This window comes from Macrotis lagotis, chromosome 1 (genome assembly GCF_037893015.1).
Source record: "Macrotis lagotis isolate mMagLag1 chromosome 1, bilby.v1.9.chrom.fasta, whole genome shotgun sequence".
Taxonomy (NCBI): domain Eukaryota; kingdom Metazoa; phylum Chordata; class Mammalia; order Peramelemorphia; family Peramelidae; genus Macrotis; species Macrotis lagotis.
Genome location: NC_133658.1, coordinates 129646118 through 129750929, shown reverse-complemented (window position 1 = coordinate 129750929; position 104812 = coordinate 129646118). Strand labels below are relative to the sequence as shown.

Below are 104812 nucleotides of genomic sequence, written 5' to 3'. Positions count from 1 at the left end.
AAAATAGGAACTACTATAATGATAATGATGGTGTAAGTTGCATTGTATGTATTGTAAACATTTGTAGATCTATCAAATAACTACAATCTTGTTGTTTCATTCACAAGCATTTCATTAATTATTCTCTCCAAACCTTTGAAAGCTCAGTAGTGGGTCAGGCTAGGGAGGATAGGAGAGTCTCTTTGCCAGAATCTCCAAGGATATCAATAGTAAAGTCTCTTTTGTCTTTAGGATAAAATACAAACTCCTTAGCCCAATAATCAAGAATGCTCGAAAATGGGCTCCTTTCCAGGAGCTATCTCCTCCTTGAAGCCTTTGCTCATTCCCTTCCCTCCTCCTCCCCTTCCCACCCTAGTTGAATATGATCTCTTTCCTCAAATAAATCTTTGCATATTCTTTTTGTATCTCTGCATCTCATTACATACTACTCTGTTTCATCACACACTTCTTTGTTTCATCCCATACTACTTTGCATCTAATTTGTATAATACATGGCTTTGTAAAAAGGAATATAACATGGGGTGGCTAGGTGGTGCGGTGGATAAAGCACCAGCCCTGCAGTCAGGAGTACCTGGGTTCAAATCCAGTCTCAGACACTTAATAATTACCTAGCTGTGTGGCCTTGGGCAAGCCACTTAACCCCATTTGCCTTGCAAAAAAAAAAACCCTAAAAAAAAAGCAATATAACATGCTACTTGAGATATTTTTAAAATTTTCTGTATTTGTTAATATGTGTCTGTGAAACATTCATCTTGTGCAGTTCATGTAGTGAGGAAAGTAATTAGCTACCTACACTTGACACTTCAATTGTACCATATTGTATACTCCTTGATCGTACACTCATCTTACTTTCTTCTAACACAGTGCTTAGCACATAATAAGCTAGCGAACAGATGTTCCTTGAGTTGAGGTTCTGCTCTTTTTTAAAATCACAGTTATTAACTGGTACAGTTAGCAGCTAATATGACAGAAAATGGATAAAAAGCAAGCTCTATAACTCTTGAGGGGGTTATTGAATTGAATCAGTTATGTCTGACTCCTTTGGAGTTTCTTTGTTTCTTAATAGTATTTTACTTTTTTTCCAATTACATGTAAAGACATATTTTGACATTTATTTTTTTTATAAATACTGAGTCCCAAATATTCTCCCTCCCTCTCCTGTCCCTCCCTGTCTGTGATCAATTTGATATAGATTCTATATGTTCAGTCATGTAAAACCTATTCCATCTTAGTCATGTTGTGAAAAAAGAAACCAATCAAAAGAAAAATCTCATAAAAAAACTTGATGTCCTTTATACATTATAGAAATAGCAAGTAAATATTATTAAGCAATATAGCCATTGAGGGTCTCAAATTTCTGTGACTCTCCATTCCACAGTAAAATTCCAGGAAAATCTCTTGAGCAAAACTTAGGTATGGTTCATATTTAGGGTCTCCCAAAAATATGAGCATCAGGGACTCCTCTGCAAATTACCTTGATATAAAATATAGTAATCAGTGATAGATTAGTCACAGAATTTGTATAAAATACAAAAAGTCCAGGGCAAGCAGTAACAAATATAGGAAACATAAAACATCTCATTTACACCAGTCCAAAGGAGAGAAAGTTCCATATGAAGAGTGGAGGGTCCAAAAGAAAGGAATGAAGACACTTCCATGGCTCTTATAGAATACTAGGGAAAGGGATGAATGACTCCCCTAAGAAGAGCCCATCTTGGGGCAGCTAGGTGGCACAGTAAATAGAACATGTGCCCTGCAGTCAGGAGGAGCTGAGTTCAAATCTAACCTCAGACACTACCTATATGATTCCTTGGTAAGTCATTTCTTCCTATTGCTAATGAAGAATCCATTTTCCTGAATCTTAATCCCTAACCTGGGGTCAAATAGGAGAGTAAATAGGAAAGGGAAAATGAAATCTTTCTTCCATGGCATCTTACCCTTTGCTCCCTCAGAGACTCAAAGTCCTTAAGTTTTCTCATCAAAATCTGCTCTCAAGAAAGTTTCTAAAATTGATTCAGAGATGTTTCGAGTCACCAATGACAGATTTAGGGACTTCAGAGAACATTTAATAGATGAGGAAACTGAGACCCAATGACATTAAGTGATCTTCCCATGGTCACACAGATATTAAATAGTAGAATTGAGATTTGAATTCCCATCTTCTACCTACTGATCAATACAAATTTCATTGCTCTGTAAATAGAACTGAGGAGTGCCTTCTATGCCTTTATATCCTTTATAAAATGTAGTTGTAAGGGCAGCTAGTTGGCGTAGTGGATAGAGTACTGGCCCTAGAGTCAGGAGTACCTGAGTTCAAATCCGACCTCAGACACTTAATAATTACCTAGCTGTGTGACCTTGGGCAAGTCAGAACTCTATTGCCTTGCAAAAGCCAAAAAATAAAATAAAAATAAAATGTAATGTTGACCTTAAATAATCTCTAATGTCTTCACTAGGTGGCACCATAGTTTGTAGAGTGCCAGACCTGACATCAGGAAGACTAATGTAGTTCAAATGTAGTGTCAGATTCTTAGTAGTTGTGTGATCCTGGGCAAGTCACTTAACCCCATTTGCCTCAGTTTTCTCATCTGCAAAATGAGATGGTGAGGGAAATGGCAAATCATTTCAGTATCTTTGCTAAGAAAACCAAATAGGATAAGGAAAAGTCAGACACAACCAACACTGAACAACAACCACAATGTCCCCTTACAGGTCTATCAGCCCAAATAATAGCTTTTCTTCCCAGAAGAGTAAGGACTTTGCAAATTATCTACATGCCTTCACCATCCAACCCAGGCTAAATGCTTTCTCTTTGAGAAGATACATTCTCAAGACTAGAACAGTTTGTTTCTTCCCCATGGAGGGGGGAAGGGGAAGAGCACAGTTTGGTGTGGCCTCTACTCCAAATCCCTTCCCCTGTCCCCTCTAGCCAAAGCTGGCCCCATGCCCTCCCTGGCCAAGTCTAAGCAAATTCATCTTACTCACTGAACTTGGGACAAGTTGGATAGCAGGCATCTTCCCTCCAGCACACACATCAACTCTCTCTCTCTCTCTGGATAAGGGATTACCAAGGGCTGTAAGGTGCTCAGAAAACAAGGTCATCTTCCCCACTAGAAAAAGAGGATTAGAATTTTTTTATAATCACTTTGCATACCTATAAGTCCCACAAAGCTGTATAATTCTGTAAGGAGCAGATACATTAATTAGAAGTCTCTAGCAACATGGGGGTGATGATCAACCTTAATGGACTTGCTCATTCCATCAATGCAATAATCAGGGACAATTTGAAAATACCATCTGTATCCAGAGAAAGAACTGTGGAGGTTAAACAATGAGCAAAGTCTATTACCTTTGACTAAAAAAAAAAAAAGTGTCTAATGTACTACATAATTTGGCTATCTCTAATATTTTATTTCCTCCTCAAAGATATGATTTCTCTCTCAACACATTCAATTTCAATCAATGTACAGCATGGAAAAAATGTAAAGATTATCAGACAGCCTTCGGGGGGGAAGGGGGGAAAATGTAAAATTAAAAACCTTACAAAAAATAATGGGTAGAAACTACTATTGTATATAATTGGAAAACAAATAAAATATTTTAAAAAATAAAGGAATAAATAAATATACTTCACCAAAAAAAGGAAATCTCAAATTTTACTATAATAATGCCACTAAAAATTTTCCAGTTAATTTTATTTTAAAAAATAAAATAAAATTTTATTTTAAAAAATAAAATAAAATAACATGAATTTCTTACTGAATGTATCAACATAGTCTACAAAAACAAAATGGCAGGATCAGCCTCTTAAGTGGCAAGTTTCTTAAATCTGTCTCCCTGCAAATAGTTTCTAAAAGGGGAAGATCATACCATCTACTTCTTATTGGTATCAGATGGTACCAATCTATGTTTGGTCTTCATATAGGTCGAAGGAAGCAGTTGAAATAATGATGATGAATCTGAAGTCACAAGACCTGAATGCAAATTCCAGCTTCGCTACTGACTAGCCTGTGTGGCCTTGAATAAGTAATATAAATAATAATAAAATAATAATTAATATCACGTACATAGCATCTATTGTGTAAAAGTCATTTACAAATATCTCACTTGATTCTCCCAACAGTTACCTCTCTAGACCTTAGTTTTCTCTCATCAATAAAATGAGGGGTGTTAGACCAGAGGCTCCTTAACAACTCTAAATCTTTGATCCGTTTTTATGCTGGTAGTTCTTCATAAACCTAATCTACAGTAACTACTTTTGGAATTGTCCCAAGTTTTATTGACATTCATTTCTTTCCTAGTCCTTTTTTTTTTTCTTTTTTGAGGTAACTGGGATTAAGAGATTTGCCCCGGGTCCCATAGCTGTTAAGTGTCAAATACCTGAGGCTAGATTTGAAATCAGGTCTTTCTGACTCCAGAAGTCTGCTTCTCTAAACACTGTACTACCTAACTGCCCTATTGCCTTTAATTTCATGTAAATTCAGTGAGAGCTGGAATAATGTTGCTTCTCCTTGGCCAGGAACTCTAGATGCCAAAAGTCTCCAACACGAACAATGGTGAAGAGAATTATGAACTCCCTCCCAAGTTAATAGAATCACTCACTGGAACCTATTTAGAATGTTTATGTGTTTGCTTGGTTGTCTTTTGGCTGGATCTGTGATTGCTTTGGCACAGGGAACTCCTGAGGAGCAAGCTGGCTCTACCTAAGCAGCTCAACCCTGACTCTGAAACTCATAGAGTGGCCTGGGGCAGCTAAAAATTAATTAATCACTTGCCCAGGCAGTCCAGTTTACTCTCTTTATTCACTATATCTCTCTCAGTGGTTGGTGCATAGAGCACCTGACCTGGAGTCAGGAAGACCTGGGTTTAGGTCAAGTCTCACCCTCTGGGTAACCCTAGGTAAGTCCCTTAATTTTTGTTTGCCTCAGTTTCCTCACCTGTAAAAAGAGGATAATAATATCACCTACCTTTCAGAGTTGTGAAGATCAAATGATACTCATTTGGAAAGAGTTTTGTTATATATGAAGTGATATATATATATATATATATATATATATATACACACACATATGTAGTGCTATATAAATTATTCTGTGACAGAGGCTTCTCAAGGATGAAGATTTTAAAAAACTTGAATGACTTTATTTACATTCAATTTTAGTTTGGTATACTATACTGGAAAGAGCATAGGAATTAGAAAGAATCTTAAGAGGGAGATTCAAATCTCGACAAACATTCACTTTCCTCCTTTGAAAAATAAAGGAGTTGGATAAAATGGTCTACTGATTTAAATCCTAAAAAATCTGTAAATTTGGTAATAGGTATTTTTTAAGCACCTTGTATATACTAAGCTCTATGTTTGGTGTGACAGATAAAAAGCCAAAACAAGACACAATCCCTGCCCATCAAGGAGCTCACAAATCTATTAGAGAGTTGCAACATATTCACCAAATAAAGTGTGATACAAGGTTGAATGTTCTGGTGACAAAAGAAAAGCCCAGACCAAGTGCTCTAAGACAGAAATCTGTCTCACTGGAGCTAGTAGCACTCTCATGGGGGTCCAACAAAATTTAAAAGTTATTGAGGTGCAGCCAGGTGGTGCACCAGTCCTGGCATCAGGAAGACCAGAGTTCAAATCCAGTCTCAGACACATAATAATGTACCTAGCTGTATGTTCTTGGGCAAGTCACTTAACCCCATTGCCTTGCAACCCCCCCAAAAAAAAGTTAATTGGGAAATATTTAACAACATACATAAAAATACAATAGAGAAAATATGTTAATATGTAGTTTTCTGAGTCAATATGTGACCCATAAGAACCAAAATGACATGAGGTGGGTCCTGAATAGAGATTAAAAAGGGGTGGTGCCAGTGAAGTGAGAGAGATTTCCAGATCTATGTATCCAAACTTGTCTCTATCCTGAATCACATCACTAACTGTCTATTAGACATTTGGATTGATTACTAATTCAGCAGTTTAAAAGAGAACTCATCATTTTTCTATCCTCTTGCAAAAGTTTTCATTACTATTGATATTGCCATTCCTTCAGTCAACCAAGATTTCTATTTTGGTATCATCCTTTATTCCTTCATTCTCACTGCCCCCCACATAATATAAATTACATTGTACAAATCTCATTGTTTCTATCTCAGTCTCTCTCATCTTTAACCATCATCATCATCTCTTTGTAGACTATAGCAATAGCCTCTTAATTTTTGTCCCTACTTCAAACCTCTCCCTCTCCCATATATCCTCCACAGAACTGCCAAAGGGGTATTCCTTTTATTTAGTTATTTAGTTAGTTGGTTAGTTAGTTAGTTATTTAGTTATTTCCATCCATATGCATATGTATATTTTTAGGTTACAAAATTTCCTTCCACCCTCCCTTCCCACTCCCTTTCCTCAGCAGCAAACAGTCAGGTTAGCATATTGTGATGAACATGTTTACAGATTAGTATTAGTTATTTTCAGTATGAGGAATTAGGATTAAGGGAAAGAAATACATGAGATAGTTTTAATAAAGTGTTCATCAGATTCTGAAGGGTTGGGGTTTTGTGTGTGTGTGTGTGTGTGTGTGTGTGTGTGTGTGTGTGTGTTGTTTTGTTTTGCTTTTCTTCCTCTGGATAGGGATAACATTGTCCATAGTCAGTCTAATGACAGACAAAAAAGAATTTTCCTAAGTATAAGTCTGATCATGTCACTCCTCTACTCAATAAACTCCACTGGCTGCCTATTAACTCATTACCTTTAAAATCAACTTTTAGCAACTTTTAAAAACTTTTTAAAACTCTTTGCAACCTGGACCCAAACTATCTTTCTAGCCACATCACACATTACTCCCCTTCACAATCCTTGCAATCCAGTCAAACTGACATTCTCATTGTTCTTCATACAAAGCATGTCTCCCTGCTCTTAATGTATCTCACTTCCACCTCTTGAACCACCTCTCCTTTTTTACATAAGGTCTTTTCTTCTTCGTTCCCTGTGAATCACCAATTCCGGATTCATCTACATATGTACATGTGGTTTCCTCTGACAAAACTGAAGCTCAATGAGAGTAGGAACTATTTAACTTTTGCATTTTCTCCAGTGCCTGGCACTTGATGAATTCCTGTTGATTGATTGCTTGAAAAAAGAATAGAGTAGTATGAGAATGAGAATAAAGAATAGCAAATAGCTCTGATTGTCAATGTACTATGTAAGCAGGGGCAGAATCTGGGGGAGGATGCTGGGACTTAGACTGAGTTGCTATTTTATCTGGATGGTGATGGATTTCTTAGGAAACGCCTCCTCCCATCCCCAGTTGAGTGTCAGGGAATAACTACTGAAGCATAGATGGGAGAGTGATCACAAAAGGGATCAGACAACCAGCACCTGGGGCTCCTCCAGCAAAAAATCAATTTGCCACTGACCTTCCATCAGCTCTAAAAAGTCTGAATTAATTTTTTTTCACTTTTCATAAGCTCTCTATGACCCAAACACAAAGATCTCCCTTAATAAGCACTCAGATTGGCAAAGTAACTAGAGGAGAAGAGATTTTATTTACACAGAGTACAGAAAAGATTTTCACTGAGACCCACAGAAGTCACAGAAAACCTCTTTTCTAGTGAGCTTTTGTCTCTTCTTGGGGACCAATATATTTCAAATAACTTATATTACTCTAAGTTTCTAGAAATGTAAGTTACTATCAATGCAGGCTTCAGCTGAGCCAAGTATGATGGCTATGAAGATGAATATGATTCTAAAAAAATAAAACTGTGTAGGGAAAGATAAGGAGTAATTATTTCACCCAAATGAGGTATAAAAGGAAAAATTGATGCAAAAGAAGCTAGTGGGGGGTGGGGGTGGGGGTGGGGGTGAGAGGATAATGATGGAACCTTATTCTCATTGGAAATGAGTTAAAGAGGAAACTATACATATCTCATAGATTATAAAAACCTTCTAAATTCAGAAAGAAATAAGAGGTCAAAGGGATAGGATTGGGGGAAAGGGTAAGGGTGGGATTCAGAGAGGGCAAGGTCATGGGTAGAAATAAGGAGTGAGAGGAGTGAAAAGAGATAAGATAAATAGAGAGAGAGAAAGATAATGAGGAAAAAATAGGAAGGAGGACAATACACAAGTAATTATCCCTTAGATCTGAATGGGTTGAATTTACCCATTAAATGGAAACAGCATATTTTAAAATTTTAATTCAATAATTTGTTGCTTTCTGAAAACATAAAAATGAGAGAAAAAAGATAAAATAAAGGGCAGGAGTACAATTTAGTTTGTAAAAATAATAGGGATAATAATCATGATTTCAAATAAATTTAAAATTAAAATAGATTTAATCAAAAGTGAAAAATAGAGAAACTATACTATGTGTTAGTAATATTATTCAACCTTTAAAATACCTGACAGTACAAAATACTGAGCATATACCTGCCAAACAGACACAAGAACTATATAGACCTAGAAGTTTTTTTTATATACAAATAAACTCAGATCTAAATAATTAAAATAAAAGTTATTGTTCATGGGTAGGTAAAGTCAATATAATTTTTAAATGACAATTTTATCTAATGAATCCATTTATTCAATATCATCCCAATTAAATTACTAAAAATTATTTTACTAAGAAAAATAATTTAAAAGCTCATTTGAAAGAAAAAAAGGTCCGGAACTTCAAAGAAAACAGGGGAAAAAGATGAAAAGGAAGTAAATTCGGTATTATCAAACCTTAAATTATAAGGTGAGAGCATTATTGAACTATATGAAGAATAATTTTGATCATTTTATTTTTTTGCAAAGCAATGGGATTAAGGTCACACAGCTAGGTAATTATAAAGTGCCCAAGGTCAAATTTGAACTCAGGTCCTCCTGATGCCAGGACTAGTGCTCTCGTACCACCTAACTGTCCCTAATTTTGATTATTTTAAATTAAAATTTTCCTTTATAAATAAAACCTATATCTCCAAGAACATAAGGAATGCAGAAAATTGGGAGGAACTTTCAAAGACAATCTCCCAGATAGGATGTTAATGGATTGGATTATTGCTGAGGGGTAGGAAATAATGAATTGATTGAATCAGAAAAACATGGAAAGACTTAATTTCATTGAAGAAAGATTCAATCCAACTTCATAGAAACAAAAGATATGAGGAAATAAGTATAGTAGGGTCTTACATATAGAAGTATGTTTGTATATATATGTATATGTTTATGTATTCAGATATCTGAAGTTAATTGTAGCCCTCCTTAGGGTGAAGGAGGGAGGTGAGTGGTGGAGGAGGGGAGAAATAAAGTTAAAAGTGGTAGTAGAAAACAAAAGAACACCAACTAGGAAGCAAAGATAAGCCAGGCATCTTTAAAAACAGTCTAGTATCTATTATATTGGTTTTCTAGAAATGGAAATTTATTGTTTTATGTCAAATCCTCTCTCATGGTCTGCTGTATACATAGCAATGTGGTTTTTTTATTTTGTATTTAAGTATAAAAAATTTACAAAAAATTAAGGAAAATAAAATAAGAATATTTAATCAGAGGCATCTGAATTTGTTTTGTCCAAGAAAAAAAAGGAACCGGAAAATAGAATGAGTAAAACTGTCAACAGAGGATTTACAAAAATATTAACTTGAAGAAAAGTAAATTCTGGCAGCATTTTCACAGATTGGAAAAGAATGAATTCTTGGATATGAAAGACAAGCTTAAAAAGCATCTTGTGCAAGCACATCATTTTACAGAAGAATAAACTGAGATCCAGAGACAGAAAGTGTCTTATTCAGAGACACACCTCTAATGACTTGCAGAGTCATGAACTCAGATCTGACTCTTCAGTGTGGTGTTCTTTCCATTATACTGTATTGTTGATGAGCACCTACATTACAGAAATACTCAACTTGCTGATTTTATTAGAGGTTTTCCTTAGGAATTTAAAGTTGTCAAAGAGTTCTTGGCACTCACTCTTTCCCATGAAGGAAAAAATGGGCATTTCTTTGTAAGGGCATCACTCACCAACAAATACTGGTGGCCTTAGGACAAAATGGTGCCTAGACTTATGATTGGCCATGTCACCACAGTGATTGGCAAGCAAAATGTAATCACAGAAAACTTTATAAGAAAAAAAACAAGTTAGAACAACTGGTTCACTGGAACTATTAATAATTCTCCACTATATAATATTCAGAGGCAGGTGTGCCAAAAGCCTGAAGATGAATCACAGAATGGAAACTCATTAAAGTTGTCAACTCCATTCATGAAAGAGGATTGAGCCATTCAACTGAGGTCATTTGACTGTCAAAGGGAACTCAACACCAGTACAGAGAGTTTGGGATGAATGCCAGGTGATAAGCTAAGGATTTGTCCTGAAGTCATGTTTGAACAGTAGAAGGAAATACAGAGTTTTAATTTATTTTATGGTTTGGGAAAGCAACCAAAACCATTAAAGAATTAAGTAACTGTCTATGGATAAGTGAAGGAACTTTTTGTTTCTTTATTCTGATGGTCATAACACAAGAAATGGACGTTTGGTAAAACAGAATAGTGAATGAATGGAGAGCTGGTTTCTCTTGGCTTCAAATCCAATGCCTACAAGTTGCGCAACCACAAGTAAGTCATTTCAGTACAATGGAAAGTGTGTTGAACTGGGTTTAGAGGATCTGGCTTCATATCCTAGCTCCATTTCTTCATATCTGGCAAAATGAAATTCTCTGGACCTCAGATCTTCATCTTTTCATTTTTTTTTTTTTAGGTTTTTGCAAGGCAAATGGGTTAAGTAGCTTGCCCAAGGCCACACAGCTAGGCAATCATCAAGTGTCTGAGGCCAGATTTGAACTCAGATACTCCTCACTCCAGGGCTGGTGCTCTATCCACTGTGCCACCTGGCTGCCCCTAGATCTTCATCTTTTAAGGGGATTGATCTGAACTCTGAGATTTCTTCCAGACTGAAACGTCCATCTATCAGATTCAGTTTCCTTTATAACCATAAGTTATGATTTTGATTTTGGAGACAAACACCTTCAATGACACACCCTTGATTTGAATGGATTTGTTAAGGCACAGTAGAGACATGAGGATGCTACAAGGTCATTGCTGCAGAAGTCACTACTCTCTTGAAGTAAAATGCAGAAGAATAGAATGGGATGTGTACAAAAATTACCTAGTAATGAGAAGAATTTATATTTTAACTAATTATTCTTACTACCTAGGCCAAGCTGAATTGTTTCTAAGTTGCTGGATCCTGATAGGTTGCCCTTCAAATTATAATATCTTAAGACAAAGCACCAATTTCTTCCCATCTTAATCATTGCCTTTATTTTCCTTCCCTATAAAATTTACTTATTTTTCACTTAGTAAGGAAAAAAGTCCTTTGCAAATCTTAATAACTAAAGAAATGTACCTAAAAAAATGACTATAGTTATTGTTTACAATTGAATTGTCTAAATTAAAAAGTTAGAGGTAAAAAAAGTCCTAGGAAAGCTACATCAACTTAAGATTTAATACTAAACTTAACACTAAAATTTAATGCTGAAATCTCATTAATTTGGTCTTTCTGGACTCAGGAGAAACAGCATGGATTAGTGGATAGAGAGCTGATCTTGGATCCAGGAAGACTAGATCCAAGTCATATCTATTATACTCTGATACTGTCTGTATGACCCTAGACAAATCCCTTAACTTTTCAAGACTCTAAGCATCTTTCTAAGATGAAGCCTTAGAGAAGGTGCTGAATGATATTGATAGATGACCTGGAAACTTCCACCAGTTAAAATCACAGCCTCAGTCCCTCCCTCAATACTTAAATTCCCAAGAATTTCATTATGTTTTTTCTTTTAGAGGCAATTATAGTTAAAGTGACTGGCTCAGGAACACACAGCTATTAAGTGTCTGAGGTCAAATTTGAACTCAGGTCCTCCAGACTCTAGGGTCAGTGCATTATCCACCATGCCACCTAACTGACTCATCCCCCTCTCCCCCAAAGTATTTCATTTTTAAGAGCTCAAAAATCTGTCAAGAAAGTATTCTAGTTGTGTGATTTAGTGAAAGATTTAAGAATTTTTCCAGAGGCAAGTCCTGAATTTTTTTTTCATTGCCTCTGAAAATTGTTGTGGAACAAGGGGCAGAACTGCACTGAAGATAGCAAGTCAGCTTCAGTTAGGGAAAAATGAGTTTTACCCATCTCTTATACACACTGACTATGGAAGCCTGAACTAAGTACTCAATTTCTGTGTACCCCAGGCAATGCTCTAAAGCTAAAATTTACAGATAAAGTACTGATTCTTCAAAGCATTTTAGATATCCTAAAATGATAAAATAATTGAATAATTATTTTGAATAGTTGAATTTAAAAAAAGAAATCCGATGTGAACTCATGGTCCAAAGTGTATAAAATGGACCTGATGTATATTCAAGAAAACATTAAAGGCCAGATTTTGAGTCCGACTTTGCTAAGGATCAATAATTTGGGTCCTTGGTATTTGAGAATGCTAGTGAGCTTCTTAGACAACCTAAAGAAGTCTTTCCCCAGGTGACCCCACCCATCTGAAAAGCAAAACAGACTGATGGTGAACACTTTGAAGGGGCAAATTTCTCTTCTCAGAAATTTCTCTTCAAGGATAACATAACTTTCAGAATCCAAATGGATGTGAAACCTATGTTGTTTATTTATGCTGTTAAATTAGCTTTCCTTTTATATTACTTTCCTTTTAAAATCTTCTTAGGGCACCAATCTTTTTAAAAATCTTTTAAAAATATTCTTTCATTTATCATTGTCATATTTAATTAAACCTATATTTTATTTTTTTAAAAAAATGAGTCTACATTCGTGTGGCCCAACGGAAATTGCCAAAGCCACCATAGAGAATAAAGGATTGGGGGGTGAGGAGCTGTTCCTGTCCTGGAGGCCCAACGGTGCCAGCACCCCACCCCCCAGAAGCAACATGTTACAACTACTTGAACCTAGCCTTGTTCAGTGTCATAAAGGATGTGTGTGAACTACAACAGCAGCTCACAATTTGATTGAAGTCTGTTGATGGTCAACCTGTTATGGTGGAACCTGGAACCACAGTGCTCCAGGCCTGTGAGAAAGTTGGTACACAGATTGGTACACAGTTGCTGGAAACTATAGATGTGTCTTGTGGAGACAGAAAAAGCCCCTAAACCTGTCACTGCTTGTGCTATGCCAGTAATGAAAGGTTGAAACATCCTTACAAACTCAGAGAAGTCCAAGAGAAGGTGTAATGGAGTTTTTATTAGCAAATCACCCACTAGACTGTCCTATCTGTGATCAGGGAGGTGAATGTGATCTGCAGGATCAGTCAATGATGTTTGGAAATGGATAGAAGCAGATTTTTAGAGGGAAAACATGCTGTGGAAGACAAGAATATTGGTCCACTTGTAAAGTTCATTATGACTAGATGTATACTGTGCATTCAGTGTATCAGATTTGCTAGTGAAATTGCAGGAGTGGATGATTTGGGTACAACAGGAAGAGAAAATGAAATGCAAGTTGGAACATCGAAAAAATGTTCATGTCTGAATTATCTGGAAATATCACTGATATCTGCCTGGTAGGGGGGCTCTCACATCTAAACCCTACACCTTTACTGCATGCCCTTGGGAAACAAGAAAGACAGAATCTATTGATGTTTTGGATGCAGTTGGAACATTGTGGTCAGCACAAGGACAGGAGAGGTGATGAGAATTTTGCCAAACATGCATGAAGATATCAATGAAGAATGAATCTCTGATAAAACCAGGTTTTCCTATGATGGATTAAAAATGGCAGCAGCCTGGGTGGCTAGGTGGCACAGTGGATAAAACACGGGCCCTGGAGTCAGGAGTACCTGGGTTCAAATCCGGTCTCAGACACTTAATAATTACCTAGCTGTGTGGCCTTGGGCAAGCCACTTTAACCCCATTTGCCTTGCAAAAACCTAAAAAAAAAAATGGCAGCAGCTTACTGAACCAATGATCAGAAATGAGAAAGGGCTTTTAAATTATACTTCATGGGAGGATGCATTCTCTCGTGTTGCTGGAATGTTACAGACAGTTCAGGGCAAGGATGTGGCAGCAATGCAGGTCTGGTGGATGCAGAAGCCCTTGTATCTATCAAAGACTTACTTAATAGAGTAGACTAACTCCTTACATACTGAAGAAGTCTTCCCCACTGAAGGAGCTGGCACAGATTTATGCTCTAACTGCCTACTTAATTCAACAATTGCTGATGTAGAGGAGGCAGATATCCTTTTGGTTGGTACAAATCCACGTTTTGAGGCACCCCTGTTTAATGCTAGATTTGGGAAAGGCTGGCTGATTTAAAGGTGGCCCTTGAAGGCACAAAAGTTGAACTGACTTACAGCTATATTCACCTGGGAGATTCTCCAAATGTCCTTCAAGAAATTGCTTCAGTCTATATTCTGAAGAGATGATGAAAAGGGGTAAAAACATTACTTGTACAAAAATATTTATAGCAGCCCTGTTTGTGGTGGCAAAGAATTGGAAATCAAGTAAATGTCCTTCAACTGGGGAATGGCTTAGTAAACTGTGGTATATGTATGTCATGGAACACTATTGTTCTATTAGAAACCAGGAGGGACTGGGATTTCAGGGAAGCCTGGAGGGATTTGCATGAATTGATGCTGAGTGAGATGAGCAGAACCAGAAAAACATTGTACACCCTAACAGCAACATGGGAGTGATGTTCAACCTTGAAGGACTTGCTCATTCCATCAGTGCAACAATCAGGAGCAATTTGGGGCTGTGTGCAAAGGAGAGTGCCATCTGTATCCAGATAAGGAGCTGTGGAGTTTGAACAAAGTGCAAGGACTACTCCCTTTAAGTTAGGAAAAAACAGATATCTTATTGTCTGATCTTGTTACCTCTTAGACTTCTTGTCTCTTCTCTAAGGATATGATTTCTCTCTCATCACACCCAATTTGGATCAAGGTACAACATGGAAACAAAGTAAAGACTGACAGATTGCTTTCCATGGAGGGGGGGAGTAAGATTGGGGGGGGGGGGGAATTATAAAACTCAAATAATATCTTTAATAAAAATTAATTAAAAAAAAGAAATTGCTTCAGGATGTCATCCATTCAACCAGGTCTTGAAAGAGGCCAAAAAAAAATCATAGTTTTAGGCAGTTCACCACTCCAACAAAGTGGAGCTACAATTTTGGAAACTCTTTCTACCCTTGCTCAGAAGATCAGAATTGCGAGAAAAGTTGGTGATGAATGGAAAATTTTGAATATCCTTCATAGGGTGGCAAGCCAGGTAGCTGCTTTGGACCTTGGGTTTAAACCTAGAGTAGAGGGAATTTGGAAGAACCCTCCAAGAATGTTGTTTCTTCTGGGAGCAGAGGAGGGTTGCATTTGCCAAAGGATTGCTTCATTGTCTATCAAGGACATCACGGTGATGTGGGAGCTCCTATAGCTCTCGCTATACTCTCAGAAGCAGCTTACACAGAAAAGTCTGCTACTTATGTCAATACAAAGGGCAGAGCTCAGCAGACTAGAGTAGCAGTGACACCTCCTGACATGGCAAGAGAAGAGTATTTCAAACATGGGAAACCATGTACAAAGACTTGGAAGAGGAAGATAAAATAACGTATGTAAGGAACATTATCAGGCCAGTTAGTGTTGTTCTTGTTCAGTTAGTTCAGTTCTGTATAACTCTTCTTGACCATTATTTTGAGTTTTCTTGGCAAAGTTACTGGTGTAGTTTGCCATTTCCTTCTCCAGCTCATTTTCCAGATGAGGAAACAAAATTAAGTGACTTGCCCAGGCTCATACAACTGGTAAGTGTCTGAGGCCAGATTTGAACTCAGGAAGATCTGTCTTCTTGACTCTAGGATTGGCACTCTAAAGAGGAATAATAGGGAGCCATCATGGATACTTATAGCAAGTTAGTCAGATACCAGGATAAAATTCTCTTGATTTATAAATGGAAAATACTTTACTAAGGTATGTCTATTTCTTCTTTTGCTAAACTGCCAGAAAATTTGTTTTATAAAAAAAAAAGAGGTCTTGATGTGGAAAAATGCAATAGAAGTTTCCATCCCAATGGTTTTTAAGGACATTTTATTTGTCCTTGGTTCACAAAGAGGACCATGACATCAGAAAAGTGATATTATGGCATGCAAGAGAATAGGATTTGAGTGAGGCATGAAATGAATGAAATGAATGAAAGAAATCATTAGCCTCACTCTCTCCTCTAGAGTCATTTGGATTCAATGGCAATATATGGATCAGGACAACGGGAGATGGTTTAAATACTATGTACTACACACAAGATGTAGCATGAGACTTTGGCCTTTTATGATAAAATCTATCCTAGGTCTCAGTTTGTATGAGATAATGCCCATTCAATGATTAAAGCTATGTAAGAAATAAAGTAAAAAAAAAATCAATCTGGGACCCTCAGGTTTTCTACCCCAAATGGGAAGAAAAGTGCTATTTATGTTCACAGAGCCCGAACAATGACCAAGGCAGGCTGGGCTGGGACCTAGTGATGGCCAATCGATGAAAGTCAGAGGGGTTGAGGGTTAAGGCATGCATGGTCCTTAAGAAAGAAATGTAGCCCTTAAACTCCAACATATCTTTTTTCTTTTCTTTTCTTTTCTTTTCTTTTCTTTTCTTTTCTAATATTACAATAATCTTGTTATAGGAGTAAACATAAACCCCCCTCCCCTGCAAGAAGATGAGAAACCTCAAGAGTAGTGAGAGAGGGGGGCAGCTAGGTGGTGCAGTGGATAGAGCACTGGCCCTGGAGTCAGGAGTCCCTGAGTTCAAATCCGGTCTCACACTTAATAATTACCTAGCTGTGTGGCCTTGGGCAAGCCACTTAACCCCATTTGCTTTGAAAAAAAGAGAAACCTTAAAAAAATAGTGAGAAAAAAAGGGACTTTAGTCTGTATTCAGATTCCAATGGCTCTGGGGTATAAACTCTAAGCTATCTTGCAAGATTTCTGTGATCAAAATGTATAGTAGTAAAGAATAAATGAAATAGATGAGAAAATTCTTAAATTGGGCTGGTTAGAGATGAAGCCAGAACCTCCTCCTGTAATAGATTATGAAGGACTTTGAAAGGACTTAAATGTTTATTCATTTATTCATTTGATCTTAAAAATCTATGAGATGAGTCATGTCAGTGGTGAATGTTTGAAGTCAATGGACCTGGTTCACATCTTGATTCTGATAATTACTAATTATGTGGCCATGAGTAAGTATTTTAGTCTCTTTGAGCTTCAGTTTTCTCATTCATAAAATGAGGGAGTTGACTAGATCAAAGGAATTAAACATTTTTGGTGTCATGAATCTTTTTCTAAAATAACATTTTATTGCATACATTCAACTGGTTGGTATATGAGGTATTTTTGTTAATAATCTCCTTCAGGTATAAGTTTTTTTTTTCCTGACTGAAAGGAAATGGAAATTTTAGTTCTTTATCTTGCATAATTCTAAATTGCTTTCCAGAATTCATAATCCCACAAACAAGACATTAGTGTACCTGTCTTTCTTTTCACAACCCTTCCAACATTCATTGTTCCTATCTTTTGATATCTTTGCCAACTTGCTAGGTATCAGGTGGAAACCTCAGGGTTCTTTTGAATTTTTTTTCATATTATTTGCGATTTGGAGTGTTCTAATACAATTGATAATTTTCATTCTTTTGAGAAATATTTATTCATCTGATTTGATTGGGATTCGAGTGTTGGGACAGCACTTCTCTATTGGGGAATGTATGACTTCTGCTCTTACATATTTGTTAGTTATCTATATATCTTGACCATCACACTTTTATCAGATATTTAATATGAAGATTTTCCCCCCTCAGTTGCCAACTTTCTTTCTTATTTGAGATGCATTTTTGTGCAAAAGTTTCTCAATGTCATATATTCAAAGTTATCTATTTTGCTTTTTGTAATTGCCACTATTTTTTGGTTAAGAATTCATTCTCAGGGGCAGCTAGGTGGTGCAGTGGATAGAGAACCAGCCCTGGAGTCAGGAAGACCTGAGTTCAAATCCCATCTCAGATACTTAATAATTGCCTAGACACTAATAATTGCCTTAAATAAAATTAAAAATTCATTTTCACTTATGGCTATGAAAGTTATGATTTATTTCTCTAATAATTTTTTGCAGTATGAGTTTTAATTGTTATTATTACATGTTTTGAATTTGTTGTGGAATATAATAGTCTAAGCTCTAATTGGTTGGGTGAGCTTTTCCTTTGTCTTGCCAAAGACAGGCATTTCCCACAATCTATATACTACACTCTTTTTTTTTCACCTGAAGAACTTGCTTTTATTGTTCCAAAATTATATTAGGAAGTCAACATTTAATTTTATAATCCATTGACCATAAATTGTTTATAAAATGTTAAAATCCTTAAGTTGTACATTAATGTCCTATGTACCACCCTCTTTCAAGTCTGAAGAAAATTATTATTGAGTTCCATAGTCAGCAGTCTCACTGACAACACTTTCTCTGAAGTCTGATACTTAGTTTAGAATTAATAATGGCCAGTATCAAACTGGTGTGAAACCTGATTGTATTCCTGGCTCAGGAAAACCTGTTGTAAGTAATCTAAATCCTTAGTGGAAAAACAAAAAATAAAATCATAAAGTAAATTCCTTTTTAGATAAAATGAATTAACTTCCCACCTAAAGATAAAATGAACTTTTATATATTTTGTTCAGATTATGGTGGGTTTTCTCAACTATTGTTTTACTTTCAAAATACCTGATTAAATTGTTACTTGTAAATAATTTACATATGGATTTTAAAAAAAGTTTTCCCAGCAATCAAAATGGTTAAGGAAATCACACAACATTAAAAATTGTGAAAGTACACTGTACATATTGCACCTTTCTGCAAAGCTGGGCAACTATTTCCCATGGCAAAAAACTACTGAATAAAGTATGTCTTGTATGTATAGGTACTTAATTTTTCCCCCTGAAAATGTCAATGAAGCTATCAAAATCAGGATTTAATGGATTTCATTAAGAATTGTTTCTTATAATTTAAGAAGAAAATTCTCAGATATTGAATAATTGATGCACAATCTTCTTTCAAAGATGAAAAAGGTTCTTAAATTATGCACCATTTTTCCTGCTTACTTTATGTTTTCCCTCCCTTAATCCCAAATTTATTAACTGTAATTTTAATCTAAATGCAAACAAGGAAACCCTCTTGAAATAGCTATTCAATTTGAAGTATCTATTTGTAGCTACCTGTTTGTACTTTAATTAACTTACAGAAAGGTCTGCAATCAAAAGGGTCTTAATTTTTTCTAGAGCCATAGTGAACAAAAAACTTTTAAAGAAAGCTATTTAAACTATTTTGCAAAAATAAAAACACTTCCCAAAATGCTTGACAGAAACAAGTTATTCATTCTCATTTGTGTTCCACTGAAGACATTATTGAAACCCATTCATTTCTTTAGCACAGCAAAAACACCAATGTTTTATTCCAAATAGTCCATTCTGAAGGTCCTCGGAATGTTTTAAGATTGGCTGTAGCTAGAATTTTGACTTCCATTTGGACCCTGTTCTCCTTCACTGTTTGGAGGTGGTTTTGGTTTAGGCATCTTACTAAGGCTAGTTACCATCTCTTTTCTTTCATCAAAATTCTTCCACTGCTCATACAATTTTAAAATAACCCTGATTATTTCCAAAAACTTCTCCATATCAACAGAAGGCTCAGCAAACCACTGTCGAGCATCCTTCTATTGTACAACACAGGCTACATGTAGACAAGCTAAAGCTATCATGAAAGGAGGATACAGCAGGCAAAGACATATACTACACTCTTTATGAACACTTTCCTTTACATCACCCTTTTGTCTTTTGTCTCCCTCCATTAGAATATAATCTCCCTGAAGGCAAGAACTGTTTAGTTTATTTATATTAGTATCCCTAGTAGCATCAGGTAAATATTAAGTGCTTGGTAGATATTTTATCTACCTGTCTGCTTGGAAATTCACCAATCATTTTATTAATGGTTCTTCAAAATCAAATTCACTAGTCTATAGCTTGCACTATTTTCTTCTCTTTTTTGAAAATTGGGATATTTTTCCTTCTCCAGTATGGAGGTACTTCTGTATTGATTGTAATAACCAATTGACACTGGAGAAGAGAGGAAGAAATATACCACATTCCTTTCATTGGAGAGGGGTACTATGCAGGAGTATATATCCTATGAGAGTTTGGCATGTCAGATCTTTTGTTGAACTTCCTTGGCACAAGGATTGGCTTACTGGAAAGGTGATGGGACATATATAGAAATGACTATGATGTAAAAATAAAAGGAATCACTAAAGACTCAAAAAGTATAATAAAATGTAAAATATTGTTCAGTCAAACTCTTCGTGACCTGGTTTTCTTGGTCAAGATAGTAGGAGTGTTTGTCATTTCCTTCTCCAGCTCCTTTTCCAGTTGAGCAAACTGAAGCAAACAGAGTAAATGGACTTGTCCAGGGACACCTAGCTAGGAAGTGTCTGAGGTTAAATTTGAACATAGATGATGAGTCTCTGACTTCAAGCCCAGTTCTCAACCCATTGTGCCACATCGTTGCCCCAAATGTAAAAAAATGGCCTAACAACCTAGCAACCATATTAACTTTATTTTGAAAGCTTATAGCTTGAAAAAAAAATAAAATAAAAAGTCTATAGTTTGTTGATAAACTGATCTACCCCAATAATGCCATCTCATCCCATGATAAATACTCTCTCATTAGGAGTCCAACTTCATCTCATAAAGATATCAGAACTCTTTATACGAAGGGCAGCTTCCCATTGGATCTGGAAGGCTAAGGGCTTGGGATGTCTTACCTGCCATCTTCTTTCAAACAAGAAATGCCAGTGGTAGCTGGTACTTGTGGCATATGGTGCAGAATGCCACTCTCTCTTCTGCCTTGCTTGGTAGATTTGTCTGTGGACTCCACCCATGCTCCCAAACCCATCATTGTAACTGGGGTGAATCACTGTTCATTCCTGCCCTCTCCTGATTATCCCCATACAAAGGCTGGGTGAGATGTCTCCAGAAGTTGATTTCAAATATAATTGCCAGCAATGACAAGATCACTTTATGGTCACTCTCTACTCTCTCACTGGATATTTCTATATCCATGGCCTCTTTTGAAATTCATATTAAGCCTCTAAAGAAGGTAAAGGAGGGTAGCAGAAAAGAAGTGAGGTACAGAGTGATCTTTCAGTATCTCCCAGCTAGGCAACAGCATGGTTTCCCCATTCTCAATCCAGAGCCCTCCCCATTATTTTTATTTCTTTTACTAGAGAGAGTTAGCTGGCACAGTGGGTGGAATATTGGATCTGAAATCGGTAAGACCTGAGTTCAAATTCAGTCTCAAGACACTTACTAGTTGTATGACCTTTGATAAGTCACTTAGCCTCCATATGCCTCAGTTGCCTAATCTATAAAACAGGAATAACAATAGTACCTATCTCTCAGGGTTATTATGAAGATCAACAAAATACCTGGGACATAGTCAACTCTATAAGTTGTAGTTCAGTTGTTTCAGTCATGTCCAACTTTTCATGATCCCATTTAGAGTTTTCGTGGCAAAGACAATAGAGTGGATTGCCATTTCCTTCTCTAGCTCATTTTACAGATGAAGAAAGCAGGATAAAGTGACTTGACCAGGATTATAGTTAGCTGTCTGATGTTGGATTTGAACTGAGGGAGATACCTGACTCCAGACCCAGCACAGTATCCAGCCACATAGGCACCTTGAAACTCTACATAAAGATTGGTTATTATTTTCATAGATCATAGAATGTTAAAGATCAAAGGAAACTGAGGGATCATACATCTAAAATCATTTTACAGAGGAGAAAACCCAGGAAAGTTAAGGTACCTATCCAAAATCATAAAGATGGTAAGTATCAAACATAGGAATTGAACCATAAACATCTTACCAAGTTCAACAACGCCATTTTGCAAGTGGAGAAGTTGTGCACAAGGGACAACGAATATGAGTGTAAGTTCCAAGTCCTAGGTTCAAGTTTAATCCCAGTCTCTCCCACTGGCCTCTGACCAAATTATTGCCCTCTCTGGGTCTCAGTTTACTCAGTTACATAATGAAATTATTGATAAGATGGTTTCTAAGTTTCTTCAGGCTCTGCCATTTTCTTATTTTAGGAGATCATCTGAGTTGAGCCTTTTTCGCAACTCAACTCCCACTTCACAAGGTATTATAAGGAAACTGCTATATAAAGCATCAGAGGAATATTTCAATCCTTTCAGGAATCTGTGTTTTTGGTAAGGCTGGGTAATCCCTCCACTGCTGCAGATCCCCACTTCTGTTTCCTAGTTGCCTATTATAGAGAGTTGCTTTGTGGCTGTTAAAAAAAAAAATCAGCAATATCTAGCAATGGACCTTTCTATACCTAACCAGACAAGCCCTTGAAGGTAAGAGATCTTATACAGTTTATCTTTGGACCCATTCTTGAAGGTTTTCCATTTTAGGCAAGCTCTGTTGAAGCTGAACTCCAAAAGCTTAAGATCCCAGGATGACTTCCACATCATGGCAATAGAGGACTTTAGTCCTAAACAATGGTGATGGGACAGCTAGATGGCTCAATGGATAGAGTATCAGTCCTGGAGTCAGGACAACCTGAGTTCAAATTTGATCTCAATTACTTACTACTTATGTGACTTGGGCAGGTCATTTAGCATTGTCTTAAAAAAAAAAAGGCAACATTGGCATAGCCACCAGAGAATTGGCCTTGAAGTCAGGAGAGCCCAAGTAATCCTTTCATAAATAGGCAGTGTAACACTGAGCAAGTCGATTAACTTGTCATAACAACTCTCTAGAACTACTAGGTGAAAAAACATGCTGACCTTTATTGATAGGAGCCATTTTCCACTGAGTTCCCTATACCAATAAAAGGGCAACTAGGGGCGGCTAGGTGTCATAGTGGATAAAGCACCAGCCCTGGAGTCAGGTCTCAGACACTTAATAATTACCTAGCTGTGTGGCCTTGGGCAAGACACTTAAGCCCGTTTGCCTTGCAAAAACCTAAAAAAAAAAAAAGAGGGCACTGGTTCTTAAGTCAAGAAGATTCCTATTCCTGAGTTCAGCTCTGACCTCAGATTTTTCCTAGCTGTGTGACCCTGGGTAAGTCACTTAACTCTGTTCCAGTTTCTTCATCTATCAAATGAGCTGGAGAAAGAAATGGAGAACCACTCTGGTATCCCACCAAGCAAATGCCAAATGATTTCATGAAGAATTGGATGCAACCTGCAGATCCAAAAAAAGTATCAAGAGATCTGAGTGAAAATTAAGAGTTACTTCTAAAATATGAATTACGATAGGCATAATAACTGGAATTTTTATAGTGTTTTAAGATTTGAAATGAAATTTATATGTTGAGGTGGCTAGGTGGTGTAGTGGATAAAGCACCGGCCTTGGAGTCAGGAGTTACCTGGGTTCAAATCCGGTCTCAGACACTTAATAATTACCTGGCTGTGTGGCCTTGGGCAAGCCACTTAACCCCGTTTGCCTTGCAAAAACCTAAAAAAAAAATTTTATTTGTTATCTCATTTGATCCTCCCCAAACCTTGGGAGGCAGGCACTATTAAAATTTATAGAGGAGAAAACTGAAGTAGAAAGATGCGAGTTAAGTGACTTATCCAAAGTGACAGTTTCTGAGGATTTGAACTTCCTGAGGCTTCCTGATTCCAAGTTCAGCACTGGAAGGATTGTACCACATAGCTGCCCCAAATTTAAGAAACACGATGGATAGAAGGCCAGACTCAGAACCAGGAAAACCTCTCTGACATCTTGCAAATCCTGCCTAAAATATATCTACTTGTGAGTTCCTCAAAGGCAGGGTCTGTCTTTTGTGTAGTCTTTCTCCTTTCTTTTCATCTTTAATACTTACTTAGTAGAGTACTTTCCTGGCAAATAGAAGGGGGTTAATAAGTACTTAATGATTGACTATAGGCAAATCACTTTAATCAGTCATTTAACCAGTCTACAAGTAGCAGCTGCATTACCTATATACATATCTGTATCAAAGGAAGGAGGGGTTTTCATAATGGAAGAATCTCCACAATAGTGAAGTCAAACAGAACAACAACAAATTATAGGTTCAAGTGACTTCCTCACCTTGATTCAAAAACCATTGTTTGAATTTTAAAACCAAGTTTCAACCAGTTTAAAACCTTAGGGCTTAAGAGAAAGCCATGGTTTGAAATAGAACAAAAATCTTCTTTTGTCATTTTTCTCCTGCTTAACCACCCCTCCCACCACCGGTCCAGCTCATCATCAACCCAGGATCCTGTTGGGCAACTGGGACAAGAATGAACCATTCTCCACAAAGTGCTTTATTTAAACAAGACTAAATCATGTGCTTCAGACAGTTTTCAATATATTACATTAACAATCACTGTTCATTTCCAATTGAGGCAGTGTCAAATCTTGTGCTTAAAATACAAAAAATAAAATACAAAAGAAGCAATGTCACTTTCTAAGTTCATGTACCATCTTTGAGGGGTAAATTGGAAGCAAATTAAGGATAATTTACAAAGCTAAAAGGGAGAAAGGAAGGAGGGAAACCCTGGAAATATAGTATCAATTTTATGTGAGAAACTACTTCTAAGTCAACTTTAGAAACAGAATGCCTATAGATTGGCTGACTGTCCTACTGGATATACTCCAAAATTGTGCTTACTCACCCCGCTTTCCCATTTCTTTCCTACTTTACTTTCAGAGAAAGGAAATAACTCTTACTGTTCCCTCCTCCATGATGTCTTCACTACATGTGACTGGCAATGCTGCAAGGGAAACCTTGTTGAAAATATTCATTTTCATGTAAGAATAATCCAAAGCTCTTTTCTTTTCTCAGAAATTTCAAAAAAGTGATAATCTCTCTCCCTTCTACTAATCACCTCCCACAGTCCAAAATCAGGTCATCTGGAAGCCCTACCATACTCCACCATCATTCACAGATGACGGGTGTCTCCAAGGCCCCAAGTTTTTTTCCAGAAGGGAGCTTGGCTTCATCAACACCTATAATTTTTCAGTCTTCACCTATCCCAATCAGAAGAGTTAAAAAATATTTAATCCTTAAACAAATTAATGGTAAGAACAGATTAACATGTTTATGCCAAGGTTATTGTTTGTCCTGATAAAACAGTTTGGGTTACTAAGGCAAGAGTTTTATTGTTGTTGTTGCCTTCTGGTTGAGGGAGTAAAAGTGTTTTCTCTTTGGCATCAACTGGACTTGGAAGAACAATTGTACTCTCAGGGTGATGGTCTTAAAATGATTCAGCAAAGTAGGGAGCAATCCCAAAACCCCAACCAAATAACCAAGCTCCAACCTTACCCTCTAGCACTTGTTAAAACTTATTTGTCCAATGTTGTTAATATGCACAAAATCTCCCTAAACAGAGTCTCCATAGACAATTAAATCTGTTTTGTGCTATCTGATCCCCTTAACACCACCCCCACCACCCCATTAAAAAACTTGGTCATTCAAGTCAAACCACAAGCCCTCCCCTGTGACGTGAGTACAGATTAGCACCATCATGTGCTTCTTCCATCAACACCTGTGGAACCAGCCCCAGCCCCTTCCCTGCCACCCAAGCTCAAGATTTTATTCTTTTCATTTGAACAGCCTATAAAACAAGCTGAATCCCTTTTTTAAGAGAGAAAGACAGACACTGAGAGACAGAGAAAAGAGAGGGAGAAAAGAAAGGAAGGGATTTTAAAAAACAGGAGAAAAAAAAGAAAAAGCTTACTTTTCATCTTAACCACATTTCAGGACTCAAAGAAAACAGCTGCAGAGCCCTACAAATCAGTTCAGCTTTTCAAAGCCTCAAAATTCACATGATACTGGTGGGAAAAGCTTGGCTCACTTTTCAGGATTCAAGACATCCCCCCTTGCCATCTGTTAACACTGATAGTCCAATTTCCTATGGCAAGAACAACAAAGCTGAGACAATTTCTAAATGGGCAGTTTCTAAATCAGGATGAGAACAAATGAAATAGAAGGTTACTATGCTGTGTTTATTCCTCTCCTTTTCATTTTCAAGAAAATATATTTTCCAACTTTGGGGAAATGGGAATGAGACAGTGGTAAGTTAAGGGGAGATTTGGAATAATTTGACCAACCAAAGGTTTATGATATTCAATACTAGAGGGATCCTAAGCCTGAATCAAAACTAGCTTTGGCATCCCAGATCTGGTGAGAAAGAAAGAGAGAGAGAGAGAGAGAGAGAGAGAGAGAGAGAGAGAGAGAGAGAGAGAGAGAGAGAGAAAGAAAGAAAGAAAATGGTTAGTGATAAATAAAACTAGATACTCTTCCAAATCCTGTAGGAATCAGAGTTTAGCTAGGGAAATATAAATATACCTATGAGTAAGAAATTTAGCAAACTCAATTTTTGAAAAAAGACAAAAGAAGAAAATTCAGGTCATTTACTGTCCAGAAACTTGTTGTTACTCTTATTAGAACAGGGATTATCTTTCATTTTGGCCTGCCTCTCAAGGCAGACAAAGTTTGCCAAGTTATGGAGTTGGACTGTAGAGTTCTTTCATGGACTCTAAACTAGAAGTTTACTTTCTATAGCTTCAGATGAGGGGTAGCTTTAGAGGGGCCCTTATTCTACCAATGAGAAACCAAAGTCTAGAAGGGTTGACCGATTGTCTCAAGATCATATGGTTATTAAATGGCAAGGTCAGGATGTGAAGTCTCAAGTCAGAGTTCTTTCCACTAGATTAGTTGTCCTCTCTAATGATGCTGGTTGCTCTCAAGTTAAAACAGAAAGATGCCAGATGGTCCTAAAGTCAGTTTTGAAACTCAGTATTAAATCATAAGACTGAATTTTTTTTTTAAAGATAAAAGGACTAAAGAACTGGAAGTTCCCATTCTGAACAATGATGGTATACTCTAGCAACTGGGTGGGAACTAAGTGATAAAGTGAATAGAGCAATGGACTGAGCAATTGAGTTCAAAATCTGACTCAGATCTTTATCAGTTGTTTGATCCTGGGAAATCACCTCTCTTCTTTCTGCCTCAGTTTCCTCACCTGTAAAACAAGACTAAAAACAACACCTATCTCCCAGGACTTTTGTTGTGAGAATCCAGTGAGCTAATACATATATATTTTTTGTAAACTTTAAAGCATTATACAAATGCTAGTTATTATAACAGCTGTTTCTAACAGTCAAGTTATAAATAAACTTTTGAAATACAACTCATTTCTAAGCCTTCCTGTACACTCCCTACTTTGCTTTAATTGGGATTATAGTTAAAAGTTTAAAATCTGGCAATTTTCTCTTTAAGAAACAAGCAACAATACTACACTAATTCTTGTATTCTAGGAATTTCTTAGCATTCTACCAATTCTGATGGAAGCTAATGCTTGGGGAGCAGGCACTAAATGACCTCCAAGTTCTATTCTGCCTTAGAAACCATAACATAGAGGAAAGAGTGGAAATAGTAGAAGGACCAATTCATATATGGGCTCTGTTACTTAATACTCTGTGACCTTAGGCAAGTCAGCTAACCCTCTCTGGGACTCAGGTTCGTCCTGTATAAAATGAGGGTCTTAGGCTCCATGTGCTCCACGACTTGATCCAATCCTAAATCCCCAGATAACAACAAAAAATTCTAAACACACCAGGAGATATCATTTAAAATGTTGCCTCAGACACACACAGATGATTATCCTTCTTCACAAAGGACAGGGAAGGGATTTCTTTTTTATCACAAGAAGGGGGCGGGGGAGTAAATGTGTTCAATACTATTTAATGATTTTATTTGTTTTTTTAGGTTTTTTTGTAAGGCAATGGGGTTAAGTGACCTGCCCAAGGCCACACAGCTAGGTAATTATTAAGTGTCTGAGGGACCAACCTGAACTCAGGGACTCCTGACTCCAGGGCCGGTGCTCACTGTGACACCTAGCCACCCCCCTATTTAATGATTTTAAAATGGATGAAGCTTAAAACCCTAAAATCTGTGTCCTAGGTTCAAAAGCTCAAGGAGATCCCTAAGTGACAGAAGACAAAGCCCTCTCCAACTTCCTTCCTTTCCTGCACAAAGCAAATATGTCATCCTCCACTTGTCAAGGTCCTGAAGGTCCCTCTTCACAGAAACACACTGTCCATTTAGCATAGAGCAAATTGAGGCTTATTAGATACTGTGACATGGATGGATTTTTCCTAAAAGGAAAAAAAGCCTCTGCTTTGTGAGGATATTCACTTTTGCCACAGAAGCAGTCTTTTTCTAGATTGATAATGGAATAGGAACTTCAGACACTTAATAATTACCTAGCTGTGTGGACCTTGGGCAGGTCACTTAACCCCATTGTCTTGCAAAAATCAAAAAAAACAAAACCAAAAACCAAATGGGGGTGAGGATAAAAATTCTTAGTTGGCTAAAAAAAATGCCTCTCTTCCTTTATTCTAAGTTCCTAGAAGATCCAAAGTACCACTTCATACCTCCCTAACAGTAGTAAGTAGAATTTGGAGTCCAAATTCTAGTTCTGTCACTTACTTTCCATGTTACTTCAAGCAAATTCTAATCTCTTTGGACTTCGATTTCCTCATCTATGAAATGAGGGAATTGGACTTGATAGTCCAACAGACTTCTCACTCTAAATCTTTGATTCTAAAGACAGAAGGGCAGTTTCTCCAGACTCAGTGACTTGGCGTCTCAAAAAAAGGATCCTGAGCTAGAAATTTTGGAGGAAACTTCCTTCACAGTACATATCCCTCTCCAACCTCTATATGTTCACATATGTTCACATGTACTCCTGAGCAGTCTTCTCTATCTGTCTTACCATGAGCTTCAAAGGGCCTTATAAAACATACTGATTGGCACCTAAGAGTTTTGAGTAAGCCCCTCTTACCCAGAAGGTGGGAATGTGCCTTGATTACATAAAGATTCAGTGAATACTTTGGATTAATTGCAGGGAAAGAAATTTGTGTCATATTTATGGATAGCCCATAATGTAATACATACATTTTTGTTTTCAGAAAGGTCAAAATTGCTATGCAACAAATCAAAAGTAAAGGGTCATACCAGTGGTCAAATGTCCAGTTGCTCTTAGTTTTGTCAAACACACTAGGAGCATGGACACTGACTCATTCCTTTCAAAAGGAATTCTGTAAAGGAAACTACTAGTAATAGGTTCGGGGGTACAAAATGAGCCAATTTTTGCATTTCTGTCAGTTTCAACTGGAGATCCTGACCTCAACTATTCCCAAATTAGAGAAGCAAGTATGATGTCATAGAGAGTTATGGGCTTTGAGCCAAAAGACCTGACTTTGAATCCTGATACCTATGTGGCCTTCAATGCTTCCTTCTATACTGTGTGTGTCACAGTTTGACTCTTATAAAATGAGACCAAAACACCTTTAAATGCTATAATGTAAATCTCCAATGGTGCCATCATTTAGAATTAGCATAGCAGGAACCAGGGCATCTGATCAACTAACCCCCTCCTTTAATCAAGAACCTTTATTACTTCTGGGGCCCCTTGTCTCAGCTTGAATCTATAGAAGTACAATCCCCATCAAAGCAATCATTTCTACCAGAGTCATGATCCAGTTGCTGGTTGTTTGGAATTTTTTTGCATGTGAAAATACTATGAATATTCAAAAAAGACCATTCTATATTGATAAGAGGCCCCCTCCACAAATGCATACATACATACATCTCTCCTCTCTTCCTCCACCTATCTCAAGCATACATGTAAATACACTCTCACGCAAGTGCACATACACACACAAACACACAAACATACAAGTAGGTCAAGTCCTCTAGACACCACAAATCAAGATTCTCTTCTAAGGAGGGAAAAGAAGCAGTGATTAAAGAGTATCCAAGAGTTGTCTGCTGGTGCATCTGCTTCTAGGTCCAAGAAGAGAAGGGTGATTTGACAGGAGTTTTGTATTCAAAAAGTCATAGGTTGAGAGAAGAGGTTTACAAGGTCCCTCAAGAGGCCTCCATCCTTCTCCATTTCAGTATTTTCTTCATGTAAACAAATGCATGAAGATGCATCTGTTTTCAGAAGGGCTATGACCTGGCTATTTAGATTGTTGCTGGGCTTTCCGAGATCTCCTCTAACCTCTGTTCGATCATTAATTTGAGCACTGTATATCTGTGAAAAGAAAAATAAAGTATCAGTTGTCGGCTATCTACAAAATGCTACCATCAACTAATTCTTAAGTTTCCAAGAGTAACATGATTTGTGAGAAATTATCCAGACTCCTTTGCTAGCATTGGAACTGGAAAGGGACCTTAGCAACAAAGCTTAAAACAATGCAGCCAAGATTAAAAGGAATGCAGAAAACTGGGAAAGAGTTTTTATAATTAGGGTCTCTGATAAAGGACTCATTTCTTTTTATTTATTTAATTTTTTTTTAAGGTTTTTGCAAGGCAATAGGGTTTTAAGTGGCTTGCCCAAGGCCACACAGCTAGGTAATTATTAAGTGTCTGAGGCCGAATTTGAACTCAGGTACTCCTGACTCCAGGGCTGGTGCTCTATCCACTGCGCCACCTAGCCACCCCCTCATTTCTAAAATGTATAGAGAATTAAGTCAAAGTTATAAGAACACAAGTCATTCTTCATTTGATAAATAGTCAAAGGATGTGAACAGGCAATTTTCAGATGAAGAAATTAGAGATATCTATAGTCATATGAAAAAATACTCCAAATCATTATTAGAGAAATGAAAATTAAAACATTTCTGAGATACTACCTCACACCTATCAGTATGGTTAGGATGACAAAAAAGGAAAATGATAAAATTGTAGAGGATGTGGGAAAACTGGGACACTGGTAGAGTTGCGAATTGATCCAATCATCCTGGAAAGTAATTTGGAATTAGGACCCAAAGGGGAATAAAACTGGATATACACTTTGTTCTAGCCAAAAGAGATCACAAAAAAGGGTAAAGAATCCAGATATACAAATATATTTATAGCAGTTCTTTACATGGTGAAAAAGAATTGGAAAGTGAAGGGATGCCTATCAATTGAGTAATGGCTGAACAAATTGTGAAATATGAATATAATGGAAAACTGTTGTTCTATAGGAAATCATGAGAGTCAGGACTTCAGAATAAACTATAAAGACTTGCATGAACTGATGCTGAGTGAAATGAACAGAACCAGAAAAACACTAAACAGACTAAACAGCATCATGGATGATGATCAATTATAATGAACCTGATCATTTCTGCAGTACAATAATAAAAAATAATGCTAAAAAATTTGTGATGGAGAATACCATCCATATCTAGAAAGGAATTTCAGAACTTAAATGCAAACCAAAGTTTACATTCATCAATTTTTTTTAAAAAAGTTGTCTTATAAATATATTATATTAGTTTTTTCTCTCTCTAATTTTTTTCTTCTTTTCCATCTAGATGTGATTCTTCTTTCATAACATGATTAATAGGAATCTATGTTTGGCCTGGTTATAGATGTTGAACCAATTAAATTATATTTCTTTTTTTATCAGGAGGAGGGGGGAGGGAAGGGAGGGAGAAAATGTAAAAAAGTGATTGTGTAGTTGGAAAAATAAAGAAAGAAAGAAATGGGGGGGGGGGGGAAGGGGGGGGAAAGAAATCATGAGTAGCCAGACTTTAGAAAAGGCTGGAAAGACTTGCATGAACTGATTCTGAGTGAAGTGAGAACAAGAACAACAATAGTACACATTAATGGCAACTTTGTGAGATGGATCGACTATGATGGACACAGTTCCTCTCAATAGTTCAGTGATCAAAGACAACCCTAAGAGACCTGTTAAGGAAAATGACATCCACATTCAAAAAAAAAAAAAAAGAAACAAACAAAACATTACAGAATATGAATTCAGAGCAAAACATGTTATGTTCACTTTTTAAAATTTTCTTTTATGTTTTTTCTTTCTTATTGTTTCCCCCCCCCTTAGTTCTAATTCCTCTTTCACAACAGGACAAAAATGGAAATATGTTAAACGTAATTGTACATGTACAACTTCTACCAGATTGTTTGCTGACATGGGGGGGGGGGAGGTAAAGTGGAAGAAAAATGTGCAGCTCATAAACTTGCACATGGATGAATGCTGAAAACTAACTTTGCATGTAATTGGGGGAAAGATAAAATTAACAATTTTTAAAAATCATTGTCTATGCTTAACATGATTGCATTTATATAACCTATATCAGATTACTCACTGTCAAGAGGAGGGGGTGGAAGGTGAAATAATGTGAAACTCTAAATCATATTAAAAAAATGAATGTTTAAAACTATCTTTACATAGTTTTAATAAAATAAAATGAAAAACTAATAATAATAAAAATCACTGCCTGTGACCAACAAGGGGGTGAGCCCCTCAATCCTTTGCTAATCTGTCTTTGAACAAACACTGTGTCATCAAGCATAAGATAAACCAGAAATAAACTAGGATGATCCAGACAATCCAGTCTCACTAAGGTGACTCAGTCCAGGGAGGAATCAGTTTTGTTTGCTGCTATGATCTTCATCCCAGCTCTACCTAACTGCTTATTAGGACAGCTTAACTCTAGGCTTATGGAATTCCTGACTCAGGTGATTTTCCTCCTTCTTCCAAGATCTTTGTTCGTTACATTTCTCCCCCCCCCCCCCAACTCCCACTCCTGCTTATTAATCATTCCAAGGAAAGAGACATTGCTGGGGGCTCACTTCTTAATTAATGCAATCTTGAGCAAGAATAGACAAGAATATTTTAGATGGGCATATGGGAGGCAGGCCTGGAAAGTGAACATTAAGAGAAGTCACTCTTTCTTGACACGGATATATGCTAAAACTTGCATCAGTGATCTGTGGCCCAGAAGATGAAGAAGATTCCTTCTGGAACATGGGGGTTTCAATGCTGGACAGTAGCAGGGGAAAGAGGAACAGAAGAAGCCTTGAGAAATTCAATGGGAGGAATAAACTGAGAAGAGGAAGGGGAATTTTTATATTTCAGTCTCTCCTCCCTGTATGGAGAGCCCATTCAGAGTTTGCAAAAGTCATCCAACAGTTAAGACATGATAGACCAGGGCCAAGTAGGTACAGGGAATAGACTATAAATTGAAACATAATAAAGCAAAAAGTTCTTATCTTAAGAGTCAGAAGACATAAGCTCAAATTTGGTCTCAGATCCTTAATGATACTGTATTGTCCTGGAATAATCAAATTGTTGAGGGGAATGGACTGGTTGATCTCCAAAGTCCCTCCCAACTTTAAATCTATTCTTTTTTTTTTTAAGTCTTTACAAGGCAAATGGGGTTAAGTGGCTTGCCCAAGGCCACACAGTTAGATAATTATTAAGTGTCTAAGGCAGGATTTGAACTCAGGTACTCCTGACTCCAGGGCCAGTGCTCTATCCACTGCGCCACTTGGCCGCCACTTCTAAACCTATTCTTTAGGATCTAGGACACTATTGAGGAAGGTCTTCAGCATGTTGGGAGGATCCTCTGAGAAAGAAGACAAAGATCCCAACATTACAGGCTGAGAAAGCTTGGTTAGGCTGTGGAAGGAATGTCTGTCTCAAAGCGGGCATGATCCATTCAAAGAGTGAGAAAAAAGCTTGTGTTTTGGTTTTTTTTTTTTTAGCTGTGTGGTCCTTGGTCCCCACTTAACCTCTCTCTCTGTTTTTCCATCCACAAAATGAGGATTATAATAAATAAGCTACTTCCCAAGATTCTTATGGGAAAAGTGCTAATAGAACTTCAACTAATATATTAATGTAATTTACTAATTATGGTAATTTTATAATATAATAACTCTCCATGGGTGTATTTTTTCCAATCAAAGACTGTTCTCAGACACCTCTAGGTCTAGGTGGTGCAGTGGATAGAGCACCAGTCCTAGAGTCAGGAGGACCTGAGTTCAAATTTGACCTCAGACATTTGCCACTTACTAAATGTGTGAATTGGGCACAGAGTTAACTCTCATTGCCTCTCCTCTAGAACCATCTCCAGTCCTGGCCCTGATTCCTATCTGGCCACTGAACCTAGATGGCTCTGGAGGAGAAAGTGAGGCTAGTGACTTAGCATAGCATCCCCTCACTCAAATTCCATGTGCATGTCATGGCATCATGTCATGGCCTTCTTTGAGAACAAAGGACAAGCATCATCACCTGCCCTGGAATGTGCACACAACCACAGAATCAAAGCAGCCCCCCCTCCCAGGGACTCAGGCACTTACTTGCGCATTAGTTTCTTTACTTCTCGGTCTTCTTCCTCTTTGAGTTTTTGAATGAAGCTCTTCAAGACAGGCATCTCAAATTTTATGTACTGGGCCACCTGTGTGGAAGGGTTAGAAACAAAGGAAGAATGTAAAGGTACAAAAGAAGCAGCTGTATGGGTCAATGAATTAAGTGATGGGCCTGAAGTCAGGAAGACTGATCTTCCTAAGTTTAAATCTGGCCTCAGACAATCACTAGTTGTGTGACCCTAGGTAAGTCACTTGACCTCCGCTTGCCACTGGAAAAGGAAATGGAAAAACACTCCAGTATCTTTGCCAAGAAAATCCCATGGACACAGTATGATCAATTAGACAAGACTGAATGGCCATATAACAAAGGCAGGAAAGGTGAGAGAGAAAGAAGGGGAGGAGGAGATAAGTCTGACAAAGAAAACTTCTCAGTTGACATATTAACTCTAGGCTCCCCTGGGCCAACTTCCTCCCATGCTTAAGCAACTTACTTTAGCTTCCTAATCCTCTTAACACCTCTTAAGACAGAAGGTTCAGGCTACTATCCCTTCATTATGCTGTCACAGACTTATCTTGTACCTTATTTCTCTTCTGACTCATTGACTCTGAAATGAAACCAAAGCATCTTCCCCCAACTGGCTGAGGGTTAGTCAAGAAAAAACACAAGGCATAGCCTCCCTCAATCAGAAATCCCTCTGTCATTTCCTTTAAGGGTAGAACAAATACTCAAAATGGGGGTGGGTGTGAGAAGTAAAGACAATAGAGGAATACATTTGTCCTGACATTTATCAGCTATATGACCTTGGTCAAATTTTACTTTTCTTGAGACTGTCTTCTTCCACTAAATTGGGATAAGACTAGGTCATATGGATCACCCCTGGAGAAAATCCTGCCCTAGGACTCTGTTCTTCTGATTGGTGACTCCCACTCCAGAAATAATATTTTAATAAGTACTTCTACACATGCTTCACTTTACCACAACTAGACTCATTCTCTACTTGAGAGAATTTCTTCTACTTGAATACCATATTACTATCCTTCCAAAGTTACCATTGCCAATCTTTCACATATTCCATCTCCTCTTTATGTGTAGTCATTCCCTATTAGAATGTAAGCTCCTTAAGGAAAGGGACAATTTTATTTTCTCTTAATATTGTGCCAAATAAATGTGACAAAGAGACAAAAATATATTATATATATATGATATATATATGTGTGTGTGTGTATCATAGAAGCATGATCCTCAGATCATATATGCATATATATAAAACTATATCTAGTATAGCTGCATGTATGTTTACACACATTCTATATTCAAAGGTATGTGGATAAATACATATTGCTAGGTTTATAGACACATTTATATAGATATATAGTCTCAAATATATATATATATAAAATATAATTGATGATTTATAAACTTTAGGTGCTTGATAAATGTAAAAGATAATGACAATGATGATGGTGGAAGAGGTGGTAGTGATAATGAGTGATTGATTTAGATTCAAAATTTAAAACTAGTATTCAACTTTGTAGTATATATAATTTTCCTCTACAACTGCAGGTGTATTCTCCTAGAATATTATATTGATTCCTCCCATTGGACAGAAAGTGTCCCTAATCTCTTGAAGTCTGGGCCTGGTAATTTTTTTTTTTTAGGTTTTTGCAAGGCAAATGGGGTTAAGTGGCTTGCCCAAGGCCATACAGCTAGGTAATTTATTAAGTGTCTGAGACCAGATTTGAACTCAGGTACTCCTGACTCCAGGGCTGGCGCTCTATCCACTGCATCACCTAGCCACCCCAATATTCTTGGTAATTTCTACTAAGTTGGGTACAGTGGAAAGAACACTGAATTTTAAGTCAGAAGACCTGGATTCAAAATCTGCCTTTGACACATCCTCTGGGCCAGTCAGAAACTCTTGATGTTGGATACAGCTCTTAGACTCTAAGATACCCACTTCTGATACATAGCCATGTCCATTATCCTCACATCACCCCCTCCCCAAAAGGATTATGTCTGTTGTCCAAGAACCAACCTAGCAAATGCTAAGAGAGAGAAGCATCCTTGGAAGTTTGGTCACCAGGAGATGAACTTTTTCAATCACAGCAACCCATGGCCTTGTCCACTAAGACAAGGGAGAAGAGGGTTGTAATCTGTGTCCAGGGAGGATCACAGATACAGAGCTGGAAGGACCTTTGGGATGACCAAGTCCCATTTCTCTTTTACAGATAGAGTAACTTAGGTTTGGAGTATTTAAAGGTTTGCCTGAGGTCATGCAAGGAGTAAGAACCAGAAGCAGGATTCAAACCCAGGCCATAAGATATCAGATCCTATGCTTTATTCCACTGTGTCACCACAGGGGAAAGTATGACCACACAGGTAAAATTATGGGTCCTGAACTCCACCTCTCACATGGAGTCATGCAGGGTCATGTCCACTTTCTTTCTCCTTGCCATTCCAGAATCATATTCAACAGACACTACAAGTTGCCCTTCCCTCACTTGGTTAAGAGTCTGGTTACTTATTTCTAATCCTATCTGTGATGTGTCTGAAGGATAGTTAGGTGGTACAGAAGAGGGCCAGCTCTGAAGTCAGGAAGACTCATCTTTCTGAGTTCAAGTCTGGTTTCATATACTTACTAGCTGTGTGACCCTGAGCAAGTCAACTAACCCTGTTTGCCTTAGTTTCCTCATCTGTAAAATGAGTTGGAGAAGGAAATGGAAAACTACTCCAATATCTTTGCAAGAAAACCACAAATGGGGTCATGAGGAGTTACACACAACTGAAATAACTGAATACCCTGATTTGTCATGGTCTTATAGGATAGTTATAGTACAATGTATATACACCCACAAACACACACACACGCACACACACACACACACACACACATGCATACACACACACACACACATATATGTTTATAGACACATTTATACAGATATATAGTCTTATTTCTCTTCTGACTCATTGACTCTGAAATGAAACCAAACCATCTTCCCCCCAACTGATTGAGGGTTAAGTCAAGAAAAAACACAAGGCATAGCCTCCCTCAATCAGAAAGCCCTCTGTCATTTCCTTTAAGGGTAGAACAAATGCTCAAAATGGGGGGGGGGGGATAAGAAATATAAACATATATATATATCAGAGAGAGAGAGAGAGAGAGGAGAAAAGAGCTCTTGGTCAAGAGCTTTAATATTCCCAGGCTTCAGTTTCAGTTTCTTCATCTGAGAAGTAAGGAAATTGAAGTAGAATAATGGTATCAAATTCAAATTGAAATAAGAGCCACTGAATCATTTGTAAGGATCCCTGGGGCCCATTGTTGACTAAAAAGTCACATTTCAATATTATCTATTGTTTATTGTATTATATTTTATTATTCATTTTATTATATTTTTTTATTTTGATCATCTTCCATTCTATGGCCACAAAGTATGATGGACAACTCACTCACATCCGAGTACCCAAGCAGAATTCTAAAACTTTGAAAAATCTGGGATTTCACAGGCTCATACAACTTAAAAGCTAGAGAGAACTTTAAAGACTATCCCCAATCTAGAAATGACTCCAGAGTCCATTCACTCCAACCCCCTCTTTTAACAAATGACCAAAATGAAACCTAGGGAGGGGAAGAAATATGCCCAATATTACATTGTAAGTTAGCAAAGCACAACCTGAAAGCTAGCTCCTCTAGATGAAATCTAAATCCAGTGTTCTTTCTACAACCACTGCTACTCATCTTCATTTATACTCGTTCCACTAAAACTTGTGGTCCTTCTCTCTCTCCAGCCCCACTCCCCACCTCAACCTTAGCAGCAAATATCATGTGCTGATGTAGTCTAAAGATTCATCATCCTGTGGACTGCCTGGTGATGAGCCTTTAAAAACTGAGCCAGGCTGGTCCTTCTCTAATGGATGCACATTCCATACTGAGTCCATAACTAAAGTCTGTCCAGTGTAAAAGGATCTGTTAGAGTTAGGCTTTCCAAGCATAGCATTCAAGATTCCAAGGCTACCTCCATGCTACTTTGACAATTCAGAAATGGATCTCAGTGGAATCCCCAATAGATGTAGGAAGGAAAAGTATGTCAGCATTAGGAAGCTTTCTGCTTCCATGTCTCAAGATGAACAGCAGGGGGCAAAAGAAAACTATTTTCCAAAAGCTTCTCCATGAAGCAAACCTGCAACACAAGCCAACATCATTTTGGATTCATTCACCAGCAAGATAATGAACACTATTCCCGAGGGTCCAATCCTGCCACCGACAGCACAATAGAGTAAGACATCTCAATAGGATATCCAACACAGTCTTCGACCCTGCTATTTATTCACTAAGAGCTTGGGGAGCTTCATATGAACTGCCTGTCCAATCCACTTCAAGCACTGGGCTCATCTACCCAATGGTTCTGGCCATGGCTTTGCCTTAAGGAGAATCAACAATGCCCTGGGATAGTATTTTGTTGGAATCCACCTCCCATAGTAAGCACAAGGGTTTTGCAACAAGGAAATCTGGAAAGCCTTAGAGGGCTTCCTGGTGCCAAAGGACCAGTCAAAGAAAAGTTACTTAGATTCAATTAATTACACGGAAAACAAGTAGAGTCATCCTGGTTGGGCGAATGGCAAGATGTGTGTGATCTCTGTCCTAGAGCCTCAGGGCTGTTCTCCTATGCAGGCACCAAGCCCAACCCCAGAGCACAACCTGTGTCCTATTAATTCTCTGCAACTGTGACAGCCAGCTGGACCTAGGTGATAACTGGCAGGACTAGCTTGCTAAGGAAGGATTATTTTCAAGATTAAATGAGGTAGATGTAAAGACTTTTAAAAATACAGTGCACTAATACTAATATATATATTATATATAATATATATATATATATGTATCTAGGTACACACATACACACACATACACTCATGATATTTTTTTTGAGTGAGGAAAAACTCCCTGACCTTTCTGTCATTGATTTCAAATCAATTCACTCACTTTTGAGCAGGAAATAGGCTTAAAATGTCCATACCTTCTGCTTTTCTCCCCATCTTCTTTCATCAACCAAAGTGGTAGATGGGGAAGGATTATTCTAGTTTCATTCATAAATTGGCATAATAGAAGACTGATTGTGAAGTAAAAAGATCCTGTTTCCAAATCCTGGCTATTTATTATCTAGATGACACTGGACAAATAATAGCCTCTTTAGACCCCAGCTACAAGTAATTAGACTTGTTAACCTCAAAGATCCCTTCCAGTTTTGAATTCTAAAATCCCAAGTTTCTCTTCCTTAGACAACTCTCTTAAGCCATCCTATATATTTACCCACCTGGTTTCCCTCTTCACTCTGGTCTTCAGCCCTATGAACTACCCAACTTGCAACTGCTTCAAGAATGGGAGGGAAAAGGACAGTTGGAAAAGCCTTTCCTCAAAACACATGAATACAAAAACTTGGAGATGAAATTCAAGTCAATAACCTGCCACAGGTCCAGTGACCTGTCCAAAGGTAACTCACATCATAGGTGACCTCTTCCACTTGGTCCTTCTCCATAAGGAAGACTTTAGAGACCTGTTCACATGGGCCTTGGAGGATTCTGGCAATCAGGGGATAATCTGTGACCTTTAGCTTCTGTTTCTCTGGAATAGATAATCATAGGGGCAGTCATCCCTCTGTGCACAAAGTTTCTCAGTTCAGTCCCATCTTCTGAAGCTTCCCCAAGGTAACAATGACTCATGCCTTCTTAGGACAATCTTGAATGGACCCTGGGCAAGTCACTTAACCCTATCTGCCTCAGTTTCCTCATCTGTAAAATGAGCTGGAGGAAGAAATGGTAAACCATTCTGATATCTTTGCAAGAAAACCCCAAATGGGGTCATAAAGAAAAACAACTGAACAACAATGAGAAAAATGGGGATAACAATAGTACCAACTTCGGGGGGGGGTGTTGTAATGAAAATCAAATGAGATCATATGTGTAAAATGCTTAATCTTAAAGGGATATGTAAATATTATCTATTATCTTATTATCACTATTAGCTAATGTAAGTAGTCAGCCTATAAGTAATGCAACTCTTATTTTCTCAGATTTCTTCCATCTCCTAAGTCTATGTATATCATGTTGTCTCCCCTATTGGCTTAGGAGCTCTTAAAGGTAAAGAACAGTTTTCACCTCTTTGTTTCCCTAGTACTGGCATACAATAAGCACTAAATAGAAGTTTGAAGGCCTAATTTTTTAAACAATCATGTATAATCAAAAGTTCCTCACTTTACAGATGAGAAAATAGAAGCCAAAGAAATAAGTATAGAGTTGGGATTCAAACTCATGTCCTCTGATACTAAATCCAGGGGTCCCTCTCTAGGACATCACTATACTATTTGGGGGGGGGGGGGTTAGAGTTTTTTTTTTTGTAAGGCAAATGGGGTTAAGTGGCTTGCCCAAGGCCACACAGCTAGGTAATTATTAAGTGTCTGAGGCCTGATTTGAACCCAGGTACTCCTGACTCCAGGGCCGGGTACTTTATCCACTGCGCCACCTAGCCACCCGATCACTATACTATTTTGAAGAGCCAAAGTTGTACTGTCTTCCAAAATAGAGGACCATACTCCACAGATGCTATCAGGACTCAACATGTTCCTGGAGTCATCTCCTCTTTGGTCACCAACCTCAAAAAATATCTACAAGGTATACAACAAAAATCAACCCTATACTTTATAATTATAATTTTACTTTAGTCTACAAATGCTCTTCTCCCCAGCTTGATCACTAGACTCCATTCATAGTAGATTTGACTGATTTCTAAAACCAACTCAATTCATTTCATTAAACATTTATTAAGTGCCTAGTGTATACAGGGCCACTCTGTTATTTGCTAGGGGAGACAGGAAGTCTTTGAGAAGCTTATACTCTAACAGGAGATAAAAATTCATACATAGATAGCTAGAATACACAATGTTGGAAGGTCATACTCCAATGAAGCTACCAGGCTCAAAACATTTCTGGAATCAGCATATTAAGTGCATTTGAATGATACAAAATAGAGGGGAGGTCTAAGGAGGGAAAGATCATTAGGTACTAGAGAAGGCTTCATGAAACTATTTAAAAAGACCAAAGTGAATATAACAAAAAACTCAACAATAACCTAGACATTTTTTCAATTTTGGGGGTGAGGAAGGAGAAGCAAGGCAGTCGAGGTTAAGTGACTTGTGCAAGGTCACACAGGTAGTAAGTATCAAATCTCTGAGGCCAGATTTGAACTTAGGTCGTCCTGACTGCAGAGTGTTTTATCCACTGTGCCACCTTAGCTGCCCCAATAACCTAGATTTTTTAAAGACACACAATGGAAGTCAAAAAGGACAGGTAGTAGGGGCGGTAAATACAAATCTGGGGGGGGGGGGCAAAGTCTAGGAGAATAGCATCAAGCACACCAAAGCTCAGAAAGAGGAGAAGTTGATGAAGAAAGCTAAGGACAAAAAAAAAGCATTTGTATATGAGCTGAAGGAATTTAACATGGAAAAAAAGAAAAAGATGGCATTTCATTCATTCATTTATTCATTCACAGCCAGAGCAAAGTCAGAGATTAGAAAGCTCCTGTTTGGGGGGAGGAGGGTAAAGAACTACCTAGTTGAACTGCACAGAGGAGGGGGAAAAAAACATAAGGAAAGGTTGGAAAGCTAAGGTAAGACCAAAATGTGGAGAGACAAATTCTAAAGGATGGAGTGGTAACTTTATCTACATAGAAGCTAGCAAGGAAGCTTAGTTTTCTGACAAGCTCACTGTTTTGTGTGTGTGTGTGTGTTTTTGTGTGTGTGTGTGTGTGTGTGTGTGTGTGTGTGTGTGTGTGTGTGTGTGTGTGTGTTTTGTTCCCTTTGCATTCTTCTTTTGGACAAGGATAGAGTCTTTGGGTAACAGACATGGAGGGGGTACAAGATGGAGCTCATGCACAGAGAGCTTGTGCTCTCATTGGTCTTCCACTCCAGAATCCTGAGCTGTTCTAAGTCCAGGAGCCCGGGGCTTGAGCTCTGGAAGGCATCCCTAGCTACTTCTCACTAAGGTTTCTTGTCTAATTTAAATTCTTTGAGCTACAGAGTGATGTGGACAGATTTAAATATATAAAACGAAGACTCATGACCATTAAGGAGCTCAAAAGGACAAGTCCTAACTACAGACTTGGATATAATTTTACATACATAGTCATCTAAAGAAATAACAAGCAAAGTAAGAAATGCTACTTCTAAAAAGTTGACTTACAAATATTTTCAAGCTTACCTCCACTGGTATGAACAATATATAAAGCAAATTCCTCAGCAGAATTCTCAATCTGGAAACAAAGCAAATATTATCAAGAAGGATTGTTAATAAAACAATATATATTTATTTAAGCACCTATCATGTACATTTAGTTGTTTTTTTATGTAACCATTTGATTTAAATTCCCTCTTCTCCTATTTATTATCTTTATTATCAAAAACCTTTATTATCTTCATTATCAAAAACCCTTAACATCATTCTCCATTCTCTCCTTTCACCCTCTATTTTTCTTCTTGATCTCATCCTCTCTCATTTTCTCCAACAGAATACATTTTATTATCAACTTTTCCCTATCAACTGATACTTTCCCCTAATACTTTCAAATGCACCCATCTTTTAAAATCTATACTAGATTCTACCACCCCTTCAAGAGATTTTACTATATCTCTTCACCCATTCTTAGATATTTTCCTTGAAAAAACTCTGTTCACTCTACCACACTTCCTCTCCTCTCACTCTTAAACTCTGCAATCTGACCTCCAATCTCCTCCCTCAACAGAAGCTTAATTCTCAAGGATTTTATAATCATCAGATCTAATGATCTTTCTCAGTTTTCATCCTTTTCAACCTATCTACTCAATTTGTCATTATTATCCACTTTCTTCTTCTGATAACTATTTCTTCTTTAGGTTTGCAAGTTCCTCTTTCTGAATGGACAATTGCTCCTCTGTCTCCTTTGCTGGCTCATTATACATATGACACTAGCTAAATGGGTGTCTTTTCCAAGATTCATTCAGGTATTTTTCTCCTCTCTTCTCTTAAATTTTCTTCTGTTCTCGTTTCTTCTTTTCTCTATTTTCTTCCTTCTCCCCTTACCCATATGTCTCCCCCTCTTTCTCCTCCTCCTCTCTCTGTCTCTGTCTCTCACCTCATTAGCTCCCATGGTCTTAACTGTCAGATCTATGCAGATGATTCACAGATAAATACACAAATAGAGATAAATGTGTGTATATGTGTGTATATATATATATGTAAATATATACATATGTATACATATATACATATATTTGGTATATCCACACATAGACACCCCAGCCTTTCCCATAAGATTCATATTTGCATCACTAAGTATATATTGAACATTTCAAAATGGATGTCCCATAGACATTTCATATTCAATTTAACTTAAAATGACTTCACTATCTTTTCAGGGAGTAACTAGCAACACAATGGATATGGATTGGGTTTGGAATCAGGAAGAACCGTGTTCAAATGTTCATTTATTCAAATTATTAACTGTTTAACCATGGGAAAGCCACTTAATTTCTGTTTCCCTCAGGTTTCTTAACTGAAAAAAAAGAAGATAATAAAACACCACCTACACCTCCCATGAGGAACAAATGAGACAATATTTGCAAAAATCCTTTAGCATAGTGCATAGTACACAACAGGTACTTAATAAGTGCTTATTCCCTTCCCCTTCCCTTTTCACCCTGAGTACCAACTTGCAGGCTAGTCCCTTTGAAAACACATATTCCCAAATATGTGCTTCACTACTATTATACTTTAAATTTGATTCCCCTTTTCTTAAAGATCTTTTTCATACACAATACATATGTATACATAATATTTATTTGTACATATGTGTATATATAAACATGTATAGATATAAACACAGATATACATGGTGGGGGGGGGGTCTGCCTATATGGAAAGTGCGCCCTGATCTAGTTGTATTGTTTTGTAGCAACTGTTCTTGCTATGCTTTCTCAGTAAATTTCTTTTCTAAAAGTTACTAAGAGTTCAATTAGTGGCTGATTGATAATGAGAAGTCCTCAGGGGATGGGGGGTGGGAGGGAGGGATTTCCTGAAGTTAGTCTCTTCTTCCATCTTGTTCCTGACTTCTTCCTTTCCTTCCCTCCTGCAACTCCTCAAGGTTATTCCTGAGGGTTACTCTTTAAGGGTAGTAATAAGATCCAAGTTTATGTAGGGATTGAGTCCAGAGAGGATGCAATACTTATATACATACTTGTCTTCCTCATTAGACTGTAAGTGGCTTGCCATTTTCTTCTCCAAATCATTTTACAGATAAGAGAACTAGGGCAAAAAGAGTTAAGTGACTTGCCAAGGGGTCTACACAGCTAAAAGGTGTCTAAGACCAGATTTGCACTCAGAAAGATGAGTCTTCTTGACTCTAGGTCTGACCATCTACCCACAGCACCACGTAGCTTCCAACTACACTGGTGTAATTGATAGAGGACTGGAGTATGGAATCAGGAAGAACTGAGTTCAAATATGACCTCAAATACTTATTAGCTTTGTGACCCTGGTAAGTCATTGAAACTCTGGATCAGTTTTCTCAATTGCAAAGTAAGATTCATAAAAGGACCTCCCTCATACAGTTGTGATCAAATAAGAGAATAATTGCAAATCAATTAGCAGAGTGGTCGACAAGTAATTTGGGGCTAAATTAATGTATGTCTCCTTTCTAGAATAGAGTGTAGAATCTCAATATTTTGACTCTACAATCTCTATCTGCCTTTGAAGGAGACCACTTGGCTATGGCCCTGACTCTACCCATGAGTATCTCTTGGCAATTCCAAACACTGCTGTGATACTTGTTAAAAAACCATTCCATGAGGGGCAGTTAGGTGCTGCAGTAGATAGAATACTGGCTCTGGAGTCAAGAGGACCGGAGTTCAAATCTAACCTCGACACTTAATAATTACCTAGCTGTGTGACCTTGGCCAAGTCACTTAATCCCATTGCCTTGCAAAAACAAACAAAAAATATCCATCCCATGAGCCTCCTTCTGCACACCTCTCCATCAACCATTGACCACTGTCCAGACGCTATTGGTAAGGACACCTCTTGAAGATCACTCACCCTAAATTTATTGAGCAGGAGCTTGAGGACCTGGGGTGTTGTCATGGTGCTGTTAATCCTGACATTGGTGACGGAGCCATAGGCCGGAGTGAACACAGATGTCTGCCAAGAGAAGAGCATACTACTGCAGTTCTCATTAGAGTCCAATGATGGGGGAAGGAGGACAAGGATGGGAAAGAAGGGAGGTCCACCAGAAGGTCTAGGATTCTGGGGGCAATGCTCTATTGATTAGGGCTTCCTGGGAAACTCCCACAGGACCAGGAGAACCAGACCAAGCCTAAGAGACATCCTAAGGGTTAAAGACAAACCAACCATTAAATTTAATTGTTTATGATAGAGACAAATGGTTGTGTAGACTTCTGCTTCTCCTTATTGTATCATCATAGGGAAGGAATCTACAGGCTACTTAGCAGAGTAACTATAGAAACTTCATTCATTCTAGAAATCTGGATTCCCTATGTGGCTTGCTTTTTAACAGAGGTCTAGAGAACCTAAGGGGCCCTAACTTTAATATTCCTTTCGAGTGATAACTAAGTATTTGGTAACCACCCCAAAGGAAGAAAGAACAGAGAGTGTCCTTCTCTTTTGACTATAAAACATACCATTCTTGTGACATTTTGTCATACAAATTGGCTTCTTGGGCAACATTAATTCCAATAGAGAGAACAGATGGGGTAGACTGTCAAGGGCTGATTCTCTTATTCTAACTCATTTGTCCTTCATTGCCTTTTTCACTTTATTTCAGGCAAACTTTTCCCAAATGTGCTCCTCCATTAACTACCTACCTTGTAGAGGGATTGACACAAGGGGATAATGTATATAAAGGATGTTTTTAACAAGGTATTGGTGGTTTCTCTGAGGACACCTTACTAAATATGCCCAACTATCAGTAAAGTGGTGACTTCTGCAATCACGGTGACCAAAATGGTATCCTTACATCAGTTTCATTCCTAAGCCCAAGTTGGAAATATCTGAGCAGTAGCTACATCTGCTCCTATCCAACCTGACAGTTCAAAATTCAGGAAGTCAAGTTATTCTATCCATGGACCCCATGCTCTTCTTCCTTTGAAGAGGACCATTCATCCATAGTCCTGACTAGCTACCCCTTGTCTTAAGATACAACTTCCTTCTACTTGCTCATTCTTCTACTCTACCTTGTGGTTGTAAAAGTGGCCATTGATGGAGAAACGGTGCCGCTTGATGCGCCGCTGGTCACTAGGGGTGCGCACATTGCCACGGCGCCGAACCCCAACGTCACTGTGGGTCCTCATCAGCTGAGGAGTGTCTTCTTGTAGGGGCTTCAGATCTCTGGTACCTGGGAGGGAAGAGACATATAATGAGTTCGACCTAAGGATCTGGTCTCACTAGAAGCCATCATCTTCATTCAGTCACAGCCCTTGGTTGGCCGCTGGTCATATTTTCTTTCTCTTTTTCTTTTCCTTTGATATTTTCTTTATTTATTTTTCCAACTACATGCAATAGTAGTTTTTAACCAATCCTTTTTTTTTTTGCATTCTTCTTCCTCCCTCCCTTCCCTCTCCCCCTCCCCCTGACAGAAAGCAATCTGATATAGGTTCTACATTTATACTGGTCATAGTTTCAAAACACAATGCCTACAAACCTACACCCTAATAAAAATAACACTGATGACTACTAGACATCTCTTTCTGTCAAAAAAGTCTCAAGATGTTATGAAAGGGATCATTCCTATCTTCCTCAAAGCCTCTCTTTAAGCAGCTAGTTGGTGGTAATTTGGAGCCAGAAAAACTTGAGTTCAAATATGATGACTTCTTAACTTTTATTTACCTCAGTTTCCTCATTTATCTACTAGAGATAATAACATCAACTACATCCCAGGATCATTGTGAGAAGTAAATGAGACAATAATTGCAAAGCACATTGCCTGGCTAAATATTATTTATATTATTTTATGAAACAATGATTATTTAATTTATTTATTTACAAGGCAATCAGGGTTAAGTAACTTGCCTAGGGTTACAAAGCTAGTAAGTTTAAGTATCTAAGGTTGGATTTGAACTCAGAGCCCCCTGACTCCAGGGCCAATGCTCTATCCACTGCATCACCTATGCATATGTCAGCTGTTAACATCACTTAAGGATGCAAGATGACAGCCTGAAAAAAAGCCTATGCTCCCACACACACACACACACAAAAGGCCACTGCTACATCTCTTGGCCTTACAAAAAAGAATAGGAGTGGGAAGAGGTGGAGAGAATAAATTAGTGCCTAGACCCTCTGGCTCCCCACATAATCCTGCCCCTTTATGAACAAGATTACATAGGAGGCCTCCAATTTTCCCCAAGCCTAAAACCACTTATTTCTCAAGCTACCATGAATCAAACTCTGTGAGAAAAAATAAATCAGGAAAACACAACCCCACTGAGAACTACCATAATATCTTTTTTTTCTTTATAAAAGAAAGATTTTATTTATTTTGAATTTTACAATTTTACCCATAATCTTGCTTCCCTCCCCCTACCCCCCACAGAAGGCAGTTTATTAGTCTTTACATTACTTCCATGGTATGCAATGATCTAAGTTGAATGTGATGAGAGAGAAATCATAACCTTAAGGAAGAAAAATAAAGTATAAGAAATAGCAAAATTACATAATAAAATAATGGGTTTTTTTTTTAAATTAAAGGTAATAGTCTTTGGTCTTTGTTCAAATTCCACAATTCTTTCTCTGGATTCAGATGGTATTCTCCATCACAGATTCCCCAAAATTGTGTCTGATTGAATGAGCAAGTCCATTAAGGTTGACCATCACCCCCATGTTGCTATTAGGGTACATTACATTTTTTTAGGTTTTTTTACAAGGCAAATGGGGTTAAGTGGCTTGCTCAAGGCCTCAGGCTAGGTAATTATTAAGTGTCTGAGGCTGGATTTGAACTCAGGGACTCCTGACTCCAGGGTCAGTACTCTATCCACTGCACCACCTAGCTGCCCCAATAATAAGTAGTATCTACTTCTTTTTCTTTTTTTTCTTTTTGCAAGGCAATGAGGTTAAGATTTGCCCAAGATCACACAGCTAAGCAATTATTAAGTGTCTGAGGTCACATCTGAACCCAGATCCTCCTGACTCCAAGGCTGGTGCTCTATCTACTGCACCACTTAGCCACCCCCTACATTATATTATATTACTTAAGGAATTCATACCCATGACCCTCTTCCTACTTTCCCCAAATTTTCACCTGTTGGGCTTAGTCTCCTGACACTTCCAGGGGCTGCATCTGTGTCTGTTATCTGAATATCTGGGATGGCAACAGGTTTCATGATGGACCTACAATAAAGAAAACAGAGAGACTATAAGCTCTTTGATGAAGTTATTTCATTTTTATTCATTTCCCCCTTGGGTCTAGCATATAGTAGGAGCTTAATAAATGCTTGTTGAATGGAACAGAGAGGCCAGTTCAACCCACAGCAAGGCAGCTGATCTTTGATTTCCTTAGTTCTTTCAGTGGTGACAAAGCACTCTCTCTCTCTCTCTCACCGCCTCTCAGAATGGTAGTAGCATGTGGCAGGGAGTGGAGGGAACCTTCCTACTGGGCTGGCCCAACTCCCAACACCTGAGGATGAAGGCCACCTACAGAAAAGACAAGGGATTCTGGCAGTCACCATTTGCAGCAATACAATTGCTCATTTCATCAAACTCTGGGCCTGAGAACAAAACCAATTTGTTGCTTGTGGTCAAGATTCTAAATCCATTTGGGTTATGTTGTTTATTTGGGAAAATGCTAACAGAGTTTCTTTGTTCACCAGGATGACATGCTGGAGTTGTTTCATCTCTATGGGATTAATAACTTGGGGGCTGTTTTTGGGATCGTAAAAAAAAATAACACCTGACAAAAATCAGACCTTGCAGAAAAACAGAGTATGGATAAGCACCTGACAGTCTTCTTTGAGACAAAGCCTATCCACAGGGCTAGAAGAAAAGAAAGTTGGATACCAGACAGACACTTGGTGACTTGTGACTTGGTAAGACAGGGTCATACTGTGTCATCTCTCCCTGAAGTCACAGAGGGAAATGGGAGAAAATACAGAATAGCATACTCAAAATCATCAAGGAAACTAAAAAGAAAAATAGTTCAGGGAAGGAAAAAATATCATTTGGGAATATTTAAAGAATGATCAAAAAGCACATATTTCACATAGTCTAGAGGATGAAATATTTAAAAGGGAAAATTAAGGCTGAAACTATGAATTTCTGAGCAGTCTGTAAAAGTCTTCTGAAGAACATCTCCCATAAGGGAAATTTCCTAACCTCATTTCCAAATCACAAGAGCTAGAGGACAAAGAGCAGGCTCTGTTGAAGCTAGGGGGCTGGAAGAATTTGTTTTGTGGAAAAGTAATATCAAGGAGGAGAAACATAGGCAAGGGTACAACAGACACAGGTCTAGGTTACTTGGATCACTACCACAGTCTTCTCATCCAGACTTAAACCTTCCTACCATGAGCCATGTAGATTGGCTACAGAATGGATTGGACTATACCTAGGTTAGTATTTATAAATGGGAGAGGTAGTGATGTGTTCCAACTCCCATGGTGACTTCCTTTTCTTCACTCCTTTCTCAGTCCTCTCCACAAAGCCCAGAAAAACAAAGGATCAAAGATTTATATTTGAAAGGGACAATAGAAGTCATCAAGCCTAATCTCCTAGTTTTACATCAAAGGAAACTAAAACTTACATAGGTTAAAATTTATCCTAATTAAAAATATATGAGGTGGGATTTGAATCCAGGACTTTCTAGACTTCAAGTATAACTTTCTATTACTACTTCATAATGAAAACATATTGGTGAAAAGAGATGAACAGATAGGGTCACGAATAGGGAGAATCATTGATATTCATGTCCAAGTACAACTTTCTATCCATTACCTCATGCCAGGCATGGACAGGAAGAAGAGAGAAGAATGCATGAGTTCAGGGTTAAGGAGACTCATTCCAGCCCCTTTCTTCCCTGACCAAAGCTTTTGATATATATACATATGCACACACACATACACACAGGTGAATACAAATATAAGACTATTTCTCTAAGAGAGGGCTGCTGTAGTACTGACCCATGAGCTCCCAGGTTGCAGCCAGAGTGCCAGGAGGAAGAGGAGGGAGGAGGCCTGATCCGTTCATTCTCATCTTGCATCTGCAAACGGATAGGCCGGCGCAGGCCCCAGAAGATGTTCAATAATCCTTCCACAATAAACTCATCTTCTTCCTGTTTCAGAAAAGCAATGATCTCATCAAAGCTTATTTTGAAGTGACCTGGAGCCCTCACCTTCTTGACCAAGTCATCCATGGCCTAAAGCCTCACCTGACCTCTTTGGAAGCCAGACTCCATTCTCACTGAAGAGAGAATGGATATGTTTTGTGAGTTACAGGGTCAGGGCAGAAGGGCCATGGCAGAACTGGAATTATATAGTAAATGGGTCTATTATGGCTATGGGAGCGAAGAACAATTAGCTAGTTCATGAATCTGACCTCTAGTTGGTATTTGAATGATGGTCCTTTGTTAGTTTAAGTAAAACCCTAGATTTGATTGATTAAAGGTGGCAGCCAAGGTCCCCACTCTGAAAGTCAATCATACTTAGGAAGATTCAGAAACATTACCATTATCTCCTATGTATGAATGTCTTTTAAGGATAGCAGACCCTCTTTAGTAAAAATGAACAAGTGGTCTCCTCTGAAAAACAAAGACCATAAACATTCAACCAACTAGTGTGTGTGTGTGTGTGTGTGTGTGTGTGTGTGTAGGTATGTATATATGTTTATACTTTATATAACTATAAGTACATATATGTATGACATATTTATATGTAGATACAAACCTATAAAATGTACCCACCAATAATGGATAAATATTAAATAAGGATCCCCCTTCCTCTTCCAGATCACCTTTTCCTGCTCTTTGCTGAGCTAGAAGTAATCTCTCCCTTAAATGAATTCTCAGTTCACTTTGCTGGTAACTGTGTAATGGCTTCTATCACAGCCTACCTTATGCTACAAGCACAGTACTTCTGTAAATGTTTTCTCCCCTACTGGTCTATATGCAACACAGTAGAAAAAGCTATGGATTTGGAGTTGGTGACCTGGGTTCAAATATGACAGCTGTCATTTTCTACTAGAATGACTTGAGATAAATAATTTTCCACTCTCTAGACCTGTTTCTTCTTCTGTAAAATGGGGTGGTTAGTACTTGTATTATCTATCTGGGTTTGGCTCCCACCTTTGACACTTGTTAGTGATATGATCTAAGCAGTCACTTTTTGTCTCTGAATCTTAATTTCCTCACCTGTAAATTGGGAATAACAATACTTAAACTACCATACCCAACTCAAGGAATTGTTTTTGTTTTGCCCAAACCAGTGATTTCACAGGCTTGTTCTAAGACTAAAGTGCATAAGTCTATGTAAAATGTTTGGCACTGCGGGGCAGAGCCAAGATGGCGACAAGAAAGGATCTAGTCTTAGGCGCTCTCTGATAAAACTCATAAACTAAGGATTCTAACTAAACTTTCGAGAGACAGAACCCACAAAGGGACCCAGCTAGGCAGTTCTCCTACTCAAGGTAACCTGGAAAAGAGCAGAAAGGCTATGCTCGCCGGGGTCAGAGGGGTGCCCGCCAGAGGGGTGGCCCACCAGAGCGAAAGAACTTCAGCCTCCCGGAGGCAGCCCCAGGGCCCTGGGAGCTGGGGAGTCTCCGGAGCAACACCTTGGGGAGCACGGGACACAAAGCGGGGGAACAGCGGGGGACCTCTGTCAGAGCAAGCACGTGGAGCCCAGCCCTCAGGGCACACAGCAAGCAGCTTGGTCTTTTGGCAGCCCAGATCCTAAACAGGAGCAGGTGGAGCCCATAAGCAGGAGCCCCAGGGCATGAGCCCATTGAGCTGAGGGAGGGGAGTGAAGAGAGACTGCAGAGCTCTATCCTCTGCCTCTGGAACAGGAAGCTGGGGTTCTGACCACATTCATAACCTGATTGCAGTCTAGGCCCCCCATAGAACAGCAGGGCCCCCTCCACCTCAGCCCCATGGCAGAGGGGAGCATATATGGTCATTCACAGACCAGGAGGGAGGACAGAGCCTCACATACTGAGGCTCAGCCTGGGAAAATGAGCAAGCAGAGAAATAAGAGGAACACCATTGAGAAATATTTTGCAAATGAGCCCAAGAAGGATCAAAATACTCAGTCTGAAGATGAGGAAGCACAAGCTCCTGCATCTAAAGACTCCAAGAAAAACAGAAATTGGGCTCAGGCTGTGACAGAGCTCAAAAAAGACTTTGAAAATCAATTGAGGGAGTTAGAAGAAAAACTGGGAAAAGAAATGAGAGAGATGCAGGAAAAACATGAAAATGAAGTCAGCAGCTTAGTCAAGGAAATCCAAAAACATGCTGAAGAAAATAGCATGCTAAAAACCAGCTTAGGTCAAATGGATAAAACAGTTCAAAAAAGTTATTGAGGAGAAGAATGCTTTAAAAAGCAAAATTGGCCAGATGGAAAAAGAGATAAGAAAACTCTCTGAGGAGAACAAATCCTTCAGACAAAGAATAGAATTCAGGGAGATTGATAAATTTACCAGAAATCAGGAATCAATACTTCAAAACCAAAAAAAATGAAAAATTAGAAGAAAATGTGAAATATCTCATTGAAAAAACAACTGATATGGAAAACAGACTTAGGAAAGATAATTTAAAAATTATTGGAATACCTGAAAGTCGTGATCAGGAAAAGAGCCTTGACATCATTTTCAAAGAATTACTAAAGGAAAATTGCCCTGATATTCTAGAAGCAGAGGGCAAAATCGAAATGGAGAGAATCCACCGATCCCCCAGAGAAAGAGATCCCCAAAAAACCAACCCCTAGTAATATTATAGCCAAGTTCCAGAACTCCCAAGTCAAAGAGAAAATATTACAAGCAGCCAGAAGGACACAGTTCAAATATTGTGGAGCTGCAGTCAGGATTACACAGGACTTAGCAGCAACTACATTGGAAGCTCATAGGGCTTGGAATACAATATACCGGAAGGCAAAAGAGCTTAGAATGCAGCCAAGAATGAACTACCCAGCAAGGCTGAATGTCCTCTTCCAGGGAAAAAGATGGACTTTCAATGAACCAGGGGGATTTCAAATGTTCCTTTTGGAATGGCCAGAGCTGAACAGAAGGTTTGATCTTCAGATACAGGACTCAGGTGAAGCATAGAGAGTGGAGGAGAAGGGGAAAATATGAGGGACTTAATGATGATGAACTGCATGTATTCCTGCATAGAAAAATGACACTGATAATACTCATATGAACCTTCTCAGTTAATAGCGCAGGTAGAGGGAGCTTTTATAGTTGAAGCACAGGAGAAAGCTGAATTTGAAGATAAAATATGGTGTAAAAATGGAGTCAATAGAAAAAAGGGGAAATGTAATGGGAGAAAGAAAAAGGAGAGGGGGAATAGGCCAAGATATTTCATATAATAAGATTTTTCTTTATTACAATGAGCTACTGCAATGATATGGAAGGGGGGAGGCAAGGGGGAATGAGGGAACCTTTGCTCTCCTCAGAGGTGGCTAGGAGAGGAAACAGCATATATGCTCAATGGGATTATAGGCATCTGGAGTAAGAAGGAGGGGGGAACAGAGGGAAGGGGTGGGGATGTGAATAAAGGAGGAGAGGATGGACCATGGGGGGAGAGTGGTCAGATATAACACATTTTCTTTTTTACTTCTTGCAAGGGGCTGGGATTGGAAGGCCTGTCCAGGACCATAGGGCCAGGTGGAGGCTAGGCCTAAGGGGTGGTATGGGGGGCTCAGGGCTTCTTGGCCCCAGGGCCAGGGATCTGTCTGCTGCGCCACTCAGCGACCCTACAGCAGAGTCAGAGTGAAAGGAGAGAGAAAATATAGTACATGGTAGTGGAGAAATAAGAAAGGAGGGAGCTGCAATCAGCAATGGCAACGTTGGAAAAATATGGAAGTAACTTTTGAGATGGACTTACCATAAAGAATGTGATACCCCCCACAACAGAGTTGTTGGTGTTGGAACAAAGACTGAAGCACATTTTTTATTATTATTATTATTTGGGGGAGGGTGCAGGGCAAATGGGGCTGGGTGGCCTGCCTGGGGCCACATAGCAGGGTGATCATTGTGTGTCTGAGGCCGGATTTGGACCCGGGTGCTCCTGGCTCAAGGGCCAATGCTCTGTCTGCCACTCAGCCACCCTTACTATTATTACTATTTTATTTTGGGTCTTTTTTTTTCTTTTTTTTGGTTTTTGCAGGGCAGTGGGGATCAGGTGGCTTGCATGTCACACGGCTGGGTGACTGTTGGGTCTATGGGGCCAGATATGGGCTCAGGTGCTCATGGCTCCAGGGCTGATGCTTTGTCCATTTCACCACCTGGCCATACCTAAAATTATTACTATTTTTTTTTAATTTTAATTTTTTTCTCTCCCCTTTATCACTCAAGCAAGTCTATATTTATGGGGGGGAGGGGGTATTTCATTTACTCTTAAACAAGAATATTTTATTAATGTAAAAAAACATTTGTACAAAATGAGAATAAAAAAGGGAAAAATACGTTTGGTATTCTTTAAAGTGTTACATAAATGTCAGTTTTTATTATTGTTGTCATTATAATAACTATTTTTATACATCTAGAACTGCAAAGTACTTTACAAATATTTTCTCATTTGATCCTCACAATTAACCTGGGAAGTAGATCTTATTATTATCCCCATTTTATAGATGAGAAAACAAAGACAGTCAGAGGTTAAATGATTTGCACAGGGTTAAGTGTCTAAGACTAGATTCGAACTTGGCTTTCTGATTCCAAATCCCATTCTATTCACTAAGCTACTTCATTCACTATCCCATGAAGGAGTTGAATTAAACAATCTCTAAAGTCCCTTCCAGTTCTAGATCTTATTAGCCTCAGTGCTTCAAAGATCTGGGATCTCATTATGCTAAAACTTCCTTCCTCTAAAACAGCTCCTAAGTCTTCAATGATTTAGTAGATGAGTTTAAAAAGAGTTTCAGTGGCCAAGTGATTCATCACCCAGCAGCTAAATTGGTGCTGAACCTTTCTGCATTTATCCTGCCTGTTCCTCAGATGACAGGCCAACAGTCTATTCTGGGACCTATCCTCAAAGTCTTTCCAACTTGGTAGCAGCTGCCAAAAGTTGGCATTCAAATGGTATGGCCCCCAAAAACCCAAGGTCACCTCCACTCCATGATGAAGCATTGAAGTAGAATTTTGATGAAAGATAAGTCTATGAAATAGTAGATGTCAAAATTATAGTTTTTATAGAGTATCCAAGATTGGTCTAGGATTCTATGGTCAATAGAATTGGTAGTTGCCTCATAAGAAGGACAAAAGATGGGTCTTCCCCCCACCCCCCAACCAAACCCCAAATTATTTTTCAAAGCTGACATGGTGCCTAAAATTCTTTCATTAGAAATTCATTTTTTATATTAAAAGATTAGCTTGTGTTAACTCAAACTCCTTTGAAAAAAGGTAATTTTCCTTGCTCCTGTCAATCATTAACACCTCATAATGAATTAATTTATCAGACTGCTTTTTAGACTTGAAAGCTCCTAGTACATAGGGTCCTTAGAGGGGAGGACACAGGATGGGTAAGTTTTGATTGGGGATCAGAGTAGTGGGGAAGAAGCCTGGTAAGATTTGTCCTAAATAAGAGTACTTTTCTAGGGAGTAGAAGCCAGAAGTTCTGTCTCACAGCTAGAGAAGCATTACCAATATATGTTAAGAGATTTGCTAAACATCATGGCTCATCAGTGACAAGAGGGAAAACTCACTCCCATATTTCTAACTCTAGAACTCTAGACAGGACTCTTGGCTTGAATATGGGAGAACGGTTTAATACAAAACACATATAATGCATAAAATTTAATAGAAACTAAGTCTACTAAGAATTATTCATCATATCTTTTCAGACTAGTTAATAGAGGAAGAGGTTTCAGCCTCACTTGAATATCATTTTCACAGCAGAGAAATGATATGTTGTTTATATGCTATAAGAACCAGAAAAGCTCACACTTGTACATCATTTTAAGGTTTACAAAAAACACTTCCTCACTACTCTGGGAAGTAGATGATCTAAGTTTTATATTCTTCATTTTGCAGATAGGAAATTAAGGTTCAGAAGAGTGACTTGTCCAGGGAAGCATAGCTAGTTAGAGGTAAATGAAGAAAGTAGAATGTAAATCCCTTGAGAAAAGGAACTGTTTGTTCCTGGTGATCAATTTCCATAGGTTTAATCATCTCTCTATAAACGATTCCCAGATCTATATATCCAGCCCTAATCTCACTTCTGAGCTTCAGTCACACATCATCAACTGCTTTTTGGACATTTCAAATCAGATGTCACCAAATCATCTCCATGTTGAAACATGTCCAAAACTGAACTCATTATCTTTGCCCAAAAACTTCCCCCCTTCCAGACTTCCCATTACTGTCAAGGGCACTGTTGTCCTCCTCTTATCCATCTGCAATTTGAGCATCCTGCTCAACTACTCAATCTGTGACCAGATTTTGTCATTTCTACCTTCCCAAGACCCATCTCTATTTCTCCTTCTTCTATCTACTAACAAAACTACTACCCTGGTACAGGTTTTTATCACCTCATGCCTGGATTGTTGCAATAATCTTCTGACTGTTATCTCTGAGTCAAATCACTTCCAACTTCATATTCCACTTGGCTGCCAAAATGACTTTTCTAAAGGGCAGATTACTTCATTGCTCAGTGAAATTCAATCCTTCCTACCTTCTTTCATCTCTTTATATCTTTATTCCCATCCTATCCCCATTAAACTCTACAATTCAAGTATAGTGCCCTTTGTGCTCCTCACACATAACAATCCATCCTCCATATCTTAATACTTAGAATGGTGTTCCCTCTCACCTCTAATCTTTTAGCTTAAGATTTACACCTTCAACTGTTCCATAACAAAAATAAGCCCATAGTTTCCTTCACACAGAACATCAGGATTCACTGTACACATCAAGATAATACAACCACTATTACTTAAGATTCAGAAAAGGTAGTTCTTGAACAAAATTCCTTGTCATCATCAAATGGTTCACTATCAGAAACAGATAAGATTTTATCAATGGAAATGACCTGATGGAAATGGCATGGAAATAACATCTGCTGTGCTAGGCACCCCTAAGGACCATGGAACTTTCCCATATGACTTGCAGCTGAAGTCCTCCATGCCGGGTGCTTCCTCCATTGGAATGTCAGACAGATCCTTGAGAATGGGGATTGTCTGATTTTCTGTTTGTATTCTCAATGTTTTACATAGAGTAAGTGCATAATAAATTTTTCATTTATTCATTCAACAAAAGAGTAAAGAAACTGATGTACTTACTCTTATCATCTGTTTGGGGGGTCATAAAACTGGAAGACATTTTCCATTATTTCAACCACCACATTTTACACATGAGGAAACCGAGTCTCAAAGCGAGACTTGCCCACAGCCACATAGGTACTAAAAAAGCAGAGCCAGTCTAAATCTAGCACTCCTGATGTTACATCCCATTATCTATCATTTAATACTTTTGATTCAAGCACAGCCATCTCTGGTTGGAGTCAGGTAATATTGATCCTTCAAAAAAGTTCAATTCATTCAAATTATCATTTATTAAGAACCTATTGTTTGCAAGGTACTATGTTTCCTACCAAAGTAAATAAGGTTACATATCAGCTATCATCTTAGGATTTCTTACCTCTCGGTGCCGTAGCTGCAAGTTCTGACCCTCGTAATATAAATTGTAGGTCTTCAGATGTACCAGAAGTTCATTTCTTTAAAGGGGGGAGGGGAGATACACATAAGAAGGAACAAGGTTGTCAATTGTAATGCAGACATTCAGTCACTGATCTTTTCTCACATCTAACCCAGTGTAACTCAGTCTTTTAAGAAACAGAATCAATCTTGGGAGAATCACAGTGTCAGAGTTGAAAGGGAACTTGGGGTTATTACTATAACCCAAACCTGTACATGAGTCCCCTCTACAATGGTCTAGCCAAAGGGTCACCCTTCCAGCTTTTGCTTGAAGTTCTATAGCAAGGGGCAAGTCACTACCACCTAAAGCTATTGATTCTACCTTTGTAAAGTATTCATTTTTAGATAGCTTGTTCATGAATTCTTTCTTTCATTGGTTGTCTTTTTGGGAGAAAAGAAGAAAAAGAAGGAAGAGGATAAGAAGGAAAAGGAGGAGGAGGAGGAGAAGAAGAGGAAGAGGAAGAAGAAGAAGAAGAAAAAGAAAGCAACTAGCATTTAAGGCTTGCAAGCACTTTAAATACTTAACTCATTTGATTCTTATAACAACCCTTGCCCATCCTGTAAGCTACTACCATTTCTCTGTCTGGAAACTCTCCTTGACCACAACATAATTGGATCCATTATTTACAGCTGACTTTCCTCAATGAAGTAGCTTCTCTAGATAAGACTTTTATTTATAGTCTTTTTTTAAAGGTTTGTAAAGTACTCTCCATACTTCATCTCCTTTGATTCTGTGTACTCTATGGATTTAAAAAATACTTTAAGATGCTTTTATTGCTGTTGTCTACTAATATTCCCTGGACAGAAGTTACTAAAGCTTTTATACTAGCGTTCTCAAGCAATTTTATTTTAAAATCACTCTGCTGGTATTTCAAAATTAATCTTTATTTCTTATTGTCTTTCAAAGCCAATGAAATTGAAAAGATATCAGGGCAACTCCACCTTTAAATATCATCAATCATCACTCAATGATTCATAAACATTTATTAAAAATTTACTATTTTCCAGGCACTATAAGTATAAAGCACTTGGCTAGTATGTAGCTTATAGCGTCATTCAACTGTACTTATTAGTTACAAGGGAAGTTCCATTGGGCAAGAGAACATCAATGGGAAAATGACAGTGACATTAAAAGAATAAAAACATCAAAACATTTATTCCTAAATCAATTTCATTTTTTTCACTTCCAAATTCTCTCCTTTCCATATCCCTCTCTCTCATCCACTCAGAAAGCAAAACAAAAAGCAACAACAAAAAACCCTGTTACCAATATGTATAATCAAGCAAAACAAATTCCTACATTAGTCAAGTCCCAAAACAAAACAAAAAAAAAACCCTCAAAAACTCTCATCATTCTCTAGCTGGAGGTGGATAGCATGTTTCATCTTGAGCCCTCTGGAATTGTGGTTGGGTCCACAGCAATAAAACATCATTAAAAATTTAAAGCATAATCTTAAAAATTATGACCTTAATTCTGTATGCAAGAGCTTTCCTTTCAGTGTGTTCCTTATATGTCAATGGAAATCATCATCATATCTCTTAATCAACATTTGCATAGTGCTTCAAAGTTTGAGAAGAGCACTTTATAAATATTAACTCATTTTATCTTCACAACCCTGAAAGTTGGGGGGAGGGCATTTTACAACATGAAAACTGAGGCAGACAGAGGTTAAATGACTTACTTAGTGGTCACCCAATTAAGTGCTTAAGACCTAATTTGAACTTGGGTCTTTCACCTAACATTCTATCCACTGCACCACTTAGGTGGTTTCCAATGTTCTTAAGCTTGGATTATCTCTAACTCTTCTTCTAAATCCCCAAATCCAATCAGTCAACAAATTTTATCACAAGACTCAATCTCCTTATACTTTATTCCCTTCTATGTTATATTTGCCATCTCTAACCACTCTCCATCCTTAGATTTGAGCTTCAGCTGGGTGAAGTAAGAAGAATCAGAAGAACATCATGCCCACTAATAGCAACATTGGGTGATGATCAACTATGTCTGGCTTGTTCATTTCAGCAGTACAATAATCAAAGACAATTCTAAAAGATTGTGATGGAAAATACCATCCAGATCCAAATAAGGAGTTTAAATACAGACCAAAACTTAATATCTTCAATTTTTAAAAGTTGTCTTACATAATGTTTTTGTTTTTTCTCTCCAATTTTTTCCCATTTAGATTTGAATCTTCTTTCATAATATGATTAATATGGATTTATGCTTAACGTGGTTACACATATAGATTGCCTTCTGTTAAAGGGAAGGGAAGGGAAGGAAGTGAGGGAGAGAGGGCAAAAAATGTGAAACTTAAACCTTGCAAAAAAAATTGTAGAAAACTATCATTGTATGTAGTTGGAAAAATAAATAAAATAGCTCTTTTAAAAAATTTGTGTCTCAGTACTGTCAATCTGCTTTCCATGCCTGCTCCCTCCTCTCCTCTGCCCCTGGTTTCCTTAAAGACTCAGCTGAAATCCCACCTTGGCTGGAGGCCTTTCCTTGCCTCTCTACCCCCATTCACAATGCTTAAATGGGAAAAATGAGAGCCTTGGAACAGGAATCATTTGCTACCCTTTATAGCCATCATTCCTGGTTCAGAGGAAGCTCATTAACTGACTACCCTTCCAATCGCAAGTCCCGTTATCTAATACTCCCTTCACATGCTACCCTCAAGCCAAACCAGGCTATTTCCTTGTTTTCTGCAAGCGCCTTGAACTCCTCTACTCTCCAGCTTTTATATTTTTGATGAGGCTACGCCCTGCACCTGGTGAACCTTCTACCCCTTTTTTGCTGCCAGTTGAAACCCTATCCATTCCAGGTTCAGAAAAAAGTAACTTCCATAAAGTTTTCTCTCACCACTCCATGGGCAAGTAGGTGGTGCAGTAGATAGAACTCTTAGTCTGTAATCAGGAAGATTCAGGTCAAATCTGCCCTCAGACAATAGCTGTGTGACCATGGACAAGTCACTTAAACTTATTTGCCTTAGTTTCCTCATCTGTAAAATCAGTGGAGAAGGAAATGTAAAATCACTCTGGTATCTCTGTCAAGAAAATCCCAAACAGGATCATGAAGAGTTGAACACCACTGAACAAGTCATAAGAACATAAACAGGAGCTGAAAGGGACCTTAGACAACTTTGAGTCAAACCCCCAGTTTTATAGATGAGACTATTTCCTTGTTTCCTGTAAGCACCTTGAACTCCTCTACTCTCCAGCTTTCATATTTTTGGTGAGGCTACACCCTGCCTGGTGAACCTTCTACCCACTTCTACCCCCATATACCTGAGGTGTGTAAAGGTTTAAGCAATTTTCCCAAGGTCCCGGTTAGTATCTGAGATAGAATCTGAACTCAGTTCTTCCTGACTCTAAATCTACAGCTCTACCCACTACACCATGCTACTTAATTCAATTACACATAAAGAACAGACTCAGAGAAAATTAACCCCCTATTTAATTGTGAATGCTCATGACAGGGACCATGTCCCATCATGCTTTCTGAAGTTAAAAGTTTAAAGGATGGAGGCAAGAGGAAAAACCCTTCTGTTTTCTCCTCTAATTCTGTTCTTTCAATTTTGATGGCTGTTCCCGAATACTCTCTCCAAGTCTCTCCCTCCTCTCTCCCCCTTCTCAAAGTTCAAAAACACATTCAAGAGTGGGAGTGAAGGTGAGCAGGCAGGGAAGCAAAGGGAACATGATAAGGGTGGGAATTTGCTTTCCTTCCACCTAAAAATTCTGGTGGTAATGCTGGCTGAGGGAAAACAGTCACCATTTGCCAGCTGAACTGTTTCCACTGGGGTTTTGGTTTTATTAAGTGATTAGCCTGGCCATCTCAGGCAAATCAAAATAAAGACCTTATCATCAAAAAGTCTTCACGCTTGCTAATTTCTCATTGGCTCTGGCTCTCAACAAATGTAATGTAATTCAAAGACCACCAACATCTTCCAGGATGACTAGACTCCAAGGCTAGAGGTATCAGGGCCAAGTCTTATCCACAAGGGTGACTCAATGGAAACAGGTTGACCTTGTCTCTGCTGATGAAGGGGGGGGGGGGGGGTTACTCTCACAAAAGAACTAAGCCAAATGGACAGCCAGTCAGGCAGTGGATACACCCACACTCCCAAGATAAGGTGTCTTCCTTTAGTCCTTGGATTCCAACCTAGATCAGTCACTTAGTAACTTGGACAGGTCACAGACTCTCAGGGTCCAATTTTCTCATCTGTAAAACCTCTATGATCTCCATGGTCTCTTCTAATTCTAAATCCTCTGCTCCTCTGATCCCTTACAAAAGTCAGTCACAAGGTACTGACAAATCACAGAGAATTCATGGGGCTCAAAGGATTTGGGTTCTTTAAAAACAATAAGATTAAGTCTAAGTCTTTGAATTTCACTCTGTATGGGCTTGGCTTTAATACTCAATCCAGTTCAACAAGCATTGATTAATCTATACTTGTTCATATGATTTGATCATATCTAAGTTTTTTCCTTGTTAGAATGTGAGCTTACTCATCTGCCAACTCTTTCATTTCAGGACAGTAGGCTTAGGGCTGTAGGTGGATGGAAATGGAGAGGAAGAAGCATAGGTAATAACTCAAACTTCCTGATTTTCCCCAGCTGTTAGTATCTCTTCCCACTGTGATATTGCTTCTATGTGTGAATATTTATGTCTGTGTGTGTGTGTCTGAATATGCTTTCTCCTCTGACTTGGATATAAGCTCCTTTGAGGACAAAACTATAATTTCTACAATACTGATACATAGTAAGCACTAGTAAACTGTTATATTAACTGATTTGATTCTTAGAGTACTATGATGCTTATAAAGTGGGTTGGTTTTTTTTTTTCCACAGTTACCTTTTAAGATTAGGTCCCTCTATACTATCATCACCACTTTTCAGAGGGAGAAACTTGACCAGACTCACACAGGGACAGGTGGGATTGAAACTCAGGGATCCTGATCATTACACCACACTGCCTTTTCAAACAGGGAGGGGGGCTTGTCTATCAAGTAGGGACTTGGTTACATCCTAGTTCTCCTGGCTTTGAGGGAGCGAGGAGTACATCTTCAAACTTGTGAAAGAAGTTATTAAAGTTATAACTTAAATTATAGTAAATCTAATTTGGTAAATCCTCATTCCTGGAGACTCTGGAGCTAAGGGCAGGCTAGTGACTCAGAAACTCTACAATTAGCCACTCCCTAAATTCCTAAACTTATGCCTATCCCTAGGAATGTGGTTGGCCAGATTCTGGAGAGCCCAATAACACAGCAGAATGGGAAAACAAAAACAAAAATCAAAACTACTGACTTGGAGTATGAAAACTTTAGTTTGAATTTCAACTCCAATATTTACCCACCTGTGTGACCTTGGGGTTGTCACTTTTTCCCCACTCTATGCCTCCATTTGTAAAATGAAGCAGCTCCAGGGACATTGTGCTTCCCTACAAATGAAATACCTTCTCTCTATTTCTGACTACCAGATCCAAAATGATCTTGTCCCCATCATCAGAGAAAGCAGAAAATAAAGCACTCACCTACAAAGGGGTATTATCAAATGGTTCAATATTGGAGGGGATAATTTTTTTTTCAGTAGAAATTAAAGAGAATGCATTATCACCTGTTTTGCCACTTATCCTAAGAATTACCAGAGCTTTCCCCTCTAATTTAGAACTGAAACTAACCTGGACTGTCTCCCTATTAGAGTCATGCCTTACTTGACTATTTGCTTTGCACACGGTAGGCAATTAATAAATGCTTTTTCATTAATACATTCACTGATCTTCCAACTTTAAAAATCTCATGATTCTTAAATGTCCTCATTATGCTAGATTAGTTAGGTAGGGGGAGAGGGCACCAGTATAAACCAATGAAACCTGAACAGAGAATATTATTAAACAAATGTAATTTAGTATTTTTGAGCACATACAGTAGCTTACAAAAAGTTATCCTGAAGGGTTATGTAGAAACACCTAGTTGGTGCAGTGGATGAAGAGTCAGACCTAGAGACATTCAAAGTCAATCTCAACAGCTAGTGAGTGACTGACCCTAGGTAAGTCACTTAACTCTGTTCGACTTGGAGGCAGTTAGTTAGCTTAGTGGATAGGGAGCTAGGAGTGAAATCACAAAGACTTCAGTTTAATGTGACTTCCATTACTCAGAGATGTGTGACTCTAAAGGAAATGGAATTTTTGTCAAAAACCCATATAGGATGGTAAAGAGTCAGACACAACTGAACCACTGAACAAATGAGAGTCATGTATAACTCATTATGGTTAAAAAAAAATTCACATTTCTATGTCTTCTGGTCTATGAGAAGTAAATGGTACAAATCAAAATAAGAGAGCAGTCTCCTCATAACAACCATGGAAAGACAAGACAGGTGAACCTTCCAGAAGGAGGAAATAGTAGTTGGTAGAAGATAGTCCTTTTAGGCTTATCCAACTGTTGAGTATCCAAAGTGAGACTGCCCTTTTCTACTCAGTATACTTATGACAGTTTTTCATAATTGTCCATCACAATTTACATTTGAAGGTTTCTAAAGAGCTTGTAATTACTTTGCTAACTCAAGTAGCATTTCTTATCTCATCTTGCCTCCATTATAGTTTGCTTAGGAAATCAAATTCTCTGGAATTTCTGAATTAATAAGACTTTAAAATATAATCAAATGGAAACTCCAGGTCCATTTATCAATATTTCCCTAATTTAGGCATTCTTCTATTTAATAGGAGAAATTAAGGAATTCCCTGAAAAATAAAACTTAAGGAGAGGTTGACCTTCTCAAGTTTCCCTTTTACAAAGGGGCAGGAGACTGTAGAGAAGGCTCAGACTTGGGCAGAGAGTTGTTTTCAACTGTGTGACCCTGGATAACTCGTTAAGTCTCAGTTTCCTAATCTATAGAGATAATAACAGCTGCACAAACTACCTCAAATATTCATTTTACAAAATACTGTGTAAAAGCTAAAGTGCTATAAAAGGGAGTCTATTATTCTGCATCCCTCTTTTCCACCAATACCCCTAAAGCCATAATTTTGAAATTAGAGACTTGAATAATTCACAAAAGTCCACTAATAAAAATATTATGGCTGTCTTAGGATCTTCCATGGTGCCAAGAAAAGCACTAGATTAGAAATCAAGACACCTAGATTCTAGTCCCATTTCTAGAATGTATTTGCTATGTTACCTTAGCAAAATTATCCCCCCCTCTCTGGACCTCAGTTTCCTCCTCTGTGAAATGTGGGGTCTGTATTAGATTATCTTCAAGTTCCTTTAGGTTCTGACAGTCCAGGGCAGCTAGGTGGTACAGTGGATAGAGCACCAGTCTTGGAGTCAGGAGGACCCGAGTTCAAATTCAGTCACAAACACTTAATAATTGCCTAACTGTGTGAACTTGGTCAAGTCACTTAACCATTTTGCCTTAAATAAATAAAATTTTAAAAAAAGTTCTGGCAGTCTATGCTCTAAAGGTTTCTTCCAGTTTTAACATTTTGTATTTTAAGCTCTCTTTCTCCTGATTTTTAATATTCCCAGGTCCTTTCCAGTTCTTTATTCTGTGCTTTTTAAGGATCATTCTGAGCAGCTATATTGCATAGTGGATAGAGCACTGGCCTTGGAATCAAGAGGAATGGAGCTCAAATCCAGCTCAGACATTTGACTCTTACTGGCTGTGTGACCTTGGGCAAGTCACTTAACCCTAATTGCTTCACATCCAGGGCCACCTCCAATTGCCCTGATTCTTATCTGGCCACTGGATTCAGATGGCTCTGGAGGAAAAAAGTGGGGCACATTCTCCTCACTCAGATCCAATTCACTTGTTTGTCATGGAATCACCTCCCTGATATCATGGTCTTCTTCAAAAGTGAAGGACAAAAACATTAAGGAACGTTTCAGAGTTCTAACATTTTATATACTATCTTTCAATATTCTATGATTACCTATTATTGTGTTTAAATTTCACAGTCAATTCTTGAAGATTTCTCTGGTGATTTAGACATGTGTGTATATATTTATCTTAAACCAAATCCATAAATAGGTGTTCATATTGGTATCTAGAAAGCAATAAAAAAATTTTAATAGAAGATTTTTCTGTCTAATTATATCTACCTCAGGATGGTACTAAAACAAAATTGCAATTAACAAAAAGAAAGGAAATGGCAAATGAAAGGAATGGTTATGGGAAAAGATGTACTCTGATGTACTGTTGCAGAGCTATGAACTGAATTGGTACAGACATTACAGAAAGCAATTTGGAATTATAACCCAAAATTTATTCAATCATTCATATCCTTTGATTCAGGAATACCTCTATTGGGTTTTTTTAACCCAATTATTATTTCAGAAAAAGAGGGTAATGTTCTATATGTATATTTGTTTATATATTCATATATATATAATGTGTATATATGCATGTATGTATAGAGAGCAACTCTTTTTGTATTATCAAGAATTGGAAACTAAAGAGTGCCCATCAATTGGTGAATAACTTACATTATGGCATATAAAGTCATGGAATACTTTTGTGTTGTAAGAAATTATGAAAGAGAAGGCTTCAGAGAAATCTGCAAAGACTTGCATAAATTGATACAGCATCATGAGCATAACCAGAAGAATAATTAATGTTATAACAATATTGTAAGATAAACAATTTTAAAAGACTTAAAGATTCTCATCAAGGTATTGCTCAACCAAGATTTCAGAAGACCAATGATGAATAATATTTCCAGAGACCCAGCTGTTAAATATTTACCAAGGTATTCAACTTCAAATTCAGGGTTCTTCTGAATGTGCAATACTATCTCTCATTTCTATTTTGGGATAAAACACCTGATTAATTGTCCTCTTCCTATTCTTAATACCCTTTCCTCATCCTAGACACAAAACAATAACAAAATCTCAAAGGAATGACTGCTTACTGACTCCATATAGCATCTTGGCAGATTTGTTCCATGATGCAATTGTGTTTAACCACAAAAAAATCCCTAGAATCATAAAAGGGACTTTAGAGGTCATCTAAGCCAATTTCCTTTTTAAAATGGCTTTAGTATAGGTCATTTATTACCAAAAATATTTATCATACCCCAAGTTAAAGGTTCCCAGTTTTAGTTTTCATACATGCTTAAGTTATCATAAGTTATCATACATGCTTAAGATCATATCATTAGGAAAAGGTGGAGAATGGATTACCTATTTGGGACATATTATAGCCAAATGGCTGTTCAATTAAGTGCTTTCTATTATCTCAGGAGGTAACACTCATTCATTTGACAAATATTATGGAATCATAGGCATTAGGGCTAGAAGAGACCTTGGAGATCACATAACCTAACTCATTTTACAAGTGAGGAAACTGAGGCCTGGATAGGAGGAAAGCATGGAAGCTGGATTTGAATTCAAGTCTTCTAGTTCCAAGTCAAATAATCTTTCTACTTTAGTACTATACTGCACATTCATTTATTAAATTTTCACATACAATTAATTTTTATTCTTCTTTGTCTAAAAAAAAAAGAAGCTTTATTTTCACCGCTTCCCCCATCCCCATTCCTGCTAGAGGATATTTCAATATAAAAGAAATCCATACTGAAATCCACATGGCAAAGGAAGGAAGGAAGGAAGGAAGGAAGGAAGGAAGGAAGGAAGGAAGGAAGGAAGGAAGGAAGGAAGAGAGAAAGAGGGAAGGGAGAGGAAAAAAGAGGAAGAAATGCAGGCAGGCAGGCAGATTGGAAGGATCTAGTTGTCAGAACACCATAATGTAGTTTATCTTAAGATGTTCCTGCCTTGGGTCCTAATAACAGTGTAGTACTTCTTCCTTAAATCTGTGTATTGTACAACACTTTGAGATAAGATGAACAAAGATATGTTATAGAAATTCAAAAATTCTTAGGAATCACTGTTCTAGACCTTAAGAGCTTTTTTATCTAAACCCTACCAACCTGATTCCCCATGAGTCTCCATAATATGCTTTTTTCCCTCTACAAGTTATGAAAGGAAATCTTACTTGGATATGTATTTATCTTGTCCACATGGGACTAGAGCGGTCTGGCTGCAATAATCCATTCTCAATGCCTTCTTTCATTAGGAGGAGAGATCTAAAATTGGAAGAAGAGAAGATTAGCCTCATTAGGTCCTGGGGACATGTCTGTACATGACTTTGTGTACTAAAAAGTTTAAAAAAAACCCATCAACCAAGAGGACTGCTGATTCCAGTATTATACAAACCATTTCCCCTTGTAATCTCCATTCTCCTGATTCATATCTAGTCACTGGATCCAGATGGCTCTAGAGGGGAAAAGTGAGACTAGTGACTTAGCACAGAACTCCCTACCTCAAATTCAATTCATTTGCTTGTCATGTCATCACCTCACTGATGTCATGGTTTCTTCTCCTTATAAGAACCATCCCCAGAGTCCATCAGTATGAGTACAAGTAACAACCATGACTCCTCCACAGGCTCTGTCACTCACGAAGACTAGAAAACTGTTCAACAGTTGGCCATTGCCACTTATAGCTTCAATGCAATAACCTTCCAGGGGGTCTAAGACCTTCTGGGCACGGTTCACAAAAAAAAAAAACATTCCTAGAAGCATGTGTTCAGAAGACAAAAAAGATAACCTAAAGATTCACCCACATCATTGATCCCCATTCTTTGTGGGAATTTTTAATAATAATAATAATATATATTGATATAGTGCCTATATATGTGCCAGAATTCACAATTATTATCTCATTTGATCTTCATAATAATACTTGGAGATAGGGGCTATTATTATCCCCATTATATAGATGAGGAAACTGAAGCAAAGAGAGGTTAAGTGACTTGCTCAGGGACACACAGCTGGTAAGTATCTCAGGCTAGATTTGATTTCAGGTCATCCTATCTCCAGACTCATCCCCTAATCCATTGTGCCACGCAACTGCCCAGAATATGTTAAATATTCTCTCTTAATGGGGACAATTCAAAATTTTGTCATTAATTCATGAGTAGAAAATGTGTTGAAGCTACAATGAGAAATTGGACTAAGGCAAAATAAGCATTCCCTAAGAACCCCATCTTGTCAGGATAAGCTCAACAACTGAGAATTTGATTTCATACTAAGTTTCAATCTCCAACTACTCTCTGTAAGTCTCCCAAAGATATCATCAATCTAAGAGTCATTGAAGCATAGAATTTAGAACTGAAGGAGCTTTAGGGACCAACTTCACCTATCACTGATGCTGGTCCCCCAAGGTATCAGTCATAGAGTTACTAATGATCTGGAGATGGACCCAAGAGAACACTTGGTCCAATCTCCTCATTGTAAAGATGGGGAGTGGAGGACTCCAGAAGGGAAGGTAACTTGCTTGCTTAAGGTCACATGGGAAGTTAGTGGTATATCTAGATACACTCATCTTCCACACTACAAACTGGATAGCCCAGGACAAAGTCCTCAGCCAAGATATAAGATGAAAGGAATGAATCTAATGCTCCCTAAGCTCTTGACCATTGGAATTCAGGTTTCATGACTCCCAAGGTCTTGCCCTTCCTACCACATTAAGATGCCTAACTTGCTTTTTGAGGGTCTAAATTCAACTATGATCCCTCTTATCATCATGTCATAGTTTTTAGAGAGGGAAGAAATTTGAAATTTTCTTGTTCAATTTCACTTTTTTTTACAGATGAAAAAGTTGTCAATGATCAGAGGTCAAGTGACAACATCGTTGAGGTAGTAAGAAATCACCAGGGCTCAGTGGGCTCTCTTTCCAATAATAGAAAGAATCAATATCAACAACCACATACACACACATATATATGCATGTATGTAAATATGTATACTACTGTCAGTCACAAAGTTTTCATTTAATGACTCAGTTTCTCCAACCAAATTCGGCTCCTTTTGTAATTGTTCTCCCTCTCTTGGCTTTAGTCCTCTTTCAGTAGAAAGAGGGATGTATATACATATGCATAAATACATACATATATACATACATAGATAAATATACATATGTACACATAAACAAATGTGAATCACAACAGATAACTGAGACAACATAGTAGTACAAGTTTCCACTGAGAACAGTAAGAGGGAGAGAGTAAGTAGTATATGTTTCAGGAATTGCATTAAATGTTTTACAAATATTATATCACCTGCAAGGTAGATGCTATTATTAGTCCCTTTTTACTACTGAGAAAGCAAAGGCAAACCAGAGGTTAAGAGACTTTCCAGGGTCACTCAATTAGTTAAGTGATTTAATTGCAATCTTCCTGAATCTAGACCCAATACTGCCTCAAAGAGAAACAAGGTCAATAGGCATGGGCATATGGGAGCTAAGTAGAAGTTTCTTTTCTCACATCCTGCTTTTCTTAAGGTCCTACACTTGAGGCTGCATTTTAGAAGTTACCTAGTTTTTAAGTCCCTTTTCTTCATTTTATAGATGGAAAAATTAAGATCCAGAAAGTTAAATGACTTATGTAAGAACCAAATCCTGAGCCAAGATTAAAACTCAGATCCTCTGACTCAAAATCTACCCCTTTCCACTAAAGAAGAACTAAAGCCAAGAGAGGAAGAACAATTACAAAAGCAGCATGATTTAGTTGGGGAAACTGAGTCACTAAGCAAAAACCTTATGAATGTCAGTAGCCCACTTAGTACATATATTATGAGTTGGTCATAAAGCAAGTCTCCAGTACAAGTAGACTTGGACATTGACTTGATTGTTAGAGAAATAACTTTTCTGCAGTTAAACCAACTGTATATTAACTAACAGTAGTATTTATCTACTCTTTTTTTAAAGTTTTATTGGAAATAGGGTTCTGAGTTAAGTTTGTGAACTTGGATTTTTTAATATTTTGGTAATGGTGTTTCGTTGATATTGATTTCCTTTGTAACTCTATATATTTTATCTTAGGCATTTAAAAATATTCTCCCAAGAAGGGATCCAGAGGTTCCATCAAACAGTCAAGGGATTCCATATCACATTAAGAGACACCGGTTTATAGAGTGAAGACTAGAGAGATGCCAGGCTTGTTGCTTGGGCATGAGTGGTATAATGTCAATAGACAATGGAAGGGGCAGCTAGGTGGCACAGTGGATGGAGCACTAGCCCTGGAATCATGAGGACCTGAATTCAAATGTGACCTCTGACTTTTAATAATTACCTAGCTATGTGACCTTGGGCAAGTCACTTAACCCCATTGCCTTGCAAAAAAAAAAAGACAATAAAGAGAGGATAGCTATTCCAGAAGGAGACGAACTGAATTTGGAATCAAGGTGAATGGTCTTGAAAAAAGGGGGAGAAGATAATAATAGCTCCTTGACAAGTGAGAAGAAGTAAGACCTACATACCTTCCAGGCCTATATGACTCATATAGTCAATATGGTGCCATAAGGACTTACAGACACAACAAAAGAAAATCATGGCAGATGGGAGAAATGTTATTAGAATGGAAATAACCAAATATCCACCTTTTTCTAAAAATCAGGCAGATACTTTACAGTACAATCTGTGCCAAGCATACCATACTGATTCCACAGATATACTATGCAAATTAAGAATTAACAATTTAACAGCATTCTGATCTGAAGTCTTCAATTTTTTCCTGAATAAAGAATTATCAACATCCTTTAAAAAGTACACAATAAAAATGTGGAGTTTCTTTATTCCCTTTAGAAGAGTGAACCAAAATATCAGGATGTAATCTTTTTGTTGACCAAATGAAAATAATTGATTCTTTAATCTGCCTGCATACAGACTTGAGAAAATAAGTGAACAGTTTCAGGAAGCCATGGTTCTCTAAGAGCATATTCCTACATCATCATTTATCTCCTGGTGTAGAAACTCTAAAAACCCTAAATGAAACTTCAGTTTCATTTTACCACTGCTGCATAAGTTATCTTTTGTTTTAACAATTGACTACAATGTGAATTAAACCACCAAAAAGGAGAAGCCTGTTCTGGTCTAGCAAAGTTAATGTGAGACTTTCATCAAGTAGATACTTATTCACTTAATAAATAATGTGTCTGGTAGAGCTGGCAAAAATGCAAGAGGAGATTGCTTTTTCTCCCACACTACAAAGTAGTTAGCCAGCTAGTTGGCACAATGGATTGAGGGCTGGACCTGGAGATGGATAGACCTGAGGTCAATTCCAGTCTCAGACGCTTACCAGCTATGTGACCCTGGGTAAGTCACTTAACCCTGTTTGCTTCAGTTCCTCATCAGTTAAATGAACTAGAAAAGGAAATTGCAAATCACTCCAGTATCTTTGCCAAGAAAACCCCAAATGGGGCCGTGAAGAGTCAGACACAATTGAACAAAAGAAAGCAGTTAGGATGAGTTAGGATCAAATGAGATATTTGCAAAGTGTCTGGCATAGGGCAGGTGCTTAATAAAGAATTGTTCCCTTCTCACCATAGGATGCTATAAGAATTAGAGAGGAGCAGTGAGATATAATAGAAAAAGTAGTAGAAAATGGGGGTTCAAATCCCAGTTTTACCCCTTCCAAAAATAAAGCAACAAATCAAGGCATAAATGTTGATATTAAAATTTCTAGTATGGATTATTAAGCAGATAGTTTGGAAGAATTAAAAAAAAAGTAGTGGCTGCTAGGAGTGAACATGAATTCACTACAAAATAAATTATACCCAACTAACCTCATTTCAATTATGGGTAAGGTTTTTGACTGGTGAAAAACAGAGTGGTATTGAGGCAGCTAAGTGGCACAATGGATAGAGCCTTGGACCTAGATGCAGGAAGACCTGAGTTCAAATTTAGCCCCAGACACCCACTAGTTATGTGACTTTGGGCAAATCATCTAACCTATGTTTGCCTTAATCCACTGAAGCAGAAAATGGCAGACTACTCTAGTATTTTTGCCAAGAAAACCATGGAGTCACTAAGAGTTGGACATGACTGAACGACTGAATAACAACAGGAAAGAAGAGATGACTGATACTGAAGTTGGGCAGGCTGGGGTTCAAGTCACACTTCTAAACCAGAGAGGGAGGGAGGGAGAATGAGAGAGAGAGAAGATAGTGGCAGAGAACAGAAACAGGCTGGATAATAGAAGTTAGGTCAATTTTTACATAAAGGAAGAGAGCAAATAGGACATATCCACATCATTTTGGAGGAGCTTATACAGGTAGTTGGCTCTGTCCTGTTCAATATCATTAACAGGGAGCCACATTTACCAAGATATCACAAACATGGGGAAGGACAGTGACTCCTTTGAAAAGCAAAACAGGACTCAAAATGATTCCTTTGCCTTGCACATAGTAGCTATTCAATAACTATTTTCTGAATGGATGAATGAATGCACACACAGAGGATGTCCTCAATAAACGTTTGCTGAATTCTGTCCCTCAATAGGCTGGAATAGTGGCCCAACATTTATACAGCAATAAAAATAAACTCATGTATCTCAAAAAAAACCCAAACAATCCAGGGTGGCTAGGTGGTGCAGTGGATAGGGCACCGGCCCTGGAGTCAGGAGTACCTGAGTTCAAATCCAGTGTCAGACACTTAATAATTACCTAGCTGTGTGGCCTTGGGCAAGCCACTTCCCTTCTCACCATAGGGTGCTATAAGAATTAGAGAAGAGCAGTGAGATATAATAGAAAAAGGTAGTAGAAAATAGGGGTTCAAATCCCAGTTTTACCCCTTCCAAAAATAAAGCAACAAATCAAGGCATAAATGTTGGTATCAAAATTTCTTTTGCCTTGCAAAAGAAAAAAAACAACCAAGCCCAAAACAAAAAAACCCACCTGCTCAAGGACAGGGAGCGTCTAATATGGTTTAAAAGTAGATCACACAGGGGCGGCTAGGTGGCGTAGTGGATAAAGCACTGGCCTTGGAGTCAGGAGTACCTGGGTTCAAATCCAGCCTCAGACACTTAATAATTACCTAGCTGTGTGGACTTGGGCAAGCCACTTAACCCCATTTGCCTTGCAAAATCCTAAAAAAAAAAAAAAAATAGATCACACAGAACCTTATACACAGTAAACATTTAATAAGTGTTTATACAATCAAATTGCATTTACAAGTACCATTAACACTATGCAGTGGCTAAAATAAAGTTCACGCAGTCATATGTCACAATCATGGGCTACATGAAAGGAAGGTTATGTCCAGAACAAAGGTGATTAGAATTCTATTGTGTTCTTCATCACATTGAGGACATATTGCCTCAATTCTGGCTTCCTAATTTCCAAGAGTTCATTTACATATTAGGATACAACTAAAAGGAGGCTGACCAAAATGCCCTTAGAACCATGTCATCTAAGGTCTTACTAAAGGAACTGAGGATATTCACAGCCTGGAGAAGAGAAGATTTAAAGGGAACTTGATATCTGTCTTCAGATATCTGAAAAACTACATTTAACAAACATTAAATTTATTCTGTATAGCTTCAATGGGTCAAAGTAGGACCCTTGGAAAGCAGATTAAATTTCAACAAAATAAAACAAATAAAACTTTTTAAAAACTGGAAAAGCCTATTTGGTGAGGTAATGTACTCTCTCTCCAACATTGGATATGACTACATAACCATCTACCTGGTATGTTAAAGAAAGGATGTCTGTAATTGGGTAGGAGTGTTGACTAGATGGCTGCTAAAGCCACTTCTAACTCTATGTAATTCTTGATTACATATTATTCCTGAAAAAACAGAATTTCTCTTTAGAAACCTTTAACTTACTATTATGATCACCTCTCTCTTAGGAGCAACTAATGGTGCAGGGGATTGAGTGCTGAGTCTGAGTCAGAAAGACTTGAATTCAAATCCATCCTGAGACACTACTGGTGTGACCCTGAGCAAGTCACTTAACCTCTGTCTGCCTTAGTTTCCAACATATTAACAGCACTTTCTTCCCCCTCACCCCTAGTGCCTGACACATAAGAGACATCTAATAAATTCATTTCCTCCCTTTCTTCCCTGTCATGAAAAAGAAAAACACATTTTAATAATACCTTGGCTTAGATTGAAGCAGGTAGAAAAACTAACAGTAACAACAACAGGAAATTCTGTCTTATAATATATGTCTCCCATTTCTATAGAGCATTTAGATTGAATTGCTTTCTTCACAACTACCTTAGAGGTAAGTTATTCAAATATTAGGCCTATTTTATAGATGAGGAAACTGACAATTGGAGAACTAAGCAGCTAATCCATGGCCAGAGAGCTAGAATTCATTCAAACCAGAGTTTTCTGCTCCCTCTTTCCAAAATGTGGAAAATTCCTCTCACACATCCCCCAAACCCAGTTACGGCAATTTTCTTCTTCAGAGTCTTATTTCTCAAATCTCAAACATACACAGAGAGGAAAAAGGAGAAGGAGGAGGAAGAAGGCTTATGAGGATGGAATGTAAATTGAGCTGGACACTTTGTCCTCAGGGTTACTTTTGTTTCAAGGTCTGCTGAGGCCCTGCTCTCAGTCTGAGATTTAAAGCTTGGCTGGGCAGCGGCAGGATGAGGTACAACACCTAGGTTGCAATTAGCCAGCCTGCCCTATGATTAGTTAGCTTTTTTAAAGACCTCTTGTTTTCCAAAACATCTCCTAAGAATTGTTTGTTGTCACAAGTCCAGGTGGCAGTAACTATTCCTTTGCTGAAGTGGGGACAGAGGAAGAGACTAGAGGAATACCTTATCCAGACTCATTCAGCAACCAGGAAATAGGAAAGAAACTCATCCGGAGTCTGCAAGTTTTGAATCTAAAATAAAATATACTACTTCTAACCTATGACTAAAATGGAATTTATGAAAGCATTGATTAGTTTAATCAAATGGATAGTAGAACAAGAGAGAAGGAACAAGACCAAAGACTAAGAAAAGACATAACTCATATTTTTTTTCTATAAACCTTTGGCAGCAAATGAAATCTTGTTAAAAGCCATTTGAAAGTCTAAATAAATTATATCCATTGCCCCCCCCCCCGTTGATTTATCCCCTTCTTAGAATCTCAGGCCTGATTTCCCCCTACAGAAATTATATTGCCTTTCACTAGATAAATTACATTTACTTCAGCCCCCGGTGATTCTTCCCTTAATTATAATTTCTGCCAACTTGCCAAAAATGGAAATGAGACCTATTGATCTACAGTTCCCAGGGTCCCCCCAACAGTGCTTATGAATGGAAGTCACGTTGACAAACTGCCAACATTTGGGGACAGTAGCTGTTTATAACAGGTTACACATTTTGGCCAAAAGTTCCCATTTTCCACAGTTCCCTTGGAGCTGCTGGGAGAATGCCATATGGTCCCATTGATTTTATTCACATCTAGTTTGGTCAATTGAATCTAGAACAAGCATCCTGTGTGTTTACCGTGACTTGAATATGTCCTACCTTCCTGGTCAAAATCCATTTTGGGAATGAGAATCTCTGTAACATCATCAAATACCTTGGAAAAGATTAATTTCATCTCTACTATTCTCTTTGTCATTCCTGAGTGTGTTATGTTAAGAGAATAAGACTTTGAGATAGAGGGCACATTGGGAATCATAATTAACTACAGAGTCAGGGATCTGGAACCAGAATGAAACATGCATAATCCCAAGGTTCTTAATATGAGATTCTTGAACTTGGTTTTAAAAAATATATATTTTGATAACTATCTTTCAATATAATTGGTTTTCCTTTGTAACCGTATGCATTTTATTTTATACATTTAAAAAACAGTATTCTGAGAAGGGAGTCCATAGGCTTCAGCAGACTGCCAAATGGGTCCATGAGACACAAAAAAGATTAATTTAATTTGATCAAGTCCATACTTCTCATTTTATAGATGAGAAACTTAAAAAACCTGTCTTGTCCTATCCTGAATGTAACTAGGGTCAGTGTATAACTATATCCTTACTCTCCAGATACAGTACAGTTCAAATAAAGATGGTAGAGAGTAAGTAGGTCAACACCAAGGTCAAAGAAAAAGCTTACTGACTGATCAGCAACAGCTCATAGGACCATCAACTATATCACACACCCTTGAACTGCAAAAGAACAACTTCACAGTTGAGTCTGTCAAAGGCAAGTGGGGGTGGGACACAATGGGAAAAACAGATAAAGGAGTCTCAACCCTCAAGTCACTAACAAAATCCTTTCTTTGTTTCTCCCGAATTCCCTCCCTCCAGAATAGCTTCCCAGGGAGGACACAGATGCTCACCAGTGGTCCAGACACCCAGGTGTGACCTTGGAAGCCTTTTACAGAGGCATATCCCAAGAAAACAAAGCAGGCCAATTCCCCTCCAGTCTTAATGTTCTACTTTCACCAATCCTGAGAAGATATGGAGACAGAGAGTCTAATGGAAATCCTCCAAGTAAGGCTGGAAAAACCCCATCCATCCAAAAACAATTCTCTCCTTTAAAAAAAAGCAGAAGCCTCAACTTGACTGTTAACTCTTAGTTTTCTCTCCTTCCTAGGCAGTCATAGGGCTCTAGGATTAGAGGAGTAAAGAGAGGGTAAGCTGCAGGCTGCCATAAAGTATCTGCCATGAAGTACCAATCTTCATCTGGCTCCCATCAGAGAACAGGGAAATACAGAAAGCTTCCATTTTAGGCTCAACCGCACTTTAGTAAATGTCCTATACTTCCCTTTCAAGTCGACCAACTAAAATCAAAAATGTCATAGGAAAGATTCTCTCAGCTACTGAGGCCATAGAGAATAGGGAAGAGAAAATCCCAAAACCAGAGCTAGGCAATCTTGGACAAAAACAAAACAAACAAAAAATTCCCCTCTTACCCCATGGATTTCTTAAGTTTGGCAGAAATAACTTTGAATAATAATCCAAAAAAGTAAAGGTGTCTGATGGGTCTACATAGTCTGAGACAGGTAACCAAAGATGGCAAATGATCCAGTGGTAGCATAAAAGAGCTGTTGAAGTCTAAGACCAGAAAATGAGAAGAGCTGGCTATGTGGTGAGAACTAGACAATATGGGAGAACAATGAGTCAAATGGTGTATTAGTACTTAGACAACCCACTTCAACCATCCATTAGTGGTTGAAGTCAGTTCTTCCTCTATCAAAGCAGACAATCTGGACCTTACCAAAGTTTTTCATGAATTGTTCTGGCTGAAAAATACATTAATCCTATGGCTAATCAGGTGAGAGGTCTCTCCTTCAACAGTAGCATATAACAATGGACAGTTAGAGATGTGAGTTCAAATGCTGCCTCAAATTATTACAAACCATGGGCCTTCCAACCTCCCCTATTATCATTCATTCTCCTCTATTATCTCCTTCATGTTCTAAATCTATGATCCTATGATCAATCAATCAATCAATGAACAAGCATTTATTAGCAATATTCATGCCAATTGGTAACAAGACACCACTTCCTCATAAGAAATAGCAGAGAGATATTTTTAATGTAGTTATACATTACAACCTATATTAGATTGTTCTCTGTCTAGGGGGAGGGATGGAAAGGAGAAAGAGAGAAAAATATGGAACTCAAAACCTTGCAAAAAAATTATTGTTGAGAGTTATTTTTGCATGTAATTGGAAAAAATAATTAGTTAATTAAATTTTTTAAAAAAAAAAGAAAAAGCAGAGGACATCTTAAGTTAAGAATTGCACAGTGGTTACCCACAAGATATTGTAATAGAATGTAATAGAAAGAGTTCTAGTTAACATTACATACTAATTTAAATCTTACAAATATCTTTACATATACTATTTCATTTGGTCTTTATATAATTGTAAGATAGGTACTATTATTATCTCTATTTTATAGATGAGAAAATGAAGAGATCAAAGAGATTATGTGACTTGCTGAGTATCATTTAATAAATATCTGAGGCAGGATTTGAGTATTAGTTAGATTTTCAATTAAGGATTTAAGGGAGGAAATGGACAAAGATCTCACCAGAAAAGACTTATATGAACTGATGCTGAATGAAATGAGCAGAACCAGGAGAACATAGTACATCTTAACAACATTGTGCGATGATCAGCTATGATAGATTCAGCTTGTCTCAGCAATAAAGTTATCAAAGAAAATTCTAAAAGACCTGCAGGAGAAAATGCCATTCACATCCAGAGAAAGACTATGAAATCTGAATACAGATCAAAGCATACTATTTTACCTTTTATTGAAGTCCTGGGAACTGCACAGATCCACAGAAATATCAAAACAGAATCCTTTTTTGGGTGGAGAAGGCTACTAACAAAACAAATTTCTCTTTTCTCACCACCAGCTTATAATCTCATTTTTCCACATTATGGCAGGAGCTGGAGTTGGGAAATACTTCTCTCCTACTACCAAAGAAAGGACAGAGAATAGAGAATGAGGGAGAAGATAATATACAACAGGTCAAGTTCCCAAAAGGAAGACTGGAAGGGAAACTATAGTTTGGCACCAAAATGGCTCCAGAGAGAAAAGATAAAGGAGTTTCCATGTTTGGGTCTTTGTCCAGAATATACTGCTTTAGTTTTCAAAGTATTCTGCATATATTATTTTATTTGGTCCTCAAACCACCCTGTAAGGTGGGTGATACAATTACCACCCCTCATTTTACAAACAGAGGGTAATAGAGGTAAAATGACAGCAAACATAAGCCTCAACTTCAAACTCTTTTCATAATTTTATAGCTGCCTCCAATTCAAGAGGCCAGTAGGAGCAGTTGAATAACTGAGAAGGAACTGCTGTATGAAGGCAAAAGGTGGAAGGTTGCTACAGGGTGAAACCCAATTAAGGATTTCCAAAGCCTCCAAAGGATCAACACAGGCAAGAAAACAAAAAGTCAGCACAATATGATATTTCTGAACCTAGGATTAGAGGAGTAACACACCTGTATTTTCCACAACATCTGTTGTGGAGAGAGCTTAGGTTACATTAAGTAGAGACAAGTGATTTTAAAAAAAGAGTGCAAAAAATTAAGAAAATATGTAGAGACAGTCTCAAAAATTGAGGGAGGGGGGAAGAGGGGGGTGTTCCTTGTCATGCCCCTGATCATGTCAAGGAGTGATATATTTTTGGAAGGATAGTGATATCTAGCTTGATCAAGTCTGGAGGATGTTGGCCAGTATGTTGATGGACCTCAAGCCCATTAATCAAAGGAGGTGAGGATGTTTAGCATGAAGTAAAGAAGATTTAGGGTGGACATGGAAGCTGCCTTCAAGTATAGAAGGCAATTTGATTTCAGAAAGCAAGACTAGGCAGAGGTGCAATTTCAGTGGTTAATTTAGGCTCATTTTAAGGAAAAACATTATATATATGATAGATTATAAGTACATTATATGCATTATAATATAGAGTAATAGAATATAATAGAAAAGAAACTAGCAGAGCCAATTCTCTATTCTGGCTAGAGCACATGCTATGGAAAGCGGAACCTGAGACCTGGCCACTTTTCTAGAAACATATGACTCAACACTGATAACTGAAGTCTAGGTAGTCCTTAGGTTCCTCCATTTCAATGTGCTAAGGGGATGGAAGAGAGAAGGTGGGGAGATTATGTCAAAGGGGATTGGTCACTAAGAGAAGACTAGTTCATTCAATGGATCTTAAAAGGAATGTTCATGAATGGTCTGTCTGTCGGTCTCTCCTTTTCCTTTTTCTCTGTTCTCTCCCTACATTTTCCCTCCTTTTCCTCTTTCCCTCTTTCCTTAGCCTCCTCTCTCTCCTCCTCTTTCTTTCTCCTGCCTTTCACTGACTCCTCTTTTCCTTTTCCCCCTCTCCTTTTCTTCCTCCTCTTCCCTCACTATCTCACTTTCTCTGCATCTATCTTCCTCTCTCTCTCTCTCTCTCTCTCTCTCTCTCTCTCTCTCTCTCTCTCTCTCTCTCTCTCTCTCTCTGTCTCTCCCCTTCCTCTCCCCAATCCAGTCTGCCTGGTATATCAGAACTCTTCTAGCCTCTTCCTTTGAAGGATAAGGAATGATGGCATGCCCTTTTTTTCCACCCTGGAAAGTATGGCAGCTTAGGCCAGGGCTCACCTAAGTGAGCTGTACCAGAGCCTTGGGTTCCTGGCTGCCTTTTCTGTTTTGTATTTTCTTTCCTGAGCACAAGCCAAAAAGTAATTTTGAGATGAATGTGTCTGGCCTTGAAGGCAGCGCCTCAAGTTCAAGAGGCTGGGAATAACTAGATTTCTCAGTAGGAGTTAAGAACATGTTTGCATATATATATATATATATATTTCTCGTCTCCAGTTACTTTTCAAACATCTCAAATTCGAAGTCCAATAGATGTCTTAAATTCAGTATATCAAAAACTGAGTTCATAAACCCTATCTAATAGACCCCATCCCCTCCAAACTTCCTATTGCTGTTGAGGATACCAGTGTCCTCCTAGACCCATAACCTAAGCATTACCTTCAACTCCTGTCATTCACCCTCCATATCCAATCTCTTGCCAAGGCACTTGATTTTACCTGACACTGCCACCCCTGTGGTGTAGTCCCTCATCACCTCACACCTGCACTACCTCAATACCTGCAGTTGGATCTGCCCACCTTGAGTCTCCTCTCACTCCAGTCTATTCTCCCTTCAGTAACCAAAGTGATTTTCCTAAGACACAGGTCTGACCATGTCACCCTCACCTACTCAATAGATTCTAGTGGCTCCCTATTAGCTCCAGAATCAAATACAAAATGCTCTGTTTGGTTTTCAAAGTCCTTCAAAACCTAGACCCCTTCTACCTTTCAAGTCTTCTGATACCTCACTCTGTCACATCCTCTTCAGTCCGGTGACACTGACCTGGCCATTTCACAAATAAGATGTTCTGACTCTCGGCTCTTTGTATTTTCTCTGGCAACACCAGAGAAGGGAGGGCAGAGACTGTCTTTTGCCTCTTTTTTGTACATTCAGAGATTAGCACCATTCCCATCACAGAAAAGGTGATTAACAAATGTTTATTCACTGACTTGCTCATGTGTGCATGATTGATTATATATATATATATATATATATATATATATATTCCTATATACTATTGTATATAAATGTATATATAGCCTATAGAAGGCTCAAATAATATAACATGAAATGTTATATATCATAAAATTGAGCTATTCTTTTTAGTGAGGTAAGTGCTTAAATATATATTATATTATATATGCACATATATTATATGATATAGCATATAATATATAATATTATGTATATGTGCACAGATATTTGTTTTTTTCCAGTAGAATGCAAGTTCCTTGAGGACAGGGTCTACTTTCATTTTTGTCTTTATTCTTCTAGTTCCTAGCCTATTGTAAAACTGTACAAGTAATCACAAAAGGCCAGACACTCTCCCATGAATAGGGTCAAAAGGAGGCTTCTAGAAGAAAAAGAATGGGGGGAGGGACCTTAGACCCTCCCCTGGATTGTCCTCCACAAGGGTCTGATTTTGTGGCAAAGATAAAGAAATCCCAGAAAATATTTCTAGACCCCTAAATCTGAGCAGTGACCATGTTCAACCCCAGTGGGTTGATAGAACAGTTTAACAGGACTTGAAAGGACTTGTTGTGCCCCTCAAACAAGGATGATAAACTCTTTGACCTTCAAGAAGCTTGTAGAGTAGCCTCATAATCCTCCATAGGCTTTGGGCCCCTTAAACAAGGGGGGTTTGGGAAGTCCTCTCTTCTTTTCTGGGAGCATCGGGTGGGTGTTCTTAAAGAAGCCCAAACTTCTGTGACTGATTATGTGCTGGGCCAAGGCAAAGTTGGCAGAAGTGTCTGGGTGTGTACAAGAGAATTTAGCCTCATATTAGAAATGAACATGTGTGATAAAATAACTGGAGCCTGAAAATACCAAAAAAATGACCTGACCACCCATGAAACAAATACCAGAAAGCACATCTTGCCAAATGTAGAATATACTGATATTCTTATAAAAAACTGACTGGAGCAGCTGCTGCTGGTGCTGGAAGTAATTACACTGCCCCCCTTCTCCCCCAGCTAACAGTCACTAGGCTACATCACCATTACTGATTGCAGGCAAACTGAGGTTCTCTAAGGGCCAAAGAAGCAGAGATCTAGACCTTGAAAGAGGCCTTAAGAGCCATCTCCTCCAATGACTTCATTTTGCAAAAGAAGAAACTAAGGTTCAAGAAAGACCAGTGATTTGCCCAAGTTCACACTGTTATAAATGTTGGAGGTGAGATTTGAACTCAAGTCTACAGGTTCCAGAGTCAGAGCACAGTGTTGTCATTTGTACTGGCCATACAAATTTAAATAATATCATTAAGTTGTTGTTATAAGGGCAGTTAGTTGTCACAGAGTTTAAAGCACCAAAGTTTGAGGAAGGAAGACCTGAGTTCAAATTCAGCTGAGTGATTGCAAGCAAGTTACTTCATGCTGTTTGCCTCAGTTTCTTCATCTGTAAAATGAACTGGAGAAGAAATGGCAAACCATTCCAGTATCTTTGCCAAGTAAGGGGGTGGTCAGGAAGAGTGGGCCATGACTGAAAACAAGCAAACAATCCTAGTGTCTTTGGTAATCTCATCCACTCTCATGGATTCAATTATTATCTTTGCAGACTACTAGTGGATCTATTTTCCAGCCCTAACCTCTTTCCCCAAGCTCCTGTCTTACATCTTGAGATGAATTTTATATCACAAATTGGATGTCTTTAGACACTTTAAATTCAACAAATCCAAAACTAAGCTCTTCTTTGTCCCCTCAATCCTTTCATCTTCCTAAACCCCCTATTACTGTCAAGTGTACCCTTGCAAATCCTTAGGCTCCAGCCTAGGGAGCCCCTCAACTCATCTTTTTCCCCTTCTTTATCCAACCAATTTCCAAGTTCTATTGATTCTACCATCATAATAACTCTCCTATCACTTCTTTCTCTCTTCTGACACTTTCACCACCCTGGTATAACTCATGAATGATCTTTTTTTAAATAAGATTAACAAGCACATTGATATTTCTCTAAGTTAAGGATTATGCAGGGGATCGGTTCCTAGCTGGAGATTTACTGTCTGCCCTTTACAGCTTTGCATGCTTGGACTTTTGCAATAACCCACTGATTGGTCTCCTTGTCTTGGTCAGTTCATTTTCCACTCAGCTGTCTGAATGATCTTCATAATAATAATTATATAGTATAATTATTTTATACTATGGTGATATATTTATATGACATGCACAATATGGTATATTAATTATAATATATAATTATCTACAATATAGAATGGTATAAATATTTCCAATATGGAATATATATAATACATAAAAATTATACCATATAGAACTATATAATATTCTTATTATAACTTTAATTTATATAGTGCTTAAAGGCTTACAGAATACCTTACAAATATTATTTCATTTGATCCTCACAATCCTGGAATGTAAGTACCATTATTAATACTTCAGTTCCAAACTGGAGGCAGGCCACTGAACCTCTTAGTCCTCTATGTGGCTCTTGCAGGGAGGGGTTCTTTAGCTTTTTAAGAGTCATGGATTTCCTTTGGCCATCTGATCCAACCTAGTAGGCAAACATTTAATAAGAACCAGTAGTTCTACAAGTAATAGTACTTCCAGAGGAAGAAACTGAGGAAGACAGAGGTTCACTGACTTTCCCTGAGGTCACTAAGCTAGTAAGGAGATGAGACCAAACTTGAACTCGGCCTTCTTGACTCCAGGGAGAGCACTAACCCAAGTTGCCTGAAGTGTAGGTTTAGCCAAGTCACCCACCCTCCCATTCAGTACCCTGTCAGAATCAAAGATAAATCCCTCTGCTAAGTTACTGAAAGACTTCATCACTTAAGCCCTTTCTTAGATTTTTTTATGTGTGAGGCCACTTCTACAGACCAGCTGCTCTCCTTGCTGTTCCTCAGTTCTTCCATCTACTGACTTACATTTTCACAGACTGCCCCCCATGCTTGGAACTTTCTCATGTCCACTTCCTGGCTTTCCTGGTTTCCTTTAAACCCAAGCTAATCCCACTTTCAGCACTAACCTTTCCTGGATGCCCTTAAAGTTACAACCTTCTCCCTAAGATTAGTTCCAACTTTCTTACCTACAAGCTCTCTGCCCAAAGGAATGTAAATCTGGATCATGGAAACCTGGCTAGATATCTAAGGGTTTGGAGTCTCAAATCACTCTAGTTCTCCTCCACTGATCAACAATAGAACCAGACCAAGCCCCACATTGGTCATTGTTTAGGTCCTGATTGACTCAGAGTGGAATGTAACTAGCAATTATTTCTGTTCTGGCCAACAATGCTGAGGGTCTTCCCCTCCCAGATTTTTTTTTGGGGGGGGGGGAGGGAGGGAATTATGTTAAAGAGGCTATTCTCTGCCTCATTTTCTTTCTTACCTAGCCCATAACTCAGGCTCTGGGTTTAGAGTGCCCACTTGAGGTGTTCACCTGGACTATTTGTAACCAACCTGTGGTTGTGGTTTCGAGTACCCACTCGAGGTGTTCACATGGACTATTTGTGCTCAACCGAACTCATTTTGATCTGATCAGTCACAGTCGAACACATTGTAATTTGTCTCAAACATAGTGGTGTCATTTTGGTCTTCTTCGATAATGAAGACAAGAACTAACTATATCTCAGTCAAATAGAGAGCTATTAAAGGCCTTAGCTTAAAAAGGCCAAGGTCTCCTAATGCATCAAGGTTCCTCTCTAGTTGTCCTGATTCATATCTGGCCAGTGGACCCAAATGACCCCAGAGGAGAAAGTGAGGTGGGTGACTTTCCACAGCACCCTCCTCACTTAAATCTAATTCACCTGCATGTCATGGTCTTCTTGGAGGACAAAGAACCAAAAACAACATTTCCAATTTATCCTGTGTACATGTATTTGTACAAAGCTGCTTGCATGTTCCTCCTCCATTAAACCACGAGTTCTTTGAAAGCAAAAAGCTCTTTTTGCCTTTCTTTGTATTGCCACCTCATAGCACAGTGCCTGGAAGTGCTAGGTTCTTATTAAATGTTTGCTGACTAGGCTGGATCAGAATGCCAAAGAAGTCCATAACTCTTAAAAGATGAAGAACCCCTGTAGAGGCTGTCTAGAAAACTAAGAAGTTCAGTGGTCTGCCTCCAGTTTGTGTCAGAGATGGAACCTGAACCAGGGGATCCTGATTCTGAGGCCGGTCCTATCCATTCCATCACGCAGTCCATCATACAGTTAACAGATGCTTATTATGTGATTGACACATAAAAAAAGATTTTACAAATGTAGGTTGAATTGAAGTGAATTAAGATCTAGATTCTAGAATTGAAAGCAAAGGGGGGGGGGGGGGGGGGGGAGACAAAGGGAGGTTTTTCTAGAGTCAATTAAAGGTTGTGCTACCAAGACTCAAGGAAGCCAATGAGACCAATGCCTAGATTTCCTCCATACCTGATTGTAAAGAGACACTCTTAAAATAGACCTCCCCACCCAGGTTTAAAAACAAAAGGTGATGCCATTCTTCTTAATCCTAGTCAAAGTATTTATTCATAGTGTTGGAGGGTTGGTTTCTTGGAGCAGGTGGTGTTTTTTTTTACACTGTTCTAACCTCCATAACATCAGAGAGTTTCTGTTCCTTTTGTGCCACTTTTTTTCTTGTTTCCTTGAACAGAAGCTCTTTGATAGCCAGTACTTCCTGTTTATTGACTTGTTAGCAAGCTGCTCCCCAACTCATCTCTGATGTCACATCCTCTTCCTAAAGAGAATCTTCCTTGTTTTTCCTTTTTTAGTGCTGTAGGGACAACAGATCTGCAGGTCCAGGTGGAACCCAACCACTCCTCCCTCAGTCCCATAGCATCTGTTAATACCTATGCAAAGCCCCTAAGCCCAAAGAATGGAGCAGGGGAGAAGGAGAGGGAGGAGAAGTGGGGCGGGGGGGAGCTGCTAGCATGAAGGAGAAACTCTGAGTACATCATCAATGACTGTTAGGACTTCATTCATTCAATAAACAATTCATTAAGGCCCTTATGAATGTACCAGGCACTAGACTAAAAAACTGGATGTGCAGGGGCAGCCAAGTGATGTGGTGGATAGATCACCAGCCCTGGAGTCAGGGGGATCTGAATTCTGGTCTTGGACACTTGATACTTAGCATCTGTATGACCTTGGGCAAGTCACCTAACCCCAAAGAAAGAAAAAGAACTTGACAAAGAGTTTTGACTGAAGAGAAATAACATTTACAGAGATGAGTCAATATAAAAATATATTCAAAATATTTTTTGGCAATCAGTAAAAACATTAATAACTAGGAAGGATCAGGACAAAGGCTTCTCACCAGAGATGACATTGGAGCTGAATTTTGAAGAGAGTGAGGAAGAAGGGTATTCTAGGTAGGAAGGAACCAGTTTTTCCAAAAGCTCAGAGGTGGAAATGTTTTGTCCTAGGAAAGGCAAGGAAAGCTAGTCTGCATGGAAAGTAGGATGTCTGAGGAAGAGTAATATGAGATCAGTCTGGAAAGATAGATTGGAGCCAGACAGTGAATAAGTTATCAATGTCTGTAGAAGAGCAAGAGGTATGAGCACCATGGGCAAGGAAAACTGTTGATATTTACAAAGCACTTTAAAAATGTGAAGAATACATAAGGTTATAGTACACTATCTTATCTAAGCAGTTCTGCAAGTGATTTTGGAGGGAGATGAAGGGAACATGACCTTTTTTTATATGAAATTCAGGATTCAAACCCAAGTCTTCCTGACTGAGACTGCCTCTCGTTCACTAAAGGAAATAATATTCTCATTTTACAGATAAGGAAACTGAGGTTCCAAGAGGTAGAAATAATTTACCCATAGTCATAAAAACTTCATATTAATAATAAAAAATAATAGTATTTATCAAAAGCTTTAAGGCTTGCAAAGGGCTTTATATGTACTTCCTCATTTGATTGTTGAAACCACCCAGTGAGGTAGATATTATTATTATTATTATCCCCACTTCACATTATATAGTAACTGAAGTTAAGATGATGATGATGATGTTTGTCCCTTGTTCTTAAAGAAGACCATGACATCAGGGAAGTGATACCAAGACATGCACGTGAATTGGATCTGAGTTGAGGGGGTGCTGTGCCAAGTCACCAGCCTCCCTTCCTCCTCCAGAGTCATCTGGGTCCAGTGGCCAGAAATGAATCAGGATGACTGGATGCAAGACAATCAGGGCTAAGGGATTTGCCCAAGTGTCTGAGACTGGATTCAAACTCCAGTCCCCATAACTCCCCCAACTGAGGTCTAAAATGTTCGAGTGATTTACCCAGACACACAAGTAAGTATCCATGGCAGGATTGGAACTCAAGTCTTCCCGGCTCAAACTCTGTGATAATTTGACTCTAAATCTAATAGATTTTCTACCACACAGTGAAATGAACCACATGAATCTCCTGGGTGATTCATTTTCCCATCACAAATCTCAGTACCCAACATAAAAAAAAAAAAACCCACAAGACAGAATTTAAGATCCAAGGACCTGCCTCCCGACCAGTTTTACTCCTCCCAGACTGTGGGACCCTGGGGCAAACCAACCCTTAATCCTCAAATTAATCTGAAGGTCAAAGAAAGGAGTGATTTAATCCCAAAGCTTCCACTCCCCACCCCACCCTGAAATACTATTATCCAATGGTACTCCAGAGTAGGGTACTCACCTCTCTACTGGTCTTATACATGTACAGAGGGAGGGGGCAAGTGCACCGGATGTGGATGCTGTCTTAATATAACAGCAGGATTTAACCACCACCCCCTAACTTCAAAGACTACTTGTACCTGTTCCCAAGAGTGATGACTAATGGAATTTAAAGAATGTTTTCTTCCAAGGAGTTCAAAGAGCTTGACCTTGCTGTGCTCTAATTAGACTCTCCAAGTAGCCCAAACTCCTTTTTAAGGAGGCAAAACTTAAGCATGGGAGAAATAACTTGCTTCTCCCCAAGGTTACTCAAGAGCTCAAGTCTCATCTGGTCTCATTATACCAGCTTTTCAGGGTGCTAACTTACGAATAAACTCAAAACATTTTGGGTCCAGTCAGAACATCACAGATTCAGAACCAAAAGGGAGCAAAGATCATCAGAACCAATATCCTCATTTCACAGATAAGGTCCAGAAAACCAAAGAGACTTACCCAAAGTCAATGAATCCACAAATGCTGATTAAGTACCTTCTGTAGGACTACACAGACAAAAATAGCAGTCTCTAACCTAAAGTCATTTAAATTTTTTTTAAGGTTTTTGCAAGGCAAATGGGGTTAAGTGGCTTGCCCGAGGCCACACAGCTAGGAAATTATTAAGTGTCTGAGGCCAGATTTAAACTCGGGTACTACAGACTGTAGGGCCAGTGCTCTAGCCACTGCACCACCTAGCCACTCCAAGAAATTGATATTCTATTCAGGAAACATCACATCCATAAAAGTATATACACAATTTATATAAGGTAAAAGGCAGCTAGGCAGCACAGTGGTTAGAGTGTCAGGCCTGGAGTGAGAAAGAGCTGAGTTCAAATCCATCCTCAGAGACTTACTAGCTATAAAATGCTGGGCAAGTCACTTAATCCTGCTTGCCTCAGTTTCCTCATCTATAAAATGAAATGGGGAAGGAAATGGCAAACCACTCTGGTATCTTTGCCAAGAAAACTCCAAACCCGGTCACAATGAAGTGATGTGGATGAAAAAAAGACTGAACAAAAATAACTGGAGGGCAAGAGAGTGAGAAAGACCAGGAAGGGTACTAGGAAAGGTACTAGCATCTGGGGGAAGGAGTCACAAAAGATTAAATGTAGAAGGCATTGGAGCTGAATCTTGAGGGAAATATTGAAAAGTGTAGATAAAGAGGAAGTGTATTTCTGGGATGGTGAAGAGACTGTAGAAAAACAAAGAGATGGAGTGTCATATGTAAGAAACAGCAAAATAGCACAGGTAATAAGAGGCAGGAGGCAGAACTTGAACCCAAGTCCTCTGGCTCCTTCTACTATAAATAAGACAGAGAATTTTAAAATGAGGAAACTGAGGAATCAGTCTTTCTGAGCTGATAACAAGATCCAGAATGGTATGATAGAAGGGGCAATGGACTCAGAGTCAAACTGAAATCAAGGTTCTGCCACTTCCTCATTATGTGGTCATGAATAACCCCCATTTCATCGTTGGGGACCTCAGTTTCAAAAATAATGAAATGTCACAATTGGAAGGAAACTCAGAAACCACCTAATCCAACCCATATTCAAGAAGAACCCCTCCCCCACAACAACTCAACCTTCAAGTGGTCTTCCATCCAATTTTTGCTGCATGGCTTCCAATGAAATGGAACTCTCTCTCACCTTTGGCTGTTTGTTTCAATTCTGGATAATTCTATTAGGAAGTTCTTCCATAACTGAACTTAAAAATTGAGCTCATCTACCTATGCTTCTTGTTTTTTCCTTTAGAAGAAATTCTACATGAGAACCTTTCAAGTTCTTAAAAACCAGATTGTGCCCCCTCTGAATGTTCTCTACTACAAAAAGCAAGCCTGTTTCTTTTCATTGATCATGATATGGATTCTTTATTCCCTGGTTGCCCTCATTCACAAGGTTATCATTGCCCTGCCTAAAATGTGATGCCCTGAACACAGTACTTCAGACATGGGGTGATTATGTTCATATTCCTGAAAATTATGCTTCTCTTAATATAGTCCAAGACTACATTATTGTTTTTTGGCTGTCACAGCACATTGTTGACACACTGGGCTTCTTGTTGCTGTTATACTTGTTGAGTCATTTCTATGATATTTGACTATTCGTGGCCCCATTTGGGATTTTCTTGGCAAAGGTAATGCTTTGCCATTTCCTTCTCAAACGCATTTGACCGATGAGTAAACTGAGGCAAACAGCATTTAGTGACTTGCTTAGGGTCATGGAGTTTATAAGTGTCTGAGATCATATTTGAACTCAGGAATTAGAATCTTCCTGACTCCAGGATAGGTACTCTATCTACTGTGTCACCTAGTTACCCTCCAGTGAGCTTAGAGTTCGCTAAAACCCCAAGATGTTTTTTTGCCAACTTCTGCCTTACTATGTCTCCCCTATGTTGCACTTATGAGGTTTTTTTTTTAAATCAAGCTTAAAGCTTGACATTTATCCCTATTAAATACCAATTAAGTAAGATGGTTGGACTATCTCTAAGGTCCTTTGCAGCCTTAAATCAGGAGTCTGACTTTTCATTAAAAGTATATATGCTGTCTCCTCTTCTCAACCACACACCATGGGATGGCCTGGACAGTGCCTTTTCAATCTTGGCTGAATTTCATTTTCTGCAAAAGACACAATAGACCACAAATCCTTCCTCTGCCAAGAAATCTTTATTTCTGTCCCCTCCTCTCTTGGTTCAACTAGAGTAGCAAGAAATCCCCCAAAAGAATTGAGAAAGGAGTCTGAGTCATGGTCCAAGGATAATGATACTGAAATGCAATTGAGAGATGGCTAGGTCAAAAGTCAACCACTTTACCTGCCACCCTATTTACAGCATCACCCAGGTCCTGTTTGTTGATTCTACCTCCTCTGGTTAGAGGGCTGGAGGGAGAAGAAAGAAAACATTTCCTATAGTCTCCCTTTTATAGAGTTTTCAAAACTGCAGCCAGCTCATCTGCTAGTAGTTGCTTTGCTTAGTTTCCACTTCATCTTCATCTTAATCAGTCCCTAGCCCAGACTAGTACCTTCTGGTCTTCCTCCCTGGCCTTTCCCCCCCTTTCATTTTCCTTTTATATTGTCTTCCCAGGCTTAGTCAACATGTTAACAAGAATTTAAGCACCAACTATATGTCTTGTGCTTAAGTACTGGAGGTAGAAATATAAGGAAAAAAAAGAAAAGCAGTCCCTGTTTTCAAGGAACTTTCATTCTAATGGGGGAAACTGAAAAAGTTGGGGGGAATTAAAGAGAGGTAGAAGAGAAAGTTCCTGAATGGGATCATGATGGTGGAGTCCAAACAGTCTGAAGAAGACTTAGGAAAGGAATGAGGATATGTGACTGGCCTATGTCCCTCCTCAAAAATGGAGGTTCTGGGAAGAACTCACCAATAGGAGAAGATGTTCCAGAGTGAGAAGACCTCAAGTTTGAGGAAATTTAGATTTGTTTGCATGTATAAAGTAGTAGAGGCATAGTCCTGAGAATCAGACCTAGGAGGAGCAAACCCACATCCCTTGAGAGTGTCCTTGGGAGATGACTCTAATTCCAAGGAAGAGGGCAGAGGGATGGGAATCACATCTGGAACAAAAAAACAACAGGGGCACCAACCAATGATGAGGACTTAGGGAGTCCACAAAACCTCAGAAAGAAATCTCCCACTGACAGTAAATCATAACAGAATTTGGCAACAGTTCCAATGAAGTATTTGAAGGAAAGTCATGCAAGCAGCATTCAACCCTGTCATTTGAAAGAGCTCCTTTCTCATTATGACTTAAATATATCTCCAAGCTGAGAAGGGAAAAGAATGGAAAGAGAATTAGGTTTATAGTCCCAAGTCTCAGGCTGGAATCCTGGCTAAGCACCATGGTCTTTGAGGGTGACCTTGGACAAGTTGGTTCTTCATTCTAGGAGTCTAGAAGGATTGGGCTTTAAGGTCCCTTCTAATGAGCTATCTTCACTATAGAAACAGGTGTCATTTATGATATTGTTCAGTTGTATCTGACTTTTCATGACCCCATTTGGGGTTTTCTTGACAAAGTCATTGGATTTGCCATTTCTTTCCCCAGCTCATTTCTGCAGATGAGGAAATGGGTTAAGTGACTTTGCCTAGAATCACACAGAGGTCAGATTTGAATTTAGGTCATCCTAACTCCAGGCCTAATGCTCTCTCCACTGATCTACCTAGTTGACTCTAGAAACGGGTGAGAGAAATCTATAAAATCATTGTAGACAGAAGTCCTGGTATTGAATATTTCATTCCAATTCCTTAGGGTTCAAAAGTAGAGCCCTGAAATTTATACCAGAACATATAATCTATAACTGAATGCTATAAAGTGTCCAGTCCAATATAGTTCATAGATATGTGAAAATGGTCTGTTTGATGCCTTTGAAATAGTTTCCTTTTCTATTTTTTTCCCCAGAATACATGAAAGAACTCAGAAAGAGGAAGTAAAAACAGTTCCCTTTTAGCTTTCTTCAAGCAAATAAGCCCTTCCCTTACAGAGAATTAGGGACAGAATAGCTGTAAGACCATCTTGTTCAGAAGTATCCAACTCCTGAGGACTGCTCAAATCTGATTAAAATGTAATTGGGAAATATCTAACAACATAAAATACAATAGAACATAGATAATGTTAACATCTGCTTTTCTAAGTCAATATGTAGCCTGCAGGGATTCTTATGTATGTTTGGTGACCCCTGTTTCTATTTGAGTTTGATAACACTAGTCTGGTGGTATCCCCTTTTCATTTATAGAAAAGAAAACTCAAGACCAGAGGAAGGGAAATGACTTATCCAAAGTCACACATTAAGTTAGTAGTGGTACCAGAATTAGAATCCAGATTTCCTGAGCCCCAGATCAGGACTCCTTTTTTTTTTAACCATACTTCATTGCCTAAATTTAGAGGATTTTGCTTCACATTAAGCAATTGGAAGGTACCTATTTTCTGCTGAAAATTTTCTATGATTATTCGTTACCTTATCATTTCTGAAACTAAGTCAACTAGAATAAGACCAAAGGCCATAGATCTGAGTTTCTCCTATGCCTTAGCTTCCTCACCATAAAATGAAAAAATTAAGGTAGATGATCAATAATGTCTCTTCTGGCTACATATCCTATGATCCGGCATATTTTTATTGCACTGTATTATTATTTATTTTTATTATGATTTCATTTATCTACTGCAATTTTATTTTAAATTAATTTTTTTTCAACTAACAAGCATTTGTTTGACATCTCTCTTTAAGATCATCTTGATCTCAGGGTCAAGAGATTGAAGTCACTATGGGCAAGGCTTCCCTCAGACTCTTCCCTCCAGATCATAGCTCCTAACCCAAAAGACTTTGCCATCCTTTCATCCCTGATGATTACAGACTGCAGGGCCCAGAAACTCCACATAACAGAGGAGCTATTGTAGTCAGATGATACCCATGTTTATGCAAACCTGCCAATCCCCGGGGTTCCCCTCTTCCCTTCTGGACCCACCCTCTGTATCCTTCCCGGGAACATACAAGGAAGGTTCAATGTAAACAAAACCAATGACTACCCAGCTTGTGGTGGTGACCCATTTCCAAAAGACTTTTTCTAAAACCATAAAAAAAGGAAATGTTTTTTTGTTGTTGTTGCTATTGTTATTTTTTAAAATGACAATGTCCTATCAGCTTCCTCTTGGTAGGGCTTTATATACAGGTGACTGGGGAGGAGAAATCAGATGGAGATCAATCCTACAATTTTTTAAAGTCTACTGGTCTAGCATCCAAGGATGGAGAGGGTGCTGAGGAATGTCCCTATTCACAAAAGCAAGAGTCTAAATCCTGTGGGAGTAGATTCAAAAGAATGCAGAATATTAGAGCTGGGGAGAACTAGAGACTTCATCTAGACCAGCTCTCCTTTTAGATTCAAGAGAACACAGAATGTTAGAACTGGGAAGAACAAGAGACTTCATCTAGCCCAGGCTCTCCATTAGACAAGTTCACTATAACGTTCAATTAATGAGCACCTCTCAAACCCCTAGTATGTTCTAGGATGTGCTAGGCACTGGAGGTACCATAATAAAATAAAATAAAAATAAAAACAAAAGCAGGGGCAGTTAGGTGGCATAGTGGATAAAGCACCAGCCTTGGAGTCAGGAGTACCTGGGTTCAAATCCAGTCTCAGACACTTAATAATTACCTAGCTGTGTGGCCTTGGGCAAGCCACTTAACCCCATTTGCCTTGCAAAAACCTTAAAAAAAAAAAGAAAGAAAAAAAAGCAAACGTCCCTACCCTCAAGGGGTATGTATGTATATTCAAAATAAATACATGGTCATTTTAGAGTGGAGGAAAGTACTAACAGCTGGGAGAAGAAAAGATCAAGAAGGGCATCAACAGGAAACAGAATTTGAACTGAGCTTTGAAGGAAACCACGGATTTTGAGAGTCAGCAACAAGAAATAAAGTGCATGTATGGCAGAGAGTCAGTGCCAAAGCTCAGAGGTGCAAGATGGAAGAGGAAACGTTGCATATAAAGAGCAACAAAACAGTCTGATTGAGCCATAGACAGGTAGTAAGGGAAGAAAGGCATATGAGTTGAGAACCATGCCAGGGCCGGAGATTCAGGATTGCCAATCCCAGTTCCCAGCTCCATACTAGTGTCCTAGAAGATCCAAATGTAAGAGCTACCTTTTCTCATGTACTCTACAATTTGCAAAGTACTACCCTCACAGAAACCTTAGGGGAATAGGGCAACTCTTATTAGCTCCACTGTACAGAAGAGGAAACTAAGGTTCAGAGAGGTCCTTTAGTAGCTTGCCCAGAGTTCCACAACTAGTAAATAACAGAGATGGGATTCGAACTCAGTTATAAAATGTAAGGTATCTCAGGGGTCATCCTCATAGGATCATTGTTTCAAAGCTAGAGGAGAACTTAGAGGCCACCTAGTCTCATTTTACAGTTGAGGAAACTGAGGTCCAGGGAAGTCAAGTGACTTGTCCAAAGTCAGGCAGGAAGTATTAGAGGAAAGGATTCAAGAGAAAGTCCTCTAATCCCAGAATCAGTCAAAGGAAGACTCCTCTCTGACTCCAAGCCTGGCTCTCTGTTCACTATACCAATGGTTCTCCCACCCAGAACGAACCATGCTGCAACCCCTTTTGGAAATGTCCCAGAGAGCTTTGGGAAAATGTTCTCTATGCAAAGAATTAGAACAGCAAACAAAACAGGACAGCTGTGCCCCTGGGCTAACAGAGTCCTCATATACTAATTCCCATACTCACATCCTCTCCTTACCCAGCTCTCCACAGAGAGCTATGAAAGAACCAGACTCTCCCAACTGGGAGGACCCATAGTTAGCATCAGCCCTCTTCGACGCCTTCACCCAAGCTATAGGAGAGGTAGGCAACAAAAGGATAAACAGAGAGAAAATCGAGAGCAGGAAAGACCCTGAGAGCCTCCTGGTCAACTCCCTCATTTTCCAAGGAGCAGAAAAGAGCACAGAAAGATTTGCCCAAGGTCACATCACTAGGAAGCAACAAAGCTGGAATTGTCAGTCAGAGTTCTGCCAGTGAGTCCTTCTTATCCAGGCTGCCTTTGACATTGAATTTAATCTGAATTCACTTGGATAAATTGGGATACCCTGGGGTACCCCAAGAGCCTTGAAAGTACCCTCTCATCATCTCCAGAACTCCAATCAGTTCCAACAGCTTCTTGGCAAAGATACTAAAGTCTGATATGGGTCAACCCTCCAATTGTCATGAAATAAGATACCCTGGTTTCTAATTGTTTTTCTCTGAAGATAAAGGACAAGAAACCAATCTCTAATCTGAGACACCTTTCTCTAAGATCAATACAGGATGAACTGAAAGTTAAAGTGTAAATATTCTCTATTTCATTCTTATTCAATGGGGAGAGCACTGGGGCTCTGGATTCAGGAAGCCATGAATTCAAATATGACCTCAGACATTTATTAACTAAGTGGCCCTGATAAAACCACTTGATCTCTGTTTGCCTCCATGTCCTCATTTGTAAAATTCGGAATAAAAGCACTTACTTTACAGGGTTGTTGTAAGGACTAAATGAGATAATAATTGTTACTATTATTACTATATTACTATTATTGTTATTATTATCATTATCCTTCTTATCAGTCTGGGTACCAGGAAAGATGAAAAAAGAAAATAGATTATAAATCCATGAGGACAGGAATAACATCTTAACTGAAATTTCTTTCTTTACAGCCTCTAGCGCCATATTCTGATCAGAAAATTTGGAAGCATGAATAAATGAAGGAAGGGCAGTTAGGTGGCACAGTGGATAGAGCACCAGACCTACAGTCAAGAAGACTCATCTTCATAAATTCAAATCTAGCCTCAGACATTTACTAGGTATGTGACCCTGGGCAAGTCACTTCACCTTGTTTGCCTCATCTGTAAGAAGTAAGGACAACATAGTCCAGTACTTATGCTAAGAAAACCCCAAATGGGGTCATGAAGAGTCAGACAGGTCTGAAAAATGATTGAAAAACAACAAAGGAGGGAGGGAGGAAGGGAGGGAGGAAAGAAGGGAGGGGAGGGAGAGAAGAAGGGACTTCTTAGGAAACACAAGTGATGTTCTATACAGGGAGAAACTATGATGACAATGCAGATACTGTCCCAGAAAGTCTTATAGCAAGAAACTCTACTCAAACTCTATCCCCAAATTCTACCCATGGAAAACCACTCTAGTATTTCTGTTCCCAAATAACCTAAATGGGATCTGTTGATTTGAGGGCTGTCTCTCTTTTGGAGGCCTCTGGTTCAGTTCCCTATAAGGAAGAGAAAATCCACTGAAAACCAAAATCAAACTAAAGGATTAAATTTACAAAAGAATTCCCCCTGGGTTATGATATCTGAGGTCTTTTAGTGATACCTGGGCCAGGTTACCAGGACTAAAGTTCCAGGGAGAGTGTCGAAAGGAAATCCCATAACTAAACACTGGAGAATGATACCTCCAGCACCTCAGTTCTCATCCTCTGGAAGTATTCGTTTAAATATTTTTATATGGGGGGCAGCTAGTGGATAAAGCACCGGCCCTGGAGTCAGGAGTACCTGGGTTCAAATCCAGTCTCAGACACTTAATAATTACCTAGCTGTGTGGCCTTGGGCAAGCCACTTAACCCTGTTTGCCTTGCAAAAAAACTAAATAAATAAATAAATAAACAAACAAACAAATAGATAGATAGATAGACAGATAGATAGATAGATAAATAAATATTTTTATAACTGAAGACCATGAAAGGAAAGAACAATTAGCAAATCTATTGGTTAAAATCCAAATTTTACTTCTTTAGTGATGGTTATGCACTAGTAATATAATAACAGTTAACATTCATGTAGTGTTCTAAAGGTTTGCAAAGCACTTTACACATACTTCATTTGAACCTCACAACAACCATGGGATGAAGGGGGTTCTTATTTTCTCCATTTTACAGATGAGGAAACTGAGGCTGAGAGAAGTTAAGTGTCTGGGGCAGGATTCCAAGTCCCTCACTCTATCTCTAGTTGACATATTAATATAAAAGAGCATGTTACTTTGTGGTAAGATAAACAATAAGAACTCTGCCAGCTCTAAAATCCTGTATAAATATATATGTAAATATATGTATATATATATATATATTATACACATATCATGAGGTAAGAATAATGACTGAATCTGACTTCTTGCTGCCAAATGCAAGTTTTATCAAAATCAACTATATTGAAGCAGCTAGGTGGCATAGTGAATAGGGCATCAGAATCAGGAAATCCTCTGTTCAAATCTAGCCTCAGACACTACTAGCTATGTGGCCCTGGGCAAGTCACTTAACCCTGATTGTCTCACCAAAAAAAAAAAATCAAACATATTCCAGGACAAATAAGGATCCCCAAAATTTATAGGACTGATAGGACCTTTGTAACCTGCCTTGGTCAGGTCACTTGGGGTATTAAGTGTAATCCTGGAGGTCACATTCTGGAAAGAACACAATAAATCCTGGATATTCTAGAGAGAGTCTCTAGAGTTGAGAAATGAACATGGTGAAGGACTTTGCATCAGGTCACCTAAAGATATACAATTAAAGGACCTAAAGATGTTTAGCATGCAGAAAAGAAGTTTTGGGAGGAGAGTAGGGAGAGATGATAGCGGTTTTCAAGATTTGAAGGGCTGCCACATAATGGGATTTGATTTTTCTACTTAGCCCAGAGGAGTCACAAATAGTTAGAAGCTTCAGGATTTCCATTTTTGTGAGAAGAAAAATTTTCTCGTGATCAGAACTAGCACAAATGCAATAGGTACCCAAGGAAGCTGTGGGCTCCCCCCAATGGAGTAGGGAAAGGGGAGGAGTGGTCTTCAAGCAGAGGCTGGATGACCACTTGATGGGAATATTGTAGAGAAGATTGCTAGTCAGGCCTGGGTTGAATCAGATGATTTCTGTGGTTCCTTGTAATCCTGACATGGTGTCACACCTGTGTAACTCCAGATACTAAATGATCAGAAGTGTGATGATGAGGTTTATAAGTTAATACATAAGATCATCTCCAGTTGGTATTTATTTATTTATTTATTTGTTTGTTTATTTACTTGTTTGTTTGTTTTGCAAGGCAAACGGGGTTAAGTGGCTTGCCCAAGGCCACACAGCTAGGTAATTAGTAAGTGTCTGAGGCTGGATTTGAAACCAAGTACTCCTGACTCCAGGGCCGGTGCTCTATCCACTATGCTTGGAGTCAGGAGCAACTGAGTTCTATGACCTCAAATAAATTTACTTAACTCAGTTTGCTTCAGTTTCCTCATCTGAAAAATAAGCTAGAGAAGGAAAATGCATTCTCTGCCCCCCAAAAACCAAAAGGGATCACAAAGAATCAAACACAACATACTGAATGGCATCTTATCTTGTTTTTACACAGTTGTATAGATGTTCTCCTGCCTGCCCACCTCCCTCCCCATTATACTTCTTGAGCAACTTGAGAGAAGAACCTGGTTTGTTGGGGGTTTGGGGGGTTTGTTTGTTTTTTTTGCTAGCTAGTATTCCAGCAATGTCCCTGGAGCATTGTAGGGACTCATTGTCGGACACTCCAAGGTTTCCCAAAAGTTATAATGCAATTTTAAGCTTTAATAAAACTTCAAAGATTGAATCTGCACTAAGTCTTTTGAAACAACCCTGTATATCTTCTTTGTACATAATTGTTTTCATGCTGTCTCCCCACTCCTCACCCTCATTAGATTGGATGCTTCTTGACTGCAGATTTGTTTTTGCCTTCTTTTCCCCACTCCAACGGGGAAACCCACAACCTCCTTGGGTACCTATTGCATTTTGTATCATAGGGCTAGTTCAATTCACTCCTGTTTGACTCTTAGTGATCTCATGGTGTTTTCTTGGCAAAAATACTGCAGTGACTTCCCATTTCCTTCTCTGCTTCATTTTATAGGGGAGAAAATTCAAATTAAGATTAAGTGACTTGCCCAGGGTCACACAGCTAATAAGGTGTAGCTAGCTGAGACCAGACAAACTCAGGAAGATGAGTTTCCCTAACTCCAAGCACTCTGCACTGGGTCACCTAGCTGCCCTGTAATGTTTAGTAGAAGACCCTTAATAAATAAATGTTTGTTTCCTTGAGTTGATTTGCCACTGTTGCTCCCTATTTCTCCAGTTAGTTGTTCAGTTATTAGCCTTAAAGTAGTCTATATCATCAGATTTTTTGTGGTTTACTAAATAGTCTTATTGAGGCTTTTCTTTCAACCCACTGACTAGAATAGTAAGTGACACTAAGTGCTTAAAATTTATAGTTTATAAATGAAGACTTTTGCATAGTGGATTTCTTTTCATTAATACAATCAATCATAAGACTTCATCTCCTTTCATGGAAAACCCTCCTGCTTCACCTCCATTTCTCAGAATCTCTAATTTTCATCAAAGCTCAGCTCATGTTTCACCTTCAAAGCTTTTTGATTTCCCCAGTAGCCAATGCCTCCTTCCACCCCTCTCTCCTACATTGTATTTATATGCATATATGTAAATCAATCCATATACAGTAATTTATATATTATATATGTATATTCTGTCTCTGTATATTCTTTCCCTTCCTCCCTTCCTCTTTTCCTCTTTATCATATATCATCCATCTATAATCTATTTCTGTGTCTCTCTTTCGCTTTCTTTCATTCTCTCTCTATACACAAATATGTCTATATGTCTGTCTTTCTGTCTCTCCCCATCTATTATATGTGTGTGTATTTTTATATATGTAAAATTACTCCATATATAATAATTTTTAGTATCTAGACCAACATATGTAAATAATGTCTTCCTTGACTGAATGTAAGGTATGTGAAGGCAAGAGGTGTTTCATTTTTGCCTTAGTAGCTCCAGCACTCAATAGGTGCTTAAGAAATGTTTATTGATTGATTGAATCAATTAAGGATCTCATTCTATTTCTAACTGAAAAGCATTCCTTCAATTTAGCTCTACTTTCTAACGAGCTCCAAATGCCATAAAATAGTGTTAAATTCTCTTCCTTTTCTTCCTGGTTGCTCTGACTACTCTATTTTGTAGTATTTGTTGCCTAGCAAAGTTGTTCATTATTTTTTGTTAATGCTGTGCTTTACACAGTTTGTTTGGAAGGTCAAATGAGTAAGAGAACTTTGGCAAAGCAGAATTCAGCCTGACACCAGAGAGAACCCATGGGCTTCTTCAGTAGGGCCAGAACTTAGAAACAGGAAAGGGAGACAGAGGGAAGAGAGAGAGAGGCTAGTTCTTCCATGGCAACTACATAATCTCACAAAGCCTCTCCTCCTTGGTAGGATTGCCCAAAGCTTGAGTTTAACTAGTACAGATTTTGAGAATCCAGGGTCATCTCCACCCTCAGGACAAAATATCAGAAGGATTTTAGTGGAGCTGTGTAAATAATAATCATTCAATTATAAGCTATCTAAATCATATAAACATTGTTACTCCCATCTCCAGAGCAAATAAAATGAAGAAAATTGTTTTATTCCTATAACACACAGGGGTGAAGATATTACTTGGAAAGACCCTTTTGGCTTCGAGTTTTCTAGTGGACAAAACAAAATGTCAATCATTTAAGAATTAGTCTTCCTGGTCCCAAGGTCATAGAACTTGATTTGGAAAAGAAAATCCTGAATTACTCATTGCCCCTAAATACTCACTCACTATAAATGTAAGTTTGTGTGTGTGTGTGTGTGTGTGTGTGTGTGTGTGTGTGTGTGTACACACACAATAAGGTATAACTTCTGAGGTAGGTTAGAATACACTTAATATACATATATATATATCTTTTTCAAAAATATTCTCAAAATGCCATATATCACTGAATTTTTTAATACTATAATTAAAAGGGAGGAAAGACTTCTTTTGGACTTTGCCAATTTTGCTTTTCATTCCTATTAACCTGAACTTCAGGTTCAGGCTGTCTAGTGGACTGGTATCAGGACCACCACCTATTCAAACCCTGGCCTTTAAATCTTCCTGATGGTTCAGATTGTACCTTGGCCAATATACACTAGTCATATCATGAGTCTTTTGAGGAATAAGAACTACAGGATGGAAAGGGCAATAGAATGGAAACTATGAGGTCTAGATTCCCAGTCCTGGCTCTCTCATAATGAGGTGAGTATGTGAGAGCTTCTCTGGGTCTCAGTTTCCCCATCTGCAAAATTAAGAAATTGAATTAAATGATCTTCAAGATCCTTTCCATCTCTAAACTTCTGTTGTTCCATAACAGTTCTACCTCCCCAAAGAAGGTTCATAGCAGTCTTATCTCTTCTCAAAATAAATGTCTGTTTTTCAAGTGCTAGTAAATAAATGCACCTGTCATCTAATTAAAAAAATATCTGAAAGACAAATCTAGTCCAAACCCCTCATTTTATGAATGAAGAAATGATTTCAGAGAAGTGACAGGCCTTACCCAAGGTCATACAGCTAGTGATTGACAGAGCCAGAGCTTCAATCCAAATATAGTATTTTTCCAACTAGACTGCATTGCCTTTTACTTTGTTCAGAGTCACAATTCAATTCAGTTAAGCCAACATTCATTAAGTATAAATAAGGTGGCAGTAAGTGGTGCAGTGGTTAGAGCACTAGACCCAGAATCAATGAAGAATCTAACCTCAGACACTTACTGATGAGTGACCCTGGGTAAGTCACTTGTTTTGCCTTAATCCATTGGAAAAGGAAATGTCCCCCACTCCAGGATCTTTGCCATGAAAACCCCATGAACAGTAGAGTTGGGCACATTTCTGCTAAGCATTGGGAAAACTTAGAACTAGGATCTTCATCTTCTGACTTTCAAAGGCTCTACTGGGAAAACTTAGAACTAGGATCTTCATCTTCTGACTTTCAAAGGCTCTACTGGTTTTCTCTACAAAGGAAGCCTCAATGACTTATCCATTAGTATCTCACAATTGCAGTTTAAATATCTATACATATGAATTTAGCATTCACAGACCTGGAGCTAGAAAATGACCTTAGAAGTTCAGTCCAACCTCCTTACTTTGCAGGTGAGAAACCTGCAGTTCAGAGAGATGTAAGTGACCTGTCAGTGACAGAGTCAACATTTGAACCCAGGTTCCAGTACTCCCGTTAGCATTTTTATTTCATTCCACAGAGTTTCCTACGCTCCCTCTGTCCCTCAGAGCTTGGCCAGACCGTCTAGGGGACTGGTCCCAGGACCACCATCTATTAAAGCCCCAAGCTTATCCGGGAAACTCAGAAAAACTATGAACTTCAGAGGACAAAATGACTTCTCCCTCACCTTAGCAAAAGACAAACAAAACCAAAGCAAAAACCTTCCCTGAATTGGATTTTGTAGAATTTGGATGCACGGGCTCAAAGGCGGAAAAGAGAAGAAAGAAACAAGAGAACTCCCCGTCCTTTCTCCTTTCCGCTTCCAAAACAATCTACATTAACTGTTCCTTCTCCCCCAACTGGGATGGACAACGAAGCGTGTAACTCCCCCACCCCGATATGGGAGCCGCTTGACCCAAAGACCTTGACCACAAACTTGGGGTGATGGCCGCTAAGCTTGCTTACTCCCTCCCTCCCTCCAAGGGCTGCTGAAAGGGAAAAGATTAAAGGAATGTGATCTGTTCTCATTCTAAGGGAACGCCAGAAAGGCTCAGTTTGCTGCCCCCGGGATGCAGCTCAGCTCCCCCCCCGGGATGCAGCTCAGCTCCCCCCCGGGATGCAGCTCAGCTCCCCCCCGGGATGCAGCTCAGCTCCCCCCCGGGATGCAGCTCAGCTCCCCCCCGGGATGCAGCTCAGCTCCCCCCCGGGATGCAGCTCAGCTCCCCCCCGGGATGCAGCTCAGCTCCCCCCCGGGATGCAGCTCAGCTCCCCCCCGGGATGCAGCTCAGCTCCCCCCCGGGATGCAGCTCAGCTCCCCCCCGGGATGCAGCTCAGCTCCCCCCTTCTGCACCTTCAGAAAGGGGAAGCAAGGCCGTGAAGCTAATAGGAAGCGCGGAGGCGCAGCACCGAGAAGCGGGGCCTCTGCCTTGGAAACTTGGGCACGGTCCCCAGAAGCCCGGCTCGCGGCACCTGCCACTCGTGCCCGGGCGGGCGGCCGTGCCCTCACCGCCAAGGAGGCACGGCTTTCGGGGCCTCGGCCCGGACTCAAAGCATCTTTGGAGGGTCCGACCTTCCCGCTGCACGGATGGGGAAACTGAGGCCCCCAGGGCCAAGCGGAGCGCCTAGGGGGGCCCAAGGCGCGGGAAGTGCCAGGGAAACGGCCCAACGCTTGCGTTTGGGGCCGGGGAGAGAAAGAATAGGAGAGATGGAGGGGATGTGCCTGGCAAGATGGAGCTGCGATGCTAAAGTTTGAGAGAGGGGGAGGCGGCCCCACGCGCGCACGGCCCACGGACACACACACACACACACGCGCGCGCGCGGGAGGACGGGGAGGATCAAAGGCCGCGTTACCGTGCGCCCCGGCCCGCTTCAGGCCGCTCGCTCCGCGCGGCGGGTCCGGCCCCTCCGTCCCCGGGAGGGCTCTCGGGGCAGCTTCGGGGAGGCAGAGGGAGGGCCGCCCCGGCCCCGGGCCGCCGCCCTCCCGGCTCCCCCAGCCCGCGCCGAGGAGCCCCCGGCTCCAATCCGGCCGCGCCTGCCGCGGGCTCCCGCAGCCCCATTGGCTAGGCCGCCCGGCCGCCCCGCCCCCTTTTCTTTCCTCTCTCGCCCTCCCTCCCCCCGGCAGACAATGCTGAGCCGCGCGAGGGGCGGCGGGGCCGGGGCGGCGCTCTCCTGCAGCCGC

At 38.8% G+C, this 104812-nt stretch overlaps 1 protein-coding gene and 1 pseudogene across 3 annotated transcripts; one reads left to right on the top strand and one right to left on the bottom strand.

The window, feature by feature from the left end:
• The first annotated feature begins 13106 nt into the window (after nucleotides 1-13106).
• LOC141515156 (NADH-ubiquinone oxidoreductase 75 kDa subunit, mitochondrial-like) lies at nucleotides 13107-13798 on the top strand (annotated as a pseudogene).
• Nucleotides 13799-29983: 16185 nt separating this feature from the next.
• LOC141503021 (ras association domain-containing protein 2) lies at nucleotides 29984-104603 on the bottom strand. 3 transcript variants are annotated; one of them, XM_074208108.1, is made up of 11 exons: nucleotides 104485-104603; nucleotides 68084-68174; nucleotides 58044-58119; nucleotides 50381-50532; nucleotides 48511-48599; nucleotides 46451-46611; nucleotides 45297-45398; nucleotides 42429-42480; nucleotides 39677-39798; nucleotides 34169-34266; nucleotides 29984-30110 (listed from the first exon to the last, which is right to left on the bottom strand). In XM_074208108.1, the coding sequence occupies exons 2-11, from the start codon at nucleotides 68140-68142 to the stop codon at nucleotides 30041-30043; spliced, it is 981 nt and encodes a 326-aa protein (XP_074064209.1). In that variant the 5' UTR covers nucleotides 68143-68174; nucleotides 104485-104603; the 3' UTR covers nucleotides 29984-30040. The 3 variants fall into 3 exon arrangements, with proteins under 3 accessions (XP_074064209.1, XP_074064216.1, XP_074064226.1); XM_074208115.1 differs by lacking the exon at nucleotides 104485-104603 and adding an exon at nucleotides 89039-89304; XM_074208125.1 differs by lacking the exon at nucleotides 104485-104603 and adding an exon at nucleotides 73824-75912.
• Between the last annotated feature and the right edge of the window lie 209 nt (nucleotides 104604-104812).

What these genes read in the sequence shown, in the direction of transcription:
- LOC141503021 (XM_074208108.1), bottom strand. Translation starts at nt 68,142, where the DNA reads ATGGATTATTGCAGCCAGACCGCTCTAGTCCCATGTGGACAAGATAAA. An exon ending in CAGGAGACTAAGCCCAACAG is followed by an intron (nt 46,612 to 48,510) that starts GTGAAAATTTGG and finishes CTTCCCTCCCAG; the next exon opens with GTACCAGAGATCTGAAGCCC. An exon ending in TATTGTTCATACCAGTGGAG is followed by an intron (nt 39,799 to 42,428) that starts GTAAGCTTGAAA and finishes TATCTATTCCAG; the next exon opens with AGAAACAGAAGCTAAAGGTC.